We start from the raw sequence: 144179 nt of genomic DNA on the forward strand, positions 1-144179 counted from the left end.
CAGTGTTAGGAACTTGTTTTGGGAGCATCTGACTGCTAATTTAGTTTGTGCTGATGCTGTAATTTGACACACTAATGGCTATCTTATATCCTGCTTTGTCTTAATCATTTGTGTAGTATGTCATAGACTTTTGCAACAGGATCAACAGACAAAGACAGCTTTCTTCCCTCATTGTATTAATTAAGGTTGTTCCTGCAATCCAAATATCATGCCTCCTCTTCTTAACTTTGAGTATAATTTAATTAGGATTTGGAAACTAAAACAATCACATAACTGTAGCCAGAGGGATAGTGTGACTTTCATTAGGTGCTTTGATTTGTCACCTCTGAGTCTTAAAAATAAATTGTGTTTACCGTATATAGTGCAAACTTTAAGCCAGAAGAAATTCTGCCTTATTACTCATCACTTTGCATTCACACTGACAGACCTTTTTACAGGAAAAGGTTAGTTCATCATTAGACATCAGAGTGACTATCTGGGCCTCTTGCAATGCTTGTTCTTTATCCAGGTCCTACGTTATGCTTAATGCAGGAGTTTTCAAGCACCCCCTAGTGGCTCTGTGGTGCCATGGCTCCCCCACTGAGTTCAGTGCTGGTTGGTAGTCTCAACATGGCTGCTAGCTTTCTGTGCTGAACACTGGCCAGGTTTTATAGGCTCCTGGCCTGAAATGAGCTGAGCTTCGGGGGGCGGGGGCAAGAAAAGAGAAGGGCTGACGCACAGTTTTGGGATATTAGGGTTGGAGGAGAATTCGAAAGGGAGAAAGAAATGGAGTGGGGAAGAAATGAGTGTTGGCGAGGATGAGGAAATCAAAAAAAGAGGCAAAATGGCCTAAGCAATCAGCCGCACCAACTCCTAAAACAGACCATCCAGAGGCCGAGTCCCCATCCCAGTGCTATTGTGATTAAAGCAAAAGTGTGTGTATATCATTAACATAGTTGATGACGGGGCGAACAGTTGTGAGTTTTGAAAACAAATTGGGAAGCGAGTCCTAAGCTTAAACCGTTGAAGAACCAAAGTGACTATTTAAGTTAATGTAATGCTCCTGAGTGCTGGTCTAGCCAGGCATGGAAAGTGAAATCCTCTCTTTAGCCACAGTAACAGGTATGATGCAGGCAGTGGTGGTGCAACCTTCCCCAAACTACCTCACGAGAACAGCTAGTCGAGTAGTAAATACAATGAGTAAATGTATTGAAAGACTGTTGGGAAAAATCATCAAATTCTTCACCAAATAGCCCATGTCTTATCAAAAGAGCTGGTCAAAGAAGGAAGAAAACTCTGGAAATTTGTCTGAAAGGATTTACAATGAACAGTTTGACAAACTCAACAACTGCGCCTCTGTCCTGCCCTGGAGAAAAGAGCAGCTCTAGAGAGGAGTGTGGCTCAAAAGAAATGCCACTCCACTTTCTCTTCCACACGTGCTTAGTGTTAATGGAACATTGCTAGCCAGTGTCTAAGGAAAGGAAGAATGCATTTGATTGATCTCTCACCAGAACAGGGAGGAGAGAAGGAGATGGTGGGGGGGGGGGAGGAGGTGGGAGGGTAGAATCTCAACTAGGCAGGGGAAGAGGTGGGCAGGGGGGAGAATCAGCTGGGAGGAAGGCCCAGATCCACAAAAGGACTTCAGCATGTCAATGTTGAGTGGGAGCAGGACAATGCTTCTCTTCACCTGGTTGGAGGATTGCGCTGGGGTTTAGGCATGAGATAGGCATCCAAGTGCCTGCTTGATGCTGCAGTGCTCATGCTCAGAGGCAAAAATGTAGGCGTCATGGGGTAGCAGACTTGTACAGTGAAAATGTAAGCTCTGAATGAGTTCAGGAGCCTAAAAAAATTAGGCAGCAGCTGAGTGGGGGTTTTGTGGATCATAGTGACACCTAAAGCTGAGATTTAGGGCTTTAAGTCTCTTTGTGGATCTGGGTTGAAATCCATAGAATGGAATAATATTCTCCTGTGAATGACTGAGGCTGTCTGCCTGTAGAGGGGGTCCAGTGTGTATTATAAAATAGCTGAAGCTGGCTCCTTCCAGCACCAACAGCCTGATGGGTATCCTGCCAGGGGAAAGAAAATCTGCCCCCAACAAGCCAAAGCTCACTCTCCTGGCCAGCTGGTTTAAAGGGTGAGAAATGGTTATTAAAAATCAGACCTGCTCCCTGTGCTTGGAGTCCTGTCTGCTGACCACAGTGCTCAACCCAATCGTTCCTCCCTTTTCCTCCTGTTAGCCCGGCAACCACAGAATTGTTTTGTCTGTTTCAATCAGTTGCACCTGTGCAAAGCCTAGTAGAGACCATGGGGTTGCACAAGTGTAAGGGAGGGCCTCATTTGGCCCACAGAACAGTTTAGCTGGACTCTTGGATTCCTGAGTTGAGTTTGTTGGGTTGGAAGTTTTGGGGGCAGGGGTGCGTCATTCACTTAAAAACTCTCTGCCTGTTTGCTTTGGAAGCTATTGAGCGACAATAAGTCCCAGGCCCTTTCTTGAGTCCCATCCTAGAGTGAAGCTGCACAGTAAATTGTTCTAGCAACAGCAGCAGCCCTTGGGGTGAGTATGGTAGTTGCAGTGCTGGGGGGAAGCATGCTGGCAGCAGGACCAACATGCTTGCAGTGTCCTTGGAGAACAGCCTTGGATTCATTCGTTGGGGGAACGCTATGAACTGTGGCTTGCTCGCCAGTGTCTGGAAGCTGGGGAAAAAGCATCACCCGGTAAAAACTGTGGTACCTTTTCCCACCTGAATGAAAAGAAAAGACGGGGGGGAGAGGGAGGTACTTCTATACTGGGCTACGAGTGGAGGAGGGCTGGGGGGGATGCTGGCCTTATTAAACTAACGTTCTCCAGAGTTCACGTGCAATCCTAGGGAGCTGGCAGTTCCCAGACCTTCAGTTTAATGAAAGAATTGTCCTGGGGAAATAACTAACAAATGACAGGGACCATCAAGTAGTTTCCTTCAAAATATATCAAATTCCCCATAAAAATCCATTTATCTTGGGATGCCCACAAGAACAGAGTTGTTTGGAATCATTCGGTGCAAAGAAACAGCAAAGACATCTCCACATCTGGATAGCCCAATGTATCTCATTTTCCATGGTGCCTGTCCTTGTAGAACATAAGCTTTCTGGGGTAAGTAATTAAAACTCTGCAAAAATACAAAACCATTATAATGCTTTCTCATGTTAAATCCAAGTTTGCTAGCTCCTAATAGAGGCTCCCTCCCCCCCCCCCCCTTAACTTATTTGACAAGTTAGAAAAAGTAATCTATTCAAAGAAGCAGTATACATCTTGAAATATTAGTAGGATTTAGTTCAAAATGAGCCTGGGATTTGTTCATAAAACTTATTTGAATGAGATGAAACTGAATTTTGAAAGACCTATATTTAAGGAGCCCAGGTAGAGGCTATAACTCCTGGAACAAAGAATAGAAAGCAAGATGTTGGATTTCAGATGCTATGTTACTACTTGTTCTGCAGCAAAAACTGTTCTACAGTTTGACCAACAGAGGGCGCTCATAGTGCTGCACACTAAGCAAGGTGAAGTGTTTAGTGTTGAATATGGTACTACAATTATATGGATCTAGAGATCTACACTTTTCTCCAGCAATGAGATGCAATAGCTGTTAGTCTCGGTGTATAGGCCAAATCCAATGGGAGTTTTGATAAGGACTTCAGTGGGACCAGAATTTGGCTCTGTGCGTGTTTATTTTTCAGAAGAACTTGAACAAGACCAAATCTCTGGTTTGGAGTGTGGCTGTGCTATACAAAAAATAACCACTGTCTCCCGTGAAATGTTAGTTTAAACAAATACAAGTGAACTTACTTTTCTGCAAGCAAGTGCTGCCTGCCCTCCTTCAGCGCACAGGTCATGGAAATGTGTATTTGCACCACTTTCATTTGGTTCTGGTACTGAAACCAAAGGCAGAGGCAAGAACTCACAAGAAATGGGAGAAGTCATAACCCCAATTGCCTGCTCCTCCACTGCTGTTATTTTGGGGGGAAGGGGAGACGAGGAGTAGAGAGGAAGGTGGACAGGGAGAATGAAAGCACAAATCTTGTCCACGAGTTACTAAGATTCTGTCTGTCTTTGTCCTTTCTGTTTCCCATCACCACAATATCTAAGCACCTTTCACATAAACTCTATAGTGAAGTTCCCAGTAGACTTCCAGGGGGTCTCTGCATTTCTCCTGTTACCTGGGGTTCTTTCAACCCAAAGCTCTTGGTAACTTTTACTCTGTGCGAGGTGGTGTCAGGAAATAAATCAAGGGAGACACGGCCGTCCAACCAATAGATGGCTGGCACAAACAGGGCAACACAAGAGTGCTTTCACTTATAGCTAAACTTTACTTAGTCTCAAGCACTTACAGACGTCCGGAACAGGTTAGTAAAACACCCCCAACATCCTCGATAATTACTGAAGCTGAGTGTGGCACAGCGACAGGCTTCCATTGGCCAAACTTCTGTCTGCCGGTGGGGACCACAAGATGCGTCCAGAGAGAGCGTCCCTGAAGAAACCTTCACGAAGAGTCCACCTTTTCCCCCTTATTTATACATTAGTAATGCAATGACATATCACTTAAAGAAAACTTGCTAAGCAAGCAGTTTTTAAAGGTCAAGCAAGAGGTTTCCTTATGGTCATCAATTAACCAGATATGTTTTTTTTCAGAGTGTCCATGCCTTGGGACCCTGGCAGACACATTCCCGAGGGCACATATAGACAAGCTTCCTGTTTTTCTAAAATACATATATCAGCAATTTCAACATTCTTAGCAGGGAGGAGGCGGGATCAAGCTGCCCCTTCTGTGGCACCCAAAACACCCTACCCTTCTGCTTTAGTTAAGCTAAGGCTGCTCCATGGCCAATTTACAGCCTGCTGACTTGGCTACTTCTGGCAATAAGCAACAGTGATTCCATACAGCCTGCTAACTTGGCTATTGTTAGCAATAAGCACTAGTGGTTTCAGGCATTTTACTGGTTTGCCAAAATCTCCCAGTACACTCCCTTTTGGTGGGTAAAAACTGCTTGGAATGGGGAGGGGGGGTCTTTTTATTTTAATTCATTTCATTTTTTTTTAAGTTAGTAGGAGTTTGGGGTAAGAGGAGGCGTCAATGTAATGCCATTCCTATAGCAGAAAGGGTTTTTCAAACAGAAAGGCTTTGCAACATTTCCTAAAGACGCTAAGACTGGATTTGCCTGATCCCCTTTGGACGCTTGTTCCGTAGCCAGATTCCCCTGACAATGCTTTATATCTTGCTCACATATGCCTCATCCTGGGGGTTTTGTCATCTGCATTGTACCATAAAATCACAGCTATCATGGTGGTTCGTAGATTGATAGACTCTACGGTATTTCCTAATGGTTCTTTATTAGCTCGCATGGAAAACTTTTTATCCCTGGAGCTCCACGTTTTTCACAAAGGAGGTAAGTATCTTTATCCCTGCTTTGCAGATGGGATAACTGAGGCACAGTGATTTGCCCAAAGGCAATAGCAGAGCGAGTAATACATCCTAATTCTCTTGAGTTCCAATCCAGTGTCCTATCCACTAAGCCATGCCCTGCCTCCCTCTTAAATGTTTGTGGTTTTAAATAACAGGTGTGTGTGTGGGGGGGGAAGGTAACAGCAATGATTTTCTGAAGTGCCTCTATTGACTGCACAGGCAAATTTTCCCTCGTTATGCAGTATTCAGTGTTCCTAATAATGTAGATTTTATTAGGCATTAGAGATGGACTTAAAACTTCTAGATTCTGACAGCCTGGAAGTGATTGGGAACTGAATTTTCTGGCACTGGCCTATCTCTGTTAAGGATTTGAGGGAGTCTATATTTAGTGCTGCTTGAGTGTGTCTTTGAATCATGATGTTTGAGGAGCATTCTAGCAAAGCATGACCATCTACAAGCTGCAGAATCCTATCTGCGAAATGACCCTAGATGAGCAAGCACTTAGAGCTTTGGTAGTCCTACCTTAAGATAGCACAGACTGCTGGTGTATCAAAGCCCAACAGCACGGCAGGCAGAATTAGGAGAAACTAATAGAAATTTCAGCCTCTTAACTTAACTTGTGAGGACAGGAGGTAGATTTGAGCCCTGCTGTGACAAATTATCATTTCATGGGGTGTAAATTCATAGCCCCAAAGCATTTGCCTATTGAATATTTTTGTCTCTTCATTAACACAGCCCAAATTATGGAGAAGATGATAGAATTGTTTGTTTTTAACCAGGCAGTTTCTTTCCACACCTGTCTATAAATTTCAGAATACCAAGAAATTAGTCAGCTCTACTTATGAGGAGATTTTGGCATCGCTCTGGAAGTCCAGATTCACAATCTTGTTGTAGGTATTTGTTTTCCCTGCTGTCCTGGAAGTGTTAGTAGGTTAGGAGAAAAGAAATATACTTTACCCAAAGAAATCCTGAACTTCTGCCTGCTTTCATATTTTCATTTAATGCCCATTTAGCTTTATTCTGTGAAGGCAATATTAAAGATTGCTTACCGTGTAAGAACTTAACTGGGACACATTGTTACACATACATCCCTCTTATCACTGGTTTTAAAATATGAATGAATGTAGCACAAATATCTAAAGAGTGATAATACATTTCAGAATGAGTTAGAGAGATTAAGAGTCTAGACCAATTTATGCTATTTAATCTTGGGGGCCAGAGAGAAATGAAACAAAAGGTGGAATAGATTATGGGTAAAATTTTCAAAAGTGCAGAAGTCACAAAGGTTGCACTGAAAGCCAATGGCTCATAGGTGTCTAGGGGTATGTCTACTCTGCAAGACATCCACGGTTGGCTCATGCCATCTGACTCAGGCTAATGGGGCTCCGGCCATAGGCACCTACTCCGTGGGTGCTCCGGGGCTGGAGCACCCACGGGGAAAAATTAGTGGGTGCTCTGCACCCTCAGGCAGCCAAGCTACCCGCCCTGCCCCACCTCACCTCCTCCGCCTCCTCCCCTAAGCACGCCGCATCCCCGCTCCTCCACCTACCTCCCAGCGTTTGCCACCACCAAACAGCTGTAGCAAGCTCCGGGAGGGAGAAGGGAGGAGCAGGAATGCAGCGCGCTCGGGAGGAGGTAGGGCCGGGGCGGGGATTTGGGGAAGGAGTAGGAATAGGGACAGGGAGGGGGAGGAGTTGGGGCAGGGACTTTGGGGAAGGGGTTGGAATGGGGGCGGGACTGGGGTGGAGTCGTGGCAGGGCCGGATGCAGAGTGGGGTCGAGCACCCACCGGTGCCAGTAGAAGTCAGTGCCTACGGCTCGGGCTACGGGGATGTTTAATTGTGCTGTAGACATTGACCTCTCGAGGTCCCTTCCAGTCTTATGATTTTATGATTTCGGCCTTGGCTGCAGCCTAAGCTCTGGGATCCTTCCACGTTGCAGTGTCCTAGACCCTGGCCTCCAACCCAAGCCCAAATGTCTACACCTCAATTAAACTACCCCTTAGCCCGAGCTCTGTGAGCCTGACTTAGCTGGGGGATGGGCTAGCCACAGGTTTTTAATTGCAGTGTTGACCTATCCAATGTGCCCAAGTGTAAGGTGCTAGCCTGTCCCCAGCATTTGCAAGACCTCCCAGCTCCCACCACATCCAGGGTCTCTTTCAAGGCACAGTTTTAGTTTCTAGGCATAGGCAAAGCACCCCACAAACTCAGTTCATCAGTCCTGGAGTTACAGCGTCCTGGAGATTTTACCTTTCCCCTCTGTCCTTCCTGCTTCTGGACTTACTGCAAGAATTTTCCTTGCTCTTTTAGCAAAGTGCTTTCTTCCAGGATCTCCTTTTCCCCAGCAGCTTCCCACTGCTTCCCCTCTAGGGTGACCAGACAGCAACTGTGAAAAATCGGGACAGGGGGAGGGGGGGAATAGGCGCCTATATAAGACTATATATCGGTACTGTCCCTATAAAATCAGGACATCTGGTCACCCTAGTCCCCTCCCTACTGCTCCTGCTCTTCCTTCCTTACTGACAGCCCAGCTCTTCCCTGGTCCCTCCTTAGCTGCCCCTGATTAATAGACAGGTTGACTACGCCCAGAACTCTGGCCCTTAAATGGACAAACCACCGTGTTACACCAAGTCAGCTTTGAAAATAGGACTTAGGCTCCTAAATCACACAGATGCTTGAAAATGTTGCCCTGTATCTCTAGGGGTGAAGCACTGGGCAGGGAAAGGATCTGGTCAGGCTATTGGTTCATCTTATTCCATTTGTCATTGATACTTGGTGTCTGATGAATAAATAAAACAAAAATCTGGGTAATCCCTCACATCCCTAAATCAGTGCATAGCCTCCAATTAGTTCAAGGGACTTTTTTTTCCCCCCTCCACAAAAGGAGAACCACCAATAAAACTAGTGAATTTGGGACTACAGGAGTTTAATGATTAACTGGAAAAAAGTGCACACGCTGAACATGCTGGCAAGAAGAAGAGGGCGCCGGACGTCTTCAGGGTTGCTGAAAAGGCCTGGGAATTCCTTGAAACTAGAGTTCCTCAGTTCCTTGTTTCTGTCATATGCTCCTGGAAACTGAGTAAAACAACTAAGGAAATTAGCCATTCCCTAAAACACCTGAAAGAACTGAAATCTGCAAACAAGTAAGTACAAATGAATGCATTAATGCACTTATCTTAGAATGTGGAGAGCTACCTATGTACCTTAGCCTGGTAGCCCAGCCATATAAAGTTGCATATTAAACATTAACTCAGTGGGTATATTGGAAAATAATGGTTTAAAATTAATATAACTAACTTTAAATAAAATTTCATTAATCAAACTTTGAAGTTCTCATGGGTGTAGAATAATATTTTAAGTAACTAACTTGAAAGCACTATTTGTGAAGTTTGATATAGAAGAAAGCATTTGTAGCAGCCTTGTAAAACATATGGGGAACCTTGCTGAGTGTCCTTAGCTGACAGGCTGGGATCTGATAGGGAAATATCCCCTTCAGAGCTACAATATCTGCTTCTGTCTAGGAATAAATTAATGGCTCAGATGCAGGAGTTATGGTAAAATCCTGGAAAATCTGGTTTATAATTGCAGCCAGTCTGTCCAGTCAGGAAGCAAAGGACTGAAATGCTGTGAGTCAGGCAGTAGAGATGACTACTTATTTCATTTTGGTTAGGGCCCCCTGTAGCTAGTGTTGAGTGAAAAAGCAATGCTCATCTTCCACTCAGTCCCACTTGGCAGGGGGTGGGGTGGGGTAGTTGGCAGGCTTCAGGCAGCACTCAAATCAGACTGCTTTAGGTGGGTAAAATGAGGGAGAACAATACCTGAGTTTGCTGGGGACTGAATTTCAGTTGGTGAAGAGAGGAGCTTTGTGAACCCTTTCAATTTTGGTGAGAAAGGAGCAAAGAAAAAAAAATTGAGCACCCTGTTTGCATGGTTTGCTGGATCTTCAACAAAACTAGTTTTCCCATGGCTGAATCTCATTGTGAAGCTACAGGGGAGGGTTAAGTTTGACAATTTCCTGTCTACTTACCAGGATTCCCAGTAAGGGACATTTTACCCAGGGCGACGTTTTCAAAATGCACAGGCTACTGAGGAGCCTGTAAGACTTTGGCTTCCAAGTGACTTAAAGGCTTTTGAAAATTTTACCCTAAATCCACATGTGAGCACCTAACTAACTTCCAAAAGTGCTCAGAATAGATCCTCATAGGCAGGTGTAACTGAGTTTTCCCGTCTACCTCATATGTGTGCGCAGGTTATAAAACAGGTGTTCAAAATTAATTTCCATGTGGTAGAGTACCAGGTTTGTGTACATTCCATGCATGCATCGCTCTAAACAATAGGGAAGCAGAGAGGCAAGAATAAATCAGAATGGCTGAATGGAGAGGTATTTTGATCCAAACAGATTCTTGAGAAATGGAAATCCAACCCTAGTAAAGCCAATAAAATGTAGCATAAACTACAGCAGGTGATATGTACAAAGGAAATTACGCCTAAAGCGAAGAGGAATTGAAAGGCAAAAAGCTAATAGTATAACATAATAACAAGAAGTACTTAACACATATCTGAAGCAGGAAGTCTGCAAGATACTCTGTGGATCCACTGAACCACAAGGGAGGAAGGGAGCAATTAAGGAATATGAGACCCTTGTTGCAGAGCTAAATGAATAATTTGCATCACTTTTCAACAAAGGGAGATTGAGGAGATACTTATTGTAATGGAATGTTAAACTGTATTATACAGTTCAGTAGGTAGTGCTGTGTATAAAACACATTATTTAAGCTAACTTTAGCCATCTCCCATGTAACTCATCCTGCCACCATTCCCTCTCCAAGATCTGAATAATTGCACATGGCACCGTGACAGAGGTGGAAGTCTTTAGTGCTGCCTGTAGTAGTAGTGAAACACCAGGGAAGCCTAGGTAACTCCCAGGGCTGTGGAACAAAGGACAGGAGACCGCCCTTAGACTCTCACAAGAAACTTTATTTATCCCCAGTTATAGCCACGACAGACAATAATCACATGGCTTAGCCTTTCCCTTGAACCCAAGAGGTTCCAGGCACTTTGCAGTCATGCTGCTGCTCTCAGGAATTTCTCTCTCTTCTTGTCTGTGCCGCCTTCTCTCTTCTCACGCTCATTGTTCCTCCTTTGGCCTCCTCAATGCTCTCATCTCTCTCTCTGTTGTCCATATGTTCTAGCATTTAGAGCAGTGTCCCAATGTGTCAGGACTCCTGGGTTATGTTTTGGCTGTGCTGTTGCCTCACTCCATGGCTTTGTCTTCAGCATCTGCTAGATGGTTTTAGTGATACTGGTCTTCGTCTACCCTTAGCAAAGAGCTTTGATGTCCTATGATGGGGGACAGAGCTGGAATACATCAGAGTGCCCAATTATCTGACCCAGCTCTCCTGGCTGCACATGCTGATGTTCCCCAGTCTTTGCTCTTTCCTGCAGACATGTGGGGGGATGAACCCCTCACCTATGTTTCATGGGGACATTAGACTCACTTAGGAGTATCCCCTCCATTCTCAACCCCCATTAACAAACATTTACACATTTTTGTGAACAAAAATGACCCTCTGGACTGACTGTCCCAGCCACATGCAGTTGTTAAAGATCCCATCTCAGAGGGGTCAGGTGTTCACCCTCGGTTCGTGGCTGAGCCCAGCTCTGTTCATCTTCTGTTCATTCTGCCTTGAATCCACGATCATGCTTCATTCCCTTCCTATCAAACTGCTGCCAGGCCAGTACTGGGTGAAGAGATCCTTTTCTATCCCACATCCATCTCACCAGGGATCATGAGGGTTAAGTAACGAACTGCATGTCGGCTGCTTAGAAACCCATTGGGGGGGAAAAGACTCCAGGCCAATGTACATTGGGAAACTCAGCAGGCTTTGAAACCATTTTCAGAGCCCCATTAAGGATTGGACTCACTCAACTGATCCAACCATGGGAGAGGGAGTTGTGTTTTATTCAAATGGGTTTTTGAAAAGAGAATTTCTTACACCATTTAGGGTAGAGCTGGGCCCTATCCAGCTGTATTGGTGGGATCAATGAAAATTATTTCAGCACATGGTCAATTTCCCTGGGTAGTTGAGCCTGTAAATGTACAGTATTATTTATTCCCCATGAAAACATCATTCCACATAATGGCCCCTTGGGGTGTGTCTACACCCCAACAAACGACCTAAGGCTAGCCAAGGATAGCTGACTCAGGCTCATAGATCTTGGGCTGCAGAGCTATACAATTTCAGTGTAGATGTTTGGGGTCAGGCTGGAGCCCAATCGCTGAGAGCCCATGAGGGCAAGGAGTTCGAATTTGATGTTGAAGGGAACAAGAACCTTAGGGAGGAATTTCTAGGGGCAATAGAGATGTTAGGAATGGATGGCAAAGTAGATGACATTACTGAATAGATGTGATCCGGATCCTACTGGATTTTCCTTCACAGAATTTCCAAAATCCACCACTAGGACTAGTTCCAAGCCCTGATCACCTCACCTCCCCCTCCCCCCCATCTTGATAACTGCTTTTGGATAGACTGCAAAAGGAGTGTGGTGAGAAGCCCCAGAGGTTGGAGGAGTGAGGGATGGCCAGGGCCTGGCTGAGGTCCTAATGGTCAATTCCAGAGAGACTACAGAAAAGAAATCTGTAGGATTTTCACCATACTTCTTTTTCAACAGTTCAGGTATTTGTGTTTCCCTTCCTCTCACAGACTGTGGAGCTGGTATGAGAGTGTTTTTTCTCTATCTATCTATCTAGAGTGTGACAAAGTTCCTCCTCTATCTTGGTGGGTCCTGCATTTATTGGCAGATTTTCTTGCCTCAGAGATTCACCATGTGGGTTGGGGAACAGCCCAGAGACCTTCCCCTCTGGAAGAACCCACAGTCCAGGTCAATTGGGAGGTTTGGGGGGAACCCGGGCCCGCCCTCTATTCCAGGTTCCAGCCCAGGGCCCTGTGGACTGCAGCTGTCTACAGTGCCTCCTGTAACAGCTGCATGACAGCTACAACTCCCTGGGCTACTTCCCCATGGCCTCCTCCAAACACCTTCCTTATTCTCACCACAGGACCTTCCTCCTGGTGTCTGATAACGCTTGTGCACCTCAGTCCTCCAGCAGCACACCCTCTCAGTTCCTTGCGCCTCTTGCTCCCAGCTCCTCACACTTGCACCACAAACTGAAGTGAGCTCCTTTTTAAAGCCCAGGTGCCCTGATTAGCCTGCCTTAATTGATTCTAGAAGCTTCTTCTTAATTGGCTCCAGGTGTCCTAATTAGCCTGCCTGCCTTAACTGGTTCTAGCAGGTTCCTGATTACTCTAGTGCAGCCCCTGCTCTGGTCACTCAGGGAACAGAAAACTACTCATCCAGTGACCAGTATATTTGCCCTCTACCAGACTCCTGTACCCCACTGGTCTGGGTCTGTCACAATAGTTAATAGATAAACTGGCAGTAGATGTTACTTAAAAGTATGTAGGTGAGCTCCTGAGTTTTCTAGGACCAATAAAACTTGTTGCGCCCAGCAAATGGCTTCCTTTGTGCAACTCTTTGCATTTGCTTTAAACAGGGGGTATGATCTGGCCAAGTGGGTGTCAATTCTATTCAGGATAGCGTGGGAACTCCACTTATGCATTTCAATAATTTGACACCTACTCAGACAGCTTCTCATGCAGCCTTTTATGGAACAGACATAAACTGTCCGGCTGTCAACAAAAGATCAAAATACAGTAGGATACCCAGCAAAATTGCAAAATGTCACACAGACCATTTATTGATGTGTAAAGAAGAAGCTCACTCTAATTTGAAGTTGCAAAAGAGAAATGTTTTGAGTGGCTTTCAATCTTTCCCAGCTGCCAGCTTTCCTCTGAGTCACAAACCCTTATAGACTGTCTCCAAAGCCACACTTCTAAAGTGACAGAATTTACCACTTTACCAACATAAGATTACAATCTTTGATTTAAAAATGGGGGCAGAGGTTATTTTAAAAAGACCTAGAAATAGCAAATCCCTGCTTATGTCCATTCAGTGATTTTAAAAAAATCATCTTTTGTGATTACAAGTCTCTGGAGAAAGAACAAGAGGGATAATGCTGATTCTGTGAGGCTGGACTATATTAAAAATATGGACTGTCTTCCTGAAAATATACATGGAGTTATTGATGGGAAAACAGTGTAGAGCTTGCATACAACGCCTAGAGCAGGGGTCTCAAACACTCGGCTCGTGGGCTGCATGCGGCCCGCGGGGCTATTTCCTGCAGCCCGCCAGGCCAGGGGTGGGCAAACTACAGCCGCAGGATTGCCCCCCTCGAGCCCTGCGCCGCTCCCCGAAGCGGCTGGCATCACATCCCTGCGGCGGGGGGGGGGGGGGGGAGGGCGGAAGCAGAGGGCTCCGTCAGTGTGTTGCCCGGCTTCCAGGCACCGCCCCCCCGCCCCGCAGCTCCCATTGGCCGGGAACGGGGAACTGCGGCCAATGGGAGCTTCAGGGGAGGTACCTGGAGGCGCGGCAAGCAGCGTGCGGAGCCCTGCGTCCCCCTCCCCCAGGGGCCACAGGGACATGGTTCCAGCTACTTCCCGGAGCGGGGCCGGGGCCGGCAGCCTGCCCTGGCCCTGGTGTGCGCCGCTGCCACCCCGGAGCCCGAAGCCCTCCTGCACCCTGCCCCCCAACCCCCTGCCCTGAGCCCCCTGCTGCATCCCACACCCGTTCTGCACCCCAACTCCCTGCCCTGAGCCCCCTGCCTGAACCCCAACCCCCTGCAGCACCCCAACCCCTTGCCCTGAGCCCCCTGCCTGAACCCCAACCCCCTCCTGCACCCCAACCCCCTGCCCTAAGCCCCCTGCCTGAACCTCAACCCCCTGCTGCTCCCCAACCCCCTGCCCTGAGCCCTCTGCCACGTCCCATACGCCTCCTACACCCCAACTCCCTGCCCTGAGTCCCCGCTGCACCCCACACCCCTTCTGCACCCTGAGCCCCCTGCCTGCACCTCAACTCCCTGCCCTGAGCCCCCACCACACCCCTCATGCACCCTCTGGGGGCAGGGAGAGGATGGAGTTGGGGTGGGGAATTCAGGGAAGGGGTTGGAATGGGGGCAGGGAAGGGGTGGGAAGAGGCGGGGCCTCGTGGAAGGGGTAGAGTGGGGGCAGGGCCGGGGGCAGCGAGGGGTGTGTGTCAGTGATGTGGCCCTCAGGCCAATGAACTAGCCCTCATGTGACCCTCGTGGTCATTTGAGTTTGAGACCCCTGCTCTAATCCATCAGAGCATAAATCCTCTTTTTCCAGAATGGTTTTCTACTGGATACAGCACGTGATTTTTGTCATTCTTCCTATTGTTTAGTGTCTTGATCGCTTCTTCTGGCATGATCTTTTTTTCCTTCAGTATTCTTTTTCCTCCTAGGAAATTTATATTTAATGTTGGCATCTGGTCTCACAGCCGTCTTCCTTTGCAATCACCAAGACAAAGACTTCATTTAATTATTTAGCAATATCTCTCTTGTCAAGTTTGCTGGAAATATGAAATAGGGCTGTACAGCATGTATTCAGATGGGTATGTAAAAATGTATGTTTACTTGTTGAACTTCTGCCACAAACCACCATTCCAGCTTTTCTCAAGTCCAATCTCTGCCTGTTGCTAGCTTCACAAGTGCCCTGCAACCGCTCCAATTGCTGTTAGGGAGCATGACAGCAGTAATGTCACTAGAAAGTGATGCCACCCTTCCTCATCCATTGTGAAGTCCGCAACCAGGCTGTCAGTTTCACTTCCTTGCCCAAGAGTGCCTGGGTGGCTCCCTCTGAGGCATCTCAACAGATCTCAGTCAAAAATCACTAAAATGATTAATGGATCAATCAATTCCTGTTGGTTTGGGGGCACTTTATGAAAGACGAAAGGATCACCCTAACTTTCTCTCTTCCTGAAAACAAGTTTCTAAAACTAACAAGGAGCAATAAAAGAACACACGTTGAGTTAGAGATCCATCCACTATAGTATCTCAAGTAATCTGGCCCACTGACTGATTTAAGGACTGATCCAGAGCTCTATACACCACGGATGTTCAGTGTTATGTGTAGCGATTTATTATTCAGACCTCAGTGGGCCTTAAATCAGCAATGATAGGAAAATAATTTCTATCCCAAAAAGCTACATGTAATTTGATAAATGTAAAAAATGATTGTGGTTGATTGTGATTGTATCTTTTTTTTTTTTTTTTTAAAAAAGACTGATCAGAGGGTAGAAAATCTGAGAAAACAATGTATTCTGTTAGCCAGTTCTTCCTTTCTTGTATTTCTTTTTCAGTTCCACCACTATCATTCAGTGTTGTGAGGAGGAACGTACTATTCAGACCAATAATTATCCCACAGCAGTTTGAGCTTAAATGACTTTTGGATTAAACATTAAAGCAATCATTTGCTAATAATGTGTCTACCCTTCCTATGGCTCCTGACACAGTGGAAAAAAGGTTTTAGTTCTTGTTAAAACATGTTCTTTGACAAGAGGTTCCATTTGAGCAACATTAATGACATTTAAAGACCACCACGCTCAGTCACTCTCCATTGTATTGTGCGTCTTTAAAAAAAACAATTATCCTCATTTAGTACTAAACTTTTTATATACAAATCCCATGTTTTCTGGTTATTATCTGTTTGTAATAATTCACACAAAGAATCTAAGAATTTTGGGAGGAAATTTTCAAAGGCACAAATAGGAGTTACTTTGTGCAGCTCTTTACACCTAAGCCATTTGCAGTGCACTGCACAAAAGAAGCCATTTGCAGTGCACAACACAGGGCCGGCTCCAGGCACCAGCCAACCAAGCATGTGCTTGGGGCGGCACCTTGGAGCGGGGTGGCGCTAGGATTTGTATTTATTTATTTATTTATTTTGGTTCGGCGGCGGGGCGCTCGGGGGGGCGGGGGCTAGGCGCGTCGCTCGGAGGGGGGGCAGGGGCTTGGCACGGCACGTTGCTCAGAGGGGGGGTGGGGGCGTGGCACTCGGAGGGGGGTGGGGGCTTCGGGTGGCGCGGCGCTTGGAGGGGGCGGGGCTTCAGGTGGCGTGGCGCTGGGTGGGTGGGGGTTTGCGTGGTGCTCGGGGGTGGGGCTTCGGGCGGCGCAGCGCTCAGGGGGTGTGGCTTCGGGCGGCGCTGGGGGGCAGGGGCTTGGCGCGGCGCTCGGAGGGGGAGCAGGGGCTTGGCACGGCGCGTCACTCGGAGGGGGGATGGGGGCGCGGCGCTCAGAGGGGGGCAGGGGCTTCAGGCGGCACGGCGCTTGGAGGGGGCAGGGCTTCGGGCGGCGCAGCGCAGGGGGGTGGGGCTTGGCACGGCGCATTGCTTGGCGGGGGCTTGCGCGGTGCTCGGGGGCGGGGCTTCGGGCGGCGTGGTGCTGGGGGGGGCGGGGATTTCGGCGGCGCTGGTGGGGGCGGGTTCGGCTGTGCGTCGCTCGCGGGGGGGTTACGGCGGGGCGGCGCTCTTCTTTTTTGCCTGGGGCGGCAAAAAAGTTAGACCGGCCCTGACACAACAGGAAGTTTTAATGATCCTACCAAAACCAGGAACTATATTACATATTCTTGAGCATCGCCTCCTGGCACCTTGTTGATTAACTGTGTACAGATATACAGATACCGCTTGTAACATAAAGCACTGAACTCCCATTAAAAGTCAATGCCTTAACTGCTGTTTGGGCCTTTGAAAAGCTTTCCTTGGTCATTAAACTTTGAACTTTAATGAACAGTTACATTATCACTTAAAAATAAAACTAACAGTTCCAATAATTTTAACGTTTTGGTGATATGAGCAAACACAGTATCTATTTGCTTTTTCTGTACTTATTACTAATGGATAATTTAGCCTCTTGTTCGGGTCTTTCTGTTTTGTCTTGCTTTGCTCCCAGCACAAAGTGTGCTCTTTGTCTTCCCTTTCCAAAGAGCTAATGCAGGCTGGTTGCTGCACAATATTTTTTTAAGTATTTATTTTTGTTGCTATATCCATTGTAACATAAAGTACAACCATATAGGTGTAATGTACAATATTTACTCCTTATGCTTGGAAGTTAACAAGACTAGCCGATCTAATACAATTAATTTTGTTGTTAAGTTCCAGGTCATCTTCTTCTCTTGATTCTGTCTTTGTGACACTCCCAATTATAAGCAGGACTATAAGCAGAGCTGTGCAAATAACTGATTTTTTGATTCTCTGGCTGATACTCACATACACAGACAAAAATTGGGTCGACCCAAAACAAAACATTTAAGTTTTTGGCAAATCAAAAAGGCAAAAAAAAAAAAATAGTTTTGGATCAAACAAAATGTTTCATTCTACATGAAACAATATGTTTTGTTTTGTTTTTGTTTTCAAGGTTTTTTTTAAATAAAGTTGAAGAACATTGCAAAACAAAAAGTCATTTAGAAAATGTGGAAATGAAATATTTTCAGAATTGTTTTGTTTCAACCAAAACAATTTGATGAATTCAACACAAATTCACGAAATGGCTCAGTCAACCCAAATCTGCAAGTTTAAATGCAAAATTTTTAAGTATGGTATATAATTGCTTCAGTATTGTGCACAATCTATTTAAAAAATAATAGTCTCTTTGAAGTGTGGTGGAGAATTTTCAGGCCATTAGGATGAAGCAGTCAAATCTTGTTCCATCGTCAACAATACAGAAGAGTAATCATTCCTCTCACAAGAGCCATCTGCATCAGCTAGAAGAAAAGGCTAACTAGATCCAATTCAGCTCTGGAAACAGCACTTTTTCTAAAAAGTGCCCACTGATTTTGGGTGCTTGATATCAGACACCTGGCCTCACATATTGGATGTATAAACCACCTCATTAGCCTGAAAATGTGAACAATCCTATCTGTCTGTCTTGTCTAACCTATTGCCATATATAAAGTGCTTGAGAATTAAGAAAGGAAAAGTGTGGGTGTATGTAGGGTAAGAGAGAACAGCTCTCCCTCCCTGGTATATGAAAGCATTGTACCAAGACTGCCTCTTCTCCTTTGCTGATGAAGTGAGGATTCACCAGGCTGGTGTAGGAGCAGCAGGAGAAGATCCTGGATGAGGAGTGTCTGGGTGTCTCCTTTTAGAAGTGAGGATTTCATTCCATGTTGTTGGGGGTTGGGGCCAGTTTTGCTCCAATATCTTAGGAGGGTTCTGTAAGGCATGGGCTGTGCAACCACATATTTTGATGTGTGGCAATATCGCTCGTCAAAGCAAATGTGGCACAAGGGAGAGAATGAGATAGTTTTAGGAGCAGATAGCTGTCCAGGTAGCTGACATTCATCAAATTTAGCTAATAATCTGCTGTAAGATTCTGGAGGTGTTAAGGACAACAAACCTGTTTTTGACATTTAGAATTGCAATAATCTACAAAGTCTATGGAAATGCATTGCAAAATCCTGCAAGACTACGGTAAATTCATTGCCTTGAGGTATTGCACCTCACCTCACAGTTTGAAATCTGAGGACTGGTGGGGAGGGCAGCTTGATTTCATAAACATTAGTAGAACTAGTGAAGTTTGTTCATATGGTGATTCTGAGAATATTCATATGCAATATTGATTGGAATAGTAGTCAGGTAGATGTTAGTGAAAGGATTATATCTAATCTGGCTAGAAAAGTGGGTGAGGTTTGAGGGAAACAACTGAAATGCTTGTACTTGAATGCAAGGAGTCAGCAAATAAAATGGAGGAACTGGAACTACTGATGCAGGAGGTCAGACCAGATATTACTGGGATTACAGAAACATGGTGGAATACCATTTATGACTGGAATACAGATATTGAGGGGTGTGGGCTGTTTAGGAAAGAGAGGGGTAAAGGTGATGGGGTAACATTTTACAAAGCAGTAAAATGTAAAGAAATAAGTGGTACTATGAACAAAACAGAATCTGTTTGGGTCAAAATCTCTTTGGGGAAGGATTGTAAGAGGTTCTATCAGGCTAGTGTTGGGGGGCTGGTATAGGCTCCCAGAGTCAGACTCAAATATGGATAGAGATCTCGCTAATATTATTAGAGAGAGAAATACTTTTGGGTATTGTCATAGTGGGAGACTTTAACTTCCCTGAGAAAAATTAGAAAATATATGCTATTAATCCGTGTAAGGCCCAGTTATTTCTGAATGTGATAGACAATAATTTTCTTCAAATTGTCACCGAACCAACAAGAGGTGATGATACAATTTTAGACTTGGTTTTGGTAAGTAGCAACCATGGGTGGCGGGTGAACCACTGGTTGGGGGAGGCTAGCCCCGGCCCAATAACCTGCCCCTCTTCCCCTGCCGGAGCCCCCCCTCCCTGCGGTTGCCAGCCCCGGAGCCCCAGGGGACTGGGTGATGTGCATTCCCCCGACCCCGCTTGCGCACAGGGCAGGCAGGCGGGCGCGCCCCCCCGGAGCATGGGGCAGGTGCCCCTCCCCAGCCTCATTGTCCCCTGATCCCCCAAGTACAAGATGGGCAGCCCCAGCACCTCCAGCCTCCCCACCCCCGCAGTCCCGGTGGCCCTAGCCCCAGCCCAACACGCTTCCCTGAAGAGGAGCAGCCTGCCTGGGCTGGGGCCAAGGGGGAAGGGCAAGCAGGAGGGGGCTTCAGGGAGGAGCGTGGGCAGGGCCATGCCAGGATGTTTGGAGAGCCACAGCCTTCCCCAGCCTATGCAATGTGCCACCCAAGTAGCAAGGACATCATAGAAGAGCAGGTTGTAAGAAATAACCTTGGATTGAGTGATGACCAGTTGATTCATTTTACATTAAACTAAATTAAATTAAATTAAAACCAGGTTGCCGTGTTTGTTTCTTTTTATTTCTAAAGGGCAGTCTGATGGAACCCTAGTCAGCCATAGTCCTTCCAACCCTTCTGCAAGGGTTCTCCCTCCCACCCTTGGATAGAGGGTCCTATCAATTTGTTGAATCAAAAGAAGGCCCTGTAAACTCATCCTTTTTATGCCAAAAGCCTGGCATAAAAGCCTTTGTTTGTTGGGCTCTGGAAAACACAGTTTGAACCAATAAATGCAAACCACCCCATGTGGTGGTATCTCTTTGGACGTGTTTACAACCTAAATGATTTACACTCCACTGTATTTAGTGCCTGGAGTTGCTTGGTAACCCCTAGCCGACAGTGATACATAAACTTTATACAAGATGGTTCCCAAATATTGCATGCCGTGGCAATATCCATCATGCTATTACCCTCATTTTGCAGATGGGGATCTGAGGCCCAGAATGACTAAGGGCACGGGGGGGGAGGGATAGCTCAGTGGTTTGAGCATTGGCCTGCTAAACCCAGGGTCGTATGTTCAATCCTGAGGGGGCCATTTAGGGATCTGGGGCAAGAATCTGTCTGGGGATTGGTCCTGCTTTGAGCAGGGGGTTGGACTAGATGATCTCCTGAGGTCCCTTCCAACCCTGATAGTCTATGTCTATTCTGCCCTGCAGTTCACATTAATGGGGCAGTGTGAATAGCTGTGCACACCAACATGCTGCACTGTAACTCCCTCCCTGTGGGCATGAACTTAAAGTCCTGAGTTGACACTAAAGTAGGACTACCTTTAAGTTCATGCCCGCAGAGGGGAGTTACAGCGCAGCCTTTTGGTGAACACTGCTATTCAGAAACCCTGCATCCAAACTTCAAAGCAGTGTAAATTTGCTCATTGTGACTTGCCCAGAATCTGTAACAGGGAATTGAACCTCTGTCTCCTGAGTCCTCAGCTAATGCCCAAACCACTGGACTATCCGTCTTCTCTAGACGCATGTTTCCTCCAGTCACATTTAAGTCCTGTCTAGTTTGGTGACTGCCTCTTCTGGTGTTACATTACAGTCACTTGAAGTGCTTTTGTTAATAGCTCTGTGGTGTAAAGAGGAGAGATGATGGTGATCTGAAGGATCTAAGATTAGCAGCCGTGTTAGTCTGTATCCGCAAAAAGAACAGGAGTACTTGTGGCACCTTAGAGACTAAATAAATTGGTTAGTCTCTAAGGTGCCACAAGTACTCCTGTTCTTTTTGAAGGATCTAAGAATCTGGAACTTTCCTCTTCACCAGATCCAGATCAAGGGTTTGACAATGTTGAGGCCACACTGTGTCTATACTATTTTTCTTCCTGGATGGGGGTGAGGGGAGCAAGGTAGGGTTTTTTTAAAAAGCTTATTTAGTGTACTTTGTTAATATTTATTTTTAAAGAACATGTAATGCCCTTGGAGTAGGAGGTGAGCCCAGGATACATTTAAGTAAATAAAATAAGTACAACTTCATGATCATTTACTATTGCGCTGCTGTCATGGTTGTTGATACTGCAAGTCACAAGTGGAAATTAATTTCTATTGCAGATTCTTTATCTGTTTCTGTAGCCTCAGATGTATCTCCTAGTTAATCCATTGTGAAGAGTCTATGTGTGCTCTGCAGAGGATGCATTTTAATTCCTGATACAATGCCAGTGTAATCCATGTTTCTGATGTTAGAAGGCTTTATTTACCTTTTATTCTATTAAAGGTTTTCTACACTGCAAGCATATCTTCCTTTTGCACAGAATATCCTTACTCACACTTCATTGAACTAACACATTCTGGGCCAATTTTGCTCCTGTCATGTGATGATGGTCTTTCATGTGATATCACAGGACTTGCTCAGACAACCTTGTATAAACCCGTCTAGGGTACAATCAGATCCTGGCTGGATTGTCTTCCGGTAGTGCTACAGCCTCCTGTTCAAACACATCATCTCTCCTAATTCATTATCAAGCCAAAGAGCTCACTCAGGACAGCGCAAAGTCAATAAATGCCTTGGGGTTATTATTTCACTGGTATAGCGCCACTTCTTGTCAGAAGAGGGATGTAACTAACTTTGAGTGTGCAATAATGTGCTCAAACTGCTTCTATTAGATTCTATGGGTGTTTACTCAAACTGATCCTGAACTTTGAACCTTTTAAGATTACCTGTCACTTCTCACACACTCATATTTTGTATTTAGAAACAGTTTTTTGATAAAGGTGACCTGTCTAGTCAGTGTGTTGTGACATCATAAGAAGTTTTTCTGGTGAAATAGCCAATATTGCTAGGATGACTTGAATGAGTTTACACTGCTGAAGTACTCCCAGCAGAACTGATACATTGTAATAAAGAATTCAGTACCCTTTGATTGTGGCTACCACAGCAAAAATCTATTAAGCAGCCTTAGTCATGTGGTCTGTCAACAGTTGGTGAGGAGAATTAAAAAAGGTGAGGTGAGCAAAAAAAGGAGCCCATAAGAGCTATTAGAATTATGAGGGAACTATAGTGGAGCGTGAGTGTAAATGACCAGTGTGGCCATGCTTAGATCTTGTGATTTATTCTTCTTTCAGAGTGGTATTTAATTCTCCTTTCTCTATCTAAGTTATTGCACCTCCAATTGTCCACATCCTGGCTCCTCTGTGGAATATAATCTAATATTTCAGTTCCTGACCTGTAGGTTGATAACACTTTCTTCAGGTCACAGTGCTGTACAAGGCAAGTTAAAGGGATACAGTCAAGATAGAACACCTCCAATGATTAAAACAAAAAGAATTTCCATTTCACCTTTTATGAAGGTTGCTTACCTTTTACAAGTCACACAGCTAAAACTGTCAAATTAGACTGGGCTGCCTTTCTGTTTTTGCTTTAGACATTTTTATTTTTTGCTTCTCGTGAACTTAGCACAAGGCTGTTGCATTTGATTTTCTAACCCACTAAGGGAACAGTTAAATCCAGAACAAAAAACTGTTTCCATTAAATGTAAAGAATACATTTTGAAAACACTGACTATTTATATTGGACCAAGTTCATCACAGATGTAACTCTATTGACTGTGGAGCTCATTTGCTATGAACAACTCCTCGGGCAATAGGCATGTGAGTGCTTTGCTCCCCGAATGCATGTGATCATAATCTGACCGTTGCAGAAATCACATCCCAAGAACTGAAAATCCAAATCAAATTCCAAAATAAAGTCAAACACAGGTGATAGCAAAATCCTGGGCCTTGTTTTTACGTGTGTGTTTGTTTTTTAAAATAAAAACATCTTTCACCATTGAAGAGATGTCCTTGTTAAGCTAAAGGTCACAGCTACAGACATAGCCATGAAATCACTCTTTTAAAAGTGTGATCAACTCTCAAAACAACTTTTTTACTCGTAAACGTAATGACTGTAATATGCAAATACCCTGGTCAACAGCATGAGAATTGGTTGTGTTAGATCCGAGATAATGGTCTTGTATCTAACAAGAGCAGATCATGACTGTGAGGAGTCCATAGCCTTCTTGAAAGCAAACTAAAGAAACATTGACCATCAAGGTGATGGGGTAACATTTTACAAAGCAGTAAAATGTAAAGAAATAAGCGGTACTATGAACAAAACAGAATCTGTTTGGGTCAAAATCTCTTTGGGGAAGGATTGTAAGAGGTTCTATCAGGCTAGTGTTGGGGGGCTGGTATAGGCTCCCAGAGTCAGACTCAAATATGGATAGAGATCTCGCTAATATTATTAGAGAGAGAAATACTTTTGGGTATTGTCATAGTGGGAGACTTTAACTTCCCTGAGAAGAATTAGAAAATATATGCTATTAATCCGTGTAAGGCCCAGTTATTTCTGGATGTGATAGACAATAATTTTCTTCAAATTGTCACCGAACCAACAAGAGGTGATGATACAATTTTAGACTTGGTTTTGGAAAGTAGCAACCATGGGTGGCGGGTGAATCACCAGTTAGGGGAGGCTAGCCCCGGCCCAAGTACCTGCCCCCCTTCCCCTGCCGGAGCCCCCCCCCTCCCTGCGGCTGCCAGCCCCAGAGCCCCAGGGGACCGGGTGATGTGCATTCCCCTGATCCCGCTTGCGCACAGGGCAGGCAGGTGGGTGCGCCCCCCCCCCCCCCGGAGCATGGGGCAGGTGCCCCCCCCCAGCCTCATTGTCCCCTGATCCCCCAAGCACAAGATGGGCAGCCCCAGCACCTCCAGCCTCCCTACCCCCCCAGTCCCGGTGGCCCTAGCCTCAGCTCAACACGCTTCCCTGAAGAGGAGCAGCCTGCCTGGGCTGGGGCCAAGGGGGAAGGGCAAGCAGGAGGGGGCTTCAGGGAGGAGCGTGGGCAGGGCCATGCCAGGATGTTTGGAGAGCCACAGCCTTCCCCAGCCTATGCAATGTGCCACCCAAGTAGCAAGGACATCATAGAAGAGCAGGTTGTAAGAAATAACCTTGGATTGAGTGATCACCAGTTGATTCATTTTACATTAAATTAAATTAAAACCAGGTTGCCATGTTTGTTTCTTTTTATTTCTAAAGGGCAGTCTGATGGAACCCTAGTCAGCCATAGTCCTTCCAACCCTTCTGCAAGGGTTCTCCCTCCCACCCTTGGATAGAGGGTCCTATCAATTTGTTGAATCAAAAGAAGGCCCTGTAAACTCATCCTTTTTATGCCAAAAGCCTGGCATAAAAGCCTTTGTTTGTTGGGCTCTGGAAAACGCAGTTTGAACCAATAAATGCAAACCACCCCAGGTGGTGGTATCTCTTTGGATGTGTTTACAACCTAAATGATTTACACTCCACTGTATTTAGTGCCTGGAGTTGCTTGGTAACCCCTAGCCGACAGTGATACATAAACTTTATACAAGATGGTTCCCAAGATGGTTCCCAAATATTGCATGCCATGGCAATATCCATCATGCTATTACCCTCATTTTACAAATGGGGATCTGAGGCTCAGAATGACTAAGGGCACGGGGGGGGGAAGGGATAGCTCAGTGGTTTGAGCATTGGCCTGCTAAACCCAGGGTCGTGAGTTCAATCCTGAGGTGGCCATTTAGGGATCTGGGGCAAGAATCTGTCTGGGGATTGGTCCTGCTTTGAGCAGGGGGTTGGACTAGATGATCTCCTGAGGTCCCTTCCAACCCTGACAGTCTATGTCTATTCTGCCCTGCAGTTCACATTAATGGGGCAGTGTGAATAGCTGTGCACACCAATATGCTGCACTGTAACTCCCTCCCTGTGGGCATGAACTTAAAGTCCTGAGTTGACACTAAAGTAGGACTACCTTTACATTCATGCCCGCAGAGGGGAGTTACAGCGCAGCCCTTTGGTGAACACTGCTATTCACAAACCCTGCATCCAAACTTCAAAGCAGTGTAAATTTGCTCATTGTGACTTGCCCAGAACAGGGAATTGAACCTCTGTCTCCTGAGTCCTCAGCTAATGCCCAAACCACTGGACTATCCGTCTTCTCTAGACACATGTTTCCTCCAGTCACATTTAAGTCCTGTCTAGTTTGGTGACTGCCTCTTCTGGTGTGACATTACAGTCACCTGAAGTGCTTTTGTTAATAGCTCTGTGGTGTAAAGAGGAGAGATGATGGCGATCTGAAGGATCTAAGAATCTGGAACTTTCCTCTTCACCAGATCCAGATCAAGGGTTTGACAATGTTGAGGCCACACTGTGTCTATACTATTTTTCTTCCTGGATGGGGGTGAGGGGAGCAAGGTAGGGTTTTTTTAAAAAGCTTATTTAGTGTACTTTGTTAATATTTATTTTTAAAGAACATGTAATGCCCTTGGAGTAGGAGGTGAGCCCAGGATACATTTAAGTAAATAAAATAAGTACAACTTCATGATCATTTACTATTGTGCTGCTGTCATGGTTGTTGATACTGCAAGTCACAAGTGGAAATTAATTTCTATTGCAGATTCTTTATCTGTTTCTGTAGCCTCAGCTGTATCTCCTAGTTAATCTAAGAAACATTGACCATCAATTTCCTGTGTTCTTCTAAGGAACAGAACATTACGGAAAAAAGGTCTGTAGGAGAATAAAGGGGTCCTTTTATATTATTTTAAGAAAAAAATGTTTTTCTTGTTGAAAATGTTTTAGAGCTTTCAAAAACATACGTAATAAAAGTAAACACAGGGAAACTGTGGAAAAGCTAGAAACACATATCTTAAGGTTAATATCACCATGGTAATCCCATGTGTGTATAGCTTTATAGTCCACAGTTACTGCATAATACTCTATCTTTGGTTACCTGGCCTTAAAAAAAGAGTATTGCAATGTTCTATATAAGTGGTCAAAACCACTGTCTCTTACACTAGCATTGCTTCCATGACTGGGGTAATTACACTGCTCTACAGCCAAAATGCTTCTGAAATAAATGTAGTCAAACTTTACTAATTCTGGGTCACTGAGAACGAAAATTGGCTCTAGTTTTCAAGATATGCTATTGGGTCAGTATATACGACCCTTGACTTGGGAATGGCGGAGGATAAGTGAGTTATAAAGGGAAGGGATCTCAATTAAACCAGAAATGACTAAAATACATCTTTGACTGGATCTATGAATAAATCTATGACTGGGTTTGGACAGTACTTGCTTTTTAGGCAAAACAATGAATGATGCAATCTGAAGCTGGTATTGCGTCATACATGATATGAATTGCATCGTGTTATTCCTAGAAGTCATGGATGATGCAATCATAACGAAGCTTACATCACTCTGCTGAACAAATTGCCCTATATCAGCTCTAGAAATCATACAGTGTCATGCTCTCTTATTTGTCAGTGTTTGATTTTGCAAAGGGACACATTTCTGTTTAGCCAAAGTGAGCAGAGATGCCTCGTACTTGTGTGAACAGTGCAGATAACTTCTGCTATGTTTATGGTGAAGTGACTTTTGCATCACAAAAGCGCAGTATAACCACTATGGTTAAGAAAGCCTATCGCCTTTATTTTGGCTGCAAAATTGGAGATCAGGACAAGAGGTGGGCCCCACACATATGCTGCAACACTTGTGCAACAAATCTTCGCCAGTGGTTGAACAGGAAAAGGAAATCTATGCCTTTTGTAGTGCCAATGATTTGGAGAGAGCCAACAGATCACACCAGCAATTGTTACTTCTGCATGGTGCCTCCAGTTGGGAAAGGTGTGTCAAAGAAGAAAAAGTGGACTGTGCATTATCCACACATTCCATCAGCTATACGCCCAGTACCCCACGGAGAAGGACTGCCGGTTCCTGATGCACCAGAATCATTCTCACTTGAGTCAGACGAGGAAAAGTAAGAGGATGAAACTTCTGGTCCTGAACCATCAATGTCACAGGACCCACATTTTCTCCCATCCTCCTCCTCTGAACCACACCTCATAACACAAGGTGAACTGAATGACCTTGTCAGGGATTTGGAACTACCCAAGAGTAAGGCAGAGCTGTTGGGCTCCAGACTACAGCAGTGGAATCTCCTGGCAGGTGATGTTAGGGTTTCCATGTTCCGTGACCGTCAAAAGGATCTTGTCCCATTCTTCTTCATGGAAGGTGATCTTGTAGCCTGCAACAACATCGATGGTGTGATGGCAGCCCTCAACATCGTTCACGATCCAGATGAGTGGAGACTGTTCATTGATTCATCGAAGACGAGTCTTAAAGCTGTTTTACTGCATAATGGCAATGTTTTGCCATCAATTCCAGTTGGTCATGCAGTCCATAGGAAGGAAACCTATGACAACATGAAACAACTTTTGAGGTGCATAAACTATGACCAACATCAGTGGCAGCTTTGTGGCGATTTGAAGGTTGTTGCTCTCTTGCTTGGTCTGCAGACTGGATACACAAAGTACTGCTGTTTTCTCTGCAAATGGGATAGTCGTGCAAGAGATTCCCACTACATCAAGAAAGATTGGCCACTCCGACAGTCATTGGAGCCTGGGAGGAAAAGTGTTCAGCATCCACCACTTGTTGAATCAAGGAAGATTTTGTTACCACGCTTACACATCAAGCTGGGTCTGATGAAGAACTTTGTCAAGGCCATTGACAAAACACAAGCGGCTTTCAAGTACCTCCGTGGAATATTTCCAAGGTTAAGTGAAGCTAAGATAAAGGAAGGTGTCTTTGTTGGTCCTCAGATTCGTGAACTTCTTCGAGATGATGCATTTGACCATGCACTGCGTGGCAAGGAAAAGACGGCCTGGAAAGCCTTCCAGTTAGTGGCAATAAATTTTCTCGGAAACAACAAGGCAGACAACTCCAGGTTGTTGGTGGAAAACCTCCTCAAGGCATACAAAAGCCTTGGTTGCAACATGTCACTAAAGATACATTTTTTGCACTCTCATCTAGATTTTTTTCCACCGAACTGCGGAGCAGTGAGCGACGAGCACGGCGAGCGATTTCACCAGGACATTGCAACAATGGAGAAACGCTATCAGGGCAAATGGAGCCCATCAATGCTTGCAGACTATTGCTGGACAGTGACAAGAGATGCTCCATTTAATGAATACAAGAGACAAGCCAAGAAGCGCCGAGTAGACACTGAATAGGACTAAACTATGTACAGAATAGTTTTTTGCCTTTTGTTTCATAATAAATTTTATTGATATAACCCTTTTGCTGATTTTTAAAGTGTTACATAAACAGGACAGGTGAAATATTATCATGTAAAGCAACCATAAACACATGAAAAGACCTAGGTTTACAATTTATGATTAAAACTCTACTATCTACACAATATACACAGACATAAAATGTAAAAACTTAAATATCTTAGAAACAGTAGCCAATCAGTTGTTTTAATTGTCATATTTGAATTCAGCACATCAAAATACATAATAAATAGCACATTTTATCTCTGAAGCAGACGACTTCTCAAAAATTGTAGACCAGTGTTATTATAGAAAAGTGTGTGTGTGTGAGAGAGAGAGATAAAATTTGTTTAGAGACTGCTAGTGTCATGAAAAATAACAACAGCGCCTCCCCTAATACCAAATCCAGTCGACAGTAGTTGCTCAGCTGCATGGGTCTGCTTTTTAGATAGATTATTTTTTTCTAAATATATTTAGGATGGAGTATGGGAGGGGGGGGAGATGCTGCTGCTGCTGCTGTTGAATGCTAAATGCAAAGCCCTTGGCTCTGATAGGCTAGGGAGAAGTGGTTACTCTGCCTATATAAACTGACAACAGCATCCTCTGTGCTTTATAACTGTCACAGGGGAGCAAAGAAAGAGGAAGAAAGAGAAAGAGGGAGTGGAGAAGAAGGAATCTCACCAATTGGCTGTAAGTAACATTCTTTGTCCTTGTAGCTTCATGCTTAATAAATCCAAGAAGATAAATGCTTGGATTAATTCAACAGTTTGTTACTTCGCCTTGGAGTTTGGCTAATTAATGTTAATTATACAGCCTATTTTATTTTAGAGGAGTAAATTGGAAGCACAAAAGACATTTGCATTTTTTTAAAGCTAAGTTTGCACAGGTTAGTGTGTGCCTCTTATTTTGTATTTATTCGTGCAGAGATAGAACAATCCCAGTGTTTTGGTTTATGCATATGTATGTGTGACAGCCTTATGGAAAAATTAGACTGCCAATCCAACTGCCACAGTTCTGGACAACCATGTAGACCTTTAAAAATAAAAACAGATGTTTCTCTTCTGTATCTTCTGAATAAGAACAAATCTATTTTGTTTCTATATGTGATATTCTTAAAGTGAACATATCCTCCAGGGAAACCAGTAGGATTTTTTTAATGGAAAATCAGCAAACTGCAAAAGCTGAGCAACTCAGAGTGAAAGATAAATGAGGTAACTTTGTATACTGACAAGAAAAATAGAAAGTACTAAATAGTGAAAAGTAGGAGCCACCTTATGCATGCATAACTCCTGTTAAAGACAATTGATGCAGAAGCAATTCAGGATCAGGTCAATTGTGTTGACTGTAAATTTAAATCTGTTTGTGTTTGCCTCTATTTCATGCAGAACATTTAATACAAGGCCTTCTCCTGCAGTTCTTAGTTAGACAATATTTACTTCAATGCGAATTTTGCCCCCCAAGAAAAGATTGCAAATCAAAGGTATAATTCTTTTGCCATTGAATTCAATGGCTAAAATCCCAAAGACTCCAGTGGGGCCATATGCAGTGCTCAAGCCTTTAATTTACATTGGATTCTGTAACAAACGGGCAGAGAGATAGATAACACGTCAATCTACTTGACTGAAAATAAATGTATAAAGTTATCAAAATACTTTGAGCCTATGCTGTCCTCAGTTGTTGAAATTTGTATGTTGTTTTAGATGTTATTAATATGTCTAATCTATAGGGCTTTCTGTTTGGTGGTGTTTGGGGGGGACCCCTCCCACCCAAATAATATACATGTATATGTATGTCTCCTATCTGCATTTAATAATCTCAGTCATTGATGTTAGCGTTTTTGTTGTTGTTTTGCTTTGTGCTTCAGATTGGGTCTGTTGAATTAAAGACCAGGTAGGTGTTCATACAATTAGAAAGCATTAAATAATTGGTGATTAAAAACCTCCATATTCTCTTTGTGGTATCTGTTCTTTCTCTCTGCTCAGAAATTTTCTGGCACTCCTTAATAAACTATAAGTAAGTTTTAAAAAATAACCTTATCAACCAGAAACAGAATTTAAAGAAACCACAATTCTGTTGTTGATATTTTGTCAATGTGTACATAAAAATAACATGCATATTGTAATTGGAAGCAAACGTAGGCAATAATAATCAGAAATAGTTATTTACATAAGTATTATATCTATAAATGTATTGCCTAAGTTTGTCTCCATATATATGTATGTTTTATAAATATATAAAAATGTGTGGTGCTCTTCTTACTGATTTTTAAAGTAAATAGAAAATAAGTTCAATGAGAAGTCTGGTGGCAATAAGTTGTGAATAAGTTCACATACTCAGTACATACAATCTAGGGACTAGAAACAATTCTTCTACAGTTTCAAATATATATCATTAAGATAAAATGCAGATTTGTTGTAATGTTCTATTTTGAAGGCAGCCAGATACTGCTTGGTCAAGGTGGCAAAAGGCTATAATGTCAAGCATAGGTTGTATAGTATAATACAATATCTAATGATATACTCAGGAAAAATCTAAAAACTAAAGAACTTTAATTTTTATATGTATATATAATGTAAATGCCATACAGCGACTGACCTTGCTCCTATGTAGGTTGCAGTGTCATTATAGCTGTGTTGGTCCCAGGATACTAGAGACACAAGGTGGACGAGGTAATATCTTTTATTGGACTAACTTCTGTTTGTGAGAGAAACAAGCATTCAAGCTTACACAGAGCTCTTCTTCAGATGTCCCACTGCCTGAAGTGACTCAAGAGTGAGAGTGCCAACCTCAGGGCAGACTGTTAGGTAGCAGGGAATGATCCCCAAATTGTTTGAGTTCTGTACTTAGATTTCTACAACCACTTAACACCAAGGGTACGTCTACACTTACCTCGGGGTCCGGCGGCAGGCAATCGATGTTCTGGGATCGATCCCGGAAGTGCTCGCCGTCGATGCCGGTACTCCAGCTCGGCGAGAGGAGTACGCGGCATCGACGGGGGAGCCTGCCTGCAGGGTCTGGACCCGCGGTAAGTTCGGACTAAGGTACTTCGAATTCAGCTACGTTATTAACGTAGCTGAATTTGCATACCTTAGTCCGAAGTGGGGGGTTAGTGTGGACCAGGCCCAAGTGTAAACTCCTCAGGCAATATAACAGCCTAAATATGGAATCACAGACAGTCCCGTTGGGGACTCCGATCTCTCTCATTACCAGCTGAGCATATCTTTGTGATAGATGGTCCCTTCCATCAAGAATAGCAACAATAAAGTTACTCCCAGTTCTAAAGGACAAGTCATTTACCCCAGGTCAATTGCCCCTTAGATCTTATAGCGAAGACAACACTTGTAGCCAACCTGAAATAAATTAGATGAAGATTTAGTAAACAGGAAATGGAAATGAGTTATTAACAAGGTTAAAGCAGGTAAACATATAGACACAAATGAGTTACAATCTTAAATTTCAAACCATAATAGAAGCTTCTATAATAAGCAAGCTCTGTATGACCTGTAGGGCTAGCCCAAGTTAAGCACTGAGGACCTCTTGTTTATGCCTAGTAAACCTTGCTCCCCCCCCCCCCCCGAGTCCAAGCAGCATAGAAATATTGTTCTTTCTTGCTCTCATTGAAACCAATAACAATTCCTTCCTTGTCTCTAGTGGAGCATGGTTGGGCCCCAACAGCAGATGTTATATGATGGTGACACATGCCCATAGATCTCTGTTGAATCACTGGAGACTAATGAAGCTCAAGTAGAACACATTTTTGGTAATATTTCACTGTGATGGGGTAGTCTGCCATGGAGGGCAGTAGTGCCTAGTTGTCAGCCTCCCCCACCACCTGGCTTGGCCGTTTAAAGATTTGGAAGGGTTCAATAGATACACATAGAGACCTAAGGATCCTGGGAATGAATGATGATTGAGGAAGGAATTTGGAGGCTGTACTTCCAAGGGCCAATGAGGCCTGAGATACAACCCCAGTCCCAGAAAGAGAACTGGGGGGTTGGGGGGATTCATGTTTACAGGAGAGAGATACTGATTGTTTTAAGGCAAGGGGCAGAGAGCTAGCAGTACAATCCAGCTGCTACAGGGAAGAACTGAGACTGGCTTTTAGGAAATGCTTCTTTAGCTGTTCCTAGGAGGTGCAGTGGGGAACCACTAAGTTGGGGCAAGGGAAGCAGAGTCTGCAGGTCTTGTGAAGATGCTGGTGAGCAAGGTAAAAGTAGGAGCAGCCCAGAGAAAATGGTGGAGGAATTGAAGGAATGGTCCTTAGCCACCTAAACTGGGTCCTGGGGCTGGAACCAAGAAGAGGTGTGGACTCTTGCTTCTCCTACCTCTCCCCCAGGCCAAGAGGAGAAACATAGGTGTCAAGAATAAAAGAAGCCAAGCAAGTGCCAGGCAGAGGTCAGAGATGATCTTGAAAGACATTAGATTTTGAGTTTTCTATTTTCTGGACTTTTCTGTTAACCCCCGGAAGGGGAATGGACTGAACAGTGACCTGGCTGGATGGCTAGGCCACATACATTGTCAGACTGTTGTCAGATAACTGAAAGAGGTGTTAGGCTAAGAAAATCCCTGTAACACTGCTCCTGGACACTGGGAGGTACTCTGGTGGTGAGAGGCACAATAACATGCACTTATATTCCTGGCATTCTATCTACCAGGTTGGGTTTGTTAGTGAATTAGAGCACTGCAGAATGCAGGTAGTGTTTAGGAAATGGTAGGGGGAGAGAGAGAGGCACATAGACAGAAAGGTTAGTGAGCTGTGTCAGGAATTATAGTAGGTAGAACTTTGACCTCCATAGTAGTTGAGGGAGATGTAGCTATTTTCTAGGGAAATTTTGAAAGGCCAATTGAAGAGAATCCTGCACATCAACCTCAAAATAAATAAATGCTCATGCAGAAATTATAGCTGTTCTCTCAGGAACAAACATTAAAGATGCTGAGTGCCTCCTGAAAAGCACGGTGTGGCCCCAACAGGCATGGAACTGACAGAAGTTGGGAATACTTGAACATCTCCCAACAGCAACTGAACAGGATTGGGCTTTCATTGTTTGTGACCCAAGTAAAAAGAGACCATTCTCAGACATGAGAGAGAACTTGTTCTTGTGAAATTTCCAGCCAAACTGTGCTAACTCAAGTCCCAGGCCTGCAATTCTTGTGCATTCAGAAGTCCTATTGACTTGAAAAATGTGGAAACGATGAATAAGTCTTTACATTTTAGGGTGCTTATCACTCTGAACCTGGACTCTGAAGCTTTTTTGAGGTATCCTGTTGCTTCTCACCAATTCATATCCTGTATATTGAAGCAGTTTTGTGATAAAGGTCAGCTCTCTTTCCATTGTATTATTGCCTCCATTTTGTGTGAAATATGTAGTGCCACTAGGATAGCTTTCAATAATTTGTATTGCTGTGATCTTTGTAGCAGAGCTCATCCACTGTAATGGAGAATTCAGTCTCCTAGGTGTGGTTAACATAGCAAAGTGATTTATTTAATCAGACATAGTCATATATACTATACTAGCAACAGTTCAGAAGGAGAGCCAAAAAGATTCTGTGGGTTCAAGATGGTGCTGTAAATCCCAGAAGAACTAAGATAAAGTAAGAGGGGAAAGAAGTGCGACTTTAAATGACCGATGTGTTCATGCTTAAATCTTGTGCATTTCTATTGATCTCAGAGCAGTAGTTAATAGGACTGTTCAGGAGTTTTCCATTAAAAATGTTTTTGATAGAAAATGTAACTTCTTCAGATTTTTCCCCAGGAAATTTTTGATTTTGCTGAAATTTTCTGATTCTTTTCAGCTGAGAAAATTGAAATTAAATCTTTTGTTTCAGGTAGGGTCAACCCGAATTTAAATATTTCCGTTTGTTGAACTGAATCAAAACAATTCATTTTTGGTCAGTTAGATATTAATCTGTGTCAATTTGCACTGCCATGAGGCCTCTTCAGAGTTGTAATTTAGGTGTCTCATGCCCCCATTCTCCTCTATGTGTATGTCTACACAGCAAAGAAAAACCCACGGCTGGACCATGCCAGGTGACTTGGGTTCATGGGGCACAAGCCGTGGGGCTGTTTCATTGCTGTGTAGACTTCCAGGATAGGGCTAGAGCCCGGGCTCTGGGACCTCTCACCCCACAGAGTCCTAGCGCCTTGGCTCCAGCCTGAGCCCAGATATTTGCACAGCAATGAAACAGACCCACAGCCTGAGCCTCATGAACCCAAGTTGTTTGGCATGGGCCAGCCGTGGGTGTCTAGTTGCGGTGTAGGTGTAGTCCAGCCAGGAAGCCTAGCTCATAGAGTATATCTCCCATGATGCATTTTGGTCTCCCATCTTCTTTAACTGCCATGGTGCATCAGGGGAAAAATAATGCAGCCAGGAAGCCTGGCCCATAGAAAGAAAGGGGGCATGAAGCACCGGAACTACAACTACCATGAGGCACCACAGTAGATACAGTGCAATAATGAAACTAAACATTTTAATGTTTCTGAAACATTTTGATTCAGAACTTTCCATTTTACAAAAAAATATCAACTATTTGTCATGATTTGGGATGAAAATAAATGTTGAAATATTAGAACAAGCAAGCAAACCAACACAATGCTTTTTTCCTGGCCAAGATTGTACCTGAAGGCACAACCCAGGATTAGCCCTATTTTGCCTCAGTCACCCATCCTAGGCTCAATTTCTTCCTTGCTTGGAGTAATCTGCTGCTGGCCTATACCAGGAAGCACAACACTTTTTCCAGCTCACTGGCACACAAAGTTTGCAGGCTAGACCATCCATTTGGATGGTGCAGCTTGTCCTACTGGAGCCTTTGGACAGCTTCACAGGCAGGTACGGAGGGGTAACACAGCAATGGCACTCTGGGGCTATTTGCATCCACAAAGGCACACAGATAGAGCAGTCCTTGCGGTTCCCAAGTACAGGATTGTCCCAGTTGTTTTGTGGGGTAGAGATCCGACTAATTACCGTCCTTCCACAACTGTGCAAAGGCCGGGGATGATCTAGCCCATTGCTTCCTCAAATTACAACTAAAATTTGTATCACTGAAAAGTGAATTTTTTAATAGGTGGGTAGAAAAGATTAAATAGGCTGAATAGAAACACAAAAGTTGGGAAGGATCATCCATCGCCAGATCGCCTGTAATGACAAGATATTGATCATGCTGGCTATGGCCACCTAATGATGATTCCCTTCTCATTGCTCTAGGGAAAGGGTAAAATCCGTGTAGGTCCTGAGCAAACTCTGTATCTAAGAGCAAAGTTAATATACTCTAGAGGTGAAATCCTGGCCCCACTGAAGTTGACAGCAAAACTCCCGTTGACTTCAATGAGGTCAGGATTTCACCCCAAATCTGCATTTTATCTTCATTTTAGTAGAAGGGCTCAAACCACAACGTTTGGAGCTGCAGTTGGATCCAAACATCCCCAGACTTTGGATCTAATGTCCCACTGCTTAAGCTGGCATAAGTGTCCAGAACACAACTAATACTATTAAAGTAAATGAGAATTAATTGTATCATTATCAGAATAATCCTACAGAGAATCAGAAAGGTGTAAAGATACCTTTGAATTGAAAGAAACGTCAGCTCCCAAAGAAAATCCTGTTATAAGGAAACCTTACAACATGTCACACATTAATAACTATAGTATTAAAATAATTGGTGATGAGAGAAATATCAATTTATTTGTGTATACATAGAATGTTGCTGAATACATGCCTTTTAACTTGGTTTTTGGGAAAAGACAATGTCACGTGAAGAAACTTGTGTTAAACCACACTTTACTATTGTGTGATACTAAGAAAAAGCAGAAGAATGAAGAGCTTGTGGCAGATGAGCCATACCGCTGTCTGTTCTGGTACACATGGATAGGTCACTGGACATAGCGATGTCGACTGAAATGTTAAACTGAACTAATCCATGTTTAAAAGTACACAAGAAATATCAGTGGTCAGTGGTGAATACATACAGAGCCAAATTCTGAAGTCCTTACTCAGTTTTTTTTATATGGTCCTCACTCAGGCAAAACTCCCATTAACTTGGCACACAAGAGTTAAAATTTTGCCTACAACTTCCATATCTACGAAGTTTTAGACTGGGAAGAGAAGAACAGGTTCTACTCATGTGGCTTTTAAAGTATGCTACAACAACGAACTTATAAAATAAGGTTATAAAACAATCAGAAAATGGATAAGGGCAGTACAAACTGAGGGCTATATTGGGGATATTTTGCAAGCAATAAAATATGGAGTTTTCTTTTAGAGAAAAGCTCTAAACTAAGAAAGCATCAGACTGACCATTGAGCTGTGTTTGTATTGTTTCAGCAGATGTATATACTGGCTAACGGTTTATGTTAATTTATTTAGCAACATTTTGATAGAATTTCAAACAGTAACCAAGGGTATGCTGGCAATGGCACATTTAGTGTTTGTATGGTAGTTCTGAGACATAAAGCCCCTTGGATTGCAGAGGAGAAGATACACTGTTTGCTCAATTACTGTCTTTCAGATGGGACATCAAACTCAAGATCGGCCATCAGAACCATACAAAAAGAGAGGCCATACTGACTATAGAGAGACCATACTGACTTTTTGTAAGCTAAGAACATCTAGATACCAAATCAGGCAAAGCAGTCCTAAGCTAGCCCCACTATTGTCCATCTCAGTAAGGCACAGAGAGCTGGTATTAAGCACTTAAGCACTTGTGTTTAACAATTATATAACTCTAACATGACAGCAACCAGTCTCTGGTGTTGGCTGCAGGCCACAGCTTTCTATAGTCCAGAACCTTGCTTTCCTTAACACAGCACTCGTACATGACAGTAGTGGCTGTTCCACATGGACTCTGATTCCTCTTTGGTAGCATCAACGCATTTATCCAACTGTGTTTATTAGTGATCTCTTTCTTTTTCAGCTTATGAGACAATGCTTGCTGTGATATTATAAAGACCCAATTACCGACCCGAAAGATTCTACCTCTTTTCAAGACCTCAGCCAATTACGAGCTACCAACTACTTATATCTAAGTAAGTTACTTGTGTTCTATTAACCAGGAGATGCTCAGGTTTTTCCTAACATCATTAATCTCTTACGAAGCTAATACCTGATTGTGTGTGTGATATAAGCACAGTCACTTGTTTTCAAAATGTATACCTGTGTTTCACCAACCAGTTCCACTCTGGATACTGAGAAACAACTCCATGAATATGAACGAGTGATTGTAAAGAACTCTGAGACCATTTAAGCACTGTACAATGGCCTTGACCCTGCATTATCTGAGCACTCAAAACCTACATTGGCACCACACCAGCGGAAATTGTGTGTGTGCCAGGATTACAGAATCAGGCTCTCTCCTGTGTATAGCTGATTATTAGCATTATTTATTAATCATCATTATTAATTATAATATTAATTGTAGTAGTCCCTAGAATTCCCATTAAGGATCATGGTCTCATTGTACTATATGCTGTACACACACAATGAAAATGAGGGCTCTAAGGCGTTTAAAATGAGCTATATGACATGCAACAGGTGGATATAACACAGACAGGGGGACTAAACAACACTAAAATCATTGTGGTAAGCATGTCACCCTCTATGTCTAGCCATCGTCTTTTAATATGGCACTATATTCTATATGTTGTATAATGCTGCAACTGAAAGGGTGATGTGGGTGTGCCATTGGGGATTGAACTTTTGTGACCTCTTGTGCTTAATGCATTAGCCTCCACTGCCTGAGCTAAAAGAATCAGCTTTGTTAATCAAGGCTGTAGCAGGATCAGCAAATTCTCTGTTCCAGCCGCCCATCGAGGGGGACAGAACACCACACTAAATGGGTGTGGGTTATATATGCATACCAATAAACTAAGCATTGGCTAGATGTCTCCCAATGAGGCCAGCTTCCGTTTTTAGACACCTAAATAAGTGGCCAATTTTAAGAGATTCGTTCAAAAGTGACTTCTCTTTTTCCTTAGGTTTTCTGATATTGATGCTTCCAACGCCAGTTAGCATGGATACCACAGAGTTCCGAAAGAGAGGGAAAGAGATGGTGGACTACATTGCGGATTACTTTGAGCAGTTAGATAAGAGGCAGGTCTATCCTGATGTGGAACCGGGATACCTGAGACCCCTCATTCCAGACTCTGCACCTCAGGAACCTGAGAGCTTTGAGGATGTCCTTAAAGATGTTGAAAGGCTAATTATGCCAGGGGTAAGAACATCTGGAAAACAAAGTTACAGTATATTATAAAGCCTATGGGTGAAATCCTGGACCCAGTGAAGTCAATGGCAAAACTCCCATTGACTTCCGTAAGGCCAGGATTGCACCCTAATTTTTTAGACTTAGATATGGTTCAACCCTTGAGGGGGCCATTTAGAGATCTGGGGCAAAAATCTGTCTGGGGATTGGTCCTACTTTGAGCAGGAGGTTGGACTAGATGACCCCCTGAGGTCCCTTCCAATCCTGACATTCTATGATTCTATGACAAAGCACTTGACACAGTGAACGTTTCTATTCTTATTAGAAACTATCACTCCAATATTGGTGCTTCAAATGGACCTGTTCTTGGAATTAATCTCCTCAACCCTAGATAGGACTGCAAAAGGCATGTTTCATCACTTTCATTGTTATCTGACCTATAACTAATATGCTTTCTACTCCTAAAGAACAGTATATCTTTTATAAACCAGGATTTTTATCCACAACATGCAGGACATAAAACACTTGTTTTAATTTCTTGTTTTTAAATTCAAGACTCCCACAAGACTCTCATATGACTCTTCAACAAAACTCTTGTTCAAATGTCAAGACTCTCACTTGGCTTTTCTTTTTATTACTAGGTTGACCAGAAAAGATTTTTCCACCTATTTAGCCTGTTAACATGAAAAACTTTTTGGAATGTAAAGTTTTGATAAATGTTTCATTTTTTACTTTGATTTTTTAAGTACATTTCAATTTCAATAGCATCATCAAAACACTTAAACCAATATAGTCTTGATGAAAAGACATTTTCTGATAGAAAAACCAATTAAATGAAATGTAATGTTATTTTAATCACATAAATGCCAGAAATTTCTGAATCAAGGTTTGCCATAGTAAGCTTGACTCTGCATTATTTGTATATATTAACGACAAAAGTCTCATGAAATATTGGCCAAGGTAGTCCATTATTAACCAAATATAGAATAGTAGAAATTGCCTGCACTTTCTTTAAACAGAGATGTATGTAACATTCTGTGTTACTCTGGGAAGGTTTTTATCAGTTCTATTTTTTTTTTAGGATTTTTTTAGTGTGGAGGGACATAATTTGCATCTTATTTCCCTTCCCTTCTCAACCCTTCTCCACCCCAAAATTGCTGAAACTCCTTGTAATACTTGGCTTTGTAGACAGTATTTTTCAGTGATAGCACTCAAAACATCTTAGAAATCGCTATATTCGCTACATTCATTTTACCCATGGGGGAACTGAAACCCAGAAAGGTAAAATGATTTGACTGAAGTCTCAGAGCAGGTCAGTGGCAGAGATGAGACTGGAACCCAACTGTCCTATCTCCCAGTCCCATGCCATATCCACTGTAAGGATTAGACCAATGTATTTTGGTGGGTCTGTGTGGATATCCCTGCCACACAGATGTTCCCTAGGCAGAAACACAAAAATGATGGCTCCACTGAAGAATGGCAAGAATCAATGGCAACATATGATAAATGTAGAGTGTCTACTCCCCTCAACATTCACACAACAGAATAGTAGGCTTCTGTGAGTCAATAGGGGTAAACCTTCTTCTGGAACACCCTTATATTAGTTAAATTGGAGAGGCATCTTCAAAGGAGAGTTTTAACTATAAGATCATGCATAGGCACCAACTCCATTAATGGGTGCTCAGCACTCACCGGCAGCCCCGCCGATCAGCTCCTCCCCCGCTCTCCCAGCACCTCCCACCTGCTGCAGATCAGCTGTTCAGCGGTGTGCAGGAGGCATTAGGGGGAGAAGGAGAAGGAGCAAGGATGAGGTGTGCTCGGGGGTGGGGCAGGGACAGGAAGAGGCGGGGTGGAGCTGTGGGGGTGGGGTCTGGGGCAGAGCTGAGGTTGAGCATCCCTGGGGAAATGAGCAAGCCGGCACCTGTGAGATCATGGCAATTTTTCCACTTAAAACAAATCCCTCCCCCTTTGTGGTGACCAAAATGATTTAGTTCAACAGTAGTACACCCCCACAACAAGCAAGGATTTAATCCTTGTACGAAAGGTCTTTTGCTGAAGAAAGAACATCACAAAAAAACTTGTCTTTGAGCAGCGTCAGGCTTAGTGTTGTTGAACCCAAGGCATTTGTAGCAACGTCTCTTCCCTCAACCTCTCTATCGCTGTTGTTTATCACTATGAGGCTGATAGTAAAACAAGTACCTGCTCTATGACATTCATTGTGATATTTGCCTAAATGTGTCGATATCCATGTGGCAACTTCCACAGATGCATCTTGGCTTTTTGCAGGGGTAGCAGCCCCACTGGGGTCAGAATTATTGTCCTTTTTCTTTTCACTGTGTGGTGCAGTTAGAATCTATTGTGTCTCATCAAGTAAATGGCTCGCAGCTAGTAGGCAGTTTAACTTGATTAACCCAAGTTGAATGTCACATCGTTTTAAGGATCATGCAGGATTATAGCTCTGGTGATAAGCACTTGCATTGCTGGCTGATTATGAATGTCACCATGAATCTGTTCATGTGGGTCTGAGATTGGTGACCATGGGAGTTTTTTGCTAGGAAGGAGTGAGCCTTTTACTGGAGTTTCTATGGCATTCATTCTTCATATGAATCTTTCAGCTTGTAATATTGTGTGCAAACCACTGGGAAACAATTTGTATTAATGCCACACACAGCTTATGGGTGTTTTCATGGAAAAGGCTGCAAATGAGCAATATAGTTTTGCCTATCTCAAATATTTTTGGGAAGGCTTATAGCTCAAGCCCTCCCTGGTCCCCCTGAAGACCCGAATCTTACTCTTGATCAGCTAGAACCTGGGGTTTGAGATTTCTGGTTGTTTTTTTTATGGTTAGATTCTGGAATATTTCAACGTGTACTGGGTATTTAATTAAAGATTTATCTCCTATTGGAAAGGGATTAGGTGACATAATTGGTCTTTCCCTTCTTTAAGTGAGCGTCTTTATGGCTTGTTGCACAGCTCCTCATCCTTTTTCACAAACCCCCTCCCATGTAGCTGTTGAGTTGTATTTTGAGGCAATATTGCCCATGAGGCATGCCAGGGTTATTTAAAAGGCTTTAAAATGGGGAAAATTAAGGGGCTAACAGATGGCACCAGGCGACAAGGTACTGCTTTCAACTGGTGAACTTGGAAAGTACAGTATATGCGATAAATGTTCTAAGCGATCACTGTCAGAAAGGCAGGATCTCTTCCCTTCGCAATAAGTAGGGGCTTGTCTACACTACAAAATTAAGTCGACTTTATCTAATTCAACCTCTGAATTAATTAAGTTGATTGTGCATGGCCGCACCATGCTCATTGTCTCGATGGAGTGTGTCCTCACTAGCAGTGGGTAGCTATCCCAAACTGCAACTTGCCTCAGTGTGTTTTGGGAAGTTTGTGCCATGTCTCATGGGACCAAAACATTGTTGCAGCGGAGAATGGGAATATTGTGTCAGCATCCCATGATGCACTGTGCTCAACGGCAAACAACCCAGTGGTTTTTGCACCTTAAAACCACCGCACGTATGCCATAACCCCAGAAGCATGGAGCCTGCTCAGTTGTGCACTCTTGCCGTGAGCATCTCAAACACCTCATGTCTTCTCCTGCAGTATTTCCAGAGCCGAAGTAGGGTCCGCCGCGCGGAACATAGCGATGTCCTGCAAGCAGCCCTGCTGCAAGCCACTGAAGAAAACAATTCACAGTTGCTGCTGGCAGTCAGAGAGCAGCTGCACTCTGTTGAGTGTCGTATCTGGTCCCATGAAACAAGCACAGGTGGGACCGCATCGTTTTGCAGGTATGGGATGACGAGCAGTGGCTGCAGAATTTTTGAATGCAGAAGGCCACCTTCCAGGAACTTTGTGCAGAGCTTTCCCCTGCCCTGCAGTTCAGCAACACAAAAATGAGAGCAGCTCTGACAGTGGAGAAGCGAGTGGTGATTGCTATTTGGAAGCTTGCAATGGCAGACAGTTATCGGTCAGTGAGGAATCAATTTGGAGTAGGTAAATCAACCATGGGAGCTGCTGTGCTCCAAGTGTGCAGGGCTATTAATTGACTTGTGCTACAAAGGGTAGTGAGTCTGGGAAATGTGCAGGACATAGTGGATAGTTTTGCCGCAATGGGGTTCCCTAATTGCGGTGGGGTGATAGATGGCATGCATATCCCCATCTTGGAACCAGACCACTTTGCCAAACAGTACATAAACCAAAATGGATACTTTTCAATGGTGTTGCAAGCACTGGTGGATCACAAGGGGCGTTTCACCAACATCAACGTAGGATGGTCGGGAAAGGTTCATGACGCGCTCATCTTTAGGAACTCGGATCTGTTTAAAAAGCTGCAATCTGGGACTTTCTTTCCAGACCACAAAATGAACATTGACAACGTTGAGATGCCAATAGTTATCCTGGGGGACCCAGCCTACCCCTTGCTCCCATGGCTCATGAAGCCATATACCAGCCATCTGGACAGCAGTAAGGAACGGTTCAACTATAGGCTCAGCAAGTTCAGAATGGTGGTTGAATGTGTCTTTGGTTATTTGAAAGGGTGCTGGAGAACTTTACTAATAAAGTTGGACCTTAGTGAAGAGAACATCCCCATGGTTATAGCTGCCGGCTGTGTGCTCCATAATATCTGTGGGGGAAAAAGGGGGAAAATTTTCCGCAGGGGTGGGCAGTTGAGACAGATCGCATGGCAGCCATTTTTGAGCAGCCAGACACCAGGGCAATAAGAAGAGCACCGCAAGGGGCACTGCGTATCCGCGAGGCTTTGAAAAGCCATTTCAATAATGAGTCACAGTAATGTGAGCTGCTTGTCTGCATTGTGCTTTCCCAAACCTTCACCTGCCTTGTATCACTGCCCCTGTAAAGCCAACCCCCCACCCAATCCACTACTTCTACACAATAAAGAACATTTATTTCTCAAATCCATTTACTTTATTTAACAAACATAAGTAAAGAGGGAGAACAGGAAACAAAGGTAACCTTGGGGAAAAGGGTAAAGTTGTAAAGTTGGACCGGAAGAAACATTTTCAGCTGTGTAACATAACACTGCATTCCAGACCATCAAAGGTCTGTGAATGGGCGCCTTCTGTTCCTTGTACCCTCCCCTTGAGTTAAGTGAAAGAGATAATGGACTTTTCGCCCACGCCTCATGGAACGCTTGGGGGAGGGTGATTCTGTGCCAGGTGATGCTGGCTGGTTGTCCACCAGGGTCTGCAGAGGGACTCTGCCCTCCTGCTTCTGTTCCTGCAGTTCAACCTGACGCATCAACATGTCTGCTTGGTCCCTCTGAAGCATCTCATCCTGCACCGCATGCTCTTGCTCATTGGAAGCTTTCCTGCTCTCCATGTCCACGTCTAACTTCTCAGACAGTGAAATCCTCCACGCTCTCAGCTCTGTGTCAGCTGTCCCGGGGGCGTTCGTTATCTCGGTGAACAAGTCCTCCCGCGTTCTCTTTCTCCTCCTTCTAATCAGTGAAAGTCTGCTTTCAGGTGTTGATGACACCCCGAAGGACACATTTCCAGCTGTCAGTCATGGGAAAAAATAAAGGAGCCACTGTACATGAATAAAATGTTTCTATAGCAAGGCCTTTTTCATTAAAAACAAAAAAAACCCTCTTATTACACTAGGTGCAAGCCATAACATAATCAGAATCTGTAACCGTTCACTGTGCCGTTTTGCTGCTCCAGCCATGATGAGTGTGCCCCCCTGGGTAAACACTTTTAATGAAGTTTATGGCAGGCTCATGTCGGGAACAGAGGTAGCTAGTTGAACAATGGCCCTTCCCCATAGCACCATGGCAAGCTGTTTACGAACTGGGGGGGGGGGTGGAACGTTTTCACTCCCAAATTGCGGAATCTCTCATGTGGGGCCCCAGTCCCCTATCAGCCATTTTAAACTACTTGCTGACCCATACCGAGCACAGTAAAGGCACGTTAGCGGCCTCATGGTTTGGAGATCCAGAGTGTGTGTGTGTGTGGGGGGGGGAGGTTGGGGTCTATATGCCCTTTTTTTTTCCTTGTAAGAGCATTTTTAATGAGAACTTCCCCCGTTTCCCCTAGGGGACCCTATGTGATGTGATAATCTCCTGAGGGTAACAGAGGCGGAAAGGAAGGAGATGCTGCAAGCATTTGCGTATAGACCCAGTCCTTATGCTGCTATGCTGTGTACCACAATGATGCCAGCAGAATTAATTTAGGAGTTGCCCTGCCCAGAAAACTTCTGCAAAGGATTGCAGAGTAGCTCCATGAAAGTTTCCTAGAGATATCCATGGAGGATTCCCAGGCTATCCCAGTCCACATAAACAGTCTTTTCCTTTGCGTAGCTGGAGCGGCCTCTTGTAAGCAGAGAACCACAGCACCTCGCTTTTTCTTCACAGTAAACATGCAATACCACCGAATGTGTGTGCCTGCTAAAGTTTAACTGGGCTTTGATTGTAACTGTATACTTACCAGAGGTGCCTTCCCTGGCATCACGGTTGGCCACTGTGATGTCCTGTGACCCACAGGGGCTCCAGGGTTAAAAATATTTCCTGGCTCTCTGGGAGAATGTGTAATATAATATATGGAGATATACCTATCTCTTTGAACTGGAAGGGACCCCGAAAGGTCATTGAGTCCAGCCCCCTGCCTTTACTAGCAGGACCAAGTACTGATTTTGCCCCAGATCCCTAAATGGCCCCCTCAAGGATTGAACTCACAATCCTGGGTTTAGTAGGCCAACGCTCAAACCACTGAGCTATCCCTCCGCCCACCTCTTGCCTGTCTCCCATTCTCCTCCTCCTCTTCCTCATCCACCATATCATCCTCCTTGTTGTCCTTAGACTCACACACCTGTGAGGTGTCCATGTTGCTTGTGAGGGTGCTGGTAGGGTCACCCCTAAGAATTGCATGCAGCTCGTCATAGAACCGGCATGTGTGGGGTTCAGCACCAGAAAGACTGTTCGCCTCCTTTGCCTTCTGGTACGTTCAGCGATGTTCTTTTATTTTCACATGGCACTGCTGTGTGTCCCTCGTGTAGCCCTTCTCCCCAATTCCATGAGTGATCTTTGCATAGATGTCAGCGTTTCTTCTGCTGGATCAGAGCTCTGCCTGCACAGACTCTTCTCCCCACACAGTGATGATAGCCACCACCTCCTGTGCAGACCAGGCTGGAGTGTGTTTGGGGCGTGTAGTCTCCATGATCAACTGTGCTCAAGCTGACATGCTCCCAAGGCTGATCAAACAGGAAATGGGAAATCAAAAATTCCCGGGGCTTTAGCAGAGGAGGGGCTATTTCCTGTGTGCCTGGCTGCAGTGTAGCAGAGTTGAGAATGATCTCCAGAGTGGTCACAGATGAGCATTGTGGAACACCACCTGGAGGCCAATTAAGTCGAATTACACAACGCTGCATCTGCACCACCTCATAGTCGACCCATGAAAATTGAATTAAGCGCTACGCCTCTCACAAAGGTGGATTACAGAAGTCGACATTAGAGGCGATTTAAGTCAGTGTAAAGGGCCCGATGGTGTAGACACATATATTAACAGGTTGAGTTAAGGCAGCTTCCTTCGACCTAACTTTTTAGTGTAGACCAGGCCTAAGACTAAAAATGTCAGAAGAGGCTAGTGACTTTGGATGCCCCAGTTTGAGACAGCTTGGGCCTGATTTTCCCAAGTTCTGAGCACTCCCAACTCCAACTGAAGGAATTCTTAAACACAACCCTACGTTATTATTAATTGAAAAGTCAGGCCATAGCTTGCTTTGTCAGATTTGGGTGGCCCTGTGTAACAATGTTTCCAATGCCCCTAACTCCTCACAAATTCAGACAGCTCCTGTCCACCATGATCATATCATTAATGACAGTGCCGGCCTGAGGATTTGGGTGAAGGAAAGTGAGATTATTCTTTATATGCAGTGAATCAGTTAAATATTGGAAAACCCAAAAGGGGTCAAGGAAAGAGGTTACAAGAATGGTGAGTAATGCTATCACCATTCTCCTATTTCAGAAGTAGAGCCCAACTCTGTGCTAGGAGACCAGGCATAGTTACCAACATTTTAAAACAGTGTATCAGGAGAATATTCTCCAAATAAACCAGAGACCTCTGGGCTGCCAACCACTAGAAGATTTTGTAGACATTCTGGTGAGTTTTAGCTCTTATCCTGTATAATGCTCTAAAAATGTTTCTTTATATTTGTTCTTATCTTGGATTTGAGTGTTATTTCTTTACTAAGCGTGTTATTATCACAGTACTTTCAAAACACATTAGACTTTGGTATTGTACCTTACTCATTTGTAATTTGAACCTAATAAGATTTACAAGAGTAGTGCCCTATATCACATAGACTCTTTTAGGAATTGCTAGCGAAGTGTTTACAGTGGTGACATAAGTTAATTGTTAATACTGTTGTTGCAAATTAATGTGCTACTGTTTCCATATACAGCGTTGGTCTCTGAAAATTTATATGTTCTACCAATTGTACAATTAACTTGAACCAGGACTGCAGTTTTTTATATAGAGGTATAGCATATTGGATACCTCAAAGGTTGTTTCATTTTGTAGTGAGAAACTGTAGTGCCAGATTTGATGTTTGAAATGTTTGGATTTTTGTTAGTAACTTTAGGGTTTGGGGAAAGAGCTTTTTGGACAGAAACAAAAGAGAGAATTTTTGTTGCTTAGATTTATATGGCCTTAACAGGCACTAACTGGAAACATTGCTGACAGTCAGTCTCAGCAGTGAGGTCAGGGAATTAATTAACATAAGGAATTAACTTCTCTGTCACCCCTAGAAGTGAGAGCTGAGTCATCTTGCTGGGGCAGTGTGGGAAAGCTCGCATTGCCACTGCCCGTGCTGTTCCTGTCTTGTGGATAAAGAGAGGACTTCGGTCTCCAGAAGCTTTCAGAGGCACTAAATTCACCTGAGATTTTTCTTTCTAAATTAAGAAAGGAGGGAAATTGAAAAAAAAAAAAAAAACTCAGAGGACCTGGGAATTATAGACCAGACAGCCTAACTTCAATACCTGGAAAGATACTGGACCAAATTATTAAACCATCAGTTTGTAAGCACCTGGAGGATAATAGGGTTATAAGGAATAGCCCGCATGGATTTGGCAAGAACAAATCATGCCAAACCAACCTAATTTCCTTCTTTGACAGGGTTACTGGCCTAGTGGATAGGGCGAAGCAGTAGATGTGATATATCTTGGTTTTTAGTAAGCTTTTGATATAGTATCACATGACATTCTCATTAGCAAACTAGGAAAATGTGGTCTAGATGAAATTGCTATAAGGTCGTTGTCACATTTTGGGGGGCAATCCAGGGGTTGTGTCACTGCCTGCCCTGTAACTCTGGGTGCCTTAAGTACTCTGTTACTGCGGCTCACAGCCTGGACACCAACAGCCACCAGATAAACGTGCAGTATCCCGAGTATCTGTGTGCCGTGCAGCCCTGAGTCAGTGCTCTGACCCCAGCAGCCTGCCACAACACACCAGTCCCACCCTGGTTTCCACCAGCCATGGCTAATCCTGGCAGGGGTGACCCCAAGCACATGTCCAGTCCCAGATTTCCCCCGAACGGTCTGCTCTGCGGTGTTTAGACCTCTCCTGGACCACTCAGAGAAATCCATTTACTCCTTTCATGAGTCAATACCCACTGCTCTCCACATTAATTGAAGTTCACAATTCCTTCCATTCAAACACAGCACTAAATTGGTTTAGATTAAAATAAAACAAGTTTATTAACAACAGGACATAAGTTAAGTGATGCCAAATAAGTAATAAAGGTGTAGAGATGGTTACAAGCAAGTAAAAGTGAAAACATGCATCTAAGAGTCTAAAATTTAATCTAGCAAAGTACAGTCTTTGTTTGTTTAAGACGGTTTCTCTCACCAATTATTCTCTGTCCAGCATGGCTGACAGTCTACTAGGGCCTTTCACAGAAGTATGAGGTGCTGGTTTCCCTTGTTGTCTTCGGTGAAAAATAAAGATGGACTCTCTCTATGTCCCTTATATTTCCAAAGAATTGTCTTCGTTCTCAAAGTTAGGAAGGTCTCCTGGGATTCAATCTTCAGTATCTCCATGGGGTGCAGGAGCCATGTTAATTCTCTGTCTCTCGTATTCGGGCTCGAGACAACTCCTGCGGGTTTAGCTTGATAGCTCTGTTTATGGCTAATAGGTAAATTGAAGTAAACACCCATTCCCTTGTCTAGGTCAGACTTGTCTTATCCTATCACCTTTACCTAGGCTAGGCTCTCTTAGTCTTAAATATTTTCCAGTGACATTATACAGAGGGAATTCATAAAATCATATAGAAAGTTAACACTTGCATTTTACAATATTATTAATTACCAATGTGTTATTTGTTTTCAAATGGCACCTTACACGGCACATTTTGTATAAACATCATTGAAGTTGTATGTAAGGTTTGAATACAGAAGTGCTTAGGATCACACCTCCCCCCTTACAAAACTGCAGTAGGATCAGGCCCTAGCTGAACCATATGCAGTGGGTCAGAACCCTCCTGCCCGGACAAGGCATCAGCCGCAATATTTTCTTTCTCCTTAATATGTACAATCTCCATGTCAGATTTTTGATGCTCTAGTGTAGTAGCTTACAATTAATGCCTTCGGTTCTGTGTCCTCAGACTACTGGAGAATGGTCAGTTAGTACCCTGAATTTCCTGTTAAAAAGATAGGGCTATAACTGCTTGACTGCCCACATTATGGCATAACATTCCTTTTCCACGAGAGTAGTTCTGCTCAGTGGGTAGCAGTTTCTTGCTTAAGAAAGCAATGGGGTGTTTTGTTACTTCCCCTGACTTCATTAAAACATCACCTAGCCCAATGTCTGATGCATCTCTATAGAGTTGAAACATTTTGTCAAAATCTGGACTGGCCAGAACAGGCTTTTCAGACAACATTTTCTTGACCTGATCTTGACACATTTAAGCTTCCGGAAAAAAAAAAGACTAAGGGGCGAGGGGAACCTGATAACAGTCTTCAAATACGTTAAGGGCTGTTATAAAGAACATGGTGATGAATTGTTGGTGATGAAGTAATGCACTTAACCTGCAGCAAGGGAGATTTAGGTTAGATATTAGGAAAAACTAAACTTTATAACTATGACCATAGCTAAGCTCTGGAATAGGCTTCCAAGGGAGGTTGTGGAACCCCCCTCACTGGGAGTTTTAAAAAAGGTGAGATGAACACCTCCCAGGGATGGTCTAGGTTTACTTGGTCCTGCCTCAGTGCAGGGGGCTTGCTGACTTCTCAAGGTCCCTTCCAGCCCTACATTTCTATGATTCTGTGGAGTCTCTGAACCCTAATCCCTACTGTCCTTGATAATCTTGAACGTATACTGAAAACAGGACAGTTTCCTTGATGTCTGAATGTACCATTATGATAATTAACAGTGACATTTCTTGTCCAACACAGGTGACCCACTGGCACAGTCCATACTTTTTTGCCTACTTTCCTACAGCCAGTTCCTTCCCAGCTCTTCTTGCTGATATATTGTCTGGTGGCATAGGATGCATTGGCTTCTCCTGGGTAAGTTGATCATGGCAGATGTTGCTGTACAACACAAAGGCCTATCCTACAAAGACCTAAGCATGTGAATAATTTTACTTGGGGTAAGCAGTCCATACTGAAGTCAATGGGGCTACTCACGTAGGAAAAGTCACTCATGAGCATAAGTGTTTCATAACAACTATGGAATGACTCTGATAATGACCTGCAACCTATGAAAACTTTCTATCCAAAAGATGGGGGGCGGGGGCAGTAGTGATAAAATGGGGGGAAACACTCTGTCTATTCTCTTTTTCTAAAAGGACACTACCAGTCACAAAAATGAGCTCTCAGTAGTTTTACCATCACAATAGCCTATTATTTAAAAAAATATGTTGTTTCTATGTGAAAGCAATAGGGGACAGAGAGTAATTAATTGACAATATAGGCAGTAATAGTGAAATGACTATACCGAAAATCCTGTCAGAAACACAATGTAAACAGAAAAATATTTGTTTTCTTCTAATCTCTTTCATGTATATTCATTTTAGGTGTCACAAATAACAACTCATTTAAAAAAATTCTAAAGTGAAGTTACTTTTAAACTAAGTGTTCTTCAAAACAATATTTTATTCTGAAGACAAGGTTTTCCAAGCTGAGTGGTGATAGAGGGAAATACAGGCTCCCGTGTTAAAATAAAATCACTGGCGGGACTGGATGTCTCCGTGGATTGCTAATAGTTTATTGAGCCTTTCAACTCTAGATCACTCACTTGAATTCAGCCCAAATCAGCAGGGACTGGAAGTTGTTAGTGACAAAATGGTTGTTTGCTGGCCTATGTGACAAGAGTTGATGAATTCATTCAGTTCTCACTGGGAAAATGGCCACACTAAAAAAATGATCATCATGATTGGCAATGTGTAAGGCCACAGAAATTGCATTACTCTCTCAGCCCTAGGAGTGGTCTTCCCAGACAGAACTGAAACAATATGGCCAGGCCGCCTGGCAAAACCTGCATTGCTGCCTTTGTTCTACCTGATTTGCAGATACAATGAGGATCTCACCCTCCTGCACTATCAGCCTGGGAGATTTCACAGAACCACAATTCACTTACAAATTAAAATAAACAATGAAGTGATCTAATAAACTCTTAATTGAGCAGTTACTATCCAGCTGTGAGAAGCTAGGGTACTGCATTAGGACCCATTCTGCCACTCTTATTCACGGAGAACAGTATCCTAATCTATATTTGTTCTTGTACCTTCCTCATGACCATAGTATCTGAGCACCTTCCATTAGTGCAATAAGTGATGTAGCTAATATCTGTCACATATGGTTCACTCTCTTTCTCATCCTCTTCCCATGAGGAGAATTGTGTGTGTAGTGGACTGTTTTGTTTTTAGTTTCAGGGATTATTTTAAAAATTGATGTCAGAGGGACTATTCAGAGTAAGGCACTAAGTGAGTAAGTGTGTCAGAAGCAGACCCTTAGTTTGACATTTGACAGTCATGTGTAAGTAAGAATATGGTACATTGATCTTTTAGTATGTAGTAGGAGTAAAGTATGGTCACCCCCTCATGTGAGCACTGCATGGCTGCTACCTCATGGAATTTCTCCTGTGATTACTGCCACGCTGTGGTCCCACCAAGCTTTCTCCACTCCCCACTACTAGAAAAGGAAGGAGATAAGGGAGCTTCCCTACTCTGAACCTGCTGGCTGGGCAGGTGGGATGACTCTTCACTGACACTCTCCTACCTCCTCTGCAGCTTGCTTCCATGATCTGTACAATGTGCCAGGTTGGGCAGAACACAGGGACATAAATTAGCTCTCCTAATCCAAGTGTAGGGAAATACTTGTGGGGTCTCCAGGGTATGTTGCACTGCACACTCAGCCCAGTTTCTGATGAAGGTTTGAGCCCAGCCCCCACCCCCTCACCCTTCCATCCACACACAAATCTGTCTGACTCAGGTCAGCAAGCACTCAAGAACCAGGTTCTAGGACCCTGCTACAGGGATGGATCAGAGCATGAGTCCCACTAAGACTTAGATCCAAGCCCTGTCGTTTTGCAGTGTGGACTCAGGTCAAGCCACAGACCCAAGTCAGAAGGTCTGTGTAGTGCAGTATGAACACAATAGCACAGGTGTGAGACCTGGGTCTGGCAACTGTAAACTCAAGTTTGCAATGCAGTGTGGATGCTCAAGCATGGACTTGGAAACACTAAGTCCACAAGCCCAGGTTCCAGAGACATACCTTCAGAGACCAATGTTTGGCAACTGTTGGTAAAAGTTAAATTTTAAAAGGCAAGCCACTGTAGTTGGTTTATTCCCATTGTTTTATTCCCCAATATAGGCTGCAAGTCCTGCTTGCACAGAGCTGGAGACAGTCATGCTGGATTGGCTGGGAAAGATGATTAATTTGCCTGAAGAGTTTTTAGCTGGGAAGGATGGAGAAGGTGGAGGAGTCATTCAGGTAAGACAGAATGAGAAAACAGACCGTGCAGTGAACTTGCATGTCTTCATTGTTTAATAAAGCCTTCAAACCAAAGCACTAACAAAGGGAAGATCAAAGTGTTTCTGCTTTGTTGAACCCCTTCAGATTTAATAGAAACAGAGACAGGCTGTAAGAATGAGCATAAGCCTTTATACAGAGAAACTTTGCACGTGATTATTACTTACAACTAAGAGATCAACATCCTTCTGCGCCCAATGAAGGCAATGGAAAATTTCCCCTTTACTTCAGTGGGCATTGGAAAGGGTCCTAATTCACTTACAAAGTCAAGTTCATGCAACAAACATCCCTCCAATTAAATATCGGCATATAGTCTCTTGACCACCACATTTAATAGAATAAATAGGAGGAGACAGGGTCATAACATTTTCAATGTCCGACATCAAGGGAAGTGTATTAGGAAGCTCGGCTGGGAGTTTGTTCCCTAAATACCTAAATGATGCCTAAATACATAAATGATGCCTAAATACGAACCTAGGATCTCAGATGAGATTGTACTTGAGTGACTATCCTATCGCTGCAGTCACGCTGCTATTTTTAGTGCACTAGCTTGATCAGAGCTAGCATATGTACATCTACCCAAGATGGGTATTACACCTCCCAGCTGCAGTGTGGACATACCCTAAGAAATCTCATGATTTCAGGATGGAGAGTGGACAGGTATATGAGGGGTGAGTTGTAATTGTTCAGGGTACCTAAACTTTGCACTCTTATACAATCTGGTGTTTTCTCATTATCAAGTGTAACCTTACCTTTGAACTATAAAGCCTTAAAGATTTTATTTTGTTATGGATACTGTATTTACACCCTTAACTCCATCTTGCAGAGGTTTTTTTTTTTTTTTTAAGCTGAGACTTTTCTTTATTGGGCAGTTTATATTAAAGTGTAGCTCCGTGACACCCTGATATATATTTCTTAGCTTGGAAACTTGACTCTGGTCAGTCCTAGAGTTGCTACCTTTAGCTCAAGCAAACACCAAACTAAACACTACCCTTAGCCCTCTTTGTCTAGCAATTCTCACTCTGTCTGCACTAAGTCCTCGCCGTGTGAAAGGTGACAGAATGCGGATATGAGGCTGGCTCTCCCCAATGCACTGTTGTTCTCTTCTCCTCCTAGCTGTGCATCCTTATATGTATACTTTACATATACGGGGAAACTGACAATGAGGGATTAAATGATTAACTTGGTGAGGTGGGGGGAGCACTGATTTAGCAGACTATGTATTGGTCTGGGAGTTTTAACCAGGCGCGCTCTCTCTCTCTCTCTCTCTCTCACTGACTCACTCTGTGGCCTAGGGCAAGTCACTTAACCTACCTGAGTCTCAGTTTTCCCATCTGTAAATTGTATCTGTAAATTTACCTGCCGCGGGAGGGTTTTGAGACACAATGAATACATCTCAAGCACTTTGAGATCCATTAGTAAAAGGTGCTGTGTAAATCCAAGTAATGTTAAAGTTACATAGTGTGGCAAAGTGGTAACAAAACTCAGAAGTACCTGTCTCCCATCCTTCTTCTCCATCCAATAGGGCACACACTTCTCCCATGATATCTAGACTCTCCTACAAGATCTGACATATGAGGAGGGATGGCTTTGTCAGTAGGGAAGTGGACTGGGAGTCAAGAAATTTGGGTTCACTTCCTGGCTCTGCCACAGCGTCCCTGGGTGACCTTGGGCAAATCACTTAGAGTATCTCTATACTAGAGCTAGACTTACTTGTGTGCTAGCATGCTAAAAATAGCAGTATCGCTGTGGCAGCATGGCTAGATGCCCAAATACCCTTCTTGGGTTTCAGATGGAACTGTACTCAGATGGAACTATACTCAGCCTGTCCCACCGCAGCAGCTATGTTTCTATTTTTAGCACGCTAGCTTGATCAGAGCTAGCATGGGTATCTCTACCTGAGCTGGAAATTACATCTTCAGCTCCAGTGTAGACACAGCCTTAGTCTCTCTGTGCCTCCATTTCCTCATCTGTAAAAAAGGAGGATTATAGCCCTTCCACAACTCACAGGATATAGGAACTCTGATATGGGCGCTAGCTAACTGACATCCAAGTGATATGAGATTCCTAATGTACACAGAAACTACTTTTAATAACTAAATCAAAGCCTTGCATGTCAAAGGAAGCAGTTCTCAATGTAGCTAACAGAACAAAACCAAAAAAAAAAAAGGAGTTTCTTGCTCAATTTATTTTTTTCAGATATGATTGCAGGGAAGATGGGTAGGAACCTTTTCAAAAAGTGAAAAAACAAGGGGTTTTTTTGCTTTGATTTTTAACCCTCCTATCTCACAAATGCTTCATTCAACCTGCCACAAGCTCTCCAGGAAAATTCTACTCTGGCATAAGACCCCACATGTATGCCTGAAAATTAATGTTTACTTCATGACATTAGGGTATGGTTAAAAAAATTGCACTGGAAAGCAATGTTCCCTCTAATTTTTTCCATCTATGTGCGGAATAAATTTTGTTATGCACACCAAGGTATGTGCAGATGTGCACCACCAGTAGAAACAAAAAAACTAGATATAATATATAGTTTTGAAAAGTTACCATGTGGATAATTACTCCAGCCAGGACAGGTTAGGCATTTTAGAACTCACACTTAAATTTAATTCTTTGAGTAGTAAGAGAAATAAAAATTATGAAATGCATAGACCAGTCAAAACACTAAAATAACACACTTTGAAAGAATAAAATTACAGAGAATATATGTGCATTGCAGGAAATACTAAGAAATAACAACAACAGTAATACAAGTATGTGTTGGGAGGTGAGTATGAAAGAGAGAGAGAGAGAGAGTGTGTGTGTGTGTGTGTGTGTGTGTGTGTGTGTGTGTGTGAGAGAGAGAGAGACTGTGAGCTGGCTGCTGGGGAAGTCTCAGAGACCATGCACAGCCTCTTTAAGAAAGGCACTCACTCATCGCCAGAGGCTTGAGTCATTCAGATCTCAGATCGCAGCAGGTCTGAGTCCTGAGCCAGGCTGTCCCCTCTCCCCGGGTCTGTGGAGATGGGGTACAGGGGTGGGGAGAGGGGGACACCCTGATATCAGCACCCCCCTCACCCTTCCTCCTCTGCACAGCCAGCAGGAGGGTCCCGGGAACAGCTGCAGGAGCAACGTGGCTGCAAAGCAGCGGGAGGAGGGGCACCTGAACACACACTGCCGGATGTGTGCAGCTCTGCTAATCAACTGTGCGGCACTTGAATGTCTCCTGGGCAGCCACCCAGCCACGCAGCTTAGAGTGAACACAGCAGGAAAGCTAGCTTCAGCCTAGCCTGTGGAAAGACTAGTGCTTCTCCATAATAATCCAGATTTTAATCACTTCCCTCCACCATTTAAAAATCCAGGCACCTCTGAGGCAAGTTATGGCTTTTTTGTTGGTGGTGGTTTTAAATGAAGGTGAATTTAGTGCAGGTGAAAGGTGGTAGATTGACAGCCCTGGAGGTACAATGGTTACAACACGGGGTGTAGAGCTGGTTGGGATTTTTCTGTTTGAAATGTTTTTTGAATGATATGTGATTTCAGCATAATTGAATTTTTTCTTGGGTGCCTCATGCCCCTGTTCTTTGAGCTGAGCTCTCTGGTAGGACTACATATCCCATGATGCAATGAAGTCTCCTCTTCTGGTTGAACAGACATGGTCTATCATGGGAATCATGTGATTCCACAGTACATCCTGGGATGTAATCTGGCCAGGGAACCTAGCCCACAGAGGAGAAAGGAAGCATGAGGCACTTGAACTACAACTTCTAGGAAGCACCGTATCTACTCAGGGGGACACAGACTATTGTCAAACCAGTATGAAATTAAATGTTTTTATTCAGCCCAACAAAATGAAATGAGCCATTTTGATCCAGGGATGCTGAAATATTTTATTTTGACAGGAAATGTCAAAACAAAATATTTTGAATGGAAAATTTTTGGAACTTTCCATTCCATGAAAACTTTTATTTCAACTGTGTGTCCCAATGCAAGGTAAAAACAAATGGAAAAATATTGGAATTTCTCTTGGAATGGAACTTGCTCTTTTTGCCACAGACTAACTGGAAGACACAGCAACTGTTTAATGCCATGCAGTAATGATACATGGTACTTTAGCATTTGGGAGCGAAGAACAACTTCAAGTTGAACCTACATGAGGATTTTGAGTCCTAATTATGAACACTAAAGTTCTGTGAAAAGGGTTGAAAAGGTTTTCCTTAAACTTCACTCAAAAACATTCAACATTTTGTTACAGGCTATTTCTAAAATGTCACCATAAGTATAGTAATAGAAGAGAGTATACAAGAGTGTCCACCATATCTAACAGAGCAGAGCATAGTAGAAAGTCCACTGACAGGAGCATTTGTTAAAGAAACAAATATGATTTTAATAAATACACTTTATGCAATAAAATGAAATATGTAGGACTAAAATGAAGCTGTTTATAATTAGAAACTAAAAGGTATAATGAAATTAAATAATCCAATTAGCAGACTAAAACTCCAGTGCAGCAAAAGGCAAAAATCTATTTAAAAGTTGACCTGCTAAATGAATATTGGTTACATTTCCCATATAACAAACAACAAAATCCAGACAGCAATGAATGCCTCATACAGGGATAGACTGCTGGTTTGTATGTGTGTGTAACAATACGTTGTGTTTCAGAAGCTTCTCCATTAATGCTTGTTCTCCCTTCAAACTCACTAGTATCTAGTCATAAGATCTCCTCAGTCAAAAATATACCTAACACAACTACTTAAAGACCGTCAAGATTTTCGGCTCAACTGTGTTGTCCTCACTTACACCAGTGTAAATTCAGAGTTATTCCATTCCAACCCCAGTGCCGTAGTTGTGCTAGGAGTATTTACATTAGGATGACTCTGGGTTTTGCATGTACGTGAAACCAACCTTTCTTCATGGGTCTCAACAGCATCAATTTTGTTCTGACGACAGCAGGCAATTATGCCTGTTGTTTATCAGCAGCAAATGTCGCCCTTCCCAACTGACAACACTTGATGGCCTGTAATTTTGTAAGATACCGAGGATTGTTCAAATTTAGGAATTGAAAGTGAGCTTCGTGCTGCCGCTTGAGATGAGGCAATTTGTGCTGCTGATCCTCTCGCTCTTGAAACAATAATGATACAAGTAAGAGAGGGCTTGGCAAAGATAACGTGAATGTGAGGCTGCCAATCATTCCTGATGCAAACACCAAACGATTATTGCAGTTTTATATAAACTGAGCCTGTGAAAACTGGCTGTTAATTACATTTGAAAGCCCACATCAATACAAAACCCTTTCTTGCTGTGTACCAGGTGACACTTGAAAAAGCCAAAAGATGAAAAAAAAAATTCAGCTCAGGGTTCTGGTGGACATGAGCATCAGCTCTCGCCAATATTTCTTCCGCCTCTTGAGCCTGCTCACCATGGCAACCTTTGTTTGCTTGCAATAAAAGGGAAGGTATCATCACTGTTCACTTAGCATAGAGTGTAGCTTTAAAGAAAAAAATGCTTTTAAAACTAGCAAGAATAGAAAGCAACCTTCTCACTAGAACTTGTGTGAACGTGCAACGTATGCAACTCAGTTTTGCCTTCTATATAAACAGATAAAAACTTCATTTCCCTTGTGTATTACAAAGGTGGTTTCTTCTGCAAAGAGAGGGATTTTAATTCTGAAAGTATACAGAGCCCCCAAATAAACAAACACACTCAATCCACAGTCCTTGGCATGGAAAAACAAACCCTTAATTCATGATTTTGGTAGCAACAACCGAGGAACTAGAGAACAAAGGGAATATTTTTCAGAATTGTTGGTAAAAGACTTAAGAGCAAAGTGAATACATTAGTTACACAACCCATCAGGCTCTCCATGAATCAATTTAATTATGAAAAAAGTGATTATTAGCTAGTTATAAATAGGTTTGGCAGATTTCAATTTTGGGTCTTTTTGTAATTTCAGTGGATAATATTGTTTATTTTTAAGCATTTTCAATTTAATCTATTTAATTTCTCATAGTTGTGGGAAATTTTGGGGGAGGTCAAACAATAGTGGAGTTAGACAGTAATTATTTCATGACAGTGGACTTTGCAATTCAAAAAGTTAATGCTTTATAAATGTTAAAACAAAAATTATCAACATCACATGTCAAACTGTACAAAGAAAATAACCTTACATCAACCTCTAAGTTCTCACACAGCCTTCTTCTTACTTTGTCTATTTGTAAACTTCTGTTATTGATGGAAATATTTGTGTGTGTGCACACGCACGCATGCGGTCATATTAATGTTTACCAACACTTACTGATAAACATTTCATCCTTCCATGCCTGGTAATAAAGTGTATTTAGTAAAACCAGAGCTTATTTTAAGATCTATCTATTTTAGGTACTTATATGGCTCCATTACCATATTATCTGAGTACTTTGCAGTCTTTATTGTAGTTAGCCTCACAACACCTCCATTCTACATTTGAGAACTAAGGCGAAGGGAAACTAAAGTGACTTACCCAAGCTCACACAGACAGTCTGTGGTAGGTAGCCAAGTCTCCAGCTAGTGCTTTAATCATTGGAGCATCCTAAACTAACTAGTCAGGAACAAGACCACTCCTTAAATACTGCAAGTGCCTAAAAGATACTGAACGTTTCTACAAGTTCTTACCCATTTTATTGATGAAGGAAACTGAGGCACAGAGAGGCTAAGGCCAACCGACTGTGTTGCACCCAAGTTTGAAAATGACAGTTTAAGTGACTAAAGATGATGCAAATGTGTGGCAGAGCCAGGGCTTGAAGCCAGGTTTTCTGAAGTCCAATTCTGTACTCTTGTTACCACATCGTACTGAAAACAGTGTAGAACAGTGGTCTCCAACCTTTTTATGCACAAGATCACTTTTTGAATTAAATGCAACCTAGGATCTACCCCTCCCCTTCCCCAAGGCCCCACCCTTTCCCTGAAGCCCCTCTCTGCTCACTCCATCCCCTTCTCTCCGCTGCTCACTTTCCCCCATTCTCACTCACATTCAACAGGCTGGGGCAGGGAGTTGGGGTTCAGGAGGGGGTGTGGGCTCTGAGTTGGAGCCAAGGGGGGTTGGAGTGTGGGGGGGAGCTCTGGGCTGGGCCTGGGGCAGAGGGTTGGAGTGCAGAGGGGGGGAGGGGTGCAAGCTCTGGGAGGGAGTTTGGGTGCAGAAGGGATAAGGGCTGGGGCAGGGGCTTGGGGTGCAGGAGGTGGTATGGGGTGCTGGCTCTGGGAGGGGTCTCAGGATTGGGGGTTGGGGTGTGGGCTCCCACTGGGCAGCACTTACCTCAGGTGGCTCCCAGTCGGCGGCGCAGCGGGGCTAAGAGAGGCTACCTGCCTGCCCCGGCCCCATGCTGTCCCCAGAAGGGGCCAATGTGCCCCTGCGGCCCCTGGGGGGGGGGGACGTGGCTCCGCGTGCTGCCCCTCTCTGTGGGCACTGCCTCCGCAGCTTCTATTGGCGACAGTTCCCCATTCCTGGCCAACGGGAGCTGCAGGGGTGGTGCTTGCAGGCAGGAGTAGCACGCCGGGACTCCTGCTCCCCCCCGCACCTCCACTTCCACCGGGGCTGCAGGGGCGTACTGGCCGCTTCCGGGAGCGGCGTGGGGCCAGGGCAGACAGGGAGCCTGCTTTAGCAGCAGACCCACTGCACCATCGGTGACTTTTCATGGCCAGAGACCGCGATCAACTGGGAGAGTCTCCAGGATCGACCAATCCATCGCGATCAACCAGTTGGTGACCACTGCTGTAGAAACACTATGGTAAGGTGCAGGGGTTTGGAAAAGTAACGTAGAACAGGGTAGTATTTTTCAAATAAGAGAAATGCATGTATATTGAACAATGTTGCCTTCTAACAGCATTTGCCCATTAAACAGGTCAGCTGATCGCGTTCTTTGTAAAGGTTATATATTGTTTTTAAAAATTATTTTCTTTTGAGAGGGTAGGTATTGTTGATTAGATGCTATATTACATTAGTCAAGTCTGCTTGACCTCTTGTAATACAAAGGCTAAGGGCCTGAATTGTCCAACTCTTGCAGATCTGAGTACTTTTTACACTCAAAAGTAGTCCCATGGGTGCTTAAATATCCTTGTGATGAGCACTTCAGAAATACCTTCTTAAGAAAAGGCCTGATGAAAGACTAGACAAATGTTCTCTGCAGAAAATTTAAATTGCCTGCTATTGTATACATGGCCCATGCCTGCCTGCACCTGTGCATTGCTTTATCTCCAGCCCAAGGGGAACCAGGCCATTTCCACACCTATTTTTTTCTGACCAAAATGATAGGATGGTTCATTTTCTTTTGAGCCCCCCTAACTTCCTCCTAAACCTTCTCCTTTTGGAAAGACTGTGAATTTGGTGGGTCTTCTCCTCTATTCAAAAGCTGGTCTCCTTCTTGCAGAGGAAGGTGTTAATGATTTTCATTGGAACGGCTGGTGGGAAAGAGTTATGCAGTGAGCAGCCATCACCTATGCTTTGACAAGAGTATGGCTTTTGGGAGATTGTGAAGAGAACCAAGCATGAACTGAGAGAGGAAGCATGGTCCAGTGATTAGGGCACCAGTCTATGATTCAGACGTGCATTCAATTCCATGCATGACCAATTCCATGCATGACCAATTTACGACCTGCTGACTTAGCTATTCTGTTAGCAATAAGCAAGAATGGTTCAGTATGGCCTGCTAATTTGACTACTATTAGAAACAAGTGATAGTGATTTAGGCACTTTACTGGTTTGCCAAAATCTCCCCGAACACATGCTCCACCCCAGTCTTCCTGTGTGACTTCAGAAGCCATTTGGTTTCTCTGTGTCTCAGTTCCCATGTGTAAAATGGGATTCTAGTTCTTTCTTACCTCACAGGGGTGTTGTTCATTTAATACATTAAAGATTGCGACATGCTCAGATGCTATGGTGATGGGGAGCCATGTAAATCCCATTGCCATGGGACAGATGAAATGGGGCCTGGCGGCAGCAAAAATGTTGTGTAACCCCCAAGGAGATTACCTAGATTCCTGGGGCTCTGTCTGCTGGCAGCTCAGGGGGAGCCAAGGCAAACTCAGTCTGCCCAGCAACCAATTGGGAGTGAGATGGGAGAAGCCATATTTGAGTCAGTCTGGAGCTAGCCAGGGGAAGGGCAGGACTGGCTGTGTGGGGAGCTGGTGAGTCCCAGGCCTGCATGCAGGGTTCCCCTGAAAACTGGCCTCTAGGGACCTGAAAGCAAGATCCCTCTGCTGGGCTTTTCCTTCTCCACTGATGACTCCCAGTTTGTAGAGTTTTGCTGGGAAACTTCCCCAGCGAGGCTGAGTTAGCCCTCCAGATCCCTAGGTGAGACCAGTCACGACATGGTCAGCTCTGCTCTGCCTGCTAGTTCAGGGCTGCTGCCTGCTGTGTGTGTGTCTGGACGCTGGGCTAGGAGACAACAGTTTGGATTTTAGTACAGTTGTGTAACCTGCACCTTGAGCCCTGCACCCCTTTGTGGTGAGGGGAAGCAGCCTGCTCCTGCTTGAAGAGGATCCCTGCCAGCAGAGATCAGCCCCTCTGCAGTGATCGAGGAGTCCAGAGTCATCTCTGAACCTGAGGATCATTCATGGAGTTTGTGAGTGCACCATCTTTTAGTTAAGTCAGTCAGGGAATTTGTTCAGGGGACCCCCTACTCCCTCAACTGTGTCCTCAAGCCAGGGAGTGAGGGTTTGGGGATTTTATAACCTGCTGCATATTAAACCTGTGGAGGGATTTACCACCTTCTCCCACTTGTGAGTCCTTTGGGCTGTACTGAACCCAGTAAGCTACACTGCTAAACCACTGCAGAGAAGAATTTTGTGGTCATAGATCATCAAGGGCCCCAACAAAGTACGCGTACCAACGGGACACTAATCTTACATTTGCTACCTCAAGTCACGTGACTGGGGAAAGTCACCGGTATTAGCAGCGTGGGCACCGGTGACCCTAAAAATAGTGTTTTACCCTGTTTTGTATATTTGTCTCCTGTTTAATATAATTATTGTGTTGAATATATTGTATGTGTTTGTGTTATTTCTTGGAAGTCTCCAACTATCTGGCAGGTAAGTGGGGATTACCCTGTGGTTAGAATTTTCCTCTCAAGCTGCCCTAGTGACCCTGCCAGGAAGGGTCTTGGAAAAAATTTTGAAGGAAAAAGTAGTTAAGGACCTTGAGGTGAATGGTAATTGGGACAAATTACAACATGGGTTTACGAAAGGAAGATCGTGCCAAACCAACTTGATCTCCTTTTTTGAGAAAGTAACAGACCTTCTAGATAAAGGAAATGCGGTGGATCTAATTTACCTAGATTTTAGTAAAGCGTTTGATACTGTGCCGCACGAGGAATTACTGGTTAAATTAGAAAAGATGGGGATCGATATGAAAATCCAGAGGTGGATAAAGAACTGGTTAAAGGGGAGACTGCAGCGGGTAGTACTGAAAGGGGAACTGTCGGGTTGGACGGAGGTCACCAGTGGGGTTCCTCAAGGTTCGGTTTTGGGTCCGATTTTATTTAATCTATTCGTTACTGACCTCGGAACCGAATGTAGGAGTGGGCTGATAAAGTTTGCGGATGACACAAAGTTGGGAGGTATTGCCAATTCGGAGAAGGATCGGGATATTTTGCAGGGAGACTTGGATGACCTTGTCAATTGGAGTAACAATAATAGGATGAGATTTAATAGTGGGAAGTGTAAGGTGATGCATTTAGGGATGACTAACAAGAATTTTAGTTATAAGTTAGGGACGCATAGGTTGGAAGTGACGGAGGAGGAGAAGGACCTCGGAGTCCTGGTTGATCGCAGGATGACTATGAGTCGGCAATGTGACGTGGCTGTGAAAAAAGCTAATGCGATCTTGGGATGCGTTAGGCGAGGTATTTCTAGTAGGGACAGGGAGGTGCTGCTTCCGTTATACAAGGCGCTGGTGAGACCTCATTTGGAGTACTGTGTGCAGTTCTGGTCTCCTATGTTTAAAAAGGATGAACTCAAACTGGAACGGGTACAGAGAAGGGCCACTAGGATGATCCGAGGAATGGAAAACCTTTCCTATGAAAGGAGACTCGAGGAGCTCGGTTTGTTTAGCCTAACCAAAAGAAGGCTGAGGGGGGATATGATTGCTCTCTTTAAATATATCAGAGGGATTAATACCAAGGAGGGAGAGGAATTATTTCAGCTTAGTAGTAATGTGGATACGAGAACGAATGGATATAAACTGGCCGTGGGGAAGTTTAGGCTTGAAATTAGACGAAGGTTTCTAACCGTCAGAGGGGTAAAATTTTGGAACAGCCTTCCGAGGGAAACGGTGGGGGCGAAGGACCTCTCTGGCTTCAAGATTAGGCTTGATAAGTTTATGGAGGGAATGGTTTGATGGGATAATGTGATTTTAGTCAATTAGGCATTAACGGGCCATCGCGGGTAAAATGAGGGTCCGGCTGTAGAATCTTGCCTGTATGCTCGGGGTTCTGCTGATCGCCATATTTGGGGTCGGGAAGGAATTTTCCTCCAGGGTAGATTGGCAGAGGCCCTGGGGGCGAAGGACCTCTCTGGCTTCAAGATTAGGCTTGATAAGTTTATGGAGGGAATGGTTTGATGGGATAATGTGATTTTAGTCAATTAGGCATTAACGGGCCATCGCGGGTAAAATGAGGGTCCGGCTGTAGAATCTTGCCTGTATGCTCGGGGTTCTGCTGATCGCCATATTTGGGGTCGGGAAGGAATTTTCCTCCAGGGTAGATTGGCAGAGGCCCTGGAGGTTTTTCGCCTTCCTCCGCAGCATAGGGCAGGGGTCGCAGGCTGGAAGATTCTGTTGTGGGTGGGTCAGCTTTTGTGGCCTGCATCATGCGGGAGGTCAGACTAGATGACCATATTGGTCCCTTCTGACCATAAAGTCTATGAGTCTATGAGTCTAAGGAGCGAGGGGGGTGGAGGCACAGCCAAATAAATTCATAGGAAAAAATAAAGAAGATACACCCTGCTGAGTGGGTGGCGGGATCCAGAAGAACCCAGACCTGTCCATCAAAAACTGTAAGCAGATTGGCATTAAAGAAGGTGGAGAGGGGGCGCTACAGTTGTAATCACTGGAAAGACATTCTTCCACTCCTCACATAAGGAAAGATCTTCCTTACTCCTCCCAGACCTGAATCCTTGATCTTTCTCCCTGACACCAGAGCAGAGCAGTCAGATGTGCACTGAGCTGCCTTTTGCTAGTCTGCATCTTCCTCCGTGCTCCACCCAGCTGCCCCTGGGGCCTGGATTCCAAGGAGCTTGTCTAAATCCACCCCTGCAGGGTAAGGTTGCCACTGTCTAATCACACAAATCCAAACGCCCCGCCCTCTACCCCACCCATTCCCCCAGGCCCTGCCCTTGCCCCACCCCCTCTCCGAGGCCCTGCCACTCACTCACTCTAACCCCACTCCCTTGGTCGCTTGCTCTCACCCATCCTCACTTACTTTTACCAGGCTGGGGCAGGGGGTTGGGGTGTGGGCTCTGGGCTGGGGTGTCGGGCCGAGAGGTTCGGCGTGTGGGAGGGGGCTCATGGCTGAGCCTGAGGCAGGGGGTTGGGGTGCAGGAGGGGGTTTGAAGTGCAGACTGTGGGAGTGAGTTTGGGTGTGGGAGGGGACTCAGGGCTGGGGCAGGGGGTTGGGGTGCAGAAGGGGGTGTGGGCTCTGGGAGGGAGTTTGGGTGCAGGAGAAGGCTCCAGGCTGGGGCAGGGGGTTGGGATGCAGGACGGGTGTGGAATGTAGGCTCTGGGAGGGAGTCTGGGAGGGGGCTCAGGGCTGGGGCAGGAGGTGGGGGTGCAGGCTCTGGCCAGGCGGCGCTTACCTCGGGTGGCTCCCGGAAGCAGTGGCATGTCTGGCAGGAGCTCCTAGGATCAGGGGTGGCCACACGACTCTCCATGCTGCCCCTGCCCACAGGCACCACCCCCGCAGCTCCCATTGGTCACTGTTTCCTGTTCCTAGCCAATGGGAGCTGCGGAGTCAGCACTCTGGGCGGGGCAGCGCACAGAGACCCCCTGGTTCTCCCTGCGCCTAGGGGCCGCAGAGACATGCTGGCCACTTCTGGGAGCGGTGCAGAGCCAGGGCAGACAGGGAGCCTGCCTTAACCCTGCTGTGCCACCGCACTTTTAGCGGCCTAAAATCTCCTGGATTGGCTTCAGTAGCCTCTGGGAGATCAAGCCCAATTCCAGGAGACTCCCGGCCAAACCGGGATGGTTGGCAACCCTACTGCAGGGGGATGTAGATGAGACATTTTCAAAGTGGCATTGCATTTGGCAAATGCTTGGGGCCTGATCCTGCCCCCATTGAAGCTGATGGCAAAACTGTCATTGACTTCAATGGGAGCAAGTTTGCAATTTTTTAAAAAGTTTGTAAGATACAGATTGTGGCTGGCCCTTGGGTCCTTAGGCCTGAGCCCAGGGTGGGAGTTGAGGGTAATAGGATCCAAGGATCTCTTGATGCCAATTGGCCATTCTTTATTTCATTGACGATTCTTTATTTCATGTGTGCACTTTAGATAGAGGGTGTTTATCAAATCTTTAGTAAGGTAGCTAGTGATACTGAATCAGAGTTTTTATGCTTAATGAGTTCTCTTCTGGTCAATATATGGCTTATAACAATAAAATTCTTGTCCCAGGAAATTATAATCATTAATAATATATGGTGCCACAATTTTCATAGTGCTCTACAGAAATAAGAGATGTGGTCAGATTCTGATCTCAGTTACACTCATTTAAATCCAAAGCAACTTAATGGAAAGTTACTCTGTGGTTATGCTGATGTAATGGAGATGATCAGTATCTGGTCCCTGTCCTGAACGGGGACACTCTTCCTGCAATCAGATCCTTGTGCCTGCGTGCTCACTGATGTCAGTGGGGATCTACAAAGGTGCAGGGGTTTGCTTGTAAAGAGCTGATTCCAAGACTGGAGCCTAAATCACCCAAACATAGAAAATGAAGAGAAGAGTGAGGAAAGGAGAGGCAAAGGTTAAATTTATTGCACGGTCACATACAGTTTCTTAAACATAATATACAGTTTTTCTGATACAATCTTAGGTGCACATTTGTGTCTATCTTGCAGCAATGCTTCTTACCATGCATGTGGTATAAGAGTTCTCAAATGATTCCATATTGTACCATTTATTTTTGTACAGCTTTCACTCTGAGGCAGACCTTTAACATGCAACATTTTGTTTTCAGTAATTCTCCCTCACATAATACATACCATTGGTTTTGAGGCTTCCTTCACTATGTCCCATGGAGTCTCTCTTCTCCATCATAGGGCAGTGCCAGCGAGGCTACTTTGGTTACATTGCTTGCTGCCAGAACAAAAACAATCAGACGTGTCCAATCAGAAAACCCAGAATTAACAGAGGCAGACATCATGAGCAAGTTGGTGGTCTATGCATCTGATCAGGTGAGGACATCTAAAAATGACACTCGGAATTACTCTACTTGAAAAATGCAGTCACCCTGCTATACAGATTACTTAGATTGTAAACTCTATGGAGTAGGGATCATTCCGTGTTTGTACAGCACCTTGCACATTGGGGTCCTGGTTCATGACTGGAACTCCTAGACCCTACCACAATACAAACAATAAATAATAACAACAGGTGAAAGCATTGTACTACGTGTTACAGATTAACAGCCCAATGTTGCCTCCCTTCCTCACACTGAGTATTTATTTTACTCTGCAAGGAATCCCATTGTAGTGGATGAAGATACTGTTTGTGGAATAAGGTGCTAATCAACATGAGTAAGTGTGGCCAATAAACTAACTGATTTGAATGTTGACACACAAAAAGCTGCACTGTATGAGTTATAAACATACCAAGCTTGGTACCTGAAAAACTGCAGTTGGTTTAAAAATAATCCTACTAAAATCTGAGTGTATCAATCCAAGTTTGCCCAACATAATCCCTGTTTTCTATCTGCAAACAGTATTTAGCAGATTTACTTAAACTATGAATTCTCAGCATGGCCAGGATCATGAAAAGCTTCTACCATGTATGAAAGCAAACGTTGGCCTTCCAGTTCAGCTGTGCTTGCATTTTAAAACTGCTAATCCTAACAAAGGGGGCCAAGCAATGTCACTTCTTCCAATAAACATGACATTTTATTATCTAAATGTCAGTGAGATAGCAGGAATGTTCCCACTACTTGATATTTAGTTTGAACTAATCCACTGGTTACACCACATTAAAATGGCCAGATGTCAGGTTTCACTGGACTTTACCATCACTGTATATTAAGAAACAATGTAATTTAAAAAGGGCACCTGCTCTTTGTTGGGGGTGGGGAAGGGGTGTATTATAAGGCCATATGTGGGAACAGTCAGGATGTGAGAAGTGGGGAAGGATCCTGATGATTTTTAAAAGCCATGATACAATTGGTCCTTTTTCTCTTTGGAGCTCTAGAGTGTGTGCTGTGCAGATTTCCAGACACAGAGCCTTAAGTTTAATGTACTACTAAGCAGAGCCCCATTGTTTGTCTTTCTTTTTGTTGTAAATGGCTGATCTGAAATGGAGACTGACAGCCCTCCGTGCCTGCTGAAGGTCAGGGGATTTTCTGTCTGCAGAAGGATTCGCCTTAAGACATGGCTGACCTTTCAAAGCTGAGCTCGCCACTCCGTCCGCATTAAGAATAGACCTGTGTGACCCACTGCTCAGTAATCCAAAAGGAATGAAAAACTAAAACAGCCTCTTGTGAGGGGGAGAATGCTGTATAGACAAACACAGTGCAAGACGGGGGTGGAGGGAAGCTAAAAGCATGTCAAGTGCGTTCCTGCACAAGATACTTTGCATCTTATCAAACCCATTGTCCCTCAAGAAAATTCCATTGCAGAAATAGGGCCACTGCAGTAAATGGGAGTTTGCCATTGACATCAGTAAATACAGGATGTAGACCATAGAGTAAATACTGGGAAATGAATATTGTCATGTGTAGCAGGATCTGTAACTAATTTAGCCGGGGCTAAATTAAGTCCTGGCATAAGAGGGCACAACTCTCATTGACTAGAGATTTTAGTATGGACAACCCCAATTCTATTGCACTGTGGTTTGTTAGAATTAAAAACAGGTTTCTGTGGAAGGTTCATGTTTTAAAATCCACCCATTTAATTGCAGGCCCACTCATCAGTGGAAAGGGCAGGATTAATTGGTGGAGTGAAGATTAAAAATATCCCTTCAGATGATAAATTCACTGTTCGCGGATCAGCCCTAAAGAAAGTTTTGCATGAAGACAGAGCTGCTGGTCTTATCCCATTCTTTGTAAGTACTGGCTTTAACAATCTTACTTGTGGATTTACTGCATCTGATAGGCTACTTTTAAGATGACCAGATGATACTGTATGTAATGTAGGAATGTATAGATCTGCACACTAGTTAGAATATGAACATTCCATGAATGTTCTACACAGTACATGAACTTTGCATACAGTCTCTTTTTTTTTCTTTTTAAATGGGTGCAAGGGGGCAGGGAAGAAAAGAAAATAACTGAATTCCCTAGGCATTATGGAGGTTTAGGAGACATTTCTTTGCACAAATGGCAACTGGTGTATGTAATGGATTACCAAATAGAGGCTGTGTCTTTGAATAGAACTAAAGCAGAGAGAGAAGATGCATTTAAAGGGGGGGAGGATGTTAGACTAGACAGGTGGATTGATGTGGGTGAATATCTTGACTTTCTTCTGTCCTGAAATATTGTTATAATCTTTTACATTGGACTTCCAAATTGCAATTGTCACAAATGTGTGTGTTTAATTTTGAGTTTATGGATTGCATGTAGGTGCATGTCAAAAAAAATAAAATAAAATCAACACCTGAAATGACACAATGTCAAACTTAAATATCAGCAAACAGTCAGAACCCCTCCCTGGACCACCAGACTCAATGCTACTTTAGCAAATAAATAAGCCTCACGGTGTGCCCTGAACATCAGCAAGGTGAGGCTATATCAGACGGTGTGTGTATGTGTGTGAGAGAGAGAGATAGAGAGACGGTATCACCTTTCAATAAGATGACACATGTCAATAATGAGCTGTAAGTCACCACTATTGACTTTAACATTATTTTCCTTTCCCATCAGAATTCATGCATAGTGAACAGTGTTCATACTATATGATCTTTCAGATTGAATACAGTTGTCTTTTTAAAGTGTAGTCACTTTGAGTGACTAATGACAAATAGCACTTTCTCATTCAGAGGATCTGTTCCTTGTGTAAATTCAGAATATCATGCAATCACTTTCAACTACAATAAGTTTTTAGTACATTTTTTTCTCCTGTTAGCCCTGAAGAGTTAATACCGCTGAGAGAATGAACTGGAGTCTATTATCATGCATCAACAAAATTGTTTGCTAATTTCCAATAATTTATACCTGTGCAAATCTGCTGAAGACAATGGAGCTGTACAGGTTTATGTACAGAGAGTGTAATATGGCTAGTAGAACTTTTATCAGTAGTGATGGCAATGAAGCAGGGCCGGCTCTGGCTTTTTGGCCGCCCCAAGCAAAAAAAAAACCAAAAAAACGGGGCGGCCAGAACGGCAAAGCAAAAAAAAAAAAAAAACCTGCGGCGCGGCCGGAGCGCAGGTGCAGGGGGACTGGCTGGGGGGCGGAGGGGGAGGGAGCGGGCAGGAGAGAGAGAGAAGGGGGCGGCCAGGGCTACAGAGGGGGCGCTGCCACACGGCCCCTCCCGCTGCGCCGCCTCCTGCCGCCTGCCGCGAGGGCTCTGCACCGGTCGGCGGGGAGGGAAGGAAGAGGACTGCCCTGCAGGGTGCTCTGGTTCTCCGTGCCGCCGCCCCCTACAGGGCGGCCGGAGCGGACCAAAAAAAAAAAAAGCGGCCGTGCCGCCCTAGGATTGGGCGGAATGCTGCCTCAAACAATCTGCTGCCCCAAGCACCAGCTTGCTCAGCTGGTGCCTGGAGCCGGCCCTGCAATGAAGGGTAAAGCCCACCTTGGCTCTCACAGCCCAAGTTGAGTCTACAGGGCTGGCAGTTAGAAAAAGCCCTGTCTTGTCATCTGAAGAAATTTGATATGGAAATTATTAGAAGACTACAAACGTGCAAGCCCACAATACCATTTTTACAGAGCTTCTGTTCAGAGCAGTCTTATTTGATTCAGAGTAGCCTGGACTTCGTCTTCTCTGTTTACTTAAGGTAAAATTTTCAAAAGGACCTACGTGATTTAGGCTTCTAAGTCCCATTATCAAAAGTGATTTAGGAACCTAGGTATCAGTGAAAATCAGTCTGAAGTCACTTTTGAAAATTGGACTTAAAAACTTAAATCATTGGACACTTTCGGAAATCTTATCCTTTGCTTGCTTGTTTGTTTGTTTGTTTGATTTATTTTGATTGCCTTGGGCTCTGACTTTGTGGTATGTTAAAAGACCATGGCATGAGCACAACAGATGTTTCACAAGTATAGGGGGATGCTGTTTTCTTGCCTTGGAGAAAAGGAATTGAATAATCTTGATGACCAAGTGAATTCCACCAATTGCCTTCCAGTGGAAATAAGACTCTTGTCCAAAATGAAGGCACCATCACTAAGGCTGCTCACATGAATTTACTTGTGCCATAGAACCTGCTGCAGAGAAATGCGTTTGTAATGGAGATCTCAGTTCCCTCCACTGGGGCAAACACAGCACAGCACGTCATATAAGCAGCTTTTACATGCAGTGGGAAAGTTTAGCTGGTTTGGTTTGGTTTAACAAGTATATTAGGCTGTTCTGATTTTTTTAACAGCATGCTTCAGTGTTTCGTTTCTGCATGTCGTACACACAGTGCAATTCTGCATCATCTCTCCATGTGCTATCCGAAAGTTAATTTAGTTGCTTTGTTGCTCAAACCTCATCTACACACTCACAATGGAACTCTCCTCATAAATATTCACCATCTATTAATTTTTGCAGCTTTGGGAAAGGGAAATCAAATAATCGGTTTACAGATTCAGTGACACTGTTACAAAGGGTGTCTTTTTTTAAACTGTATGTTGTCTCCACTGGTTGCTTTGCTGTGCAATACAAGCCTTGAAAGGAAACATAGGCTAAGCCTGAGTTAATACAGCCAGTGTCAGCCCTTCCATTTATTTGTATACATAAAACATCTCAGCGAGGATTAGATGAGATCTCCTTATCCTTACTGCTAGCCTCCTAACTGAAAAGTATGCTCATTCTCTCTCATACTGGGCAGTAGCCCATGCACCCCATTCGTGCTCCCTTTTCTGCTCTTCAAGTTCTTTTGTTCTTGAGTAATTTGGGGTTATTTTATTTTGTTCCTGTGACAAAGATACGCAAGTTAGTAAAGAAACACCTTCCACCACCTTATTACTCACCTCTTCTTCACTGATCTTTCTCTCAAGAGGGAGATGCAGTGTCAAAGCAGAAAGTTCTGCAAAAGGAACCCTGACGGAAAAGAGTTTGTGACAGCATATAGATCCTTCCATATCTACACTTACAAGCTTACAGTAGGATCTCTCGTTAGCCGTGTTATGCCAATGGGAGAGAGCTCTCCCTTCAACATAATAAAACCAGCTCAACGAGTGGCGGTAACTATGTCTGAGTCAGAGTGTTTTCCACTGACATAGCGCTGGGCACACAAGCACTAAAGTTTTGCTGACCTAAGTGCTAGTGTAGACATGGATCTGGGTTGCCTCTAAGTTCATGCAGTCTCTTGAGCAAAAATGATTTAATAGGGAGGGTGGAAAAGGAAAATAAAACCCTGTGTTTTATGGGCTGGATTCTCCTCTCAAAGGTACATGTATAAATCAGGAATCATTCCATTACAGTTAATAGAAATATAAGTGAGGAGAGATTCAGGCTCATGTGTTTACTGGGCCTGATAGGAAACAGGAGCTCTAATTAAAATAACTTGGTAACAGTGTTATAGCTTTTTCAAATAAGTAAGGTTTGTTTATCAGACCTGTTTGGCATTAAAAAAAAAAAAAAAAAATCTTTGAACTTATATCCACCACTGGTGTCTTTTAGCACTAGCAATTTATTCACTGGAGCACTTAGCACAAACTATAGTAAAAGCTGGGAGCAAGTCCAGAGTAGTAGTTTTCATTTGCTTTCCCCAAGTTCAAAGCTGTGTATATTTCCATTACAAAAGATGTTTGAAAAAATCAAAGCACAGCTATAACTCAACAAATTGAAACAGTTGAGTTACACAGGCTATTGACAAACAGGCCCGATCCCATGAGGTGCTGAGTGACTCCTGAGAGGAACTGAAGTTGGCAAGAGTTGAAGGCACTCAGCACCTTGGAGCGAGCCCCAAACTTGGCGAGTATGCTAGGGTGCCCAGCTCTGCAGTTGGGCCCCAATTCAGCAAAGCACTTAAGCACATGCTGAGATCCCATTGACTTAATTAGGACTTAAGCACATGCTGAAACTTAGGTGTTTTAAGTGCTTTGAGATGAAGGTACCTAAACTAGGTGTCTGAGTGCTGGTTTGAGTGTCCAAATGTGCAACACTGTACATTAACTTAGGCTCTAACAAGTTGGAAAATAGGGTCCACTGCATATAAACTACATTCGCTTAGGTGTGTATAAGTAATCTGCGAGTATATTGACTTTCATAAGCCAGTACGGATACATGACAGCAGCTGGTGTATATGTTACAATATACTTCAAAGAGCTATTGCAGTGTACTGCTGCTGCAATATGATCACCTTCTTGTTGACTAATGGCCCAGCAGAGACTCCCTGTGACTCTAGCAGAAACAGCTCTGCTGAGTGATGATTTACAGGATATGCACAAGCAGATACTTGGCATCCAGACCACTTTGGATGGTGATCGTATCAGAACTAGGCTGCTGGAGGTGCCAGCTTTCAGATGAGTTGCAAAACTGAGGTCCTGACCACAAATGATCATCAAAAATTGTAGATTTCACAAGAGTAATGGTGCTAGTTTCATGCCCTGGCCAAATTCTAGTTTGTCTAGCTGAATTCCCCCTGCAGTTTGTCGGGTAAGGCATCTTTGCTTTCTGTCTAGAAGGTGGCATTGCAATGTGCTACATTCCACTCCAGAAGTAGCTGCATTACGAAGACAGGCACAGTTATCATCATTGTTAACTATTTCATTAATACAGATCCCAATATGATGAGCATAGTATTGGGGTGGGGGGAAGAGATGGATAGCTAAATTAATAGCTCTCTAGTTTAGCAACTACATGGTAGTGATTTTGAATTGAGTGTATAATATCCTGAGGTATTTTTAAATAGGTCTTGTATTTGCAGTAAAATGACAAGAAGTTTAGCATTCAAAACTCTGTGTCAGGTCTGAAATAACTTTGTGGGCTCCTTTCACCCTATCAGAATTTTAGAAGCTGGGATAAACCAGGCTGAATTTAGCTCAATGTGCATTGTTCATGTGTTAGCATGAATAAATATGACACCTACATAGAGATCACTGTTAATCAATTCTTAAAGTAGGTCACATTCTTTAGTTCAGGGGTAGGCAACCTATGGCACGCATGCCAAAGGCGGCACACAAGCTGATTTTCAGTGGCACTCACACTGCCCAGGTCCTGGCCACCGGTCTGGGGGGCTCTGCATTTTAATGTAATTTTAAATGAAGCTTCTTAAACATTTTAAAAACCTTATTTACTTTACATACAACAATAGTTTAGTTATATATTATAGACTTATAGAAAGAGACTGTCTAAAAACGTTAAAATGTATTACTGGCATGCAAAACCTTAAATCAGAGTGAATAAATGAAGACTCAGCACAACACTTCTGAAAGGTTGCCGACCCCTGCTTTAGTATATTTAAATTAAATGAGCTTTCTTGGTTTTCTTATTATGTCCATTGCATTAACCAATAATCTCACTACTTTGATACCTCTGTAGGTTTTGTATGATAAACCCTATTCCTTTATTGAGTCTCATAAAACGTACATAGCTAACTTCTAGAAATGCAAGTAGGCAGATACTAGCTGTTGGCAGAGCAATCCCCCTTATGTATCATTGGGACACCAGTCTCCTGGAAGTGGTGGAAGCAGTGCTCCCTGAGGTTTATAATACAAACCTGCAGGGCATTATAAATATTTGTGCAGGTTTAGTCGTACTCAGGAAAGTACTATACAAGGTGACTGATGCATGCATTTGGCTGCTTTACATCAGAGCAAGGGCTATGTTATATTTACACAACATGATCTGAAAAGGATAATGCCTTGGGCTCTTCGGAGCTCTCAGTTCCATTTCTGAGATGCTGCCTGTCCCTTGCCCCCTACACAAATGTGATTATGCTGTTGTAATATGGGTTACAAATTGGGTTAGATTCATTGTTTAGTACTGATGCAAGGTAATGAGAGCCCTGAAGAGAGCAGATGCTGTTACTTTAAGTGGTTTCTGGGAATTAATGCAGGTGGCTTTGGGGTTCATGCACCTACAGAAAAAAACATTAAAATTATTTAAACAGCTGAGCCATTCTTTATGGAACAAGCCATTATTCAAACAACTGAGCATATGTATTGAATGTATACAATCTCTAATTATAATGGCACATTCCTTAAAGTGATTATAGAGAGCGTGTTTGTAGCTTAGTGTAATCATATAATGGTGCTGACACCAGTACACCGTATCTTTCAGCTGGCTGAATTGAGCTCAGCAATAATCTTGCTCCCCTTTATTGTCCCTCACTAACCACGGACACCTCTCCTGCACCCTCTTGGTGAAGGCCAGTAATCTAAGTATAATACATATGTACAAAGAAGCAGAGTTATGACTGCGTGTGCCACAGTAATTTTGGGATTTCCTGACATGGGTCCTTAACCGTGTAACCTGAACACTGTAATCATTGTTCTTTATAGCCACCTTGTGCACATGCACTGACACAGCCCCATTTTCATAAAGGTGCTCTGTCTCTTTTAGGGCCCAATTTGCACCTGCACAATTTACATCCCTATTTTTGTACCTACAGTTCAACTGAAGGTGCCGATCTGATACCCACGCCTCTTCCTGACTATAGGAGCAAATCAAATAGCCAGCAATGCAAGTACTCTAGTTCATTTTCAGTTTGTCTGTGGTACAAGATCTGGGTGCATACTACACCAGTAGAATAGAGACCAAGCCTCAGCCCTTTTTAAAATGTACCCCATAATTCCTAAAGGCAGGGGTTCATACCTGGGATGCTTCACCCTAAAGAGGGGTTGCAAACAGGGACCAGAGGGCTACAAACACCCTGTCTTTCACATATTTCTGAATGAGATGTGGGACCCAGGATGCTCCCAATATGGAAAGGGGATGGTGATATGGATAAGGCTAAGAACTCTTACTTTTGGTACACAATTCTATCACGGTGTGTGAATAAATCCCCATATCTATGTGTTTGCCATATCCTTTGTTTTCAGAACCTCATTTGTTTCCAAACAAGGTTCACAATAGTTAGATTGAAAAGACCTATTAGATCAGCCCTGCCAAATTTTAATCATCCATTTGCCTGTAGCAATTCTTTTATGGTTGACTAAAATATGAATATCCTTATAATTATCATTGTTGTCATGATTAGGTTGAGGGAATAAGTTCTGTGCCTGGTCAGGTGATTTTTTTCATGGTTTTATAAGGCTGCATGAAGTCATGCAAGGGCAGGATATGGCCCCCTTAGAGGACTGTTTTACTAGGTATAATTAGGTTGGCCATCTCTATGATATCCGAGTGCTTCCTATAAAACATAAACACACACAAAAAATCTCTTTTCTAGCTGTACCAACAGGAATGAACATTAACGTTATTGTTGGAGATACATATAATATGGATGCAGATGTGTTTTGCCCTGTGTTTTTAAAAGCCTACTCATAACATAGTATTTGCTCTCCTTTCTTGCAAGCTTTGATGAACAGTGCAATAGTTACCAAAATTGACATTTGAAGTTCTGTTGCTGGCCTCTAAGTTAGTATGAGAGCTAAACAAATATTTCCCCTCAAAATTTGAAGAACAGTGAATGGCCTTTTTTTCTGCAAGTCATTTGAAGTTTTCCATTAAAAAAAAAAAATTAACTGAAAGAAATTTTTCCTTTTTTAGGAGAAAAAGCACCTAGTCTTTAACTTGTCTAACTTAGCATATGTTAAAGTATACATTGCTTGTTCTACACTACACTCTTTAAAGGTATTAGAACATGTTTCCTAATGCCTAATAACAAACCTTTAAATCTTAGTCTATCCAAAGCCTAAGTGAGAGGAGACTGAGGCTCTAGGTATAAATCCAATCGCAAATCAACTTAACAGCAAACTTAAAACTACTCAATATGGATGGATATGCCACTGTATGTTTATATTAGTAATGGGAAGTTTTGGAAGGTCTCATCAGATTGACACCCAAAATGTAGGCTGCTTCTCCTTACATGAACCTTTTAAAGTCTGCAAATTGCAAATAGAAATCCTGCCAGATTTCCTGTACTTCCCATTTCAAGTTAGGCTATTCTTTCAGTATTCTGGCCTTTCTCATTGTGTTTTACCACTTAGTTTCCTGTCCCACGCAGAAACAGGAAGGTCAGAGGCATGGGTAATTTGAGGTGGGGGGGAAATAACCAGACTCTTTCAGACTTCAAAAAATGTTTGAATGTGTTATGGGCAAAAGTTCATTAGGTTGGTTCTTTTTTTATCTTTCCCCAGTTTGCATCTATATGTCTATTACTCCCAAGGTGGATTACTAGGTGACGATTAAATGTGCATGTTCTATTGATATTTTTATTAGAGTACAGGCACATTGCACACTGTGATTACATGTTGGTAAATTTGTGAGAGCATAAATTGGTGTAATTTATTGACTAAGGCAAACCAGAAGGACAAGGTTGTAGAAGGGAAGCAACCAAGAGTAAGAAGGATGTTCTTTAGCTTAAGGCACTGGACTGGGATTCAAGACATTTGGGTTCCGTTCCTGGCCCTGCCACAGACTTCCTGTGAGACCTGGGAATAATTAATCACTTTGGGCCTCAATTCTCCAGCTACAAAGTAGGAATAATAATACTTCCTTTGTCTACCATATATATTTAGACTGTAAACTCTCCAGTGCATGGACTGTCTCTCACCATGTGTGTATATACAGCACCTAGCACAAAGGGGCCCTTATTTTCATTGGGCCTGTATATGTTTATATCGATCAGAATAACAGTAATATACAAGATAAAGCAGCCCCCACACTTTAGCTTACACTCTCCTGTTGGTTGCTTTCACTCCTCTCAGGGGAAGTTACAACAACTTACATTCACCCACTTATATCTTCCTGCTAATGTGAAACTTCCTCCATTATTTACATCACATCTGCATTTGGCCCATTGTATTCATAGTGCTGCAGACAGTTTAGAAGAGAGAGATGCACACACACAGGGAAGAGTCAGGGAAGCTGACTTTGAGTGTTTAGCATGACCCTGGAAGAGAAGAGCCTGTGGGAAAATCACCAGCCTGTGATAGCGCCAGTAACTTATCCTTAAACCACATTCTGAGCTCAGTTATACCAGCATAAATCAGAATGAATTTCATTGACTTCAGTAGAGCTATTATAGATTGACACCTGCGTAGCTGAAATTAGTGTTTGGAGATATATGTGGAATCAAAAACCTTGGTGCAAACTCCCATAAACTCTGGAACCATCTTGCATCCAGAACGACACACTGCAATTCAGTTGTTGGGTAGGTATTGATTAGAAGGCTCCAATTATGTGTGGGTATTCAGAAGTCCTAAATCACCAGACTTCTTTCTATTCCTTGAGGTCTTTGTGGCTTGCTGTTTCTCAGTTGGTAATTGTCTTTGCTGGAAAATTTGATTTTAAAGTTTTGCCTTTTGTTTTTCTCTTCAGTTTTGTGCAACACTCGGAACCACACCTTGTTGCTCCTTTGACAGACTGTTAGAACTGGGTCCTATTTGTAAGTCATTCCCTGCTGCTTCTCTCTAAAATTTAAATATAAGTTACAGACTCTTGTTGATTCATTTCCTGGGTGTTATGCAGTGTCAGTGTCCAAATGCAATAATTCTGTCTATAAATCTTTCACTTGCAGTTGTTTTCTAATATTGCTTCAAGTAGCAAACTTGTAACTTTAGGCCGGATTACTAACGGGTAAGAAAGATGGCCATAACTTCAAAGTTTTGTTTTTAAAAAACCCTCCTTTGTGGCAACATATTTTAGGACCACAAAATGCTTACGTGCTTGACTTTGTGGCTCCTTTCTTTGGTCTGTTCTGCATGGGTCAGAAAAGCTCCACCTGAAGTAGATTTGAAAAAAGGCTGAACTCTATGTCTTTCCTTGTGCCCCTCTGTCGCTTTGCATCAGTCAGGACACACAGGTGAATGAGTTGAGACACAAGGGTGGTTTAAGTGGCAGGCCACAACTTTAGTAACGTATCACTGTTATCTGTCCTGTCTCCCATATACCAGGTATTAACATGGGTCCAATGCAGGATTACAGGGCTCCCACCATATAGCCAATAACTAGGAGTAGACCTTCCTCAGCCTACCTCTAAGATTCAGCTCACTTTGCTAAATCCTCTCACCCTGCCTCCTGTGAGGGGGATACAGCATACCAAAAGAGGGACCTCATTTCTCAAAGACTTCGTCTCTCCTTTTCCCAAGGTCCACCAATGAAATCACAGATCTATTTCACTCCTGGGAGCTGGCTCTTTTGGCCTCTTATTTGCACCAACCGCAAGTTGCAACAAGCTAAACAGTCATACAAGTTATTGTTGTTAAATTCTAAGTTCTCTTCTATTTAGCCTTAACTATGCCTTCATAATGCTGTGAGATAGGCAAAAAATTCTACCAGGCCTCTGCCAATTTAGCCCAATGGGAAAAATTCCTTCCTGATCCCCAAAACAAGGGGGTGATCAGACCTGCAGCATCCTAATAAACACAGCTCCTATAATACAGGGACGGAGGATGAGACACTAAAAATGGAGCAAGAGGCTCCAAAAATTTCAGTCCAGGGTTTAAATGAACAGTATTGCCAATATCAGGAGATCAAGTCATGAGTCAGACCCCGCAAAAAATCATGAGATTGGCCCAAAAGTCATGAGACTTTTTAAAGAAAAAAATTCTATTGTGTTTTCTCAGTCTGTCTTTTGAGTTTCTTTACTCTCCCTGCCTGACCCCAGCATCTGCAAAACAATTTATTGGATAAAATGATTTTGACCCTTGCTGCAGGAGCTCTTACTCACCTATTTGTTCATCCGCTGCCCACTAATTAATCCTGTCCACAAGTTTCCCCCTCTGTTCAGCCCCACTATGTTGGTTTACCCCACCCCCTTCCTGGACTCAGTTTAGTTTCCCACCATCAATTCAGCCCTTCCATCAGTCCCCATCCCCATGGTACAGCCCTACCCTCCAAGCCTCACCTCTGTTCCTCCTGGGGTTCTTGCCCCCCCTGCTCCCAGGCCTGGGGGGCTGCAGCAGGGTTCCCACTCCCCTTTCCCAGGCTGGGGGGCAGATCTAGGGGCTCTTCACCCCCTCTACTGCTTCCCAGGCCGGGGAGGAGAGGAGCAGATGCACCATCCTGTCCATATTTCTCGCAGGCGGGGAAGGGGAAGAGGGAGTGGAGTTGTTCTCAGCTGCTGGGCTCTTTCCTATCTCCTCCCCTCCTATGAGGTTGGTGAGAGGAGGGGAGAGATTCTGCCAGCTTCCAGCTGTGTGAAGGGTGGAGCTTCTCTCATCATCTTGAGACAGGCTCCGACACCCTCTGAAATCCCTTCATCTGTGATAAAACCATAAGAGTTGGCAATACTAGATTAATGAAAGTTGGGAGTAAGGAGCCACCTGGCTCCCATCTCTTTCTGCCTGGCCAACGGGAAGCAGAGAGCTCATAGAGGAGGGGCCATCCCTGCATCCTCCAGCATGTGCTCCCCCCTTCTTCCTCAGGGGCTGTCCCCCTCCCCTACAGGTCCACTCAAGTTTTCCACCATTGAACAGTGTGGATGGCATTTTTTGTCTCTTTGCTTCCCACCACTATAGAGACGAAAGAAGTAAGAAACAAAGGGACAGAAGTATTTTCCTTGCCCCTCCTCCCACTTGCCCACTGGGGCTAGAGCAGGACGGGTTGCACTGACTAGATTGAGTCATTGACTCCTATTGCAAGATTGTTACCTGATAAATTATGAACAACTTTGGCCTTGAACAGTCGTTAGTATGAAACACGTGCTCACTGCATAATCAGAGTGACATACAGGTATAGATTACACTTGGGGTAGCAATATGTCTAGAACAAACATTTTGTAGTTATAAAAAACCCTGAATGCCTTGATGGTTGCAATTTTTCATGTCACTATTTTGGGCATCTTCAAAGATGTTTTTGGGGCACAGGGACATTGTATGAAAAACCAGAACTGTCCTGGTAAAACTAGGATGAGATTTGCTGTGTTGTGAATTAATCTGGGGGGAAAACAGAGATTGTGTGTTGCCCTGTTTGAACGCTTGAGTTGTAATAATTTGTTTCCGTGTATGTAGTACAAACAGGCTTCAGGGCTTCAATCTGTTCCTAATCCTGCTCCCCTAGGCTGTTTGTCATCGTTTGCTTAACAGCTAGTAATGAGTATACTGTTCAGGAAATAGCCTGCAGACTCAATATCGTAAAATAGGGACACATCACATTAGGGGTAGAATAACAAGCTGTGAATGTGGAGCTTTTAAAAATCACTTTTGGTGAAATTGCCCTTGTGCAGAGGGGTCCAGCACAAAACTAGTGTGCTGCTTGAAGCACAAGCCTTTGTCCTGGCCCCTCTGCACAGGGGTAAACTTCACCCTCAGTGTACATATGTATAAGTCATAAAATGAGGAACACACCCAGAGCCAGGTGAACTCAGTGCAAAACAACAATAATAATCTCAAACATTTGTTCAAATAAAAGCTGAGAATTAACTTTGAGGAGATACACAATTTTTTAATGTGTTTTTTGCAAACATTTATGCAAATGAATTTTAGTTCACAAGAATCCAAGTACTTGTGTAACTAATCTTTGCATATGAATATTGATTTGAGTGTGTGTGTGTGTGTGTGTGTGTGTTTATATAATGTAAAAAAAATATGCACCAGAAGTGTTTGGTAGCTGTTGTGACTGATTTTGTTGGCTTGTTTCAATGCCGTCCAGTCACGGACCAGAAATATTACCATATGACTTACTGTCAATGAACAGTCGCATAGAGTGAACAGTGAGGTCCATATTCTGAAATATTTTTGCAAAAACAACTTATTGAATAATTTAAGGTAACAGATTTGTAATACGTCAAAGTTTGCTCATCAGTAAGAACAAAGTTTGTTTATAGTTTAATATCCCAAAATAAATTCATTGCTGTAAATAGTTTGTTCACTCTATTAGGTCCCTGGAAACTCATGTCATATAAGAATGTATCATCTTGGAGCTCTCACCATTGCTAAAAGGGGCCAGCAAAGTCAAAACTCGTGTTGCTATTCCAGTTACAAAAATAGAGAGCTTTCTTTATAGAAATTAATTAACATCACTAGTTTTTTTAAAGAAATACATATTTTAAGCATCCTGAATTGATCATAAATTAAGATTTTGTATTGCAAGTTAATAGTAAACAGAGTGTCTAAGGGCTCAATCCTGTTAATAGAACTGTGGAGATGGGAAGGGTCTGTGTGCATGGATTCTTTAGCAGAACAGAGGCCTATGTGATGCGACCTCTTAGATCTCTGTCCTAATTGAATTGATAAAATATGAATGGCAAAGAAAAAACAAAATTGCAGGGACTGCAAATCCCCTCTAGTCACTTGGTCTAATGCAAAGAAAATGTTTTAAAGAAAAAAGCTGTCTTTGCTTATTTAATTTCCTTCATTTTTTTCCAGGCAATAAGGAGAATATCTGGATGCATATTGATGCAGCATATGCAGGGAGTGCTTTCATCTGCCCTGAATTCCGACATCTTCTAAATGGCGTGGAGGTTTGTGATGCTCCCCAGGGGTACCCAGGGTTGCATGGGACCTCAGCACCACCTACCCTTAGTGTGAAGCAGTCTTGTCTGTGCCTGCCTGTGGATTAGCTCCCTGAAACCAACAACCTCTGGGAGTACAAGCCTTCCTGGGCGCCCCCCCCCCCCCCCCCCCCGCAGGCCTCGCTCTCTGTGTACAAGGAGCGACAGGCACACACCAACCCCTGAATACTCAAAGTATTCCCTGAAGTTTCCAGCCCCTTATCCACTGGACACTCACAGTATTGCCAGAGCTGCTGTTCACAAAGGACAGCACATACCAGCTTGTAAGATTCAACTGAGGACCATCACTTTGCTTAACATAGGGTGTGTGTGTGTGTGTGTGTGTATACATATATATAGTGAAAACGAGAATAAGTTTATTATCAAAGAATAGCGATTCAAGTAATAGTGAGTAAGAATAGCTAAATCACTTGGTAAACTGGGTGCAAGTGAACAATGCACATTTTAATATGGCTAAAGGTATATATCTAGGAACAAAGAATGTAGGGGAGCCTTACAGGATGGGGGATTCTATCCTGGGAAGCAGTGACTCTGAAAAAGATTTGGGGGTCGTGGAGGATAATCAGCTGAACATGAACTCCCAGTGTGACTCTGTGGCCAAAAGAGCTAATGAGATCCTGGTGGAACCCACAGTCCGGATCAACTCCTCCTGTGTCTGATCAGGAGTTGGGAGGTTTGGGGGGAACCTGGGCCCGCCCTCTACTCCGGGTTCCAGCCCAGGGCCCTGTGGATTGCAGCTGTCTATAGTGCCTCCTGTAACGGTTGCATGACAGCTACAACTCCCTGGGCTACTTCCCCATGGCCTCCTCCAAACACCTTCCTTATTCTCACCACAGGACCTTCCTCCTGGTGTCTGATAACGCTTGTACTCCTCAGTTCTCCAGCAGCACACACACTCACACTCACTCACTCTCAGCTCCTTGCGCCTCTTGCTCTCAGTTCCTCACACTCGCACCACAAACTGAAGTGAGCTCCTTTTTTAAACCCAGGTGCCCTGATTAGCCTGCCTTAATTGATTCTAGCAGCTTCTTGATTGGCTGCAGGTGTTCTAATCAGCCTGTCTGCCTTAATTGTTTCCAGAAAGTTCCTGATTGTCCTGGAACCTTCCCTGTTACCTTACCCAGGGAAAAGGGACCTACTTAATCTGGGGCTAATATATCTGCCTTCTATCACTCCCCTGTATCCACTGGCTCCCTTGACGCCTTCGAGGAGCAGTGGGCGCTGTCCGGGGTTCTCTGTTCGGTGTCCCCGTCTGGTTCACTTCGTTTGACCCTTTGACCTCACTCCTGTCCCTGTTCTTTTATTAGTTGTCCCCTGTAATTTTTTGGTCTCCAGGTCCTGTGGACCCCCCCTTAGGCTGGGGGGGATCCTTTAGCAGTGGGCGGCTTCGCCCGCCCACTTCCTGGATCCCAATAGGATCACTCTCCTGTAGCCATCTGGCCTGACCCTGTCACAGTATAAATAAGGTAACATTAAAAGATTTGAGAACCATAGATCCATTTTTGAAATGCTCCTCTTGGGAGTGAATCCTTACAGCTGCTTTTAGAGCATAAAATTTGTGCAAAAATGCAGAGTTGAACACAGACAAACTTGCTCCTCAGAGAAGCAAAACTTAGCTTTGCCAACTCTCACAATTTTATCATATCAAAAATGGCTTTAGTTTATAATGGTTACCATGTCAGGTAAAACCATTTCTGCAATTTTTACACACACACAAAAATTTGCTGTTCAAAATACCAAGTAGCACTGAATCAACCCAGGATGAGAAAGAGTGACTTTGCTTAAATATCCTGGTAGAGAACATTTTAACATCCTAATTCTATAAAGTTTTAAAAATATAACAACCACTATCTCACCTGTTTTGAAAGCAAGACATAGAAGTATTACTATATACCTCCTACGGGGCATATACCATAGGGTTGCCAACCCTCCAGGATTGTCCTGGAGTCTCCAGAAATTAAAGATTCATCTTTAATTAAAGATTTTGTCATTTGATTAAACCTCCAGGAATACGTCCAACCAAAATTGGCAACCCTACATGTAAGGCCAGACTGTGGCTGTGTCTATAACAGATGGTGTTTAATATTTGAAAATGAGTCAGTTGAAATTTTCTTCCAATAACTCTCAGGTTCCTTTTTCTTTTCCTCTTACTGAGTCACTTGGCACTTAGTTGCTTAGATAAGGGTGCTGCAATTTCCTGATGCTCCCCTCACACAGTCAGATAAGTCCTTGTCTTCCACGTCAGTGGAGAAAATATCACTGTTTGGTAAAGACAGAAATTTAAACAGAGCAGCTCTGATAGGTAGACTAATAAAAGAGGAGGAAAAACCTAACAAATGAAGCATTTCTCTCTCATTCTTTTTTTTTTATCAGCAAATGAAGCTTGCTGTAATTTCCTGTGTGGGTTTTATTTATTATTTTTATTGGTTCCTGTAGGAAATGAATCAGCATCCATTGCACAGCCAGCATCTGTCAGTGTAGCAACTATTCAACAGCTCTGAATAGATTCCCTACCTCAGATATTAGAAGGATAAAAAACTCCTCCAACATGGGCAACCACTGCCCTTTCACCAAAGATGAGGAAGTTAATGAGAAACAAATGTGAAAAAATAGCTATTAGGTGGCGACTGGTGCTTCAAGATCCCCACTTCTCCTTTGTGTCCCTGCTGTTCAACATCAACTGCTGCCACAGGACCTAAAGTAGAAGACTTTCAACACAAATGTCCTTCATGCCTTTCACAGCATGGGAAGCTTCTATACTGAATACGTGTAATTCGAAGTTGATATTGTCAAAAATTTAACATATAGCTATGCGTTCTGTGTAGAACTGGTTGAAAGTGGGGGGGGGGGTGTATAAATTTAGTTTAGATGAGAAATGACTGACTAAATGAAAAAAATTTTAGGGAAAAAATGATTTTTGACCACCTTTAATTCTGTGGTTAGACTGACTGAAACACAATTCTAGATCAAAATCTATATTACCTGTGTGCACACACACATATAAAATATATGTCTGTGTTTATAATATTAATTGCTTACTCTGTGAAATAGTGAAATCTAGGAACTCTTGAGTAGAAAATGGGCTAAAAACCAAAATTTGGGATGTCTTTTGTTTATAATGAGTTTTTTGTTTACATTGAGATAATGTTTATATATGATATATATTAAAATAAAGTTCAAAAAATCTATATTAAAAGCACATTATCAATGGCACAAGTCAAACATTCAAGATTTAGGAGATGCCAGAAGTTAGGTTGTCCAAGCACCCTGAATTCTGCTCCCTTGTGTGTATGCATAATGGCTCTGATTCAGCCAAGTGTACTTAAGCATATGTATAACTTTGAGCAAGCATGTAGTCCTGTTGACCCCTGAAGGCTTACATGAGGCTTACTTGGTAGATATTCCTTTTGCTGGTCCTCTGTGCGGGATGAATTTCACTCAGCATGCACATATAACTCTCATTCACGTTAGAATTTCAGGAAAGCATTTCGTTTATGTTTTAGTGCTGTCCTGAATCTGGGTGCAATTGGGAAAATTGACAGTGCTTTTATAACTTGAGGACTCTGACCCATATTTTTTCTAATTCTTCTTTTTTTTAAACCCTGTCAGTTTGCAGATTCATTTAACTTTAACCCTCACAAATGGCTCCTAGTGAATTTTGACTGCTCTGCTATGTGGTAAGTAATACAGGATATATAAGGTTGTCAGAAATAGTAAACTTTATGGTGAAGCACACTCTTTCTAAACACTTATTCCCTTTGTCACATAGAAATATGGAGTTTTGTCTAGTGTTTGCCTAAGTGAATGATTCACAGTAGTATGATAAATTGTTGGACTGAGGTGGTAGAAAACCAGAGATGGGTCTGAGCCCTGAAGTTTGGAGCTAGACATGAACATTCAGGAGATTCAGATTTATTCCATTTTGTGCCCATCATTTACAGAAATGAATTGCACATTACATCAAGCTTCTTTCTCTATTTTGATATGGTCTCTCTGAGTCTTGACAGCACACTTTAAACGCCTTTGTTTATAGAGTCTGGACTTTAGTAGATTCAGAGCAGTGCGATTCAAAGAAGCCTTTGTAAATGTTTTTCAATTATTTTCATTATTCATGTGTGAGGAGCAAGACTGTATTTTGTGTTCCAAAGAGGTGCCACAGACAAACCTGCAGGTACATCGGGGACACAAAGCAAAATGGCCTAAAGGAAACAATCATCATCACAAGGAGAATATTATTATTAATAATAATAATTAATAATAATAATAAAAAACAGAATAATATAAAATTCTCATAACAGACAATCCCATAGCTAGGACTTAGAGTTTCCCAACACAACTAAGTGTATTGCCAACATCTTGCAGTCACCCACCATCTGAGTATATTGATTACCAAAAGAGCTGCTCAGGAAATGGTAAATATTTTCCATGAAAAATTTCAAAAGAAACTTTTTTTTAAAAACCGTTCAGTTTTCAAAAACTGAAAAAAAATTGGCTTTAAATTTTTTGTTGAAAAACTAACATTTTCATTTTGGAAAAAAGGCCATTTTTCATTTTAAAAAAAGTCACATGAAAAATCTGGAACAGTACTAATTATCAATACTTTCCCTCTCTCTTATCTTCAGCATTACTAATGTGTAAAAACATGAGACTTTTGTGCCTATGGCTTCATCCCTAGTTACAAATGTACATATCACCATGTAATAGGAGTTTTTCAGCTCGTAGGTTAGGGTTGCTAACTCTAAACTGTCCAGATCAGTGTCCTACTGCAAATGTACTTCTTTTTGGTAGGTATCAGTAGGTTATTATGATTATTCATCACTGTAGCACCTAGGAGCCCTCATCATGAACTAGGACACCCATTGTGCTAGGTGCTGTGCAAATGCAGAACAGAAACAGTCCCTGTTTTTGGTGTTTTGATTCTGCCTCATTCTTACTGGTAGTCACATCTCAATATTTTGAGGTTTAGAACCAAGCCCTAGAGTGTAATTATCTCATGCTGAGATGTGTGTCTCTGTGTAAACATTAGAAGGGAGAAGGGCGGAATTCATTTTCTTGCTTCCCCCTCAACTTTTCATGATTCAGAGAACCAAGTGTCTGAGAAGCCACTGATGGAAGTGAGGAAATGAACCATCATACTCTTGGCTTTCTCTCTCAATTCAGTTCTCATAAATTAACGGGCCTCTTATGGCAACAAAAAGTTATAAGAAGAAACTCAGTAGCTGCATTCATGAGCAGTTAGAGCAAACACTTTTCATTTCTTTGAAAGGAAAGTAGTGTAAATCACAAAATAACTATTGAATGGTACAATATCTAGACATTGTTAGAGTATGAATTGCTCTTGCTTGCACGGACATAAATCTATGGAGTTACACCAATGTAAAACTGGCGTAAGTCAGAGGAGACTCGGGCCTTTAAGAGGAGATTTTCAAAGGCTCAAACGGCAGTGAGACGCCTCACTTACATTTGTGCATCCCTTGGAAAATCTCCCCCTTAATCCCTTCCACTCATAATTCTGTGAAGCCAAGTTAAAAGTATGTAAAAACAATTACAAAGTCATTTTTTGAATTGTATTGCTCCTACTCTGCCAAAGCCCAGACATTTAAAAATCTTTATATATGCATGTATGCACAATTGTAAAAAATAACCTTAAAAGAATTCACTCAAAATTCCGGGCAACCTTAACTTTGTAAAGTCCAAACTCTCTTCATTTTGAATTCTTTACTTGGCAACTTTAACATTTTGAATGTAGTTTTTTAAACTGAATTTCCGAGGGCTTGTGGTAGCGGTTTATCATGACAGATAAATTCTATGATGTAGAACAACTTTCTAGACAGCACTGGAACAGTGAACTCACACTTTGTGCGTTGGTTTGTGCATAATCCTATGGAATGAGATAGGGTTCCTCCCAGACTCCAGGGGCATACAATCTCAGGCCCTAGAGGTAGTTTGCAATTCACTGCGAATGGATAAACTATACCTATTTAGTTCTCAGTCCACAGAGCAAGGTCCATATAAATCTTGTCCAAACCTGGGTGCTTAAAGTTAGGCACATTAATCCTAGTTTAGGCACCTAAATAAAAGTAGCCTGACTTTCACAGGAGTGAGAACCTGCAGTTCCTGTTGGAGTTAATGGGTGCTCAGAAGTACATACAGCCGTCAGGGTCTCTCTTCCTTTCTCTTTAAATGCACTATTAATTAGTATTATTATTTTATTAGTCTGATTTTTTATTATTATTAAAATGATCCTGTTTGTATCAAGAAAGAGCATAACCACTCCAGGCAGGCCAATAACACTAGCAGCAGAATACCTTCATCTTACGCCTCAATAACACTGAATGATTCCAATGAGACCTACTTTTTTATTCTGATCATAAAAATATAGCAATGTTGGTTTCTGACAAACAGGAAAGCCTTGGGGGAAACAAACCTCCATACATGAAAGCAACTGTCTCCAGACATATGATCTTCTATATGTGGGCAGCACTATATTCCATTATTAATCCTGCTATATTTTCCACCAATAACTTGAAAGGTTTCCTTATTGCCCTACTGGATTACCACTTTGTGTTATTGTTCACACACATTCATTATCTATGTGCTGCCAGGATGAGTTACCCTTCATAGCACTATTGTGGGGGGCTTTTTTTTTTTTTTCCTCTAGCTAATACTTTACATCAGTCACTTTCTTTGCCTCATCCTTCCAATGAATTACCTTTCCCAAAGACCCAGTTAATCAGTCAAAGGGGGGGAAAGCACTGCTGGAACAATCCAGCGCTCCAAAATTCTTCTGCAAAGCAACTGCAGAAGTCTCTTCTAAGCAAAGCTGTGATACTTACTGTAGATGACCTCCTGTAGCAATTTGCTCGATTAGATTTCTCCCTTGGGTTCAAATGCAATGGTGTTTTCATCCATTCACATGCATGTACAGGGCCAATTTCTTATTCTTGCCTGTTTAATCTGCCAAGGCATTTATACTGTAGTTATCACGGGTGTCTGAGCACTTCAAAACCACAGCCTGAAACGCATAGGCATCCCTATAATTTTGGTTGTGAGTCTGATCTAAAACCAGAAGGACATATTTCTGATTCCACCAGATAAAAGATCTTACAAAAGCAGCTGCTCTCATAAGATTTTGACTCTGTATGGAGGAAAATCTCATGAGAGCTGGGAAGATTTCTGCCACTTTGGGCTGAAGCTTCATCAGAATACATTGCAAGATGTTGGTGCCATTGGGGCCTCACTTCAGTAACGCACTTAAGCATGTGCTTAAGTCCCATTGATTTAAAAGGGAATTAAACATCTACTTAAAGGTAAGTATAGGAGTAAGTGCTTTGCTGAAGAGGGGCCTGAAGCCAAGCCTGAACCCAAACCCTGAACTGGAGCCTAAACACAGTCCAGGTTTAAACATCAACTCTCTCTGAAGAATGGGAATTCCACCTAATACAAAGGTGAAACATCAGATGGAAATATATTCATAAAGGTTGGGATTTTCAAAGGAGCCTGAGGGCTTGTCTACATGGCAATTTAGTGTGCAGCAAGCCAGGGTGTGATCTACAGCTCACAAGCCTGCCACGCACTAACTGGCCAGTTAGACCCTGCTATCGTACACTAAAAGGTCCAAATGCACTTTGACCTACAGCTGTTCCGAAATGCACTAAGGAACTTTTAATGTGCGATAGCAGGGTCCACACAGCCAGTCAGTGTGCAGGAAGCCGGTGTGCTCTAGATTCACAACCTGGCTTACAGCACGCTAAAGGATTTTGAACATTATTTTTTAAAAAGGAAAATGTTTTTTATAGTTTAAAATAAAATTTTACAAGGAGTTAATCTATAATGAGAAGTAATCACTTTGATTATTTTCTTTTTCAATTAAAATAGACATGATAATTGAGGTCTTTAAAAGCTGCAGTTGTGCAATCAAAATAAGTAACTACTTTTCATTATGATTTCATTATTCTATTCAGAGGGATTTTTATTGTGCACTTGGCGGTATGAAGCTTTAATGTGCAAATCTCAGCCAGCTAGAACTTAATGGGTCTATTAGCATGACTTCAGATCTTTACGAAAGCTTCAACCCCCCATAAGGTATCAAAGGAACTTTCTAAAATATGTACAGAGACCTTAAATCAGACAGTGGTATGCACAAATGAAGGTAAGGGCATGACTTAAACCCTCAGATGTATTCAGTATTAGAAGCTAAAATTCATTGTGGGGAATCTTAACTATTCAGGATCAAATTTAGACCTGGTGTGTGCAGATGCAGCTCTATTGGCTTTATTTCTTAGGATTTCAGGATTTTTTTAAATAAAGCCCTCTCAAATAGACATTTTCTTATTGTCAGTTAGAATCTTTGAGACTTTTACCTGGGAAAGACCATATCCCCTTTAAAAACAATAATGTCCGTTTAGTACCTGCAGGCTCACCAACACAATTGTTTCTAAGTATCCACCTATGAGCTAGTAGGAGTGGGAGTTGAAAACAAGCACCTTATGAAAAAATTGCCAAATCATAGCAAATGTTTAATCAGATGTCCTTTCTCTGATATTGCTCAATACTGGATGTTGCAAAAGAAGGGGTGGATCTCTAGTTCTAATGGTTCATTGCTTCATACCTTCATAGTATGGTTACAGTTTCCTCCTGACCCAACATGGCCCAGGCAAATAATTAAGCAGGCATGTAACTTTGTGCACAAGTCCCATTGACTTCAACTGCTGCTCATCCGCTTAAAATTATGCACCTGCTTATCTCCTTAAATATAAGGAATGAATGTTATCTTTTGGAACATGATATTGAGTGCATATAGAGTGTGTAGTATCAGAGGGGTAGCCGTGTTAGTCTGAATCTGTAAAAAGCAACAGAGGGTCCTGTGGCACCTTTAAGACTAACAGAAGTTAGTCTTAAAGGTGCCACAGGACCCTCTATTGCTTTTTATAGAGTGTGTGTGCATTTGACATATACTTACATGTATACAAAGAGTAAGATATTGGAAATTAGATGTTTAGGTAGAAATTTACAAATTTCTAATTAGAAACAAACATGCAGAATATTGTACAAGAAATAGGTTTTGTTGACCATTTTCTCTTCGCTGTCCCATACTAATGTTCTTAGTTAGTTTATCAAATATTTACCAACCTAATGTGGTGACAAAATAGTCTCTATCTTTGGGGTATCTAATCTCATTTTATGTATATTGCCCATTACTTGTTGTGTATGAGTGACTCCCTCTACAAATAATGATTATGCCATCAAAATACACCTCTACCCTGAGATAACGCTGTCCTCGGGAGCCAAAAAATCTTACTGCATTATAGGTGAAACCGCATTATATCAAACTTGCTTTGATCCGCCGGAGCGCACAGGCCCGCCCCCTGGAGCGCTGCTTTACCGCGTTATATCCGAATTCATGTTATATCTGGTCGCGTTATATCGGGGTAGAGGTGTACTTATTATTACTAATCAATATGATGTAACTTCTTCCCTTTAGAAGAAAAAAATACTTGCCTTTGAAAGTTATTCCGGCTACACTGCCCACTAGTTTTACACTCAATGGAGCTTGTCTTTCAGAGATCATTACATTATATCAAGCTTTCAAAGCCATGGTACCTCTGACAATGCAATTGCTTCAACATATAGCTGGAAATCTTGCGTTCACCACTAATTTTACTGTTGTCTTAACTAGCTCACATGTTCTGGTGTGAGTGCCTGTTTTCCCTGTGGAAGGACTTTGGGTGTGTTTGTTTTCTGTCTGTTTTTTAAATATGCAGTAAGAGTTCAATGCTGCAAACCCTAACTTCAGGGCTTCATGTGAGCAGTGACAATGTAGAAAATAAAGGTTTGCAGGATTGGACCCTAAATAAGGAATAGGCAGTACATTGGAAATATGTGACTGAAACCGATTTTCCTTATCTAATCACTTATTAATTGTCTTTTGTCTTAGGTGAGACAATGCTGTGATAATCTAATCCATATTGGTCTTTTTGTGCAGGGTGAAGAAGAGATCAGATTTAACAAATGCCTTTAAATTAGATCCTCTTTACCTGCAGCACTGCCATCAGGAATCTGGTAATTTTGCATTTAAATAAGATCTTTGTTTTATCCACACTTTTTTTTAATTGTAAAACTCAGTGAAAGGTTAGGGATAAAACTTTTTTAAAATAATCTAAATCTCAATTTCAAAAGTGACTAGGATCAGATTTTCAAATATATTTAGGTGCCTATAGAGGCAGATAAGTGCCTAGTCAGATTTTCAAAAGTGCCTAAACAGAGTTAAGCACTTAATCCCTATTTAAATCATTCAACATTTTTAAATAAAAAATGTTCAGAACTTTCCGTTCTGCAAAACAATTCATTATTTTGCTTTTTTGCCCAATCCAGGATGAAAGCAAAATTTCAAAATATATGAGTTTCCCACAGGACAGAAATTCTGATTTTTGACCAGCTCTAGCCGCAAGCCCACATAAATTAATAATCTGTTTAAAAATAAAGTGTTTTAACTTGTGTTTATGCAGCTCATTCCATTCACAGGAATGAGGGTTCTGTACAGAGAGATCTATCTCCTGTTTATTTGTGGTTTTCCAGAAAGAAAACTTTTATAATAATCTAAAAAATTCTGTATATATTTGAAGTTTAAGTATTGTGAGGCACTTTTTTTTAACAATATAGTGAGAAAAGATAGTGATTGATATGTAATGCAGGGCTTCGTAGAGTGACAAGATAGTAGCTGCATTCTCCAAGGATGCAGAAGTAAATGAAGTAAATTTTATCTGATATGAAGGTGGTTGATGGAAAACAATTTTATGAAGCTGCATCATGATAATACCAGAATACTTGCAGCAAGACACACACACCCCTTTATATGGAGTCTCATTTATTGAGTCTCTTACAGCATATCAATCAAACTGTTCTTTTGTCCGTCAAGTCCAGCCCTTGCTCCCCTTGACTCAGGAATCACAGAGCACTCCTTCAGTGTCTGCCCTGATAACTCAGGCTGGCTGCTGTCCTGGATTAGCTTCTTCAAACTGGCCCCTTTCCGCTTCGTCCTTTACTCCCAGGTAGGGCCACTTGCATCTCTGGAAGCTTCTCTTTTATCTCCAGGCCTGGACTGATTTAACCACATGATCTACCTGTCATGTGGCTCCACTAATTTTCCCCACTTGGAGAGGAGTGCTGAATGAGGCACAGGTGGGGCTGGCCCCATTACACCTTAAAGGGCCAGTCATCCTGTGACAGAGGATAAAGTGAGGCCTACAAATCTTGTGCAGACCAGGTGTCTTTGTAAAATGCCAGTGAAGACCTTGCAGCTCTTAGGCCATGCTTAGGGTATCTTCATGGGTCAATGTTGCTCTTGGCACATATCCAGTAATTGCAGAATGGCTTCTGTCCCATCACCAGCTGCCCACCTCCCACCCCCACAATTGGTTAGAACTGTGCAGGGCAGTTACAGTTGTGCAAGGTACCACTGACTAATGGTACAAGTTGCATAGTAACATTCCCTGCCCTGGAATGGGAACTTACTCTGTAGTATGGCTGTTCTCCTGACTCCTTCCATTTCTGTTGAATGTGACCCCTTCCGCCACAAGGACACGAGTCTCTGGGTAGCAACCACGAAGGTGCTAGGGACAACTGCACAAACTGACTGGTGCTAGCATAGCTGTTGCCTTTCCCTTCTGTGTATCCCTCCTTCCCCATGTAATTAGGCCTATTTTATCTCTGCACTGTGTAAGGAAAGGGGAGCACATTTCTCAGAGTGAAATTGCTACATTATGAGGAGTTTGCCCTTGTTAGATACAGTTTAAAATAAGTAATTTAATTAAATTATATTTTTCAGTTGCACGTTTAACAATTACATCTATCAAAAATAGGGCCCTTCACTTGTCCATTATAATGCTGTGTGGTTTGTATCTTCAAACTACTAGGGGGACAGTGTATTACCTGTTATATGAAATAATGCAATGTTAGGAAGTTTTCTTGTTGCATCAACATTAGGCTTTGGCACCAGGTCCTGAGATTTTCCAACCCCAAACCCAACAAACATCTCATTCTAATTTAGATGAGGTAATTCCAGGAGATAGAGAACAAAGTAACCTTTTCCTACCCCAGTAACTTTTTAAAAGACTTGGGTACTAAATGTAGGGGAATTTCCTAATTCCTGGCTCTGTGGGCTGACTCTGATTTTAATACAATGCAAATGTGAAACAAAGCAATAATCAGGAAATTGCACAAGCTGTGGCGATGAGGTTTGTCCTCTCTGGCTAAAATTTCCAAGAAATATGCTTTATTAGAACAATGTTTTTATTACAAGAAATATAAATGACTATGACTACACATAGGCACTGAGAGTTACCTACCTTATGTGAAAATCTGCTTTCTTTTAAAAAAAAATTAAACTGAATATTAGCTGTCATGAAAATTGTGAAATTGGCAGCACTGGAATCTGAGGTCTTCTAGTCTCACCAGGTAGAGTGACAGCAGGAGAAATGCAAGCCCTGCTTAACACTGCCCACCAAAGTGTTTCCTACTTGACCTGGATGTTCCATCTAAGGGTGGGGGCAGTTCAGTCTTTATGCCTTTTTCTCACCTTAATGCCAACAAAACTACCAACTGTGGTGGTTTTTTTTTTTTTTTTTTTTTTTGATCTGGACATCGTAACTCAACAGAATATTCCACGTAGGTCCTCAGATCTCAGACATCATCTCTTGGTCATTACCAACCTGATCCAGATTTGAACCTGCAGTTTAGAAGACTAATTGCTCAGTGTCCCATCCTTATTTGCCAGCCCTTTCCCAGAAATAAGAGCCACATTTTTCAAATTCAGGTGCCTAAAGTGGAGCTGTTAAAATCATATTTAGGCACCTAAGTAGAAGTGGCATGATTTTCAAAGCTGCTGAGCAGCCAGAGGCTGATGCCCCCGTTGACTTCAATGGGATTTATAGGAGCTCAGCACTTCTGAAAATCAAGCTACTTTTATTTAGATGCCTAATTATGGGTTTAGGTGCCTAACTGTGTTCACCCCAGTTGGAAAATTTCAGCCATGGCTCACAAGGAAAACAAGGTGACGCTTTAAACGTCATTCATCTATCACTCAGGAATTTAAATGATTGGCAAAAAATATGAATCTGTGTGCAATTACTCTTAATAACCCTGTAGGAATTACATGCACCTCAAAGAGGAAAGTCTTTATTTTGTCAGTAATTATAATTGTGTGTGATTTGCTTCCTCACACCAGGGGAATTGTACTAGCCTGCCTGGCAACCGAAGGAATAGGTCAGATCCTAATGGCAGTGTTAGAAGGAAATAGCTTTATGCTCTATTGTGAATACCACATGTGCTACCACAATTCAAATCCTCCTGATTAAATACAGATGAAATAATAAGGCATATAATCACTAGAACAAGGACTGAATCATTGATTGCTTTCTACTTCACAGCTTATGAAAGGGGTTACTAGTAGATCGTTAGACACTGCCCCTTACATCAACATACAATTAGTTTCCCATCACCAGTTGCCTTACTCTTTGCTACCCGCCTTGCAACTGTTAAATTAAAATAGCCATTGAGATGTAAAAGGAAAAGAGTGTTATCAAATTGCCTTGTTACTCATCTGAGACACAACTGGTCTTCCACTAGGTCAATGGGCAGAGTGTACTAGTGCTGAAGGGGCCAAAACAGGGATGAGAGCCCCATTGTCCTAGGCGCTATACAAACATCTAGTAAAGAGACAGTCATTGCTCTAAAGAGTTTACAATCTTGATCATCACAAGAAGCAAGAAGTTAATAAAGCAAACAAATATGAGGAGGAAGGAAGAGTTAGTAATAATAGGAGTATTTTTTCACATAGTCTAGCCCTGCACACAGTGTAGATTGCCACTGCATTGGAACATGCCTATGGTCTACCAGGCAACCAGGACTTCACTGAAAATGTTTCCTTTTCCCATAAATATAAATGTTAGGAAACATAGACATGGTACGTGACTAGTTTAAAAAGTGCATGTAATACAATAGCATATTGTACTTTTTCATTGGGGGGTCTCAATTTAGGCAAGCACTTAGGTACATGCTTAAGTGTCTCTGAAGTCAGTGGAACTGACATATGCTTAAAGCTAAGCACTTACCTAAGTGCATTGCTCAATAGGGATAGACTTAAACACATGCTTTAGTATGTTCCTGAAGCAGAGGCTGGGACTGAGAGGCAGAAGATATGGGTTTTGTTCCTGTCGCTCTTCCTGACTCACTGCATGACCGTGAGCTAGTCATTTTACAACTTTATGCCTCACCTTCCCCTAAGCTAAAGATCAATTTAATTAACTGATTCCTAAAAAAATAAGCACAGCTTGCACCCTAGGTGCTTGAACAAAATAGGGCTATTAATACTGTGCCTACCTCACGGGGCTATTTTGTGTGTGTGTGGCTTTGTCAATGTTTATAAAGGGCTTTTAATACCTTGAATGAAAAGCAGAAGTGAAGAGCAAAGCATTGTTGTCCAAGTATAACTGATGAGCAGTTATTTAGAATTCTCAATGACTTGTCTTACAGACTTAAGTACTAACAATAAGTGTGAATGAGCAACTTGGTGTGATCAACAGCATAAAATCCTTCTTGAAAATATTTCCAATTCCCCAAAATGAAGACTATGGCAGTTTTATGACAAAGATCCTGTGATGAATTGGTGACCTCGTTACTACTCTTTCTCCAGATTCTACTTTGAGGCAGTGAATTTCTGTTTCAAGTCAAATTACTGAAAGGTGTTTTATTCTATACTTCCCAGACAAGTGTCTCCTTATAACAGGAAGATAAATAGGGTGTTTGGCATGTCATCATTCACATGATCCCAAATATAACAGAAAGGAGAGCCTCATTTCTCCTTTTGAAATCTGTTTGGTTAATTCTGCCAATTGAGGAGTACTCTGTGTCCTCAATTGCCATTGTACTCAACACCACTGAGAACCTCGCAGCATCATGGCCAAGTGTATGGTGACAATGAAATATAAAAATATTTCATATCATTTAGCAGACTGTTTTTTGCTATCATAGTAAATAGATTTAAGTATTTTTTTCTTTAATTTACAGGGCTTGTTACAGATTACAGGGTAAGTACAGTGCCCTTAGTAATAATAACAACATTGATTTATACATAGTAACTTTTCTAAAAATATGTTTTTCTTTTAATTGTCACTATAGTAACTCAGACTTAGCTTTTTTTTTTCCCTGTGAAAGAGGCTCAACTTGCTGTTCCCTTGATAATTCTCTAAACCAGGAAAATCTAAAACTCCAGTCCCTATTTTTACACCTTTTGTTTAAAAGGATGCGATGCTACAGATTTATACCAATTAACAACAAGGGGTAAGCAATGCAAGCCAAAACAGGGAAATAACTAATTAAAGAATATTTAGATAAATTGGATGTATTCAGGTCAGCAGGGCCAGATGAAATTCATTCTCAGGTACCTAATGAACTAGCTGAAGCAATCTCAGAACAGTTAGCAATTATCTTTGAGAACTACCGAAGGACAGGTGAGGTTCCAGAAGAGTGGAGAAGGGTAAACGTAGTACCTATCTTTAAAAAGGAGAACAAAGAGGGAATTATAGACCAGTCAACCTAACTTCAATACCTGAAAAGTTACTGGAACAAATTATTAAACAATCAATTTGTAAGCACCTAGAGGACATTAGGATTGTAAAGAATAGCGAGCATGGATGTGTCAAAAACAAATCATCCCAAACCAACCTAATTTCCATCTTTTGACACAGTCCCATATGACATTCTCACAAGCAAAATAGGGAATTGTGGTCTAGATGAAATTACTATAAGGTGGGTGCACAACTGGTTGAAAGACCATACTCAAAGAATAGTTATCAATGGTTGCTGTCAAACTGGGAGGGTGTATCTAGGGGCATCCCACAGAGGTCTGCCATAGGTTCAGCACCAGTCAATATTGTCATTAACGAGTTGGATAATGGAGTGGAGAGAAGGTTTATAAAATCTCCCGATGACACCAGGCTGGGAGGTGTTGAAAACACTTTGCAGGACAGGATTAGAACTCAAAACAACCTTGACAAATTGGAGAATTTGTCTGAATTCAACAAGATTAAATTCAATAAAGACAAGTGCAATGTACTTCACTTAGGAAGGAAAAATCAAATGTGCAACTACAAAAATGGGGAATAACTAGGTAGGTGTTAGTGCCGCTGAAAAGGATCTGGAGGTTATAGTGGATCACAAATTGAATATGAGTCAGCAATGCGATGCAGCTGCGAAAAAGGCTAATGTCATTCTGGGATGTATTAAGAGGATTCTCATATGTAAGATAGTACTTTACTCGGCACTGGTGAGGCCTCAGCTGGAGTGCTGTGTCCAGTTCTAGGCACCACACTTTAGGAAAGATGTGGACAAAATGGAGAGTGCAGGGAAGAGTAACAAAAATGATAAAAGAGTTAGAAAACCTGACCTATGCGGAAAGGTTAAAAAGACTAGGCATGTTTATTCTTGAGAAAAGAAGACCTAGGGGGGACCTGATAGCAGTCTTCAAATATGTTAAGGGCTGTTATAGAGAGCATGGTGATGAATTGTTCTCCATGCCCACTGAAGGTAGGACAACAAGTAATGCACTTAACCTGCAGCAAGGGAGATTTAGGTTAGATATTAGTAAAAAATTAAACTTTCTAACGATAAGGGTAGTTAAGCACTGGAATAGGCTTCCAAGAGAGGCTGTGGAATCCCCATCACTGGAGGTTAAGAACAGGTGGACAAACACCTGTTAAGGATGGTCTAGGTTTACTTGGCCCTGCCACAGCGCAGGCAGCTGGACATGATGGCTTCTCAAGCACCTTCCAGCCCTACAGTGCTATGATTCTGTGTCTGACTGATAGCTCTAGGCTTGGCCAACAGAAGGAATCTTCCTGAAGATATTTTCTTCAGACCATAGTGCATATTAGGTTATTTTAAAAACTAATTATAAATGTATTTTCTCCTAAAATGAAAATCTTTCTATTTCTTAAAACTTTATTTTAAAAAAAAATTCTTTATATGGACCCTTCATGGTAAGTTTATGTCTATGTGCCCTATCTCACAAGGTGCTGAGCTCCTTGTGTAGACTTTAGTGGGAGTTTTGGGTGCAAGAGCAATATGTGCTTTGTCTCATGATCACTATCTTCTGACACCTCCTCTCCTTTCCACTTTTGCATTTTAAACAGTTAGGTGTTGACTGTGCCAGTGTATTTGCCAGTACCAGAATAATCTTTCATGATTTGACCTCTCTCTTAAGTTATTATACAAGGAGCCTCTGGAAGCTTGAACTATGGTCTATGCCAAAACTGGGTGTATAAATTGCGCTGTACCTGGAACAATGTCTTCTGACATGGAGACCCTTCCTTCTCAAATGCATTACTCCTTCTGCTTGCAGCACTGGCAGATCCCTCTCGGCCGAAGGTTTCGTTCCCTGAAAATGTGGTTTGTGTTTAGAATGTATGGAGTCAAGGGACTACAGGAGTACATCCGTAAGGTGACCTTCTTTTACTTTATGGGAAAATTTGTGTTGGAGATGGGGAGAGAAGAGGGGCTTAATAAGAATCCACATCTATGTGCCTTCTGCATATGTACACCTGCATGCATAAACAAAGCTTGTTGCACAGCCCAGTTCATGCGAGGGCCTGCCTTTCACCCTATGTCCTATCATGGCAGTTATGATCATTGGGGTCACAGCCATTGATCATCTTATGGTACAGTCTTGAGAGGCTGAGAGTTTTAGATGCCACATTAGTGGCATCATTCAAAACAAAACCAAGACTTTTCATTGATGCTTAGTTGTTGTATGTATTTATTATGTATTTATTATTTTATTATGTTGTATGTATTTATTATACATTCGGGTCAGGATTAGGGTGTTAGGATTTGTGTATGCGCCCATGATTTACCGGGCATGTTACCTAGTTTGATTGAAGCTAGTTTCAGGTGTTTCCTGCATGGAAGTGCCTTCAGGATATGGTTGCCTGCAGATTACAATTTATCCTTATTATGATTAAGTACTGGGGACATTCCTGCTTTGGTTACAGGGTAGTTTGTCATCACCGTAAATGCATGCGCTATTGTGCTGTATGGTGTACATACTTCTGTTGTAAATATAAAGTAAAACTGCAAAATACCTTTTATGTTTCCAAACTCAAGAGAAACTTCTGGCAAAGATAAAAATACAGGGCCAGATCCTGCAGTTACACTAGCTGAGGTTCTGGTCCAAAGTCTACAGCAGTAGAGATTTATATTTAATTAGCTATCTAACCTCTGATTCTGCCTGTTCTTGGTGGGAATGTGTGTAGACACAGATGTGCCAAACTCTCCCAGGGACACATACTTCTTAACAAAAGTAGGACTAGTACCACAGTTTTCTTCCTTAAGAACCTTATGCGGACTAGCTAGTGGGAAGAGGAAGATGTTGCCCCATCATCTGCCTAAAATGCCTAGAGAGCTTCTCCCAGCGTTGGATGCCACTACTGTAGCAGATGAAGGATAAATGGAAGTTTTATGCTTTTTGTTTTGCTTTGGTTTTTATTTTCTTCTGCATAGATACCTTGTAATTTTTGTTTGGCTCCATGGACAACAATCTAAATGGGATTTTGATCCTTATTATGTTCTGGAGAAACATATTTTGGGGGCAACAATGACATTGGCTTTTTATCACCTTTGATACAATCCAAAAGTGAAATTTTGGATCTCCTGTCTTTCTCTTACTGAAGTGAAAATGGGCTCACGGTTTGTTATACCTCAGCCATTATTGGAGCTTTCACTGCATTGGTCTCTCAGGTCAGGTTTTGCAGATGGCAATTAATTCAATTTACTGGCAAGGTTTTAAATAGCACTAAATCTCATATTCTTTGGTGGCAGAGTTGAAGTCCTCACATTGATTACATGTACTTTATTGGATTAGTGTTAATACCTTATTAGTAACATTCAAGAAACTTGCCTGGCCTTTCTCTCTTCTCCCAAACATTTCCCTGTGTGCTCAGAGAGCAAATACTTGCCTTTTTAGAGTCCCATAGACACCTTTTGAAGGCAGAGTTTTCCCATAATGTCTGGAAATGCATCACTTTTGTAAAGTTATTGACTTCAGTGGAGATGAACCAGGGATGAATGTAGCTCTTCATGTTTCTGAATACACTTTTTTCCTGGTTTCTAATTTAACTTAATCCTAATGTTTTAGATTAGGCCTTTACAGACGTGCTGGGGGGGGGGGGGGCAGGGGGTGTAATGTTATTTCCTTGAGCACTAGAAAGAGCTGTGGGATATAGTTCTCCAAAAAAACAACAACCCACACATGGCCAAATTATGACCTCACACGTCACACTTGTGACTTCAGTAGCGTTACATGGGTATAATTGAGAGTAGAATTTTGCTTACTGAACACGTAAGTGGAGTGATTAATTTAGACTCGATTTCTTCCATTTGGAATGAACGATGGCTCATCACATTCTCTGGCTTTCATTGCTTCTCTAAAAAAGTCTCCTTTGTTTCTCTCAGTGGAACTGCAAGGGCAAGGACTGATTGAGCTTTGGTTGTTTAGTAATCTAGATGACAAGATTGGTCTTTTAGATCAGTTGCCTTCGGTGAGATTGCAAACATTGCAATATTGTTACAAACTGTACCAATGCCCACCAACAGCAGTTATAATGTGTTCCATACCTCCCTTCCCCATTTCCCTCCCCTCCTCTTTCCAGAAACCATTCTTTATTCCCAAAGATACTGTGATGAATTTCCTTTTGGTGGTTGTAGTAATAAGGAATGTTATAAACTCTGATAATGGATTATATTGCAAAGCTGTAAACAGTTTCCCAAATGAAAAAACTCTTGAAATTTCATCTCACTTTCCCACCCCTCATCAGTCTTTAAGGATTTGTATAATTCCAGGCCTTGGGAAGTTCTTTCCATTTAAACATACGGTAACATCTCAAAAATAATAGTTTTCATACTTCCAGTGCTGGTCAAGGCAATCCTTCTAAAAAGAACAGCCAGTACTAGCTTGTAGGTTACACTTGGTGTTTCATTTGATTTGTGCCACAAGATGATCCCTGAAGTTGCCAGAACTATTTCTCAATCAGCATTTAAAGAGACAAGAATTAGTTTTTGTGTTTGCTACACTTGGTCACATAGTGCAGTGAAACAAGACATGAATAAATCCTGCAGTCCTCTGTGGGTAGATCTACACTGCAAAGAAAAACCTGCAGTGCCGAGTCTTAGAGCCTGGATCAATTCACTCCAGCAGCTGAGGCTGCAGGGCTAAAAATAGCAGCTAAAACCCACCCTGTTTGGGGTGGAGCCTGGGCTGTGAAACCCAGCAAAGGGGGAGGGTTTCAGAGTCCAGGCTCCAGCCTGAGTGGGAATGTGTATGTTGCTATTTTTAGCCCTGCTGCCTGAGCCCCATGAGCCAGAGGCAGTTGATCTGGGCTCTGAGAGTCAGTGCCATGGGATTTTCTTTGCAGGGTAGACATACTCTGTGTGGACATTCCAGGCCTCAAATACAGTGGGAATGCTGTGTTTCTGCTGCACTGGTGAGCAATCAGTGAAGAGGCCAAAGGGAATCCAAAGCATGGAGGCCTTACTTGTAGGTTTGGGGAGTAGGATCCCATTTCGTCCCTGCTACTACAAAAGCCACCTTGCTAATTCCTAAGACACTTAGGCACTTCAGCAAATTTCATCCAGTGCCCACAGGCAGGGCCGGCGCAACCCATTAGGCGACCTAGGTGGTCGCCTAGGGTGCTAACATTTGGAGGGCGGCGACCGGATGTTCGGCCGCCCCGGTCGTCGGTGGTATTTTGGGAGCGGGACCTTCCGCCGCCTCTGTCGGGGGCGGTATTTCGGGGGTGGGACCTTCCGCCGCCTAGGGCGGCAAAAAAGCTGACGGCGCTCCTGCCCACAGGAAAAGCGCTTTTACTCTGATTCCACTTGTGCAGCCGGGATTTAGCCCAAAAGTTTGGAATTTTGAGAGATGACAACTTCTGACAAGTTGTAGCAGGGGAAAATGCCATAATCTACCATTTTTAGTGCTGTGATTAGAAGAGATGAGATGTCTCTTTTGAAAAAAAAATATTGGTCTTAAAATATACCTGATACTGGCTGTTCACATCCAGATCTTTTTTTCTGCCTTCCATCTCCCCATAGTTCCAAACAGTTTTATTTTTTACGAAAAAAAAGTATTTTTTTTAGAAGTTAAAGATGGTTGCTGTGTTTGCGGCTTTCAAAGTCTGTATCTGATTGAATGGATAACCACTGCAATCTGGCACGTGCTTGTTTTGAGATAGGCAGCTAAGGAACAAAATATTCCTGGGATAGGAGCATGGGTGACTTTGGTTTAATTATAGCATCATGTTTTGCTTCTAAAACCTTTCAGTTTATACTCCTCATCATTTACAAAATGGAATATCAACACACTGCAATGTAAAGAGTTTAAAGACTGTGTATTGGGGTGAGGAGGAAATCACTGCCAAGAATTTTTTGGGGAGAAAATTTGTGTGTTTTGGAAGTAAATTCCAAGATGTGGAGAGGACATCAGGAGGGCAACAGCAAATAGCACAGGAGAATGAATAAGAGCACTCAGGATTGCCCTGTAATCAATTGAAATGTGAGACTCAAAGCAGAAATGTGTCCATTTTTAAACCACTTGAGAGTAAGCTAGTGCTGTGTTGCTGTAAGTCATGTAAAGTGGTCATGAGCCAGCAGAGAAACTTAGCTTTCTGTCCTGTCTGTAATATCTGTTCCATAGGTATATTTTTAAAAGTCATTTTTTACCTGTGATCCCCTGGATGTTCTGATTCATTTGTTCAAATACATCCCCAATAGCTTCAAAAGAAATTGGACTGAACATACTTTTTACAATAAACAGTTCTTCTGTTCTTCACCAATGATAGGGGACTGAATTCTGCTTAAAACTAGCAGCAGAGCTTACGGACCAGCTGGAAGGGCATAGAGAGTACATTGCTCTTCTCTGTCTGCAGCTATACCACCTCAGGTGGTGATCTTTCCAGTCCGATTTTCATAAGCTAAGCAGGCTTGGGCTGGGTCAGTAATTAGATGTGAGAACTCAGAGGGAAACCTCATGTGCTATGTAAAGTGCTATTGGTGATTTAGTAGATGGCACTCTTCCCAGTACTGAACCCTTGCTCAAGCATGCTCTTATGGGTCACCGTGCTTTTTGGAAATGCCATCTTTTGCATGAGTGATAAAACCATTTGTTAACGATCTTGTGGCATTTTTTCCCCACAAAATTAAGGGTTTAACCTTGGTATCCTGCCCAAATTCCAGTTCAGAGGAAAAAACAGTCCTTGCTCCAAAAATTTACAACTGAAATTGGACAACCAGGACAGATACTGAATTGGGGTGTGATTGAGTGCTTCCCTTCACAAAGGTGCATGCAAACCTCACAGCCCAGAAAAAGGGGAGTATATCAGGGCAGGAGGGGATAGTGGGTAAGACACCTTTTGGGTCCTCTTGATTCCAGACTGCTGCAGGGTCCACTCAGCCTTTGGAGGGCTGCCAAAGTCAGGCAGCTCAACCTGAGCTACCTGTGAGCAGCTGCACCACCATGAAACACTCTGTAGTGCTATGCGCCCCACCTCTTGTTGTCTTCAGCCCTGCCCCAGCACACCCATTACACCAGAGCTTGAAAGATGGTGCTTCATAAACCAGCCTGGGAAATTATTCCCTGCATGGTTCCAGCGCTTCTGGTTTATGTATGGACCCATAGCCAAAATCACACCCCAGATGACTGGTGAAGATGTAATCTTGTAGTGCCTTTTTGTTTGTTTGTTTTAATTAAATGAATTTTCATTGAAAGGCTTCACAGGAGTGTGTGCGTGTTTAAGGAGGGATTTTAATGAAAAAGAGGGTTGTTGTTTGGGGGACAAAAGGGAGACTGTTGCAAGCATAGAGGGGAGACTGAAGAAGGTGGCCTCAAGCTGAGAATGGGGGAAGCAGCAGTAGACAAGCTGCAGCTTGTGAAAAGCACAGACAAAAGAGGGGGCAGAATTGTATAGAATTTGAACATGAAGACAATACTAGTGATGGTATCTGAAGTGGGAAGTGACCTGGTCCAAATGACAGGAGAGAAGGGTGATTTTGGTAGTAATATTCTGGATGGCCTGGGAAGGCTGCAAGATGAGATTCAGAGAAGACTGAGAGGAGAAAATTGCAGGAGGCTAGGAAGAGATGAACATGCATACAAGAGATGCTATGTAAGTTTGTGTGTACACAAGCATTACTAAATCATATCAGCTTTTGAAGGATTTGCAGATGAAACTAACATACAGTGTTCAAATGCCTTTACAGCAGGTGTTTGCAAATTTTAAACTTTGTGGACAAAATCTTAATAAAGAGAGTGCCTCGTGAGCCTACCTCTCTCCCATTCATGATCTCATAAACTGTCTCCCTTCACCATTCACAATGACACAGACGACCTCTTCTCCCATTCACAATCACATGGACCAGTCCCCATTTTTATTTTTATTTTGCAGTCCCAGAACATGCCACTTCCATATCCCTGGTAAGGACAGCAGTTGCTTAGCTGGAATATGTTAGGAAAATACTTTTAGCTGCTTTTAATGAAATTTAGCAGTGTGAAATAAAAAGACAACCTGTATCAAGAGGCAGGCCAGCCAGCTAGCAGCAAGGGCTCTTCAGATCACCATTATGTGGCCCATGCACCACAGTCTGAGAACCTATGCTCTAAAGGAACTGTACAATCTCAGTGGAAGGACAGGACCATAAACAGTAACAACTACAGGGTTTTTTGTATTTAAAAAATGAAATCAAATTTTAAACATTAAAATAATATTAGGAGCATGGTAGGACTATGGCTTCAAAATGGAAGAAATTTGGAGGTAAGGCATTTCTCTCCTTCAATAACTACTCCATTTGTATCTCAACATAGCAGGAATCTAAGAACAGTATGTGATCTTCCCTCCCATGCGTCTGACGAAGTGGGTATTCACCCACGAAAGCTTATGCTCCAATACATCTGTTAGTCTTAAAGGTGCCACAGGACTCTCTGTTGCTCCTCCCTGGTGAGTGTGCCCTCAGTTCAGCAGGCAGGGCTTCATTCTCACAATTTTCATATATTGCTCATAGGATTGAGATCTCTAAATCCTGGTATCCTGTTGTGAACTATCTTAATTCTGCTGCAGTACCTAGGTACAACAGCTTGAATTGCAAATGGAGAGAGAGGCCTACACTCCAAAATCCCTTTGGTCTTGTGGATTTTAAGCTTCAAATCTCAATAATGTTCAACTGTTTTGTATTTACTGCAGTATGGATTATTAGCACTGCAGCGGTCTTTGTGAAAGTAATCATGAGCAATTCTTCCTGGTTCAGCAATGCCGGCCTTTGGCAGCTGTGATTAACTTAATTGTATAGCATGCTGAAACTTTTGGGAAATAAATAAACTGTAGTCTCTCCTTTTCCGTTGTGTAAAACCCAAAGCACTTGGCGCCCCCCAACGTCTTTACTGATTACTGCTGTTATTAAAGTTCTCCCTCAGCTAAACACAATTGTACTGCAACTTTTCTTATTACCTGTACTTCCATAGCATCCAACTTCAACCTTTTTTTTTTTTTTTTTTTTGCTTTGTGCTTATTTTCTTTAAGAGATTTTATTTTTATTGTCTAGCAAACACTTTAGTGCAAAACTGGACAGAGATGTCATCCAGAAAAATGTAATAATAACTATTTAGGGTTTTCTGTACAAACTACTTACAATGAGCTAAATCCAGAACACTTTACTAAGTTTTTATTCAGTTCTTACTTAGACAAAATGCCTATTATGTTCAGTGACAACTTTGTCCAAGGACTGAGTAAAAAAGTAAAGGTTTCAAGATTTTGCCCACTACGTTTAATTATATCACACCTAACTAAAGCGCATACAACACAGAACAGGTGAATTTCTGTCCCCATTAAAGTCAAGAGGATTTTGTATAGTATACATGTACAGGGCCCATGTGCCCTGATGTACACCCTATTCCATGGGTTTTATGGAGTGTAATTTGGGCTACAGACATAGAATATATGGTTATATCAGGGTACAGAATGTATGTTACATTCTGTAACAAGATATAATGTACATATATTTATATATTACTTGTATCTTTCACAGTCATGAACCCAGTATTGTTTATATTTGGTTGTATCCATATGCCTCAGACAAGATTGAGGTCTTACTGTTTTACAAGACTTGATTCCTGGCCAGAACAGCATCCAGTCTAATTTAAGCCAAGATGGAACAAATGAATGTAATAAACAGTGGGGAGGAAGTGGTAACAGCAATAAGAACAGCTGATTCCATAAGCTATCAGTGTGCATAATCTGAAAGTTCTAAATTAGACAAGGTTTTTCTATTTTAAGAAACAAACATCAGAAAGCTATAATTAAGATTGCAAGATGTCTTTCACTGTCATTTCTGTTTTTACTGGTTCATGACTTTTGGAAAATCTCCTTATAAGCTGACACATTCTACGTTTAACTTCAGCCCAAAGCAATATTTTTGTTTGATATTTTCCTTGAACTTTGAAAAACAAAGTGTGGAAGACAAAAATACACATGATTATTTTGTGGAATGATACTTAAAAAAAAAATTATGGCAGTTCGAAACCCGTTCCTCCACATGTGCCTAACCATTCTCAGTGAGGAGTAGTCATGGTGTGCAAAAAAATTGTAACTCCAATGGTTTGATTTTCAAAGGTGCTGAGCACCTGTAGGTCCATTGATTACAGTGGGATGGAAGGGGGAATTGGGTGAGGGAACCACTCTGAGTAGAACAGGCAGAACCAGGACACCTATTCTTTTTCTGTCAAATGCTGCTGCTGCTCCATCTACTGGCAGAAAAACTAGGAGTACATATAACTCCCTAATGAGGTTCTGACCACTTCTCCTCTTCTTTCAGATTCCCATACCTAATGATTCCTCACTTGAAAGATGAACTGGGAAGGCCAACAGGGAGCTATGCTCCCACATACTACCCCTTATTTAACCTCTGCTCCTTAGGCTGCTAAATATATACTTAGAGCATGCATAATATCAGCGAAGGTGTTGCGCTAAGAACCTTCATTTTGTCATTTCCTGAATTCTGTGTGTTTTCAGTTTGCAACCTTAATACAAATTTTTGAAGTGTATGTGTGTGTGTAATTTGGGGGGAACTTAATGTTAAGACATTGCTTGGATGTTAAGACTTCCCAGATCATTACTGATCTACATACTGGTATTTTTCTTGATATGTCTGATTTCTAAAATAAACTGCAACTTCTACACACACACACACACACACTGTACTTGGCAGCACTGGGGGTGAGGGAGCATTTCAATCCCATTTTAGTTCAGGATAAAAGAAAAAGTTGTTACTTGGAATCACTATTATTTATTATTAATATGACACCATAAATTGGGATGATCTTTTACAATGGTGTCTAGATACTACTGTGACAAGCACATTAGAAATGTCTTAATAGATACAGTGGGCCAGAAGTGCCAGACACGTAGGAAGATCTCTGACCTATAAAGTCTCTAAAAGTTATGAACAAGATGTAAATTAATATGAATAGACAGAGTGTTAGCATGTGGCTTCTAGAAGTTTTTGTAAAGGGTTGAGGGGCAGAATGTGTAAACAGATTGGCAAATGTTATCTTTTGATTAATCTGATTGATACAATATAGACTTTGCTTTCTTTCTCTCTCTAGCATGTAAAACTGTCACATGAATTTGAAAACTTGGTACTTCAGGATAAACGATTTGAGATCTGTGCTGAGGTCACACTGGGACTGGTGTGCTTCCGACTAAAGGTAAAATAGCAATGGCTTCTAATGTTCCCTCTTGTTTTTTGAAGGTATTGATAGAATATATTGCACTGGATTAAATATTGTTATAGCTAACATTTATTTATTTATTTTAAATTGTAGAAAACTCTTGATACACACTCTACATAAACCAAAGAAAATCAAAGAAGCAATCTTGAGCCAGATTCTCTTTTTTAGCATAAGATTAAATTTAAAGAAATCCTAGCATGTTATGGTATGGAAATGCACAGTTAAAAGGCACCCGAACAACCATAACACTGCCCTGTATTGACACTATGCAATAGCCATATGATTAAAGCATTTTAGGATTTAGATTAAACTGTTTTTTAAAACCCATGTTTGTTCAGAGTGTCATTATAGAGCCTTGTTAAGATTGTTTGGGTGCCAAAACTGTGGTTTCCCATACCTGAATATGATAGGATTTCTTTTCAGTTTAAGCTTAACTGTGAATTTATAATACTTGTTTTGGGGAGAATTACAACATCCCTGTAATGTGTTGTGTTTTGTTTTAATCTTAAATTATTGAATGTACTGTTAACCTTAGTGCCATCTTAATATGTGGAGGGCAGGAGTATTCTGGGAGCTTCTTTTAGTGTGGGGTGTTTTTAATTATTAAAATGTCAGTCATGAACACTAAACCAGAAACCCAAGAAAGTTACCATATGTTATTTCTTATAATTTGAAGCTGAGAACCATCAACAATATTTTTGTTTTTTTTACTTTTAGAGCCAGATTTACTAGTATGCTGGGTAACTCTGGAGCAGTACAAAGCAACCAGTGTGCATTGAACTGTAAATTAGGCTTATAGTTGCCTTGCATCACCAGATTGGCACATATGAGTCGAGATAGATTGGTGAACTTGGCCCTTAATTTGCAATTGTCTTAGTTATTCAGGATACAGGATATATTTTTTAAAACCTTTACAATATATAATTTAACTTGGCAAATAACATTCCAGAATATGAAAGCAGAATTCTATTATTATAATTGAAAGAAAAAGTGAATACTATCTATAAAATCCTGGAAGCAGACTGGACCACATTGGGACAAGATGTGGGTGACAGCATAGAGGAATATTACTGAGAGAAGAGGGTTCTCTGGTGGTGTTTGGAGTAGGGGAAAGTTTCAGGGTGTGAATGTGAGAATATAGGGGATACAGGAGGATCCATTGGCAATGTCAAGGGTAGAGGGGAAAAAACCAGGGAGACATGCATGAGACATAGGTGGGAATAGGCAAGGGAGTCCTGTGTTGAGGAGAATAGAGCTGTGCACAGGCAGAGGCCTAGGCTGGGGAGCTAGTGTCAAGACATCCACACTTGACAGACTCCCAGTGGCCCTTCTCTTTTGGCTCCTCTGAGTACCATAGCAGTACTACAGGGGCAGTCCATTAAATCAGAGACATCTCTCAGGGACTGGTCTCCTTCCCCACACCTTATGTCCCACCACAGGCCCACCTGTTTGCATAGCACCAGTCTCTCTAATGTAACCCTCATCCCCACATACAGCCATAATTTCCCCAGGGCCATGTGCATGTCTGTTTCCCTCTCCCCCTCACACATAGTTCACTCTCCAGACATCATAAAGCAGTACTGTGGAGAGCCAAGAAGAGGAAGAAGTGGCCATGACATGGAAGTAAGTGAGGCTGTTAGGAGAACAGGAGGAGAATGTGAGGAGGTAGAGCAGAGGGAAGCAGGGGTTCTGGGGTAGGGAAGGGGGCTGTGTTAGGGAGACAGTGCTACCTCAGTGCTAGTGCACAGTGGAGTGGAGACAGCAGTGCCTTGGGCAGCCTTTCAAGCACAGATATTCTAAGCCAGCATGGAGCCCTGAAACCTTTAAGGGGCAAGGACAGCTGGGGACAATTTATCTACCAATGAGAACTCTTGCTGCATGAGTCCCATCTCTCTCATACCACTGACTCATTAATACCAATGGAATTGTAGCATGGAAATTAGATGTGGAGGAAGGCAGATGATTTGCTGTTAACTCTGACATCAGAGTAACCAGAGCTGTTGACCAGAATCTGTTTGTACCCTATATAATTAGCTACAACTATTGTTAATAACTTAGCATAATTACAACCTAATTTATCCAAATGTAGTCTATGCACAGTGAATTTTAACTATATGTAAAGTTTAAAGAGTCTGCATTGTTCTGTTAATATCGTTCAGAACAAAAAAAGTCTGACTGAGTGCTAAGTTTCTTAAAGGGCCTAATTTAAATTATTATTTATAAACCAATTAACAGATTTACTTATAAACACTCAAAATTCATTCTGTACTCAGTGTAAATGCTGTACATCTGCTGTACAAAGTAAATGCTGTACACTGGGGAGGGTACACAGTATTCTTCATACGTCATAAAAAAGGCTGAATCCCTGTTTCAAGTGCAAAACTCAATTCAGTGTTAACTAATTATGGAGCTGGAGCTGGCACCTTAATGAGCTGAACTGGAACACTGAATATGAACAACACAGAGATTCCTTGTTAAGCACCTAAGTGTGCTTTTAACTTTTCTTAATACTAACAAGCAAATCCAGCTTCTTTTGATGACATGATGTTATTTTTCAGACATTCCTTTCTTGGTTGTTCAATTGTCCCAGTTACCTGGGGTTTGATGCAACTGGTTGAGGAATCAAGATGAATGCCTAACAATGAGGGTTTCAGTAAAGGCTGGACTGAGCTAGGGTAGTAAAGTAGTTTCTTTTGTGCCTGTGCTGTCAATAAAAAAGGATCCCCTGCTGGTAGAACAGATGCAACATGTATTGTGGAGTTTTTCTGATTAGCAAAGGCCTGTTAACAGTTCTGAATATTTTTTTCTTCCTAATAATACGTTTTTCAATAGCTCCATGGAAGGTTTTGAGGCATAGGGCTTGTGGAAGTTATTGCTGACATGAAGAATATTTTTAGACCTATTTTCTCACATGGAATAAGCAGACAGAGATTTTTGTAGGTCCGGTGACAGCTGTTAGTGCTCTATCTGTACTTTCAAGGAGCATTCCTGGTGAAATGGAGCATGGCAACACATGAATTGTCACATTTGATCAGACCAATGGTCCATTTAAGTCCAGTCTTCTGTCTCTGATGCCTCAAAGGAAGGTGTAAGACCCTCATAATGGACAGTTATGAAATAGTGGGCAGATGCTGGATGTCTTGGGCACTTTTCAGAATAAAGGCTTGGCTCTAGCAATGCTAGATTCTTTAGCAACCTGGAGGCAGCAAGGCCTTCAAGCCCTCCTCCTTTTGGGATTTTATCACTTTTGCACAAATTTTTGTATGCAGCGCTGCCCACCCTTGTCTCTGTGGCTTTACTCACTTTCTGAATCATTCTTTCAAAATCAAGTTTTATGTTTATCAAATTCCCAGTAAAATCCCCTTTAAATCTAATGTACCTGCAGCTCTACTGTATTGCTTGTAATGGGGGATTGGGGTGATAGTGCAGCATACCTAGAAAGAAAACTTGATGCAATATCTAGAGATAGTGAAAAGGTTAATTTTTCCCCTTTTATTTTTGATTAAACTTTTTCATTGTCTTGCTTAATTAAAACTCTTTAATCTGTGCATTTTTTCCTTTCACACTGTTGAACAGATGCAGTAATAATGCCTAGATATCATATGGTAGATCGCTCTCCAAAGGCCAAAGAAAAAATCTGGGGGCTAATGTGTCAATGGGTTAATTTTTGGTTCCCTTGTCATGACTGCAGATGAATATGAGAAAAGTTGGTCATTTCTCTGAGGGGCAGGAAGAACAATGTCTTATTAAAACTGACATGCTCGATCAGTGCTGGCTACTTGCCTCCCAAAGCTCTGGGAGGGGACTAGTCCTCACTAACTTCAATTTGATGTGACACCAGAGTGTCAAAGCAACCCCTAAGTGCTTCTGTGGGAATATAAGAGAAAAAAGATGTGCACAGCTATTTTTCCAGAGAGCAGTAACTTAACATGAGATAACGGAGACCAAAATGCTAATGCTGTGCTGTTGAACTACATGTTTAATATAGAGGGAAAGGATCATCGATTTTATGATGGATTATCATCCAGAACAAAGAGATGTATATTTCACTGTCACAACTGATGTGCCCAGGACAGAAAGCTCACCAACACAAAATTCAGTGTGTTGTTTGTTGTCATTGTGAACAGTAGTGAGAGCATAGTTCAAGTTTCATCATGGTTTTCTACAGAGATAAGGGCCAGGCGTCAGACTTCCTCAAAGTGCAGGGTAAATTGCATACATCATTTTGATTTGGGACCATCTCTATTGTAACATGATCAAAAAGGGTGTGTGGAAGAAGACGTTTCCCACTTGTGATAGTAGGGAAACTGTCAATTACCTTCAGTATGTTTTTTTTCCATAAGGGCAAGATTAGTTAGGCTTGCCACTGTGTATAGTACTGAAAGAGCAATAGCATGTGTTCTAAAGGGGAGATTTTCAAAAGCACCTAAGGGAGTTAGGATCACAGGTCATATTGGGCTTGTGTTCCTAAATTTTTTAGATGCTATTGCAAATCTGCCCCTGAAAGCTTCATTTCTGAATTGCTTGATGCACTGTTCTGACACCAGCAATCCATGCCTCCCGTGTAAACCTGTTTCACCTACAGTACTTACCGGGCAGTATGACAGAAGCAACTGAGGAGTTGCTACATAACCTCAGACGTATCTGTGCAAAACAACTGTCAACACTCAAGGTCAACAAAGGCTACCCTGAAAAAGTACTCCAAAATGGTTCGCAAGGCTCAGGATGTAACTCCCAACCTGCTGGTATAAGAGTTAGATACATTCCCCTAAAAGGGCGTAATAAAAAAGACTTAGAAAAGTATGCATTTTGGGTCTTATCCTGCAGTGCTAATACAGTAAAAGCAGGAATGGGTCCCTTTGGATAGTTTGTGCATGTTTTTTTAAAAGATTAATTTAAAACAATTTATTTCTCTTTGGAAAAATCTGTTTCAGTCCCAAACCTTAACTGATAAACATGGCCCTTTCAAATGTTTACCTGGGGGAATGACTAATACAACTCTAGCTGAGTCCAAGTGGGGGTTCAGGCCTCTCAAAAGCACTGCTTGGAACATTAGGAGTTGGAACTAGCACCACACTGGTCACTCTCAAAAATAAAATCCTACCACTCAGCAATGGAGAGTACAGAAGGCATTTCAAGGTGCCACTGCAATGGAAGGAAGCATAATCTAATGAGTCATGCATGGGAGACTCCCTCTGTGACCTTCAGCAAGTCATTTTAACCTCTCTGCCTCAGTTTCCCCATCTATGGAAAAGGGATACAACCTACCTGACAGTGGGGAGAATTAATTTATTCATGTTTCTAAAAAACTCTAATGCCTGATAACTTAATCTGTATAATAAGATTCCAGCATTGTCATCTGTCTTTGTGTCACTCTGAAGCCTAGAATGTCTACAGAGTCATTTGACATGATGGAAACAGCTACAAGCATGGTTGAGGGCTTTATGTTTAGAATATCACCAGGATGAATCATGACAGGAGTACATTGTCTCTTACTGTCCAACTTTTAAGTTCTCAGCCATTTTGACTTTACAAAATACAGCTGTGCAGTGTACAGCTACTGTAAAGTATGCAATGTAATGTATCTATGCCATGCCAAGAGTCCTAGACCATTGTGATGTCAAAGAAAACTCAGTCACCACCCTTACTCTACAACTAATTTGCATTTCATTGTGTGAAGACTACACAGATGGTGGATTACTTGGCCCAACTGCCACATCCATTCGACACAAAATACCCCAAACACACCTAGGCCCTCGCTGCAACATACCCCTTATCCACCACTCTCACAAATCATAATGAAATCATCAGCACCATGTACACACTCTCCTGCCTCCACTCATATTTCCTATAAAACCATAAACTTGGGTGGCAAAGCTGCAGGTCATCACTAGTAGGTATTATATGGAGGAACAAGTTCTCTAACAATGCAGACTTTTTTTTAGCGTTTCTGCTACTATAAGCGAAATTCATTCCTTAACTTTAAGCCTTGCATGAATTTGACTTAACCCCCTCACCCACCCCAGTCCTTTCTATCTTTCTATTCAAACATGTCTTCAATGGGAGTTGTACTTGAATAAAAGCTGAAGGATTTAGTTCACAAATATTAATATTTCATTGCAAAACTTTTCCCTAATTGTCTTTGATTAGCTCTTAAAATACTAGAAAGGCAGTTAAAATAATGAACATTTGTATATAAAGTTGCAGATATTGATGACCCCTGCTCCCCCAAAAGTTGTCTGGCATCAGAAATGCCCTAGACCACTGCTTCTCAACCATTTGGGGTCCATGATTCACAAAATGACTGAAAAATTATCCTATGACCCACTGTATTCCCACAAACTTTGGGTGGCAAAGGATTGATGAATTTGGGTCATGGGAAGAAATAATGGGTGCAGACTAGTGCTGGTATAGTTAGGTAGACAGTGCTGGTTGGTGGGACCAAGAGGTAACAAACCGGCATTTAAAGTTCATGTTTATTGGTTTACAATTATTTCAGGGCTCCAATGAACTGAATGAGGCACTTCTTAAAAGCATAAATGATGCCAGGAAGATCCATCTGGTTCCATGTCACCTGAGAGAGAAGTTTGTGCTACGTTTTGCCATTTGTTCCCGCACAGTGGAGTCTGTCCATATCCAATTTGCCTGGAAGCACATCTCAAAGCTAGCAACTGACCTTCTGAAAGCACAGGACAAGCAGCAGCAGTGAGGAATGGGGGTGGGGTAAGGAGTGTTAATTGATTTTCTCCATGCTGCCAAGTTTTCTTTAGTGGGAGGGGGAATTATGAGGGGGGAAATGTAGCTATTGATATTATATGGCCCAGCTACACTAGCAAAATTACTGTCAGCAAATTGTGTTGTAACATGGTCTCCTGATTGCATTATACCATGATTATGGCCCGGTAAAAATCAGGGCTGTAAGGAGTTCTATAAATGGTTTTAACGCTGTTTGTTCTTGCCTATGTAGACAGGACCAAATTACCTTATTATAACACAGTTGGAGCACTATCCGGGTCTATTTGTTACCATGGTAGTTTTGCAAGTGGCCCTTGAAGACATCTGCTTTCCTAGGTGGCAGAGCCAGTGGTAAGAAAGGAATTAGAGGAACTCTAATAGCTCCTAATGTAACAATTTTCTATATAGATTCCTCTACCTTCCCTTAAAAAGGGTTAGCTTTGGAGGCAGCCATCCTCTTAAAATGCAATGTTCTGCATATTGCTAATTCTATTTGCCTACATAGGTACAGTAACTCCTCACTTAACGTTGTAGTTATGTTCCTGAAAAATGCGACTTTAAGCGAAACAATGTTAAGCGAATCCAATTTCCCCATAAGAATTAATATAAATGGGGAGGTTAGGTTCCAGGGAAATTTTTTTCACCAGACAAAAGACTATATTATATACATACACATATACACACACACACACACACACACACACACTATAAGTTTTAAACAAACAATTTAATACTGGTACACAGTGATGATGATTGTGAAGCTTGGTTGAGGTGGAGGAGTTAGAGGGTGGGATATTTTCCAGGGAATGCCTCACTGCTAAATTATCTAGCAATTGACTGAGCCCTCAAGGGTTAACTCTCACACTCTAGGAGGCAGCAGGAAAGGAGGGACGGCAGACAGAGACACACCCCCTGTGTGTGAGAGAAAAAATGCGCATTTTCCCTTTAAGTACACTGCCCTGTTAATTAAATCAGCTTGCTGAGACCTCCTGAGACTGCAGCTACTGCCTAGAAGCTCCCTCCATAGTGTGTCTCCCCCGTCCCCTGCTCTATGGAAGATGGGGTAAGCGGGATGCAGGAGCAGGGGGGAAGGGGAGACACCCTGACATTAGCCCCCCTCTTCCCCTCTCCCCCCCCTACAGCAAGCAGGAGTCTGAGCAACTCCAAGGCAGAGGGCAGGAGCAGCACATGGCAGTGGGGGGAGGGACACAGCTGAACTGCAGGCAGCTGCTGCACAGGGAACTTAGGGGAGTGGGGAGCTGATAGGGGGGCTGCTGGTCCACCCTGGTTCCAACCACCCAGGAGCTAGCTGCAACGGGCTGTTCTTCCTGCAAGCAGTGGACAAAACAGGCGGCTGCCAAACGACATTAGAAGGGAGCATTTCACAACTTTAAACGAGCATGTTCCCTAATTGATCAGCAACTTAACATAGGGTTACCATATTTCCACAAGCAAAAAAGAGGACACTGGGGGGGGGGAGGAGCCCCGCTCTAGCCCCGCCCCTGCCCCACCCCCATCCACTTCCCACCCCTTGATTGCCCCTCTCAGAATCCCCAACCCCCCCCGCTCCTTGTCCCCTGACTGCCCCCTCCTGGGACCCCTGCCACTAACTGCCCCCTAGGACCCCACCACTTATCTAAGCCGCCCTGCTTCTTGTCCCCTGACTGCCCCATCCTGAGAATGCCCTATGACCCTACCTGTCCCCTGACTGCCCCGACCCTTATCCACACCCCCACCCCATATTCACACCCCCGCCCCCAGACAGACCCCCGGGGACTCCCATGCCCTATCCAACTGCTCCCCACCCCCGACAGGACCCCCAGAACTCCTGACCCATCCAACCCCCTCTGCTACCTGCCTGCCTCGACCCCTCTCCACACCCCTGCCCCCTGACAGCCCCCCCAAAACCCCAGACCCATCTAACCCCCCCTGCTCCCTGTCCCTGACTGTCCCAACCCCTCTCCATACCCCTGCCCCCCTGACAGCCCCCCCAGACCCATCTAACCCCCCTGCTCCCTGTCCCTGACTGTCCCAACCCCTCTCCACACCCTTGCCCCCCTGACAACCCCCCCCCCCAAACTCCCGACCCATCCAACCCCCCCTCCCTGTCCCCTGACCAGGGCCAGCTTTAAAGAGCCCAGGAATCGGGCTGCGCTCCGGCCAGGGTTGCGGGGCTTGGGGCCGGGCCGGAGGTGCTCGGCCGGCGCTGCTGGGGCCCGAGCCAGGCCGGGGGTGCTGGGGCCCGAGCCGGGCCGGGTCCGGGCCGGGGGTGCTGGGGCCCGAGCCGGGCCGGGGGTGCTGGGGCCCGAGCCGGGCCGGGTCCGGGCCGGGGGTGCTGGGGCCCGAGCCGGGCCGGGTCCGGGCCGGCGCTGCTGGGGCCCGAGCCGGGCCGGCGCTGCTGGGGCCCGAGCCGGGCTGGGTCCGGGCTGGGGGTGCTGGGGCCCGAGCTGGGCCGGAGCCGCTGGGGCAGCCGGGCGCCGCTCGGCCCGGGCCGGAGGGAGCCGCTCGGCCAGGGCTGCGCCTCCCCGGAGCTCTCCTCCTCGCGCCCCCCCCGCCCCAGCTTACCTGCTGCTGCCTCCCCGCTTGCCCCTGCTTCTTTTCAGACTTCCCGCGAAGATCTGATTCGCGGGAAGCAGGGGAGGGGGAGGAGCAGGGGGGCGGAGCGTTCAGGGGAGGAGAAGAGGGGGAAGACAGCTGCGGGCCGGACAGCGTGGTAAGGCTGCAGGGGATGGGGGGAGCCGCTAAGGGGCTTTGGGTGCCCAGCGGCGCTTGGCCGCCGCTTTTCTATCTATAAATAGCCGACCGGGGGGAAATCCCGGACATTTTTAGATTTTTAAAAATCCCCCCCGGACGGCGGGAAATCCCGGACATTTTTAGATGTTAAAAAATCCCCCCCGGACGGCTATTTATAGACCAAAAAGCCTTACGTGTCCGGGGAAATCCGGACATATGGTAGCCCTACTTAACATCGAAACAATGTTAACCGGGACAACTTTAAGTGAGGAGTTACTGTACTTCTATGGCCTACATCAGTGTAGTATCTGACTGCCTAACTGGTGCTGCAAGTAAGTAGGGAACTAGAAACACTTTTTAACTGAGGAATATGCACATTTTATTTGGATTTGACTTCAATAATAAAAGGTTTATAGACCTGATGTCACTGGAATGTAGTGCTGACCTTTTGGCAGGTAGAAGAACCAACTCAAAGCTTTAAATAGTGAAAACAATAGGTATTTAACTTTAAAGGGGTTTGTTCTCCTGACTACCTGAACAGGGCAGGGGAAGAATAGACGGTTTCCTCACTCCCACCCACCCTCCCCACACACCACCATTTTCCACAGTGTAATTCTTTGAACATTTAAGAATCCACTCCACTTAGATGAAAAATTGACCTAAATCCAGAAACCACTGCTCAGTCCAACTAGCTGGATGTGGTGCTGGGAAGAAGCAGGAGTGGAGGAACCCACGCTGCTCCCCTGAGCTGAAGTATGCTCTATGTATCCTTACATCCCCTGTGCCCTGTCTGGGAAGGGAGAACAGGAGAATCTGCACAGCCTGAGATCATTTGGCCCTTTCCCCAGGCACCCCATTCCCTGCTCTCTCTTTCTCTTTGGGGCTACATATCCCCTCCACACCCTTCCCACTTCCTCCCTGTACCAGGATCTGCTGCCAATGATCCTACAGTGGTCGTGATTTAAATGTTTCTGTTGATTTGATAGACTTTACGTTGAGAGACATTTCCTACAAATTGGTAGAAATGTTTTAAGTATGAGTGATGTATTATAATTAATTTACATTGAAATGATTTAAAAAAAATCATTGACTGTTAACATCTCAGAATATTGAACAGCAAAATTATTAAAGTACGAATTTATATAATTTCTACCATTTGAGTACATGTTTGTAATTTCCCAGACTGGACCATGAAAATAGTCTGGTCAGTTTTGTTCTCATATTCTCATGTACCAGCACAATGCTACTGTTCTGGGATTTCTAACATATCAAGTACATGTTTTATAACCAATGCTACTTTCTTTCATTAAAAGAAAAAAATTAAATCTTGAAAACAGATGTTAGGTTCACACATATTTAAAAACAGAAAAAGTAAAGATTATACTTGAACCTAACCTACGTAAATCTATATCATACTTACAGCAATGTAAGTCTCAAAAATTCATTTGCTCTGAAGCCACATAAAAGAACATTAATTACTATGGTCTCTTTGAGGCATTGTTCATCATATAAATTATTATTAATGATTAAAAGGGGATTGGGCTGTCTTTGAATTATATTTTATGTTGAATTTAAAAAAAAAAATCAGTCTACTCTATAGTGATACATCTTGAAATATTGTGTAAGGATTTCATCTGTAATTGTAATCTGTGCACTACCTGATACTTTTCATGAAATCACCACATTCCCTCTGTATTTCTAAATTCATTTCTGAGGAAATGATTTATTTGAAGAATAATCTGTAAACTATGTTGTGTGACATGATGCTATGTGGTCTTTAAAGCTGCTAATTTATGTGGGGTAATGTGTAACAAACCTCTTTGACATAATACCACTGTAATTGTGACTGTAAAATGTTGCTCCTGTTCCCACATTAGTCAAAGATGATTTATTGTTGCATCACTGTCCGTTTTTGTTCCATCCACGGTAACTGTGGAGTATGAAATATTACTTTCAGAAATGTAAACCATAAATATAATTCAAGGTCCATGTTGAAAATATGTGCCTACGATTCCAATAAACCCACAGAATAAAAGAAATGTGCAGTTCAAGCACTCCTTCATTATGTTACCCTATAAAACTTAGATATTGCAGGGGATGAGCCCCAGGACCACTGATCTTATTAAGACTCTTATTTAAAATATGAATTCCAGACTGCCATTTCTGGGGTAAACTAAAAGAATAAATGGATATCAAAGGAGCTAGAATTCCCTGGATCTGGATGTTTAAAAAAAAAACTGATTTCAAATGCAACAAAGAAAAGGAAGATGTGGTAAATCAGTCTGAAAACCCAGGCAACATTCAGGCAGGTGACTGAGCCACTGTGCAAAACACTGCTCTTGGCTACTCTATTATAAATTCAGAGTAACTTCATTGAGTTCAAGTGAAATTATAAGGGTATATAAGCACAGAATGTGGTGCACTGAATACAGATGATCAACAGACTGAGTGAAGCTGAGGATTTTAGCTGTCATATTGTTCCTCTTAAGTGTTTGCTTAAAAAAATACATTATTCTGGTCTCAAAACAAAGGAAGCTGCTTTGTCTTCTGGCTTCCTAGCCAATAAGTCTCCCATACTGAAATAATTTTTACAAACTTCACATTAGAAAACACTTGTGTCTGGTAACCAGAGAAGAATTACAGCTACTCCACCAGATGGACCAATATTTTTGTGCAGTAAGTAGATAAACAGCTCTGTGCAGGACAAGACAAGTCAGATTATAATGTTGGGTCTAGTAGGGTAAATCGAAGATAATTCCACAGAAATCAGTGGAGTTGCCTGGATTTACTACTGTAACTGAAATTAAAACCTGTCTCATAGTAACTGAATGGGAAATGCATAATGGAAAGGAACACTGCACTGATAGTGAGTTTTTACTAGACCGGGTCGGAAAATTTCTGACAAAATGAAATTTCATTGAGAAACAAATACATTTTCACCAAAAAGTTGTTTCCATGCAGCTCTAATCCAAACACTAAGTAATCGTTTTGAAAAAAGTATAGCCATTTTTATAACTGAAATATTCTAAATGTAGTAAAAATATTTTTTTAAAAATAATAAGAGATTTTGCTCCAATTGCTTTTTTTAAAACAAGAAATGAAAGGTCTGTAGATTTACAGTGCCCCTGACTTAGCAGCAACTGGAAATCTGGGTTTCATATTTACTTGTTTCTAAATTCCAGGGGTGAGGTGACTTGTTATAATTCATAAGGAAATGGTGAAGGCTTTTTTTCCACACCTTCCTGTGCCCTATTTTGCCTTGGAAGGTAAAGGGTGGGTAGTTAAGGGAGGTATAATTGTTGCCTTGAAGTGTTGACTACTTTATTGAAAAAAAAAAAATAGTCGGCCATGTAATCAATTCAAGAACAAAAGCATCATTTGTGAAAACTAGGTGATTAGAAGAAACACCATAACCATGGTGTTCCTCTTATGCAGCTATAAAATCTATTTGTGGGTGAAATGGCTTCTGGAAACCAATGTTAGGTCAATGCATGAACCCAGATCCATTGTGCCTTTTGTTCACAAGCTGACACAGTCTGTGGTGATTCATGTTGTTTAACATTGATGATGACTATGAAGCCTAGTAAGAGCACTTTAGCAGAATATCCAAATTCCACAGGATATAATGTGGCTGCTAGATGAGGGGGAAAATAAAATTAATCAGGCAATTTTGAATAACTTTGCAGATTTTCTTAGCTAGTACAATATGTACATTCTTACTGTGATAGTAGATTAAAATATTTAATTACTGATTATAATATATTCTAAGACACTGATTATTGCTAATATGTAATACATTTGTCTGCATTAAAATTATTACAGTTCTACTGTTTCCCTCTTGCCTTCTAGTACTGGATTCTGTTCATCAGTTATTTTTCTTTGTTGTAAACTGCAAAGGTACCATATTCTGTGAGTGCTATCAATATTACTCTTCCCCCCATCCCACCAGTTTGTCTTCTATAACTGTGTTTTAAACCAGCTAGACACCCTTATACTTGAAATGCTCAAGGACAGGAGCTAAAACATACAAGTGAGAACAAAAAAGTTGAAAAATTGAAGGTAAGGGGGGCAAAATCTCACTAGAATAACATAAATGATGGTTAGTGCCTAACTTGAATACCTGGAGTCGCTTGACTTTGGCTGGAAAATGTTTAGATTCTCTGTGTCTTTTTGTTGTATGTTGTGTGGATAGAAAGCCTCTTTTACTTGAAATCTGTACCCAAAGCCTGTTAACCAAACATTAATAAACAAAAATGAAGCCATTGTATTGTCTACTTTTGTTATTCTCCATTCTCCAGCCTTCTCCATTTTATGTATACCCAGGGCCGGCTCCAGGCACCAGCCTAGCAAGCTGGTGCTTGGGGCGGCACATGGAAGGGTGCGGCACGTCTGGCTCTTCCACGGCAATTTGGGAGCGGGTCCCTCACTCCCTCTCGGCGGGAAGGACCTGCCGCCGAATTGCTGCCAAAGAAGCGGCAGCAGTAGAGTCGCGGTGGAAGTGCCGCAGATCGCGATCACGGCTTTTTTTTGTTTTTGTTTGTTTGTTTTTTGGCTGCTTGGGGCGGCAAAAACCCTGGAGCCGGTCCTGTGTATACCATCAAAAGTTTAAGAGTTTCCAACTTCCTTAAGCAGCAGCAGCTCTACTGAAGTCAATGCACCTATTTTCAGCAGCAATGAATTTGACTCCATATTTTCTTTAGAGGTGTAAACTTGCAGATTGTAGTTCCCATAGGAACCGCTCTCTTTTCTCAGACCATTCTGAAAAATCCTGACAATAAACAGGCTTTTCATGAATTTGCATCCATCTCCGGGCATAGGTGTAGTTACCATTTTGAAAAATGTACAGCCACATGTTGATCTTCTCTTAGTGATTCCTATAATCCTGTAAGCTAGAGATGGCATTATACCCAGTAGGCCAAATTCTGGACTAAGCAGCAACTGCAGTGAAATCAGCTGAGTGTAACTGAGGGGGAAATCTGAAGGTAGTGGAGTTACAAGATGTAAACAGCAGCAAAATTTGGCCCACTATCACTAAAACAGAGTAAAAATATTATCTCACCCACCTTGTCTCTCTAATATCCTGGGACCGACACAGCTACAACTACACTGCATAAAATAGCATAGGACAGTTGAATATGCTGTAGATCAGAGGTTCCCAAACAGTGGTACATGTGAAAAAGCAACCTCTCCAGGCTCTGCTCACACACAGCCATTAGCATGTAAAATCACTCCCAGCAAAGTTACAAGAACGCTTTCCCAGCCACTCACGAACTACATACAGGGTGACACAAGCAACTTTTTAGTCCTAGCCTTGCACCCTGAGAAATATGTGTCTTGTACTGTACAGCATACTCCTCAACAATGCAAGCTCATTAATAGTCTGTTATTTCATCAAAGGAAATGATTATGCACCAACCTTTGTTAACCTGAGTAGCGAGTACCCAAACACTCGAAGCAAAATGCATTGGTTTAGATAAAACAATAAAACAAGTTTATTAACTAGAGAAAGATAGATGTTAAGTGATGATAAGTGATCAGTAAGGCTAGGATTTAGTCACGGGTATTTTTAGTAAAAGTCATGGACAGGTAATGTGCAATAAACAAAAATTGACCTGTCCATGACTTTTACTAAAAATACCCATGACTAAATCTTAGGCGGGCATGGGGGGCCACTGCTGGGGGGGAGCATCCGGAGGGGCCGCTGCTGGGCTGGTGGCGCTGGCCCGGGGCCAGTGCCACCAGCTGCTGTGGGCCGCAGACCACAGCTGCTCCGGCCGGCCACCTGGGGACCGCTGCCAGGGCCAGTGGACCGCGGCTGCTCCTGCCTGCTCCCCAGGGACCACTGCCTGGGGCCACAGACTGCAGCTGCTCCAGCCACCCCAGGACCACTGCTTGGGGCTGCCCGAGCAGCAGCTGCTGTGGCTGTCTCCAGGGCCGCTCCAGCACCTGAGCAACTGGCCCCGGGATCAGCCACACTGGCCACTGCAGAAGTCTTAGAGGTCGTGGAAAGTCATGGAATCTGTGACTTCCGCAACCTCCATGACAGACACGGAGCCCTATTGATAAGGCATAAAAGTTAGAATTGGTTACTAACGAAATAAACAGCTAAAACCACAGTCTAATTCCTAAACTTTACCAAGCTAAGTAAGATTTGAAGCAAACCTCTTTTTCACGCTACCAGATGCTTAATTTACAGGCTGGATTTCCTTTCAGCCTGGGACCACTTCCCTTAGTTCACAATGTCCTTCAAGTATTCATTGATGTTATGAGCAGAGATATGTAATGTGAAGAGGAGAGGGGTCTGTTGAACGGCTGTGTCCAGCCTAGAGTGTACCCGGGGAGCTGTCACAGCAGGAAACAAGTTTTCCTATCTTGCAAAACTGAGATTCTGAGAATTAGCCCATTCTGCATTAGGATGAAAGTGGGACCTTTTGAAGCTTTTCACAAAAACTCAAAACTCCCACTGCCAATAACTAGTTATGGGGATGTGTGAGTGCGACGGAGCAGGGAGCAGGGCGGATTTGACCTGGGAATGTAGCCTGGAAGTTACATTGAGCTACCTGAGCTGTAACCTGAGCCAGGAGGGGGGTTGGGAGAAGTGACACCTTCTGCCCGGGAGACTGAACAAAGGAGAGGAGGAGCAGAGGGGAGGGGGGAGAGAGCTGCTGGAGGGTTTGGGGACTTCTTCAGTTTTGGGCTGGGAGGTGCAACGCAGGGAACCCCAAGCTGGGGTCTAAGCTCCCTGCACTCCCCGAGAGGACTTGATTGAGGGGCCCTGGTTGTATCTACAAGCTCTGCTGTAGACTGTGTTCCTGTTATCCAATAAACCTTCCGCTTTACTGGCTGGCTGAGAGTCACGGTGAATCGTAGGAAGCCGGGGGTACAGGGCCCTGAGTCCCCCACACTCCGCGACAGTGAGACTTGGGTTCAAGTCCCTGGTCTGATTCAGGTAGACTAGAGATCTGGACCACTCAGCTATTTTGGAGTGAGACTTTCTCTCTCTGGTTATGCCAGAAATTCCAACCTGGATCTGAGAAACCTTTCCCAATGAAAGTTTTGCCAACACTAGTATATTCCAATTAAATGTTTTGGTTTTGACATATCAGCATTTTCTGAGGAAAAAAATATTTTGTCTAAGAATTCCCAACCAACTCTTAACCTCACATTCTCTAACCCACCCGCCCAGACTCCCCCAGCCAAACTGCCTTCGCTTCTAATTTTTCCCAGGCACCTGTCCACCAGCCAAATTCAAAACTTTTTTTTTTTAAACTATGAGTCAGTAAATACTTACTATTAAATCTTAAATCTATTTAAGCCTAAAATGTGCACAAAAAGGAGAAATTTGTAAGAAGGTGGTATGTGAACCAATAAAGTTTGGGAACTACTGCTGTCAACAGAGTCCAGTTAGGGTTGCCAGGCGTCTGTTTTTTGACCGGAATGCCCGTTGAAAAGGGACCCTGGCGACTCTGGTCAGAACTGCTGACCAGGCCACTAAAAGTCCTGTCGGCGGCGCAGCAGGGCTAAGGCAGGCTCCCTGCCTGCCCTGGCTCCACACGGCCGCTGGAAGCAACCAGCATGTCCAGCTCCTAGGTGCAGGGGTGGCCGCAGGGGCTCCATGCGCTGCCCCCACCCAGAGCGCTGGCTCCGCAGCTCCCATTGGCTGGGAACCGTGGCCAATGGGAGCTGCACGGGCGGTGCTTGCGGGTGCAGGCAGCATACAGAGCTCCCTGGCCCTTCTCCCTAGGGGTTGCAGGGAAATGCTGGCTGCTTCCGGGACCCGCCTGAGGTAAGCGCCGCCCAACCAGAGCCCGCACCCCAAACCCTCTCCTGTGCCCGAGCCCTGAGCCCCCTCACGCACCTAAAGTCCCTCCTGGAGCCCTCATCCCCTCCCGTATCCCAAACCCTTGCCCCATCCCGGTGAAAGTGAGGGTGGGGGGAGAGTGAGCAATGGAGGGAGGGGGGATGGAGTGAGCGGGAGGCGGGGCCTTGGGGCAGGGAAGGGGCAATGGGGGGGGTGGAGCAGTGGGCAGGGCAAGGGTGTTCAGTTTTGTGTGATTAGAAAATTGGCAACCCTAGCTCCAGTAAATATTTTCAAACCAGCTGGAGCCCCAGCGCCTTAGCCCCACGGCACATGCTGGGGCTTGGGGCTTCAGCCCGTGGGAGGCATCGGGGCTAAAGCCATGATCCTTGTTGCTCCCTTCCCCCTGCAGGACTAAAGCCCGGAGCCACGAATGGGGGAGCGGGGCCTCTGGGAAATAATGAGAATTTAAGCACTGGCTGCTCTAGATAGTAATGGTGGCATAATAAGCTCAATGAATAACAAAACCCCACCAATCATTGTAGAAAATTTTGCCGCAGAAAATTAAATACTGTGGTGCACCCCACATGATTGACTTAAATGACTGCATTTATTAAATTGAAGGCAAAAGTAATTGTGGACAGAACATTGCACCCATGAAAATGCTATCTGAAAACTTTGGCCAAAATGAATGTGTACAGGTATATTAGGAATATTCCAGTTTACACAAGGGAAGTGAACAGTTAAGGCAACATAGATATTTTAAGTACAGCAAATGGGAAATGTTTTGTTTTTTTTGGTTGGTTTTTGTTTTTGCAAAAAAGTCCCTTTGTTTGGGAAAAAAATTGAAATTCAGCATTGTCCATTTCTAATTTAAATATTTTCACAGTTCACAAATGCTTTAAGGGGGAGGGATAGCTCAGTGGTTTGAGCATTGGCCTACTAAACCCAGCATTGTGAGTTCAATTCTTGAAGGGGTCACTTAGGAATCTGGGGCAAAATCAGTACTTAGTCCTGTTAGTGAAGACAGGGGGCTGGACTTGATGACCTTTCAGGGTCCCTTCCAGTTCTATGAGAGAGGTGTATTATATTATAAATAGAATGTGTAATGAAATATTTTATTTTTGTACATTTATTTATATGAACTGTGAGGCCACTTGGATATTTATTTACATTCCCATAACTGTTCCCTTATGTGTTTGGCTTTTGTCTTAATATAAGCTGAGTCTCAAAGCAGAATTATTAAAATATATACATGCTCTCAGCCCTTTACATTAGCCCTGAGCCTGGAAGCTGAGCCACGTGGAAAAACTTGCAGGATCAGGGCATGTCTCTTCTACAAGGATGATCTCTTTGTTGCCTGACATAAGAAGACTACCTTCTCAAATAAAGTGGCAGGATTGGTTGCAAATAGGGCTGCCAAGCAATTTAAAAAATTGTGATTAATCATGTGATTAATTGCACTGTTAAACAATAACAGAATACCATTTATTTAAATATTTTTGGATGTTTTCTACATTTTCAAATATATTGATTTCAATTACATCACAGAGTACAGAGTGTACAGATGGAGCATAACTTTAATACAGTGGTGGTCTAGTTTTAACAACAGATTTCAAAGCCCCTCTTAAGAAATGTGCGTCCTGGCCACATTATTGGCACAAGTAAGCCAAAGTGGGTAAGATCTGAGGGGAGCCCTTCTTCATAGAATCATAGAATATCAGGGTTGGAAGGGACCTCAGGAGGTCATCTAGTCCAACCCCCTGCTCAAAGCAGGACCAATTCCCAACTAAATCATCCCAGCCAGGTCTTTGTCAAGCCGGGCCTTAAAAACCTCCAAGGAAGGAGATTCCACCACCTCCCTAGGTAAAGCATTCCAGTGCTTCACCACCCTCCTAGTGAAATAGTGTTTCCTAATATCCAACCTAGACCTCCCCCACTGCAACTTGAGACCATTGCTCCTTGTTCTGTCATCTGCCACCACTGAGAACAGCCGAGCTCCATCCTCTTTGGAACCCCCCCTCAGGTAGTTGAAAGCAGCTATCAAATCCCCCCTCATTCTTCTCTTCTGGAGACTAAACAATCCCAGTTCCCTCAGCCTCTCCTCATAAGTCATGTGCTCCAGACCCCTAATCATTTTTGTTGCCCTCCGCTGGACTCTTTCCAATATTTCCACATCCTTCTTGTAGTGTGGGGCCCAAAACTGGACACAGTACTCCAGATGAGGCCTCACCAATGTCGCATAAAGGGGAACGATCACGTCCCTCGATCTGCTGGCAATGCCCCTACTTATACAGCCCAAAATGCCATTAGCCTTCTTGGCAACAAGAGCACACTGTTGACTCATATCCAGCTTCTCGTCCACTGTAACCCCTAGGTCCTTTTCTGCAGAACTGCTACCTAGCCATTCGGTCCCTAGTCTGTAGCTGTGCATGGGATTCTTCTGTCCTAAGCGCAGGACTCTGCACTTGTCCTTGTTGAACCTCATCAGGTTTCTTTTGGCCCAATCCTCCAATTTGTCTAGGTCCCTCTGTATCTGATCCCTACCCTCCAGCGTATCTACCACGCCTCCCAGTTTAGTGATGTAGAGAAAGCATATGTGACACATCTTAAAAACACACACAAAGGCAGCATTGCCCATTCTTGCCATTTCATTGTGAGTCTTAAAATATTTAGGCCCAGCTTCATAAAGGGATTTCAGTTCCTAACTTCCATGGGAGGTCAGGAACTGAAATCCCTTTGTGGATCTGGGAGTTGAGAACTGAAATCCCTTTGTGGATCTGGGTTTGTGGGTTTTCTTGATGCTCCTGCACCTCATGGTTGTGAAGCGTGAAAAGGTGACCTGAGTTAAACAGTAAAGATTCAAAAACTCAGACGGCAAAGAATCCATTTTTAAATAATGATTTTCTAACCCCATTGCACCATGGGGGGCGGAGGGACACTTCTTGATTTTTAAACCTTTGGCTGTTAGCAGTAGGGGGATGGGGACAGCGCACAGAGACCGAGTGGGGCAGGAAGAAGAGCGGGCAATGGGCACGCAGCAGCTGGTGATCAGGGGAGAGGGGGATGTAGAGATGCGCCCGCCGCCCTCCCCGGGGCACCGCCTCCCTGCAGGAAGGGGAGGGGGCTGGCTCCATGGGGAGCAACCCCCCCCCCCGCCCCCGCACGGGCCTCGCGCGCGGAGACGAATTATCCTGATTAAAAAAAAAAAAAAAGCTGCTCTCTCTCGCCCGCCCCCGCCCTCAACACACAAGCTGAGCCCGCCACGAGTGGCGCCTGTTCGGTATCCGCCCCCCGGCACGGATCCTGCTCCTATTGGAAGGCAGCGCTGTTGCCACGACGAATGGGCGCGCCATCACGGCCGGGCTTTCTGCGGGGTATCCCAGACCCGGTGACGGCGGCGCGCGCTCACTTGCCCGCGTCTTTTTCTACCTCTCCCTCCTCCCCCCGGATTCTGATTGGCTGCGCCTCTCCCCTCCATTGCCCCTTCGCGCTCTCTGACTCTGAACTGGTTGGTTGACTGGCTAAGGTAGGGCGGCATTGGAGCCCGCGAGACGAGAGTGGAACGCGCGGGGGAGACGGTTCGTAGTCGCGTGGGGCGAATGTTTCTGGGAGACGCGCGGCCCCAGGAGGTTACTGACACCGATCCCCGCCCCTCAGCCGCGCCCGCGCGGAGTCTGCTGCGCGCGCTCCAAGTCCGCCCGAGAGCGCTCTGACGCGGCGGGCCCCAGTGCCCTGCGCTGCGCCCTGGAACCTTGTTGCAGGGGTTGTGACCTCGGGGGGAGGCGGGCAGAGTGGGCTGAAACGTGCTACCCCAGCCCCTTAGTTCAATCGGTTCAACCCCTGCCCCGTGAGTACACGCCGATACCGGTGGGAAGCTGTTTGGATTGCACAGGTGAGACCAGCCAGCAGCTCCCCAAGGGAAATACATATGCAATAGATAAGGGTGCCAGGGCCGGATTAACTTTTTGTGGGCTCGGTGCCAAATAGATTTGTGGGCCCCCAGGGGGCGGGGGGCAATGAGGCACAGTGCGGCGAGTGCAGACCCCCTCCGTGCAGCCTAGCAGGAGGGCACTGTTTACAAACCTGCAGCTGCCAGACGCACACCAGCCTGCCCAGCCCTGTGCTGCCAGCATGCCCCTTCCCCTTGAGGGTGGGCCTACACCACAGCACTCCACCCTTATGCCCAATGCCCCTTTGCAGAGAGACCTCCACCACAGATCTCTATGCCCAGCCCCCCCCAGATCTCCCCTGCTGGCCTCCCGCCATAACTGCACAGAACCCTGCACACCACACTGTTTGCCCAGCGCCCATAGACTGCCCCCCCTGCCCACCACCTTCCTCACAGTCTCACCATCACAGCTGCACAGCACCCCATATTCCTGAGGGGATTCTGCACCAAAAAATTAATTCTATGCACAATATTTTAAAATGGGAGCACATGGCAGTGGGGAGCACAGGCCACTGGTTGCATGGAGGTGGGAGATTACCCTGCAGCCTCCCCGCCTCCACCCTGGGACAGGGACTCAGCAGTGAGGCAGCACCCGACACTGACACAGTGCAAGGGCCAGGCCTGCCCCACAAACACCCTGGGGCCCTGCTCCCCTGTGCCAGGCGCACCAGGTATGGGTGAGCAGACTCAGCTCAGTAGCAGGATTCAAGTGCAGAGGGACTTAGTGTCGGGGGATCCAGGTGGGGGTATGAGAGTTCTCTGTGGGGCAATCTAGGTGTGGGTGGCTCAGTGGGATATCTGGATGCACAGAAGCTCATTGGGGGGTTCCAGGTGCAGGGGCAATGGGATTCTGCAGGGGATCCAGGTGAAGGTGTTTGGGTCTCAGCGGGGGGGGGGAGGTCTAGGCGCAGGGGAGGTGCGGTTCATTTGGGTGGGGGTCCAGGTGCAGGTGGTTGGGACTTTGGGGAGGGTGTCTGGAGGGTACTCATCGGGGTGGTACAGATGCAGGGGAGGTGGGGCTTGTCAGGGTGAGGGTTCGATGGGCCTGCTTAACAGAGGAGCCCCAGCTTCTGCCAAGGGGATGCCGCATGCTGGGCTTCAGCTTCCCCCCGCCCCAGCTTCCCCCATCCTCTTCTCTTCCCCATCATGATCCTATACACCTTCCCCACCGCTCCATCTCCTCCCCAGGCTTGGGGGGCAGGAGCGAAGCGGGTTGGGGCCGGGTAGCTCCACTTCCTACCGCACGGGGCGGCGGGAAGTGTAATGACCCGGCCCCAGCCCGCTCCGCTGTGCTCCCCTGGCTCCCAGACTTTGGAGGAGGGGGAACCGCCCCCCAGCACTCACCGGCGGCGCGGCTGGGAACCGGCGGAGCAGGCTGGGGCCGGGTCGCTCCACTTCCCGCCACCCGGTGAGTGCAGAGTGGGCCCGACTCCTGCTGCAGTCCCCCAGGATGCGTAACTCAGGGGAGGGAGCTTGGGGGGGAAGAGGCGGAGTTGGGAGCAGGGCTAGGAAGAGGTGAAGCAGGGGCAGGGGTAGCTTTCCTGGCCGGATTAGCTGGCCGGGGGATCGGGCTAGCCGGGGCCCCTTCTGACTCTGGGTGTGGCGCCATGGTAAACTTGGTACTGAAGGGTGCATCAGGGCCCTGAGCTTAGTGCCCCCATATCTAACTGGGGTGAAATGGGAAGAGGTGGGGCCCAGCCCACATGATTTACCAGGGCCCCAAATTTCTTCCTCTGGGCCTTTCTATGGGTGTAGACCGCATGCACCTGGCAATAACTGAATTTACAATATGAATTTCCACCACTGAACTACAGACACACTGCTTGTAACGTATTGCACTTTATGAAATGTTCCTGAAATGTGTATTTATTTAGTAAAAAGTATCTGATATGTGTAATCTGACCTACTAGTGGCATCATGTCTCTAAATGTGCTGTTTGTTCTGTTAGGCATAGGAAGCAAATTGCTTGCAGCTTATTTTAAGTAATCTAGTTATATTTGTGAATTATGTTGTTTGCGATGTGTATCAACAATGTTCTAATCTCATTTATATTGTAAGTTTAAGAGCGTTGTATGGGCTTTACCCTGAAAGATTATTATAAAAATTGCATTGTGGGATTCCATATTCATTGTGTCTCACTGATTTCTAATGTGGATGTGCTGGGTTTGCAAATAAAAATGTTTGATTCCCCCCCGCCCCCAAATGGCACGTTTTCAAACTCAGGCTAGGATGTGAGACTCAGGTTGGACTATTTCCATCTTGTGTATCATTACCAGTGACTCAGGTTCTGGAGCCCAGATTAAATGCTCAGTTATAAGCATGCTGAATTTCTACTCCACAGTCATTGATTTAAATTTACTGAAAGTCACAATGTACTCTGAGGCCAAAGACCTAGACCTGATCAATTTGAAACTATAACAGATTGAAACAAATATAGTTCGTGGGGAGACTGAAGGACTGGAATTACTGGAGAAGAGGGTTGATTGGTGCAGGATAAGAGCTCTTTATAAAGTCTTTTGAGATAATTATGGATTTCCCAAACTGAGCACGCACATGTGCCTGTACTGATACCATTAAGTCTAGGCTTTACCAAAATTAGCATTGCATGTGCCTGATAGGCACACTTCAAAGAGACGATAACTTTGAAAGTCAATCTGATACAATGTATGTATATATATTTTTCCAAATTTAGTGAAAGGCTCATTCCAGGCCATATTTTATCTTTCATACTTCAGCCACTTTTACAGTAGCTCTGTAAAAAGAAGTGCATCCTCAATTTTAATTTAAAAAAATAGCTGAAGGGATTTCTAAAGCTAAAAAGTTCACTGGCGGACAGAAACAAAGCAGTGGCAAGTTTTAATCTGAAAAGGTGAATTATTGGAAAGTACTCTAGTATTTGCTATCAAGTACCACATGCTCTTAATTTTCATTTTTAAAAAAAATCACAAAAACCCTACACTAAACTCTGCCCTGCGCTTTCCAGTCTCTTCCCTCTTCCTCAGCCCACAAACTTTATGTATTTTCGTCATTTCCACTAGTGTCATAGTAACAGATTCTTCATTCTGACAACTAAATACTTGTCTTAAGTAATACTCTATAGACTTCTCTCCAATAAGGGTTAACCATTGCTGACTTGTGTTTAGCTAATCCACCTCATCTGGCCAGCTGTTACCCTGCAGTTCTCCTCTTAACCCCGTTCCCAGGGAGACCTGTTATAAGGAGCAGTCTGCAAGGAGAGAGAGAAAAGCCTGGATCCTAATAGTTTTATGCCATAAATGTTGTTGTTTTGTAGGAATGGTAAAGTATGCAGCCCAGCTAAGTGTCATATAGAGTCTGCTGGCTATCACTCTGACTTAAAATAGTTAGCAGTTAATTAACTATACATTTATGAATTTAGAAGGGAGAAGGTAGCAAAAATATAATTAAGTAGTTACTGAAATTAACTTTTTTCTTTGTAACTTAATGCTAAATCTTTCTGTTTGTTTTATCATAGATCATGCAGACACCTGTCTCTAGTGCTGTACACCTGAGTGAATGGCAGAAGAATTACTTTGCTATTACCTCTGACACCTGTACACCAGGACAGAAGGCAGATGGATACCGTGCACAGATTCTGCACATTCAGTATGCATGGGCAAACTCTGAGATCTCCCAGGTCTGTGCTACCAACCTGTTCAAAAAATATGCAGAGAAATACTCTGCCATTATTGACTCTGACAACGCAGAGACTGGCTTGAATAACTATGCTGAAAACATTTTGACTTTGGCAAGATGTCAGCAAAATGACAGTGACAAGTGGCAGTCCTCCTTGACAACAAGTAATGTGTTTGAATTAAAGAGTGTTCAAGAGTTGATGCAAGCTGGCAAAAAGTTCCAAAGCTCTCTGATGGCACCAGCAGATGCCTTTGTGGTAGTTGATAAGGAGGTCAGTGCCTCTGTTACTCCAGGTCTGCCTAAACTCAATGTGTGCAGCAGTGCTGTAGATACTGACCTCTGGGCTAGCTCATCAAAATGTATAAGTCAGGGACCAGATATTCTTGAGAGTCTCTCATCTTTGAAATGTCTTCAAAGTAGTGTGCCTTCTGTGACCAAAACTACAGATATACTTCCTGCCTCCTCTGCCTCTTTAAATGAACTGCCTAATACAGGTTTCTATGCAAGTCCATTATCTGGAAACAACAAAGCAGCAAGTAGCAGTTCTGTGAAACCCCCAAGTCATTTTGAGATTGGACAGAATTTGTCTTTTTCTAATCACTCCTCTCTTCCGGCAGGGTCTGGAAATCCAGGAAAAAGGAAAACATTTTATAGCTCCAGTGATGAAAGCAACAGTACAAGTTCCAGCCTTGCTTCTTCCAAGCCCTCCATTAGTACAGAAACCAAGAACTTTGTAGGGAGTGGAAATGGGAGTGAAGAGAGCAATGGTTTTAAAACCGCAAAAGAACAGCTCTGGGTAGACCAGCAAAAGAAATACCACAATCAGCCTCAACGCACACCAGTCTCATCCTATGGTGGCATTAAAAAATCTTTGGGAGCTGGAAGGTCTCGGGGTCCATTTGGAAAATTTGTCCCTCCAGTGCCAAGACAAGATGGGAATGAAAATGGAGGACCGCAGTATAAACCTTATGGCGCTGGACCAACAGAGTCTTCATTTCCAGTGGATGAACGTTTGAAGAACATAGAACCAAAAATGATTGAACTTATTATGCACGAGATCATGGACCATGGACCTCCAGTGAACTGGGATGACATTGCTGGAGTAGACTTTGCTAAAGCAACTATAAAGGAGATAGTAGTCTGGCCTATGCTGAGACCAGACATCTTTACAGGGTTACGTGGTCCTCCCAAAGGAATTCTTCTCTTTGGCCCTCCTGGGACAGGTAAGACTCTTATAGGCAAGTGCATTGCGTGTCAATCAGGAGCTACTTTTTTTAGCATCAGTGCCTCTTCACTGACCTCCAAGTGGGTAGGTGAGGGGGAAAAGATGGTCCGTGCACTGTTCACTGTGGCACGATGTCAGCAGCCAGCTGTGATTTTCATTGATGAAATCGATTCTCTCTTGTCTCAGCGTGGAGATGGGGAACACGAATCTTCTAGAAGAATAAAAACTGAATTTTTAGTCCAGTTGGATGGAGCAACAACCTCGTCTGAAGACCGTATTCTAGTGGTGGGAGCAACAAATCGGCCGCAAGAAATTGATGAGGCTGCCCGAAGAAGACTGGTAAAAAGGCTGTACATCCCTCTTCCTGAAGCTTCAGCTAGGAAGCAGATTGTAACTCGTCTGATGTCAAAGGAGCACTGCTGTCTAAGAGAAGAGGAAGTTGAGCTCATAGTTAAAAAATCTGATGGATTTTCTGGGGCAGACATGACACAGCTCTGTCGAGAAGCTTCTTTAGGTCCTATCCGTAGCCTTCAGTCCATGGACATAGCAACCATCACACCCGAACAAGTTCGGCCTATTTCTTTTCTTGACTTTGACAATGCTTTCAAAACTGTGCGACCCAGTGTGTCTTCAAAGGATCTGGAACTATATGAAAACTGGAACCAAACATTTGGCTGTGGAAGATAACTGCATCTAAATTGTCATGCAGAAGTTTCTTTCTCTCTCTCTGTCTCACACATTCACACATTAAGATCAGTGGTCATTTATAATCAAGTTTATTTTTGTTTATAATAATTCTTTGTAATAAAGCTATTTTAATAAATGTGATGACATTCATTACTGGATTGTATGCTGCTTCCTTGCCCTGAGTTCTGAAAATGAAATGCACTTCAGTGCAGAGAGTTTGCAGTAGGCTCTCAACCAGAGGATGTTGAGAAGGCCAAGACAATAACAGGGTTCAAAAAAGAACTAGATAAATTCATGGAGGATAGGTCCATCAATGGCTATTAGCCAGGATGGGCAGGGATGGTGTCCTTAGCCTCTGTTTGCCAGAAGGTGGAAATGGGCAACGGGATGGATCACTTGATGATTACCTGTTCTGTTCATTCCCTCTGGGGCACCTGGCATTGGCCACTGTCGGAAGACAGGATACTGGGATAGATGGACCTTTGGTCTGATCCAGTATGGCCATTCTTATTGCATTTAACCTCCACAATTATTGGGAAGAGCAACCCACCCACATCAACCAATGGAGAGCACCCACAAAACAAAAAAGACCCCAATATTATTTCTGTACAATACTAATGATTGTTCTTGTTAATAATCTTATGCAGTACAGTATGCAAATCTGAGATACTGGACATACATGCTTTAACCGTACAAATGGTAATTTATGATGTTCATAAAGTAGTTTGTTAAGTAACCATTCAAATACATTACAAAACAGTTTTCTCTGGTTCTGAGTCCTAAACAGTTGCAGTAGTTCAGATCTTGCACCCATGCAGAATAACTTTGAAGTGAGGACTTGTGCAAGTATGGGGTCCATATTAGCAGATCATTTGTAGGATTTCATCATAGTAACCAGAAGAATTCTGATATAATATACTTTGTGGTCATTGAACACAAAGGGGGTATTATTCTCATGTTTTGGTATGCTTTATTACACACGTGCTGTCTCCTAGTAAAAGGTATCAATTGGAATTAAAAAAAAAAAAAGCAATACTGGTAAATACTGATTTTAAAAAGGAGCGTTTCTCTTGCATAGCCTGTGATTAACTATAATATCTGTATTTAATGTTTACAGTATCTCTCTGATTTATCTTCATTTGTTTTGGTGTGAGTTTAATTTTAAGATACAAATTACATTTAATTCCTTTGTTAAAACAAAGTTCTTCAAACTGAGTTTTTCTTCTACATCAGTGTGATAGTAGAAATTCTCTAAATATGGATAAATTACTGGTGATGCTTGGGTAAATTTTTAACGCCAACCTGGGAACTTAATTATGCAGGGGTATGAGACTAAAGAAAACATTGAGTTCAGAATAATTTTGAGTGGTTTTTTGTTTTTGTTTTTTTGTTTGTTTTTTTAAGTTTCTTAAGGCGTGACTACACTTAAAACACTATAGCAGCACAGCTGCACCACTGTAGCACTTCAGGGTAGATAAGTGATCTCCAACCTTTTTATGCCCAAGATCACTTTTTGAATCTAAGGGCAACCCTCACTCTCCCCCACCCTCACTCACTTTCACCAGGCAGGGGGTTGGCATTTGGGAAGGGGTGCAGGCTCTGGGCTGAGGCTGAGGGGTTGGCAGTGTGGGAGGGGGCTCTGGGCTGAGCCTGGGGCAGGGGATTGGGGTGCAGGAGGGGGTGCAGGGTGCGGGCTCTGGAAAGGGGCTCCAGGCTGGGGCACAGTGTTGGGGTGCAGGAGGAGGTACGTGGTGCTGGCTCTGGGAGGGAGGTAAGGCCTGGGACTTGGGGTGCAAGAGGGGATTCAGGGTGCAGAAGGGGGTTTGGGGTGCTGGCTCTGGGAGGGTGCTGAGGGTTTGGGGTGCAGGAGGGGGTATGGGATCCTGGCTCCAGAGGGGGCTCAGGGATGAGGGTTGGGGTGCGCCCTCCCCCTGGGCACCACTTACCTCCAGCTGCTCCCGGTCAGTGGTGGCTGCAGCAAGGCTAAGGTAGGCTCCCTGCCTACCCCGGCCCCACACCGCTCCCGGGGTGGGGGTGGCACATGGCTCTGCGCGCTGCCCCTCTCTGCAAGCACCGCCCTCGCAGCTCTCCCGGCCAATGTAAGCTGCGGGCACAGTGCTTGCAGGCAGGAGCAGTGTGCAGGGAGCCCCCTACCCCTCTGGGCCGTGGGGCTGTGCTGGCCGCTTTAGGGAGTGGTGTGGAGCCAGGGTAGGCAGGGAGTCTGCCTTAGTTGCAGCCACACTACGCTGGAGATCGCAATCGACTGGGAGATCCTCTACGATCAACCTACACCAATGGTAGGGATTCTCTCATCGATGTCGATAATCCAATTCCCCGAGAGGCGGGAGTCTGGTTGACAGAAGAATTCTTCCCTCTACCTAGCATTGTGTACATGGGGACTTCGGTTGGCTTAACTATGCCACTCGGGTGTGGATTTTTCACACCCTTGATCGACGTAGTTAAAAACTTAATTTTCTAGTGTAGACCAGACCTAAGAATCACTATTGAGTGAAACATTAAAAATAGTTTAGAGAACTTACTGTTTGAGATTTTTTTTATGCAGATGTGTACATAATTATAGTATTCTAAGACGTATTCATAGATCTACATCATTTTAAAAATACATTTTAAATCATTTCAAAATGCTCATGGTCAGTTACGTATACTTCTGATAAATATGCTTCCGAATGTATTTTTGTTGCTGACAAAATATGAAGAGTCTATTATTGTTTGGATGAAGGAGTCAGAAGGTTCTTCATGCAGACCTTCTCTGCCACTTTTTAGCATGCTGAATAAGAGAGGTGATAGAAAGATGTTCCACATATAGCATTTTGTTAGTTTAAAAAAATCATACCTATTTGCCTTGCTATGTCACACCAACTCCTTTTTGTCCTAAGCTGAGAGTTCCCTTTCTGAAATATTACAGCTTCAACAGTGGGCTGAGGCTAGAGCAGGGGTCGGCAACGTTCGGCACGCGGCTCACCAGGGTAAGCACCCTGGCGGGCCGGGCCAGTTTATTTACCTGCTGACGCGGCAGGTTCGGCCGATTGCGGCCCCCACCGGCCGCGGTTCGCCGTCCCGGGCCAATGGGGGCGTCGAGAAGCCGTGGCCAGCACATCGCTCGCCCGCGCCGCTTCTCGCCGCCCCCATTGGCCCGGGACGGCGAACCGCGGCCAGTGGGGGCCGCGATCGGCCGAACCTGCCGCGTCAGCAGGTAAATAAACTGGCCCGGCCCGCCAGGGTGCTTACTCTGGCGAGCCGCGTGCCGAACGTTGCCGACCCCTGGGCTAGAGGAATACTGAATATATGGACTGAAATTTTTCCCATGTATACATTCGCTTTATTGCAGAAGTTCCCAAACTTTCTGTTAGTGTGGACCACATGGAAAAGTAATAGAGCATTTTAATGTGTTTTGACTGTCTTTTCATGAATTTAGCAGCTGGAAATAAAGAATAGCCAGTATTGTGTGATCAGCTAACAATCTGTAGACCAAAGTTGAAGACCTCTGCTCTATCATATTTAACAAGGATTTCCATTTCCCAAGAGTTAGTATAGACCAGTGGTTCTCAAAGCCAGTCCACCACTTGTTCAGGGAAAGCCCCTGGCAGGCCGGGCTGGTTTGTTTACCTGCCGCTTCCGCAGGTTCGGCCAATCGTGGCTCCCACTGGCCGCGGTTCGCTGCTACAGGCCACTGGGGGCTGCGGGAAGCGGCGCGGGCCAAGGGATGTGCTGGCCGCCCTTCCCGCAGTCCCCATTGGCCTGGAGCGGCGAACTGCAGCCAGTGGGAGCTGCGATCGGCCGAACCTGTGGACGTGGCAGGTAAACAAACTGGCCCGGCCCGCCAGGGGCTTTCCCTGAACAAGTGGCTGACCGGCTTTGAAAACCACTGGTCTAGACAACCAAATTTGAACTCATCTTTTAAAAAAAAAAAAAAAAAAAAAAAAATTAGTGTCTCTCTATATATCACACATTTAACAAAGCTGCCAGGAGAGGACCTCCTCATGCCCAAGCATCTGCTCATTTGCCCTGTTTAGCAAAGAATTTCCATTCTGTTGTGGAGGAAAAGTAAATGGAAGCAATCATGGTCCTTTTCAAGTGCCTGTATGTTACTTGCTGAAACAAATATGGAAAGGTATTTTCTGAATTTGTGTCATTTTGAACATTTATAAAACTTCTAAAAAAGTCTGAATCGAGAAAACTGTAGTTGTATTTTAATGTTCTTTTTAATTTATTAAGCATAAATGCCCTTTTTAATATTATTTTTAAATTACTTCAATGTGGCTCTTCCTATCCCACTGAAATAACACACATCATGCAGCAGTAGCTGTGGGTTTTTGGTGGAACAGCTGTGTAAATGGCTTCATAAAAGTTTCATTGCTTTTTTGTGTGCATACAGAACTTATGCCCTGCATAAGACTAGTCTTGGGTTTTGTAATTTTTTCATAATAGGGAGGAAGAGATGTATACATTACATTATTTAACTATTTGATTTTTGTATACTTCATGTTTTAGAGCAAGGCAGAACATTGTCTAACTTAACAGTTATCAACTAAGTAATAAGAAAATTGCACAAGACAGAAGAAGCATTGTAATATTTAACACTGATTGACTAACTTAGTTAATTCTTTTTCTATAGCTAATTCTAAACTTGAATGAATGTATTCTGTCTCCATGAGATTAACCCATTTAAGTTTTTGAAAATACAGTCTGCCACAATGACAACTTTGAGAAGATCATTGCAATATTAAAGTCTCCCAGTTGTCTCCTGATAATTATGTGATTTAACAGAAGGGTCAAGAAGGTAGCATGGTTGTGCTACATAGATTTCATCTTAAAAAACTGGATTTGCTAGTGTGCCCTTCTTGTGTGTCATGGAACAGGGTTAAAATCCTCAAAATAAATTAGTGTGGGTGTAGAGGTTGGCACAGCACTGCAGATTTTTTTGTGTCAGCTAACCAAATTTCTGTACTGTCTTGTCTTGGAGTTGCTATGATGAATTGTCCATGTGAATGAAGACTTCTAGGTTAGCTGGAGCTCTGAAGGCTGCCCTTCACAGCTGTCATTGTCCCACATGGTGTCTGACTCAATGAATAAAAGTGTCCACCCTGTCGGATGGGATTGGAAATGAGTTACTCGTGTCATGGTTCATTCATTTTTTCCTGCAGTTCAAGATTGGGATCAGCCTTTTGAAAGGAGCATATTGTGAGATCTCGCCAATATATATCTTTATCACAGTATCTAGCCATACAGTATAAGCATAGTATCTTCTGGCTTGTGTATCTCAGGAAATAGTAAGGATAAAGTACACTCTCCCTCACACATACTGCTTTATCTCCATCAGCCAAAGAGTTGCTCTAAATGAATGGCTTTATGGTGTGGTCCAGTCCCATCAATATTTGTACCAACTGTTTAAAGAGTATAGAACTAAAAGTGTACTGGTGCATGCTGGAATTTGCAAAGAAGACACCCAACTCCAGTTAAAATGCCTTGAAAATCCCTTCCTTAAATTAATATTGGAATAGTGATATATGCATAAGACAAGATCTGTGCCCCCAAAGAGTTCAAACGCAAATTTAAACATATACTGTAGAACCTCATTATTTCACACTGACTGGGAGGTTCATTGAAAAGGTTTACGAATTAGTAACTAAACAAACTATATTTTGTTCATTTCAAGTTATTTATACTGATAATTATGCTGTATGTTTTATGTTTTTACAATTATGGTAATAGGTATACTAGTAAAATGTAGATATTTTGTGATGTTACAAAGTTTTTAGTAAAAAGACCAAGGCTCTGCTATTAAACCTTTGCTGGGATCAAAGATTTATATAAAAAATGTTTATGATAACATAGTGAGTAAATTGCTCCACACATTTACTGATGCTCAGTGGGTGATTACCATGACGGTGCCATTATTTTTCACATTTTTTACCTATATATTTTGGACACTTGTGAACCAAAACAAGGTAGAAACACATCAAGAGATGCAAATATTCTTTATGCTTTAGAATGCAGAATGCATCGTATTGCTCAACAGTCTTGAAGAAGCCTTGTATGAGACAAAATGTTAGCAGTGTACGTAGGGTGACCAGATGTCCCAATTTTATAGGGACAGTCCAGATTTTTGGGTCTTTTTCTTATATAGGCTCCTATTACCCCTCTACCCCGTCCCGATTTTTCACATTTGCTGTCTGGTTACCCTAACTGTATGGAAATGCACCACTGCTGATTTGTTTTTGGCCAGCATGTGCGTTGACATGGTGAAAAGGAGCGTTAGATAATTTTGATTGCTTTCACTCTTTCATAAAGATGCAACTAATTTCCATATTTGTCCCACCCTCTTATAAAAATCTAGATGGGCTACTGACAACATTAGACACTTTGAAACTAGGGGGCGAGTAGACATAGCCCCATATGTATTTCGTGATCTACTGTTACTATGCCACCTAAAATGAAAGATTAAGCTACTAGTAACATAATTTCTTTCACAAAATACAGAAAATTGCAACAAAGTAGGGCATGATTGCAATTTAAGGGAAATGGTGCAGATAAATCCACTTTAATAGATCTGTTTCGTAGATGTAGAAACCTTAGTACTCATTTATTCCTTTTGGCTGGCTGACCTCAGTGAGAAGAAATGCAGGACTCTTCTGGTTTGTGGTTCAGTAGCGTTAGGTGTGCAGTCTTTTTATTTTTCCTAAATTGAAGTAAATGATTTCCACAGTCTTGGAAAGGTGAGGTTGTCAATAATTAAGGCGATTCAGAAATATTTTCATTTTCTCAGTGTATTTCTCATGTTTGAGTTAAACTAAATTGTCTCGGTATTCTGAGATCCTGGGCTTTATTTTCATTTAGAGGAATCTACACCAACTAGTAAATGGAGAAAGCTGATGGAGCAAGAATGATCACTATGATTTAATTGCAGTGGGAGGAAAAATTGAAGCTGGGCTTGGACCATCGGTAAGAGTAATATTCAAATGAGACATATTTGTTTTTAATCAAAATCATGGGAGTGTTCACAAACCAACATTTTTGTTTTTGAAAATATTTTTATATAAAATGTTTGTTTCCTGCAGTTTTGATAATCCTGTAGTTTCCCAGGGAGTTCTGTGGTTGGTTGTTTAGTGTAGCCTATAGGGCTTCCTCTCAACCCCAATAAATATATATGTATGCATACTAATAATGGAATCCTCTGACCTTCTGCAATTGTGGAAGTCTTTTTCAGTGTGAGCTGAACAATATGAAAAGGATTTAATGCTCAATTTTTGTAACACTTTAAAAACAAGACTTTATAAATGATAGTTTCTTAACTAAATGGACTTTTCTTTCTTCGTGTGACTAGTGCTTATTAAAAGAATGTTAGCCTGATAGTGCTGGAGACTGAATTCCTTTATTTATCCAGAGAACAGATACAGCATGTGTAGTGGCACTGCAAGCTTCCACCAGGCTGCTACTTGTGTCTCAACCCTGACCTTGAGGGATGTTTTTCTTAGTCTTTCTTTCCTCATCCATATATGGCAGTTTTGTCGCTTTTGCTTTTTATTCTCCTGCAAGTTTTTTCCATGTTATTTTTTTAATCATTCCTGTGGATCCTGCAAAAATGTATTTACCTCAGGGACTTATCTAATAATACATTATTTCAGCAAATGGGCCTATGCTTTGGCGTGTCCCTGTGCTTTGGTGGGGAAGCAGTTACAGGGAGCAGGAGAGCAACAGGACCATGCTGGAGCTCATGGGATGATTTGTGACAAGGGCAGTCCAGGAACATAGTGGATAATGGG

At 43.1% G+C, this 144179-nt stretch overlaps 2 protein-coding genes across 3 annotated transcripts; both read left to right on the forward strand.

The window, feature by feature from the left end:
* Positions 1-38683: 38683 nt before the first annotated feature.
* DDC (dopa decarboxylase) lies at positions 38684-116320 on the forward strand. Its single transcript, XM_065397715.1, has 13 exons — positions 38684-38905; positions 50301-50414; positions 52722-52841; positions 67139-67273; positions 68985-69128; positions 78650-78716; positions 82639-82733; positions 86394-86461; positions 92770-92846; positions 97851-97870; positions 100183-100281; positions 109486-109587; positions 116111-116320. The coding sequence occupies exons 1-13, from the start codon at positions 38684-38686 to the stop codon at positions 116318-116320; spliced, it is 1473 nt and encodes a 490-aa protein (XP_065253787.1).
* Positions 116321-130289: 13969 nt separating this feature from the next.
* FIGNL1 (fidgetin like 1) lies at positions 130290-136533 on the forward strand. Of its 2 annotated transcripts, none has more exons than XM_065398945.1 (2): positions 130290-130406; positions 134323-136533. In XM_065398945.1, the coding sequence occupies exon 2, from the start codon at positions 134326-134328 to the stop codon at positions 136393-136395; it is 2070 nt and encodes a 689-aa protein (XP_065255017.1). In that variant the 5' UTR covers positions 130290-130406; positions 134323-134325; the 3' UTR covers positions 136396-136533. The 2 variants fall into 2 exon arrangements, with proteins under 2 accessions (XP_065255017.1, XP_065255018.1); XM_065398946.1 differs by lacking the exon at positions 130290-130406 and adding an exon at positions 130673-130772.
* The last annotated feature ends 7646 nt before the right edge of the window (positions 136534-144179 follow it).

Source organism: Emys orbicularis, chromosome 2, assembly GCF_028017835.1.
Source record: "Emys orbicularis isolate rEmyOrb1 chromosome 2, rEmyOrb1.hap1, whole genome shotgun sequence".
Lineage (NCBI taxonomy): Eukaryota > Metazoa > Chordata > Testudines > Emydidae > Emys > Emys orbicularis.

Bases quoted from the DNA above. Each gene is read 5' to 3' on its own strand.
- DDC (XM_065397715.1), top strand. From the start codon at position 38,684: ATGCTTCCAACGCCAGTTAGCATGGATACCACAGAGTTCCGAAAGAGA. The intron at 69,129-78,649 runs GTAAGTACTGGC...TTTTCTCTTCAG, and splicing joins CTGGTCTTATCCCATTCTTT to TTTTGTGCAACACTCGGAAC. The intron at 82,734-86,393 runs GTTTGTGATGCT...AAACCCTGTCAG, and splicing joins ATCTTCTAAATGGCGTGGAG to TTTGCAGATTCATTTAACTT.
- FIGNL1 (XM_065398945.1), top strand. From the start codon at position 134,326: ATGCAGACACCTGTCTCTAGTGCTGTACACCTGAGTGAATGGCAGAAG.